General features: G+C 42.0%; 3 protein-coding genes across 5 annotated transcripts; 1 reads left to right on the top strand and 2 right to left on the bottom strand.

Moving 5' to 3' along the window:
- Nucleotides 1–12,558: 12,558 nt before the first annotated feature.
- On the top strand, nt 12,559–90,194 carry MIDEAS (mitotic deacetylase associated SANT domain protein). 3 transcript variants are annotated; one of them, XM_067557878.1, is made up of 13 exons: nt 12,559–12,683; nt 66,475–68,168; nt 70,639–70,956; nt 71,847–72,192; nt 72,695–72,761; nt 76,823–76,965; nt 80,082–80,185; nt 82,058–82,133; nt 83,196–83,284; nt 85,634–85,783; nt 86,137–86,298; nt 86,725–86,936; nt 88,460–90,194. In XM_067557878.1, the coding sequence occupies exons 2-13, from the start codon at nt 66,711–66,713 to the stop codon at nt 88,659–88,661; spliced, it is 3,327 nt and encodes a 1,108-aa protein (XP_067413979.1). In that variant the 5' UTR covers nt 12,559–12,683; nt 66,475–66,710; the 3' UTR covers nt 88,662–90,194. The 3 variants fall into 3 exon arrangements, with proteins under 3 accessions (XP_067413979.1, XP_067413981.1, XP_067413980.1); XM_067557879.1 differs by lacking the exon at nt 12,559–12,683 and adding an exon at nt 39,002–39,305; XM_067557880.1 differs by lacking the exon at nt 86,137–86,298.
- A 12,522-nt stretch (nt 90,195–102,716) lies between these two features.
- Nucleotides 102,717–118,912, bottom strand: DNAL1 (dynein axonemal light chain 1). Its single transcript, XM_067557877.1, has 8 exons — nt 118,745–118,912; nt 115,138–115,176; nt 109,872–109,981; nt 108,758–108,813; nt 106,785–106,840; nt 105,133–105,259; nt 104,547–104,693; nt 102,717–102,851 (listed from the first exon to the last, which is right to left on the bottom strand). Exons 1-8 carry the CDS (start codon nt 118,745–118,747, stop codon nt 102,805–102,807), a joined length of 585 nt encoding a protein of 194 aa, XP_067413978.1. The 5' UTR covers nt 118,748–118,912; the 3' UTR covers nt 102,717–102,804.
- Nucleotides 118,913–123,565: 4,653 nt separating this feature from the next.
- On the bottom strand, nt 123,566–129,293 carry LOC137159497 (acyl-coenzyme A thioesterase 5-like). The gene is made up of 3 exons (XM_067557876.1): nt 128,251–129,293; nt 124,964–125,166; nt 123,566–124,529 (listed from the first exon to the last, which is right to left on the bottom strand). Exons 1-3 carry the CDS (start codon nt 128,804–128,806, stop codon nt 123,954–123,956), a joined length of 1,335 nt encoding a protein of 444 aa, XP_067413977.1. The 5' UTR covers nt 128,807–129,293; the 3' UTR covers nt 123,566–123,953.
- Nucleotides 129,294–133,567: the final 4,274 nt, after the last annotated feature.

The raw sequence follows: 133,567 nt of genomic DNA, 5'->3' as shown, positions 1-133,567 counted from the left end.
CTGCATTCCTTTCTTTGCTCCCACAGGAATGGAAGGAAAAACTGAAAGACATGATGAAGGAAAAATAGCTGGTAGCCACAATAGTGCTACAAGTGGCAATGGACAGTTCGGATAAAGCTACTCAGTCCATGTCCACAGCAGACACAATGCACAAGGCTTCCTGTACAATGCCCAACTAGCCTCAGTTTCTGAGAGAACTCCAGATGACAATTGAGGATTTACTTTTGATGGCATGGACATACTGAGCACCATCAAAGATACAAGGGTGAGAGTCAGATCCCTGAGTATTTACACCCCAGTGCTGTATGTTGGAGGCTCAGTGCGATTTGAGTCGCCTGACTACTGTCCAAAAGGCCTAGCATAGCTTCAGCTGCTTGCTTGGCTAGTCTGACCCCTGTAGCATGACATCTTCCGGTTGGCAGAGATGAATAGGACTACTGAGTAACCTTGCAGATGTCTCAGTTTCTGTATATCACGGAACATAACAAGACAAAATACACAACATATATGCTTGCAGCTGCACGTAGATAACGGATAAGATAAGAACAACAAGTTATCCTTGAACATTTGGGGGTACACTTTCTCACTGCCAAGGGACATATTTTCACACTGCCCCTCCTATCAAGAGATGTTGTTTTAACAACCCCAACTATCATAATAAAAATAAAATATAATAAAAAAACAATGTAAATAATTAGCATATATAATAATTAAAAATTATATATAAAAAAGTATAAAAAGTCCCCACTTAGACAAAAAAACCCAAAACAACACACTGTTATAGTGTCAAAATCAGTCTAAAGTAATTTACCTCAAAGCCAAATTTAGCTATCACTACATAAAAATATTTCACCTAATTAAAAAGACACCTGTTACTAAGCTAAAAGTATACCATCCACAATGGGTTTTAGTAAATCCCTCTGCCAGTGTAGTAAACTACACTCTAATAGGTGTTTATGTACATTGTGCTCATAAGCCCAAAAGTACAATATTAAAAACCTAATATTAAATTATAAAAGCCAAGTGCTGGAGACCTCAAAGGCACACCTTGTAAAAGTACATGTAGGCATGCAAAGTATTAACATATTCCTGCCTACACCCTCATTGTGCACCATTTGTAATACCCCTAGTGCAAAAATGGCTGCAATAAACAAACGCCTGGGCAACACTAACGCACATACACACCCCAAGCAAAACATTAAAAAAAATGAAAAAATATAAAAACATCAACAAAAATGCTAATTACAATTAATTAATAAATTTTAATAAATTAAGCATCCTAGGCAAAAGCCTTAAAGCCCTATTAAATCCCATAGTATGCACACATTCAACCTTAAAATATATAAAAAAACCTACTTAAAAGTATATTAATACCTTAAAATAAACAATAAAAAGCATGCCTAAGCCTATTAAACCTCACAAAAACCATATTAAATGCTACCTCCAAAGCTTTAGGTTGAATACAAGCACAGCTTTGAGCTAAAAAAATAAGCTAAAACATTATCCAACAAAAACTTAATAAAATCCTATCTAATAAAATAAATAAATAAATTTTAAAAGATGCCACCACCCCAAAAAAAAGGCCTTAAGCCATTAATAAAAAATATGAACTTTCACAGTAAATGCCCAGGCTCAAGAGATTACAGTATATATAATAACAATATCTAATGTTTGCATCATAAATATACACAAAATAATCCACCTCGGCCTTAATGTAAAAACTAAAGTGTTATGGCCTAATGAACACCTAACATAAAAATTTTTTAAAATAAAAATTCAATTAATTAAGTTACAAAGTTACACACATATTAAAATAAAAAGTAAAATATATTTATTAAAAAACACTAATACAATTTACATACCCTTATTAAAATTAATTAAATATATAAAATTATCAATATGCTTTATTACCCAATGATAGCATTCATTCTACCATTGTGCACATTAAACAAAATTATGTTTGCGTATGCACACAATGTACCCAAATTATAATTAATAAAATTTATTAAAAAATATTAATCCTGCCCAAAACAAATGCTGTTATATTACTATATTAAAATTATATAATATAATGTATAAAATATTTTAAAATATATTTCAATTATTAATAGTAAATATTAATATTATGAAATGTGTTAAATCCATAATATTAAAAATCAATACTAATTTAATACAATGCATACCAACACACTCAAATATAATAGCCCTACTTACACACATTCAAAATGAATTTAAAAACTGTAATTTTAATAATCAAACATAATAAAACTAAAATAATCAAAATCCTAAATGCTACAAAAGCTGCCACAAAGCAGTTAGTAAAAAACCCTACTGAAATAGTTACCCACTGCCACTGGGATTTTAACTCTAGCACTGCATCCCATTGTGCTTGTGTGTGTGTTACAAATAGTTTCTATAATGGCTGCACTAAAACTCTTAATAAACTAAAAAATCCCTAAAGCAACTCAAAAAACTAAACAACCACCACATACAAGTAAGGTGGCACTCTGCAATATACCCTGCTGGCAAAAAACCCTAATCGCTGGGACCCCGGATGGGGTGCCTTAAGCCATAGTCAAAAGTATGTTTCAAAAAGTAATCATGGTGGCCTATTAAGCTATGGCAGCCACCAAGAAGGGGAATGTTGGAGGCTCAGTGCAATTTGAGTTACCTGACCACTGTCCTAAAGGCCTAGCATAGCTTCAGCTGCTTGCTTGGCTATTCTGACCCTTGTAGCATAACATCTTCCAGTTGGCAGAAATGAATAGGACTACTCAGTCATCTTGCAGATGTCTCAGTTTATGCATACCACAGCACATAACAAAACATAATATACAACATATATACTTGCAGCTAGCTACACATAAATAACAGTAATAAAAACAAGTTATCCTTAAACGTCTGGGAGTACACTTTCTCAGTACCAAAGGGCATATTTTCACACTGTCTTTCCTATCACGAAATACTGTTTTAACAACTCCAATTATCATAATAAAAATAAAATATAATAAAAAATAAAAGCCCAATATAAATAATTAACATATAAAATAAGAAATAAAAAAATTAAATACAAATTATATTTAAAAAAATATAAAAAATCACCACTTAAACAAAAAAGCATGCTCTTTCAACACCTAATTCTGCAAAAAGTGCAACCAATCAATCCAAAAAATCCACTAACTCCTTGGTAGGGCCCCTAAAAAAAGCTGTTCTTATATACAGCCTTCTAAATAATTGCTTAGCTCTTCAAGTTTAATAAATATATTGTAATTAATTTTAAGATTTATATTTAACTAATATATTTATAAAAAATCTTGCACCTTAAACCTTATTAATCTGTAAATCAGGTGTATTGTGTCTCACTAGTATTCACACTAATCACTAAACGTCCAGTATCAACACTGTACTGCAAGCTCTTCTGGTGACAGTCACCTCAAAGACAGAAAACACTGTCTTATTCCCATGGTCACCAAGCAAAGTATCTGTTCAGAAAGGGACCAAGTTATTCTAGGAGACCCTGGTCATCCTCCTCCTCCATTGCACAGCAGCCTCCCTCCCACAGGCATCAGGTTGCCGAGATGGTTGAGAGCCACACCACAACCACCCTAGAGCTGACCTTAAGAAATTTCCTTGCCCCCTTCCACTAGGCATGAGCAGACATTATAGCCTACAAATGGCTGCTGGACACTGTCACCCAGGGCTACCCCATCCAATTCCTTTGCCTGCTCCCTACATGTCTCCCTTTCCCATTGCTCATTAGGGACCTTTCTCAAGAGAACCAATTACAAAAAGAAGTGGCCTAAAAAAGTTCTACAGGAATACATTGCCACCTCAAATTCTGGATAGTAAAGCTTGCCTCCATTATTCCATCATTTCAGGTTCAGGACTGTTTTGTGGCTTTCAACTTACAAGACATGTACTTCCACATTTCCATCCATCTGGCATGTAGGATGTACTTGAGATTTACAGTGGGGCCTAATCACTATGAGTACAAGGTACTAACTTTTGGGTTATCCACAGCACCAAAAGTCTTTACGAAATGCCTTGATGTGGTGGTGGAACACCTGAAGAAAAAGGGCATCATATCTATCTGTATCTAGCTGACTGGCTGATCAGAGGCGGATCATAGCAGGAAACTCTGAAAAGCCTCAACTGTGCCCCCTCTCTGCTCAGCTTTCTGGTGAATTTTGAGAAATCATCCTTCTCATCCCATCACAGATGACAGAGTTATAGGGCTCAGGATAGATTCCATGACAGTGAGAGCATAATTACTCAAGACATATTCCTCTCACTTCAGTCTTTAATGGGCGTGGTGATACTTGGCTACCACATTATGGACTTGCCTCACATTAGGCCATATGTCTGCATGTACATACATGATGCCACTTGCCAAACTTTGCCTGAGAGCTCTACAGCTCTGGCTCAGGTCAGTCTATTCTCTTACAGTGGTTCAGCTGAGCAAGACCATTTTAATTCCACCTCATGTTCTCATCCCACTGCCCCCCCAGCAATGTCCAAGAAAGGGTACCGTTTGTGATTGTTGCCATGCAGGGCATTAGTCAGAGATGTATCAGAGATGTGTTGGGAGACCACCTGAACCACCTACAAATACAAGGGGCGTGGTCCACAGAGAACACAAAACTACATATACAGGTCTTAGAACTCAGAACCATTAAAGGGGCATTCTTCCCAGTCCTATGATACTCTGGTGAAGATAATGACAGACAATACATCAGCGATGTACTACCTGTATATAAACAAGCAAGGGTGGGTCCTCTTTTTTCCTCTCTGCAGGGAAACAATTGAGGCATGGAACTGGTGCTAACTACATGGTATAATTCTAACAGCTCTGCACCTTCTGGGAGCCAGCAAGGACCTAAGACAGTCTAAACAACAGGAGTCCTGTAGCACCTTAAAGACATAAGCTTTCATGGGCTGCAACCCACTTCATCAGCATCTGACAAAGTGGGTTGCAGCCCACGAAAGTTTATGCCCGCAGAAATTTGTTAGTCTTTAAGGTGCTACAGGACTCTCATTGTTTTTGCTGTATATAGACTAAAATGGCTACCCCTCTGGAATAAGACAGTCTGTTACCAACCATGAGTGGTCATTGTTGAAATCCATCACCAAGTTGTTATTCCATCAATGGGGGAATCTGGTAATAGATATATTTGCCACCAAGGACAATGCCAAGTTCTCACACACTTCTCTTCTAGAGGAGGCATGAGCCTGGGATCTTTGCCAGATGTCTTCCTTTTACTGTGGAATCAGGTCCTCCTTTATGTCTTCCCACGGACTGCTAATCTTTAGAGTGATTTCCAAGGCCAGATAAGACCAAGTCAAACTCATCTTCATAGCTTCCTACTGGCTGAGGAAGTTGTGGCCAACGGACCTATTACAGATGTGCTCGCAACCACATATCAGTCTTCCAAACTGCTGAGACCTGTTGTCACAAGATCAGGGTAAAGTATTCCAGCCAGACCCAAAGTTATTGTAATTGACAGCCTGGATGTCGGCTGGCTGAACATCATGGAAAGGGACTGCCCCTTACTTGTTCAAGAGATACTGGCACAGAGCAGGAAGCTATCCATAAGGAAAACGTATTTTTCAATTGGAAAAGGTCCTCAATGTGGGCAGCCCTGTGTGGCCTAGACTCAGGGCAGGCCCTGGCACCAAGGACTCTAGACTACTTGCTGCTAATACAGCATTCACAGTTTTAATTTAACCCAAATAAAGTCCCATATGGCAGCAGTGTCAGTGTATCATCCACTGATAGGTTTGCTTTCAGTCTTCTCTCATCTGATGATATCCACATTTCTTAAGGGTCTAATGCATGCATTGGTCACTGAACCTACTTCATCATGGGACCTTGGTGTCATCCTTCCAAATCTCATGGATGGAGCCCCTCTTTAATCCTGTCTCAGTGTTCCATCCACTATCGTACTCTCAAAATGGTCTTTCTGGTGGCCATCACATCAGCCAAAAGAGTGAGCAAACTTCAGGTGTTCCTGGTAGAACCCCCAGGTACTTTGTTTCATAAAGATAAGGTGGTTCTGAAATCTCATGTGAAATTCATTGCTAAGGTGATTTCTGAATTCCACTTAAACCAATCAGTTGACTTACCTGTGTTCTTACCAAAGCCACATTTCACACAAAGGGAGAAGAAACTCCACACCTTGGCTATATCCAGAGCCCTGTGGTACTACATCAACAGGACCAAATCTTTCAGACTGTCCCCATATCTATTTGAGGCTATAGCTGGCCATTCCAAAAGTCAGGTCATTTCATCACAAAGACTTTCAAAATGGATAGCACTTTGCATCTCTGATTCACTACTATGCTATCAGCTGGCTGATGTACCTCTCCCACTGTTAATAAGGCTTATTCCACCAGAATCCAAGCAGCACACTCAAGCTGCTTCTGAAATATATTGATATCTGAAATCAGCAAATTTTTGTGTCTTTTTAGGAAGTTGCTTCTCAAATTCTTTCTTGGCCTGCCTTCTTCTTATTCTTTTTTTACTTGCCAGAGTTTGTGCTCCTTATTTTCCTCATTGGGATTTGACTTCCAAATTTTAAAGGGTGCCTTTTTGCCTCTAATGGCCTCAATTACACTGCTGTTTAACCACAGTGGCATTCTTTTGGGCCTCTTACTGTCTTTTTTTATCTGGGGTATGCATTTAGTTTGAGCCTCTATTATGGTGTTTTTAAGTAGTCTCCATTTTGCTTACAGGCATTTTATCCTGGTGACTGCTCTTTTTAATTTCCATCTAACTAGCATCCTCATGTGTAGTTCCCCTCTTGAAAATTAAAGGTTACTCTGGTTGTGGGGGTTTTTTGGGGCATTTTTCCCTGGGATACTAAATTTATATGGTCACCATTACTGAAAGGTTCAGCTATAGTTTCTTCTTGGAACGGGTCCTGTGCTCCACTTAGGACTGAATCAAGAATTCTGGATTCCAGGACCAGCTGTTCCAAGAAGCAGTCTCTGCATCACACACTGAGGTGACATTTACCCAGTCAATATATGGATAATTGAAATTGCCCATTATTATTGCGTTTTGTGGTTTTGTAGCCTCTCTGACTTCCCTTAGCATTTCACAATCACTGTCACCATCCTGCTCAGGTGGTCGGTAGTATATTTCTACTGCTTCTATTCTTACTATTCAAGCATGGACTTTCTATCCATACAGATTCTATGGTACAGTTTGATTCATATAAGATATTCATCTTATTTGACTTTATGCTTTTTTTAACATAGTGTGACCTACTCTGTCATTCTATATATTTTGTTCCTTGTTATTACTTTGTCCAGTTATTAGGAAGAATCAGGCAATAGTGGTGAAGGATTTAATTATTAGAAACATAGGTAGTTGGGTCTGTGATGAGTGGTAGACCCACATGGTGAATTGCCTGCCAGGTGTGAAGGTAACAGATCTCATGAGACATCTAAATAACTTTATTTTTAATAATGGGAAGGAGCTGGTGGTTATGGTACATATATGTACTGGTGACATAAGGAAGAGATTAAACTCCAGGACCTCCATGGTAGCATTCTCTGAAATGCTTCCAGTTCTATATGCAGGACCAGTAAGACAGGCGGAACTGCAAGGTCTAAATACATGGATGAGTTGATGGTGTACGGAGGAGGGATTTAGGCTTATTAGGAACCGGGGAACATTTTGGGGAAGGAGTAGCTTATATAGGAGGAAAGGGCTCCATCTTAACCAAAATGGACCCAGACTGCTGCCCCATAAAATTAAAAAGGTAGTAGAGGATTTTTTTAACCAAAGGGCTGGAGGAAAGCCGACAGGGGCGGAGGTGTACATGATTCAGATGGAGACATCACTTAGTGATCTCAGTAGTGCATTAAGTGATGTGACTACCATATATTATATGTGATTTATTCTGTTTCATATCTAACAAGGTCTCATCGTGATTATTAGGGAGCATGTTTGTGGGGTTTCTGATATGCATAAACTGGTTCTTACAATTAAATAATAAGGTTCCTCAAACTAGACAAATAAACTGACCCTTGCTGAAGCCAACAAAACAAATTTAGAGTTTCTGTCTCTACCTGTTCTTGAGATATGAGGAGCAAAATGAATATTAAGAAACTTTGCAAAAAGTTAAAACTCCTTTTTTGATCTGCTCATCTCCAAATACCTTTGCTGATTTACTTCAAAATTCCCAGAAAAATTCTATCTTTGCATAAGATTAGACATGTAAAATTCCAGATGGATTGGTTTAATTCGGGTACAGACGGGGGAAAGGTGTTGATGTAGGGCTTGTAATGGAAATCTAGCTTCCTCCCTAGCAAGAATAACATATTTTATCAAATATTATATTCTTACAAGCATTTTCATTGTAATAGCGCAAATAAAAATCTAAAAATTCTGATTTTAACTGAATTTTTGTGTTTTAGTATTTATACTTATTTGCTCCTAAATCATCAACCTCAGAATTAAACAGTAAAAACAGAAATTAAAAACCAAACGTTTCAGAAATCTAAGTTTATAAAATGTAATAATAATTTGTATTTCTATATTATGTTTACCTGTGGATCTCAAAGTACTTTACAATCATTTAATTAAGCTTCCACCTCTATGAAAGTAAATAAAGGAAATAGAAGGAACACTTCTCCCATACACCTCTGAGATGGAACATGGCAACTATTTAACAATGCATAGTGATGATGCAAAATAACAGTTTAGAGTAGGAACTGAAGAAGAATACCATATCCAACTGAAAATGCAGGGGGAATTTAGGTAGGCAGAATGCAACTAGGTGAGTTGGAACTTGGCCAAGACAATAGGGTTTAATATCACTTCTCTTGAAGAGTGTAATGCTGGTTTTAGGGATCATATGTGGACAGGACCTTGATTTTACCTCTCATTCAAAAGACGGCATCTCTAGTAGCGCAATGTCCTCTTCCCACAATGAAGAGGCATTGTTTCAGCTGACTCAGAGGAAAGGCCCTGGATCATTGGCTCAGCTCTGACTCAGAGGAAAGAGTGCCACCTACTGAATATCAGCTCCACTTTTTGCAGAGCACAGGTATATGCTATAAATCTTTCATCCAAATTCTGACCCAGCATAATCCTATTTACTAAGGCTATAAGAGCTGACATTACAGCACAAGATATGCCTATCCAGGCTTAAGAATTTAGGGGGTTTGTATGTTTTCTAGGAAATGTTCTCATTTGTTAAGTTGTTTTAATTTAGTAATAAAATAAATGATCTAATAGGGAGTACATGTATATTGAACTTTGTTATTGTTAAATTGGTAGAATCATAGTCTGACATACACAAACTTTGCACATCATAGCAACAAAGAGGACAGCACAGTAACAGCAGCTGCTGCAATGAAAAATTATAATGGCTAAGAAAACAATATTGTAAGAAGTGGAGTGCGGGAACTACATAAAGAGTCCATGTTGGCAAAATCTTTATAAAACACTTTATAAAGCTTTATATATAGTTCACCAAGGTAACTAGTGAATAAACATATCTATGTCATGGTGGCTTAGAACTTTGTCCTTGTGGTTATTATGTTGTCTTTGCTCTGGGTCAGAAGGTGATAGGTTCAAACTTAGATAGGATAGTACTAAGGGGATGCAGCACTGTTAAGAGATGGCCATGTTAAAATAATGCCACGAAGATAGTAGAGCACCCAGTCTGGGCATTGCAATGTTAACGTCTTTAGGACAGGATCATGTCCTTTCTGTCACAGTGTCGCTTCTGCATTACTATGTTGTGGTGTTTTGCACTACAGTTCACAACACAAACATTTCACTTATTAAACTCAGTCAGGTGAAGTGCTACACACCCATCCTTGCTAGGAGGCAGGGCTGTGCTCTGGCATGTTCCAACCTAGTTTGAGGGCTTCGTAGGTACTTTTCTTCAAATGAGCTGAATTACACTTAAATCAGTTCTGTTCATCTCTGTTCACATTCTCCATGAAAGATACAGATCCTATGACATTTTTGCAAAAGAGCAGGTAATAATTCCAATATACAACAGTACACCTTCCTAGTTTGTATTAGGGTAAATTCAAGCCTGGAGTCAATGGGGGCATCTCCCATTGCCTTCTACGGGTTCACCACATTTACAACATTTACATTTCTTTATGTAACCAATTGCTAAGCACACAGGCCTAGATCCACGAAGGCCCGTAGGCTCCTAGACCCCAGATTTAGGTGCCTAAGTCTTAAGTTTAGGTGCCTAAGTTCCAGTTTTGGCTCCATTGTGATCTACAAAACTGCCAAACCTGGAAGGCACCTAAACTCAGCTGGTGCTTACATTTTCAGGCCAAATGTTCCTTTGGCGCCTATGTTTCAGCAGCTCGGCATGCACGCTGCTGCCTGTCTCCAGGTGTTTGGTCGCCCGTCTCTCATTATACTGCAGAGTAATTCACAAACTGGGGGAAGATAGGCATTTGTCTGCCTAAACTGCATGCAGGGCCCAAGACAGTGAGTAGTCTCTGAGTACACCCCCTGGTTAGCATCTCTCTTTTGCTATTTTAGGCAGTGCCATGCCTTGCATGCTGGCTCTTATGGATTGCATTCTAAGGCACCTGTTTCTCCCCATGGATTGTATAGCGGGGAGCCTAGGCACCTAACAGCTTTGTGGATTATAGTGTTGTTCCTGTGATTTTTTTTTAGGTTCCTAAAAGGTAGAACCTGTCAGGCTCAGCACTGCAACACCTGAGTCCCTTCATGCTCCCATCCATAATTCTTTCTGCATTGGCTTACCTAGTTACTGAATTACTGTTTCCATCTTTACAGCACTTTGGAATAGCAAATATTAATGGTGCTAGAGAAAACTAACTTCTATTTGATTTTACGGTTGGTACAATGTTGAATTAGTGGCTTTTTTGGAACAGGGGGTAAACTAATAATATTTAAATTAGAAAAATTATTTGCTATTTGGAAAACATATGTAACACTAATCTGGGAAATCGGGTGAAATTCTGGCTTCATTGAAATTAATGGGAGTTTTACCATTGAATTTAGTGTAGCAAGGATTTTAGCCCATTTCTTTTGGTTCTGATAAAAAACTTGTCATCAGCATGCCTGGATACAATTACATCCTTTGCATTACATGGTTTCTCATTATTGTATGTGCACTAAGAGTGAGGCAGTGTAATCTAATAAATAGAGCACTGGGCTGGGACACTTGAAACCTGGGTTTCTGTTCGCAGATCTACAGCTAATTTGCTGTGTGATTTTGAGCAAGACACTTCACTTCCCCGTGCCTCAGTTTCTCACCTCTATAGTGTGAAGATAATTATAGTGATCTACTTTGTAAAGCAGTTTGAGATCTGTTGATAGAAGGTGTTATATTATTATATTTCTGCTGAAGAAATAAAAAACCCCACTGTAGAGTGGTTTGCATTTATCATTTACACATTATAAACCTATGTAAACTAGAGATGAGAAAAATCCCCAGATCTGAGCAATTCTGTATTAACCTTTGTGTATGGATAAGATCCAAGCCTGGGGCAAGAGTAAGTGGGAATGGGGGGTTAAACATCAAGGGGTCAAAAGTGAGAGGAAAAAGGATATACAGGAGGCTTTTCATAAAATATTGCCATCTTCCTTTTGATTTTACTTGTTGGTATGTTTTGCTATATGACCCACAGGATGATTTTTCTGATAATTTTAACACTGTCTAAAGTGTTGTTTCATATATTTGAAGTTTTGTTTGTTATCAATTAATAGAGCACCAATACCCAAAGCAGTGTAGAGGGGGAGTGATGATGGAACACATTTTTTACTTCCTGACCTAAAGCAGAGAAGGGTGAGTGTGTTTGTGAGCATGCAATATTTTTTTCCCTCAATGCAGGGCAACAGAAAGAGTTATATTCCACTGCATGTGAACCATTTAGAAATTCGAGGTACATATTCCACTGCAAGAGAGAACAATTTCCTGTAAGCAAAAAGAAAGTTTCAGATGTTTGGCAAAACATCCATCATTTATTGAAATTGATTTGAAGATTTGTCAGAAATCCAGAACTCTATGGTTTCCCACTTCCTTTTGATCCTATTTGCTTTAGGAGTAGAGTGGGGGGAGGGAAGGAAACTGGGAAGTTGCATCCTCGGGTGCAAGTAGCTCCTTAACACAAATCGCTTTATAATCTTTTTCTTTCAAACAAGTTAATAGACCAATCTCAATGGGGAGACTGGGGACTGGACACGTATAGGTTATATATATAGAGAGAAAGAGATAACCTAGGAGTTTTGCAAGGTATTGACATCCACAGAGCAGCATTTAACAGCGAGGTTTTGCTTCACAAATCAGTGCAGGAGAACTGCACTTTTCTACAAACAAGTAACAACTACTAAGCTAAGCACAGAAGGTCAAATGAAGATCTGTGAGAAGGGCAGAAAGGATCACGCTATCAGAGCTGCTCAATAATCAAGGGTGGAAGTGACGAGGAAGGAGCTGCTCCCTGCTTACAACTCTAAGCTGCAGCTTCGTTCTGGAAGAGAAGCAGAAGGAGGAGTTGAATTAAAGGGACTAATCAGTGGGAGCCTCCTCTACTTACAGCACGAGGAAGTGACGCCTTTAGTGAGCCCCAGAGAGAAAGGAACAAAGTTTGTATTTGTTAATTGTTTCATCTTCGCCCCCCCCCCTTCTCGGAGTAGCAGAGCTGGGAACAGACTGCCTTTAGCTTCCAAGGTGAGCAAACAAATTCCAGTCACCACCCTCTTTTCTGCACCTTTATTTTGGTATTGATTTGTTTCCGTGGCAGTGGTCTTGTTTTGCTACAAAAAAATAAAAAAATCAGTGGGTGGGTCTGGTTATTTGGTGCAAGATGAAACGGAAAGATTTAGAGAGGGAGATTTGTTGTTAAGTTTCCGCTTATATGGCCTTGACCCTCTTCCTCCCCCGTCTCGGCATTGCCAAATGACAGGAGCAGCTGACTTCGGGGGGCCCAGGCGCAAGCATTCTGGAGTATAGCAGAAGCACAGAGACACAAGTTCCTTTCTTTATGAGGAACACAGCTTTTTTTCTTCTGTTTGAAACCAGTAAGGATCAAATTCCTTTAAAATACATTTAGAAAGAAGGCCCTGAAAAGCCATTCTGCTTTTTTTTTTTTTTTTGCCAAAGCCACATCCAGGCGCTAAATATGTTGTATTTTTGTCTACTTCTGTTAAAACTTCTATCTGATTCGTATCTGGATCTCAGTACATGATTTTTGAATGTTCCCTGTTTATAAGCCTTTGCAATGTGCAAAGTTTGGAAAAAGTGCTGGGTCTTTCAGCCTCCTGTGCATGTAGGAAGGAACTAAGTGAATTTTTTTTAAAGTACTTAATTAATGAGAAGGGAGCTTTTGATTGCAAAGATCAGAAAATCCCTTTGGGATTTAAAGAGTTTTGGATGACTTTTTAAAACTTATTACATTGTTTTTGATAATTTTGCATTCTAAGTTGTACAATTCTTTATCTGACTAACTGAAAAGGACTGATATTTTGCAGTTTACTAGTAAAAACTGACAATACACCCACACACATATGTGAATGTCTTGTATAATACATGCTCTTTATTTTATTACACTTAAATAAAGATTTATTTTTGCTTTATAAAGCCTTGCAGGGTTACAAACCTACAGGATTTTTTCCCACACTGTATTTTGTAGACTTACTTGGCATCTGTTTTAAAACAAATAGTTGAAATTTTTATAATAGGATAATAACTTGATTTAATCCAGGTTTACTGGTTTGCAGGCAATGCAAAGGTTCTCTGTATCAAAGCAGTGAGCAAACAGCAAAGGGGAAGACAGAGGAGAAATGTCCTAATGCAGAGACTGAGATTAGTTGTTCAGAGGTTGATACTGCAGTTTATACCAGCCACAGCTTTATGACTATGTGTAATTACAATGTGATTGCATAGGAAGGCATTGCTGGACCTAATGTGCGTACATAGGCTTTTGTGCAGGACTTCTGTATTGAACAAAACATAGATTGGCATTGCAAATAGTAAAATGAGAATTTAGCCCTTACTAAGCTGCTAAATTTCTTTCTGCCTTTTGACCTCAAATCATGATGATCCCTCCCTGAAATATTACCAAACACCTGAGAATTAAAGAGAGGGGAGGAAAATGAAAGTAATTTTGCATTTGCCCCATCCAAAAAGAGAGAGAGGTCTGGGAGTGTCGCACAGGAAACTGGTGCTACTACAGGAGTCCTAGATTTGATGCACTTCACAGAAAATAATGTCTGAACTTGTAAAAAATTTGGAAAGCTCACTGAATCTGCGGACTTACATTCTTACAACTCAGCAGATACTAAGCACTCAGTTTGCTAGTAGGTTGGTGAATTTTGTGTAGACTTCTGCTGTACAGTTCTAAGTATAGGCAGGGCCTTGTTTCTTGTATACTGGCTGAGAAAAAACAATTTCACTACAATAAAAAAGTGTTTGCAATTCAGCTACCCTGTTTGGTGAGGGAAAGGCAAAGGAGGTAGTTTGCATGTTCTGCCACAAGAAGTAAAATGTTCAGAAGAGGAGTGGTCATGGAGACTTGTTGATCCCAACTCTGATGATTTTATTGAGTCTGGCAATATTCAGTGTTGTTCTTAAAAACCCAGGAATCTTTTGATAATGAAGACTCTGTTTCCATTATTTTATCATCTATCTATATATATATAAATAATTCTAGCCCTCCTGAAGGCAGACAAGCTTGAAAACATGACTTGAGTACACCCTAAAAGCACAAAATCCAAGAGGCAAGTAACCCACTCCCAAATGTATTTTTTTTTTTTAAAGTTCATGATTTTAAAGATATTTCATGGCTTTTGGAGGGGCCCAAGTCATAATTTTTTTAATATTTGGATTTGGCAATATTGGCAGAGCAGTGGCTAGTCTGATCCATACAACAAACTTAGCAATTCTTTGGAGAATCAGAACTTAAGAGAACATTGATTTTTCAATAACAAATGTTAAACCTCTTTTTTCCTATAGGTAGTGCTGGCTTGTATGTAGAGCACGGAATTGGGAACTAGGAATCTGGGTTCTATTCCTGAGTGCCACTGACTTGTAGTATGACTTTAGGCAAATCTCTTTGACTAAGATTTTGAAAAGTGGCCTGTAATTTTGGGTGCTTAAGTTCATGAGTGCTCCACTTGAGACACCATAGGGCTTTTCACCGGTGCTGGGCACCCATAGCTGCCAATGATTTCATTTGGATTGTGGATACTTACCATTTATGAAAATCAGGTCCCAGGTGTCTCAAGCACTCAGAAATTGGAGCACCCAAGATCAGAGGCCATTTCTGGAAAAATTTGGCCTTAAACTCTACTTCAGTTTCTTGACTTTTAAAATGGGGATAATACTGTCCTACTTTGTGGATGCTGTGAGGCTTAATTTTTTGCTTATAAAGTGCTTTGAGATCTTCCAGGTAAAAGGAACTGCAGAAGTGAGAAGTGTTATTTCATAATAATGTCTTGGAAGCTTGGAGCTGAACTCTACCCTATCAGAAATGCATTTCTTTGATGTGTATATACACATCAGTCTATTATTGTAGTTTTTCCCCATCATTGAGCAAATAGTGCATATACAATTATACATAGTTCTCTTGAACAAAGAGCACTGAGTTTGTTTTAAACAGAAATTTACTTGAGCTTTTCAAGTGACTTATAAACCACAATATGTAGGTCAAATGGTAGGCCAACTAATATAGACAGTGTTCCTTCAGTGAACCATCAGTACATTAAAATAAAATAAGATATTTTACTCAACGCATGATTGAACTGTTATGTACTTGTGCATTTCTTTTCACTGTGCTCCTCCTATCTGACTCATTCAGTGACACCATAACCACATGTTCTGACATCAAAATTGTTTCCAGAACGAAAGACCAAAAAAAATCCTCACTGATACTTATTTCCTTGAGTGACTTGTGTTTGTAATGCAGAAAGATCACCTCTCAAATTAAATCTTTTGTTTTCTTGCAACTCATATGAAAGAAGTCTTTGCTGATGTTCCTGCAAACTCTTATACAGATAAGTAGCTTTATGCCCACAAATAATCTCATGATATTCAATTAGATGATTCATAGGCATATATTTACATGCAGAAGTGTGTGTAAGATTGGGGAGTTAGGCCCAGATCCTTCAGAGACTTAACTATATGCTTTACTTTACACACCTGAGTTGTCTGTTGGAGCCTGTGGGACTCTTCACATGCATAAAGTTAAGCATGTACATAAATCTTTGCAGAATCAGGGACTTAGATTTGAATAGATGTAAAAACAATAGGGTTTTTGAACCATCCTATTCAAATCAATATCAAGGATATAATTGTCTATTCAGATTCACTATGGATGGTTCAAGAAATCTCGAGAAAGATTATGCTTATTTTATTGGACTTTATCATGAGGATAGTGGGATGGGGAAAATATACAGCCAACACTTCCAAAATTCATTACCTGAAGTTCCTCTCTCTTTCCCCCCTCCCAGCCTCCAGGGGAAAATACTCCAAACACTTGTGTGGTTTTTAATTTTTTTTATACTAGTCAGTGCTTAATTGTGTTTGAATCACATTGATAACTTTTTTTATTTGTTCTAATAGACATTTGTTCCAAGATATCTTTTTTCACCCAGTTGATCAAATAAAAAAATGGTTAGAGTAAAATTATTTCTGGATAGGATAAACTTTTATATAATTTTTATATCTTGTTTCCTTTCATTTTCTTCACAATTTTTATCTCTTTTTTTTCTTGTTGCTACATTTATTCAGTTATAAAAAACATAAGTGTTGATTCTATTAAATTAAAATACACAACAAAATGCAAAGGACTCTTCATCTTGTCTTAATGCAAAACTTCCTGATAAAATTAAAAAAAGAAACCCAAATCACTTCAACCCTGAGTTCACCTCTCCACATAGCTGGGGAGAAAAGATATACTTTGCAACATATGCCTGGAAGGTTAACAGATTCTGGGTCTGGCAGATCAAGGGTGAGGAGTGAGTTCCAAACCAGAGGACTTCTCGTAGACTGCACATCTCCAGCACTTCGCTTCTATTTGCAGCCAGGGATCACTTCTTTAGCACCTCCACTGATCACAATTGAGGCAATGTGGCACAGGGAGATTGTCTACTGCAGAAGTTTTGCCACGTTCTGTGTCGTATTCCCTCTAGCATGACTTTAATACTCCCTGTGTCCAAACCAAGAAGTCCCTCAATTGTGCATAGGTCCCAGTATGTGTGAGACCCCTGGAGAGATGTGGTTCTTTTGCTAACCATTTAAAGCCTACGATTGAACACCAACACCTTGAATTCATGTGGAAGCTCACTGGCAGCCAGTGCATCTCCTGGAGTGCTGATGGAGTGTGTTTTCATCATGAAACTGCTTACTAAGCATTCTGCTTAGCTTCTGTTTTTGAATGGTTCTAAGCTGTAGCCCCTTCTAGAGTGCATTGCACCAATCTAATCTTGAGGTGAAAAAGATCTGGATAACTATGTAAGATCTGAGAGAAAAAGTTCTCACCAGGAGAAATGAAGAAAATGCAGCCACTAACTGGGCATCCGGGATCAGCCCAGGATCTAACAAGGCACCGAACTTGCACATTTCTATTGTAGACAGTAATCACACAGTTAGGAGAGCTGAGATCAGTTCTGCTAACTTTTCTGTCTGCTTTCCCCCAGAGTGCCAACATTCTCTGTCTTGTCTAGATTAAATTGTGACCACCTGCCCCTCTTCCAAGCCCCGAACTCACATAGACAATGATTTATTTTATTTATTCTGTACAATGGAAGCTGTACTGACACTGTGTGGAATTTGCATATCTTTGTCAGATTCCATGGTGATAAAATCAGTCATATCATTAATGATCTGGAGGATGGGGTAGATTGCACCCTCAGCAAGTTTACAAATGACACTAAGCTAGGGGGAGTGGTTGGTAGCCTGGAAGGTAGGGTTAGGATACAGAAGGACCTAAACAAACTGGAGGATTGGGCCAAAAGAAATCTGATGAGGTTCAACAAGGACAAGTGCAGAGTCCTGCACTTAGGACGGAAGAATCCCATGCACAGCTACAGACTGGGGACCGATGAGCTAGGCAGCAGTTCTGCAGAAACGGACCTGGGGGTTACAGTGGATAAGAAGCTGGATATGAGTCAGCAGTGTGCCCTGGTTGCCAAGAAGGCTAATAGCATATTGGGCTGCATTAGTAGGAGCATTGCCAGCAGATCGCGGGAAGTGATTATTCCCCTCTCTTCGGCATTGGTGAGGCTGCATTTGGAGTATTGTGTCCAGTTTTGGGCCCCCCACTACAAAAAGGATGTGGAGAAGTTGGAGAGAGTCCAGCAGAGGGCAACAAAAATGATTAGGGGACTGGAGCACAAGATTTATGAGAAGAGGCTGAGGGAACTAGGCTTGTTTAGTGTGCAGAAGAGAAGAATGAGGGGGGATTTGATAGCAGCCTTTAACTACCTGAAAGGGGATTCCAGGGAGGATGGAGCTAGGCTGTTCTCAGTGGTGACAGATGATAGAACAAGGAGGAACGGTCTCAAGTTGCAGTGGGGGAGGTCTAGGTTGGCCATTAGGAAAAAGTTTTTCACTAGGAGGGTGGTGAAGCACTGGAATGGGTTATCTAGGGAGGTGGTAGAATCTCCATCTTCGGAGGTTTTTAAGCTGCGGCTTGACAAAGCCCTGGCTGGGATGATTTAGCTGAGGTTAGTCCTACTTTGAGTAGGGGGTTGGACTAGATGACCTCCTGAGGTCCCTTCCAACTCTATGATTCTATATGTACTAATAAATGACACTGGTACCTGTTGTTTGCTTCAACAGCTAGTGTTTAACATGAAATTAGACTTGTAATTTTTTTTTTTTTTTTTTTAAGTATAAAGTTAAAATAAAGACTTGGAGAACCAGGATAAGTTTAGAACTTGTAAAATTAAGCTATTTTGAAAGACATTATATAAAAGCATGGACTAGCACTTTCTGCATTCCCCCATCTTCTATTTTTAGTTCTTTGATAATTAATTTGAATTCTTCTATTTGAATTAGTAGCAATATTGCTTAAATGTAAATATTATTAGTCATTAAAGCAGGGGGCTGGGAACTAGGACTCCTGGGTTCTATTCCTAGCTTTGTCACTGACTTGCTGTGCATTCAGTATTTAAATACAAAAAAAAGAGTGCAACATTCAGGCTTTATTCCTTCCTCTGCATATGCTGTCCTCTCTCATAAAATACTTCCTGAAAGTAGAATTCTCTAGGTTCCTTGACATTATCCTATACATAATCATACTACAGCTGCTCCTATGGGGAAGCTATCTGGCACAACATTCTTTTTGTCACATTTATTTCAAAAAGAAAAATTGAACATAAATACCATAACCCGTTTACATATTTCACATACTCCCTTACAGTCTATCTCATAACTTAATATCCACATTTTTGGACTAACTCTTCACTTGGTTGGGAACTAACCTCTGAGTTAGGCAGGGTTGTTCAAATGTTTGTTTTTGGTTTTATGCTTTTATCTTTGGACGTAGTCTTGTGTATACCTTATAGGCAGTTTGATGTTGGAGCAAGTGTGACTTGTTTCTCTGTTGGTGTGGTGTGCTGAGAATCTTTTCCAGTATCTACTAGTCACTTGCGAGTCTGTGTTCCTGATCAAGTCACAGAGGAGTGTATATTTTTCTGTCCTCCAAATCTATGTATTGTGTTCATAGTGAGTGAATGTATTTGCAGTTTCGGTGAAATACATCCCGTTGTCATTATGAATGAGGATTTATCAGTTCAACGCATGTTGCTTCCAATTGCATGATTTGTCCTGAGGAAAGAATTTGATTCTGGCAGGATCTCCTGTTGCTGTTTTGGCAGGCTTTTAGCTGCTCAGTCATAGCAGGTTTTTACCTTTGCATGTCTCTCTTCCTTTTTGTCTGTTACTCCTTCCGTCACTGCCAGGTATAGTAAGGCTAAGGCTATAGGCACCAAGGTACACATGTGTCTTGACATCAGACATTGCACTGGACTGCTATTAAGGCCTGCTGTGGGAGTGTTTTTCAATTCAAGAATAGTTTGTCATATATTTTCTTTGCTTTTTGCAGCTTCTTTAGTACAGTCTTAGCAATTTAAACTGCCAATTCAGGTTTCCCTTTTTACTGGCTATAGTATAGTGATGATGTAATATGGCTGAATTCCTATTCCCAGTTAAATTGCACAAACTTGCTGCAGGTCAACTGGGACCTGTTTTCTGAAACCATACAGAGTGTGATACCATGCCTGCTGAAATGCTTCATTGCTTTGTTTATGATGGACCCTATGCTAGTGTCTGACAGTTCATCTGGTTCCAGAAGTCTGAATAGTAGTCCACAGTCCACAGTAAGTAGTCCACAGTGTTGGTGCTGAAGAGGTCCTACTTTGCACTAAGTCAGTGGGGGATGCTGTGTATTGTTCTTTTATTTTCATGCTTTCCCTTTGCTACTTGGTGAATTATATCTGTGCCGGCTTCACTTACTCTTTGTGTTTTGAGGTGAGCTTGTTCGCTAACTCTTGGTAGAGTTGTTGTGGGATCTCTAAATTCTCATTTGAGCTTCTGCATCTTTCATCCTTACTATTTTCATTTCTAGGATATGAATTAGTTCATCTTAGATTGCCATTTCGCGCAGTCTGGCAATATACTGATCTATTGTTTCTCCATTTTTTTTTATCACTATTGTTGGAAAGATCCCTTTTTTGTATATGACCTTTTGTGGGCTGCAAATGCTTTCAGAGCGCTTCAAGAGTTTTACATGGGACTTCCTGGTCTGCTGCTGACATATCCAGATGCTGGTGGAGCATGTGATAGCCTTTGCTCATTGCAATTAATAGCTATTTTGTTTTCCTTATAATTATTTTTTGCAGTATTCTTATTTTCTAATTTCATGTACCTTCAGAACTCGCTTCTGTCACCGTGCTCAGTGTTTGAGTATAGAGACAGCAAGAGAGACAGACAAGAGAGTGCAACATTCAGGTTTTATTCCTTCCTCTGCATATATTATCCTCATCAAGCACTTCCTGAAAGTAGAATTCACGAAGTTTCTAGACATTACCAGAGCTGGGCAGAAATTAGTATTCTGTTTTGCAGAGGATTTTAATGCAAAATAAAACCAAAACATTTCTAAAATCTCTGCAAAAGGAGATGGAGCTTGAGCTGTGGGGCAGTCTAACTGGTGGGCTGTAGCAGAGCCATAGAACGTGAAAGTCTGGGCTGTCGAGCAGGGAAGCTGGCAGGAAAACATGTAGGTTTTGAACCCTGCCTGGGTTCAGTTGGAGCTTAGTCCAAGGTGTGGTTTCTATTTCAACTAACTAGCAAATTCTGACCAAAAAAAAAATGTCAGAATTGTTTCCAAACCAGCTCTAGATATAACCTCCTATACATAATTAGTCATAGCACTCTGTGCCTCTGTGTTACCTATTTCTGTATTACTGCATCTGAAGAAGAGAGCTGAAGTCTCTCGAAAGCTTATGTCTGCAAATATTAAATTTGTTAGTCTTTAAAGTGCCACAGAACTCTCGTTGTTTTTGCTGTATACAGACTAACACGGCTACCCCTCTGGACTAGTCATAACACTGTGATCTTGTATAAGTCGCACAATCTTTCTGTGCTTCAGGTTCTTCATAGGGGCGTTGTGAAACGTAACTAAGAAATTAAACATATTATTCTTAGGACTAGCACTTTCATTGTTCTTAGACTGTGAATTCCTTGAAGTAGAAACCATCCTTCTTGAGTGTTTGGCAAGTACATTGCACGTAGAGGGCGCTACCACAAATAATAACAGTGTTATGGTCCCTTTGTGTCATTGTGCAAAATGAAGCATTTTAAAATAGGCAGCAGCAGCATCCTTTAGTTTGGTCTCAGAATTAGAATGGCCTTCATTCAAAAACTTTATTTCCATAAGTCTCAAACTATGTGTGAGAATGAGGCACTTAGGAGCTGATTTTTCTTTCCCATTGCACCAGAATATAGATCCTAAAGTCTGAGGGCTGTTGTGACTCTGCTTCTGCCTTTGGTGTTGGTGTGTTCATCCATTTTTTTCAGCAGAGGCAGAATATCCTAGAAACAACGTTCTGCAGAACTACCTTGTTACCGTTTCACTGTATGTTACTTGTGATTATTGAAAAATATTCTGCAGTGACTAGGGCGCTGTTACTGCATACAAGAGTGGAAATGTGAGAATTTGATTTTTTTTGTTTATATTTTAGAAGCAATTTTTGATTTATTGAATTTGAATTTGAAATACAAAGAATTACCACTCAAAGAAATATTAAAATATAAAAACTCAGGAAGTTTTAGACTAGATCTCACTTAACGCCAGATTGTGATATCCTTCCTCATGTTCAACAATTCGTATGCCACAGTAATCCCCTTGAAGTCAGTGGCACTATTTGCAAGGTACTGCTCAGTGTGAGTAAAAGTATCACAGTTTTCATCTTAGTGGGGTAAACACCCCACATCTAATGCATAAAATACCAGAAATGCATGTCTCAAACAGCTGCAAAAATTCTATCCCAGGTTGTCACAGAATCTTATTACAGTAATTAAAAAAAACTTCTAGCCATTTAACACGCCCTATCAACTCAAAACAATGGCAAATAAATATTTTTAAATATCACTCTCTTCAACATCAATTGCTTATTCTTGTTTCTGAACAGGTGAAGATTTGGAATCTAGAAAAAGTTTAGCATCCTTATAGTTTTAAAAAGTTAAATTGAATGTTGTGGGTGATATTGGACAACTTTACAAGGTATACAGCAAGTTGCTCCAATTTACAAAAATCTCACTTGAAAGTCTCAAACATATATCTTACAAATCTGATTAGCTTACGCACATTGGGGAATGATTTGATTAACTAATTGATTTGTGTTTTATTGCATTGTAATATTACAGTTCCTAAAGCTCTTGTTTTTGTTCCACATTTAATTCATCTGGGGTTTGAAACTGCTAGACATGTGCTTTTCATCTAACCTGCAAACACCTTTCCACTTTAAAAAAAAAAAAGTTTGAAAGCAATTTTTAGAAGTATTCTGTGTTTTTATTTGTTCTGTTATACCAAGAGTTGTGGTGGATTCTCCATCAATGACCACTTTTTAATCAAGATTGGATGTTTTTCTGAAAGATCTGCTGTAGGAATTATTTTGAGGAAGTTCCTAGGCCTTCTCACAACTAGAGGCCCGTACCTTCAGTCAAGGGGGAGGAACCACTGAGCACAGTTAGCATGTTATTATGGGGGACAACAAATGAAAAAACAGGAATGGGAGCTAAAGTCATAGGGCCAAAAAAACAAGGGCTCCAGATGGGGACACTGAGCAAAGAACCCCAGACATCACCCACTGTTCCTCAAAGGAATCCAAGTGTCTAGTAACTACTATTCAGAGGAACTCTGCCTGAAGACATGATACAAAGGACTCTCTCCCACAAGGAGGCTCAAGACATCTGCAGAGATCCAGTACTGCCCCATCTGGAAGAACTCCAGGATCTTCTTTTGAAGACTGGCCAGGGTACCCTAGGGTGGTGGTGGTGGTGCTGTGTAGGATCCATTTTATAGGGCCTGATTCTGCAGTTTCTCTGTGCACAGAACTTTCATTGATTGCATTGGTAATTCTGAGTGTGAAGTGCCTGTAGAATCATTAATGATGCAATTTTTTTTTTTTTATTTTCTTTCATTTAAGTTTAGGGTGAACTAATAATACATCTGATCTCAGTAGACTTTACAAAAATAAATAGGCATTGTGATCTCAGTTTTACAGATAGCGTAAACTAAGGCACAGAGGAGTTCAAATCACATTGTTTGTGCAAGAGCCAGGAATAGAACACAGGTCTGACTCCCTATTTGTACAGTTCTTCTGTATCATTGAGGTTCTTTTATGAATAATCACTATTAATAAAGCTACTTGAGCAAGGAAACCAAATCTTCCAAGGTAGTGTGTAGTGTCTTGAAACAGGAGTTGGATGAGTTATTCAGCTTGTGTTCTGTGCATATGTATCCCAGGAGGTATAAGGTATGTGTTCCACTGACTTAGGTTTATGGTGAAATATAGTTGTTAAATTGTGGAGCTTAGAACAAACCTGAACTCAGCTATGCCTCTCTATAAAGACAGACACCGCTATTATAGTAATTTTTGTCTTGGTAATTTGGAGAGAGAAGTTAGATTTATTTAGTTTTTTTAAATTTGACATCTGGATATGCTGCTGCTTTTTCACGAGTTCATAGTTTTCTCCACAAAGCGCCTTTGTCACAAGCATGGATGGGCAGGGGTGAGACCAAAGGCACTGTCCCAAATACTTGTCAACATAAACAACTGCTGACCATATGTGTAAGGGTAGTTTATTTAAAGGGCCAGTGTACTCTAATAGTTTATATGGATAATAGAACAAAACCATAGTCACAAGACACTCCTTGCTTGGAATACATGTGTATTAATGTGCTATATATAATGTGCTTTGGGTTAAATTGGATTAGCTTTTTTGGGGGTTTTTTTGGCTTTTTTTTAAAACCAGAAATTCTCTTTTGATGGCAGGACTAAACCAATAAGCTAATCCTGTCCTGAGTAACGATATTGTTTGCTAGTACAAAATTACTATCGATATGCCTCCTTAGGACTTACACAACAGTGAGAGTCTGTTAATGTCAGATCAGGGAACTGCAAAACTAAAATAGCGAAAGATGTCATCAAGATAGATTAATAGTTAGACTCACTATTTTAATATCCCCTTGATTCAAGGTATTGGTATTCACTCTATCCATGTAGTTGGAATCCAAAATTCAAATTCTACACTGAATAGTGCCCTGACTACTTCCACATACAGCAGACTAGAAGAGTTCCAGGGGTGACAAAACAAAACCAACAAACGATACCCCCCCCCCCCCCCAAAAAAAAAAAAAAAAAAACCAAACCCAGGGAAAGCTGTGCCCCTGGTTGATTTGGTATTATTGTGCTGCAATTCCAGCTCTTCAGCAATCTTGCAGCCTTTGTTTTGGTGTCTGATTCTGAAAATAGTATATGCGGGCCATAAAACAAAGCATCAGGGTTAGTTAATTTTTGGGCCTGTCAGCCTTGAGCGTCCCTTTTCAAAACAAAGCATGACAATTGTAGATGAAAAATGAAATTGGACTAAAACCTTGTTTCAGTAGTCCCTGTCTGGGGATCTTCAGTTGTTTTTTGGTGGTAGAAGTTGTTTTGGTGGTAAGTCTCTTTAGTCTAGCTTTCTTTGGGGAAAGATGCTGCTGTTCTATGTAGCATGAGAACTGAAGAAGAAATGTATCTCTTCGTGCATTATAAAACACTTAAGTCAAAATCTCTTGTGTCTTCATTTCAAAACTTAGACTAAGGCCTTGTGTACACAGTGCAGCAATGGGCACTACAAGAGTGTGATTTCTAAAGTGCATTAACATGTTGCACCCTAATTGGTGTGTAGACCCTGCTGGTGCACACTGAAAGGTTTCTAGTACACTTTACCACAGTACTATGTTAAAGCGCAGTAAGGAACTTTTAGTGTGCATCAGCTGGATCCAGAGGGACCAATTCGTGTACTTCAGAAATCACATTTCCGTTGTGTGCACTGTAGACAAGCTCTTACGGATTCTGAACCAGTCTGGTTTTACTATTACTTCTAATGTCACATTTAAATTTAAAACAACTTATATTAAACTGAGGACTGCTCTTATGGCTTCTGGGATCTATAGGTAACTCTTCTGTTAAAACGAGATCTAGAGAAGTGATCTGCTAGCTAAAGTGACAGTCCGGCAAGTGCACTGGCAGATCAGAGCCCCTATGTGGACCAACTGCCCACATTCTCTCTGTTTTAAAGGGAGAGGCACACTTTTTTGTAATGTATTCATTACAATAGGAAGTCTAAGACATTACCACAGTAAGTAAATGGTTTTTATCTAGCTTTTCTAAGGATGTGTTCTGTAAATCTTAAACATGTACCTTTTGTTTTGGACTAAAATGTTTTCCATGTCCTCCTTTTCAGCTCAGCAGATGACTGGCAAAATGTTCTATAAGCCTTGTCTCTGGAGTACCTCATCTTAGAGGTACTGATTTGTGCAGGAATAGCTGATTGGGGCTTTCTTTTCCTCCAACTGTCCTCACTTGGTGTTGCTGTGGCTTTGTTTTCAAACATTAGTGCTATGTTTCTGAAACCATTCTGTAAGAAAGTTGTATCCTACACTGTTTTCATTGATATTTTGTCTACAGGGAGACAGTGAGCTACTTATATTGAAATTACATTTTCATATGAAAGTAGATAATGTGTATTTAGGACTTAGAGGTGTGTTTTCCTCTCTTGGCCTTCCCAAGGTGGTCAGTATAGGCCTGTAATTTTTAAATATGCCACCTATTGAATTTGATACAGAATTACACTTAAATTTACAAACAAGCTAATTAACATGAGAAAAGAGAAATAGAATTGGTACAGAAGGCAGCTGGGAGGGAGTATGGTCTAGTGGTTATAGAACATAACTGGGAACTGAATTCTGTGTTTTTATTCCCAGCTTTGTCACTTGCTTGTTTATACTATTGGCAAGTGATTTTATCCTCTCTGTGCCTCAGTGACCTAAGCTGTAAAATGGAGATAATTACCTATCTAACAGAGCTGTTATGGGGCTTCATCGCATCTTGTAAAATACTTTGAGGTTCTTGGATGGAAGATGTGAACATTAAGTGAAAATTATTTTTATAAGTTAATTTGCAGTAATAAGGAGGAGAAAAGTAATCGGCTATAGAGCTTTCACTACCAAGTCACTGATTCTAATTCAGACCAGGATGGTAGTGAAGTAGTCACTAGCTAATGGTTGTAATTCTGTGTGAATTGGTGGTCTCAATCCAGTGTTTAGTGACAAGTATCTGTTTCTACATGGCACTAATCTAATTGGTAGCAGCTAGGGCTGAGATTAGCAACCGCATCAGAAAGGTCAAGGACTGAATAAAACAAGGAGATTGATATACTCTGTCCCTCAGATGGTGATCCCTCCAGCTCCATGCTGAGGCACAATGGCTGGGGTATTTGCACAGTAGCTGCCTTTGCCATATCTACCCTGAGGATGAATAGGACATTAGCCTCCAGGATTGTCAGTTTTCATAAACGCTTAAATCACTTCAAGAAATGATTCAAGAAAACAGTTCACAGTGACTTAAATTTGTAAGACGTAAGAGGAAACCCCTCTCCACCATTTAAATAAAATTACTTTTAGTTTAGTGACAGCTACAATGGAGGCATTTAAAAATTACAATTTGCTAGGAAAATATTCCACTATGTATAAGTGTGAAATGTTTAGTTATATGTGAGTAATCATCCCTGCTGTACAATGTTGTTTGCATGGGGAGAATGTGAAAATCTATTGACATCTTTAGTTACTCAACAAGTTTATTTTTGGGAGTTAATAAATTGGCAGGACATAGTGACCCTATGCAAAGGGAAGGATTGTAATGGCATGAATGCAGGTATCTTAGCAATTGCTTTATGCTTAGCAAATGATCTGGAAGATTATACATCTCTATACATAAGGTTTTCTGTCACCTTTTCCTCCTGAGGGCAATAGAAAGACCATGGAGTATTAACTATTTATCATGTGGACAGAAATGTTCTTGTCTTTGTCTGGATACATTTAAAAAAAGAAATTATGCAAAGTCATAGTGTGGATGCTGTGCAGCCAACCAAAGTTACTTCAGAATCTTTTAACTTAATAGTCTTGTGGGTCTTGAGGTCTCTGCGTTAAATTTGGAATTAGTCTGGAAAAAACGAGCTGAGTGGCAACTTTGCATATCCATAACCACTTATGAGGGTTATATGCTTTATTGGGAACAGATATAGGCTGTATTCAGAATCAGCTGAGGGCAAGAGCTGTTGCATAGTTGTGTGGCCTACTCCAGCAAGTATAGATCACATGAATGATATGCCAAGAAATATTAGGGTAAGTGTAACTAGGCAAGGAGAGAGTTTGCTGAAAAGCACTGTCTATGTACAAAAGCACAATTGTCTTCTGCATGGTACTGATGATGATCAGACTAGAGACTGTATGCTTTGCACTCTGTGGCTGGGAAGACCCAGCGAACAGGGTGAAAAACTGACAGTAACAACTGTGGACTCTTGCAGTAAGTCTCCCCTCCCCATTATAAACTTTTCTGCACCTGGCTGACTGTTACACAAAACTATCACCACTCATCCAGTAAAGTTGGTAAGCAAGGGTAGGAGGAGGAAAGCTTATCCTTTCCAGCACGAAATCCTAGTTTGGAGAGCTGACATGAGTTAGCATTGAATAAGTTTGTTTTTTGGTTAATAGTTTACAGAAGTATCTGGGAAGTTACTTTGAAAGAAAGCTGCTTCTATTTGTGTCTCAATATTCCAAAATCTTATATGGGCAGAATTCCCCTCTCCCCGTGACAGGGCAACGTTCTGTCCCTCTGATGTCCCAGAAACTGCTCAGACTCACTTTCTTTTAGTGTTCAGGCTGTATTTTATTCTAAATGCTTCCACCCATCCCAGTACAGTGCAACATCCCAGTTTTAAATTACTGCATCTTTCATCCCTTCTTTACTAGGGCTCTCGAAGAAAAAGAGATCTCTCTTTTTAGAGAGCTGTTTCATTCTAAGCTCCACTAGCCGCCATCGCTGCCGCCTCCACCTCATCCTTGTCTTCCTCATTGTCATTGTGGCCCTTGCTCTCCCAGCCCCCTAGAATACTTCCTTTCTGACTTTTATCAGGTTAGTCATCCGAGGGCTAATTGGTTCTTTTAGTTCCTCATTCTCAACTTTTGATTAGCTAATTGTTCAGTTAACCATCACTGGGAGGAAACTAATTGAAGCTACAGTAATAAGAGTGCTGATCCACCAGTCAGGTGCCAGCACTCTTGTCTCCCCAGCCCCCCAACATCAATGGTCAATTGCACATGAAAGTCATTACTTAGAAAAATTCAGTAACTGTTTTAATTGGCTCAGTTTCCAATAGCTTCTCAAAAGTGTAAATGAAAGATTTCCTTACTTACTCTCCTCCACTATCTACATACACACTTATTGTTTATATAATTTCACAGATGTGCATGCTGTAGCTATTTTTGCCCTGTCTTATCCTAGTTTGTAGGGTTTCTTATGGCTGCAAAGGTATTGTACATAGATCTTGTCATCTCAAGTGGCTTTGGTTAGTTTGTTTGCACGGTGTGTTATTTTGGGGGTGGCTTTTTGCATAATTTTAAGAAAAAATATTTAGCAAAACTGCCCCACTGTTCAGCATTTCTTGAATTACAACTGGTATGCTGAATGATATTTCTGGAGATAAGACACTGTCAGTCAATGATTTCAGGTGTTGCTAACAGACCCTTGCTTAAAACACTCTTTGTTACCAGTGTCCTTCCCTACTTGCACAAAATGCTGTGGTCAAATGCAATGTGAAGTTGTGGGATCATTGCTTTTTCTCACTTACTAGCAGGGCAGAACACAATGAATGAATTTGGCCCCGTGTTGCTCCAGGGCTGCAAAATCCGTGGCATGTGTTCCTGGAGTTTTGTAGTTGGTTAGTAACATGTCACTGGGTTGGTTCATTTTACTACTTACCAAATGGCTACAATGTGTGGATTCTCCTTCATTGCTGGAAATGAGTACTGAAGAACTAGGATGACTAGGAGAATAGTAAATATTAATATAGATTGAGAGGTAGTTTTGGTGCTCTATGCATCAGATTTGAGCTTAACGTAGTTTACCCTGAAGGATCTTTTGGAGGATACCTTATTTAAAGAGATCCTAAAAACACAGGGTTTAATCCCTCTACCCTGAGGTCTTTAATGACCAAACAGTTTTTGGAAGAATAGGGATTTTCCTGCTTGTCACTTGCCATATTTCATATTTCACTTTTATCTAGCACATGGCGAGCTGGCTTTCTGCATAGCCTCCACATATAGTGCTGCATATAGTTGGTGTGGTACATATATAGATCAGGAAGCAGTTTGGGGTGCTTTGAGAGGAAAGATGCTATATAAATAACACAATATAAGTAATAAAATTAATATAAATAATAAATGAGTATAGTAAAATAACTTATTTGGTTACCTGAACTTATTTCATTCTGTTGTCATTTGCTTCCTAGTTCCTGGAAATAAGTAACTTGCAACTCTAAGTGTGAACTCCATGACCCCACTCTTCGATCCATCTTCTGTGAATGGGGCACACCATGGTGGGACCTTTTCGCAATAGCTACCAACCACAAGCTTCCCCCTCTTCTGCTCCATAGGCGGTCAGGCAGGGTTCTCGGGGATACGCTTCTCCTCTCCTGGACACCAGAATTACATTACACCTTCCTGTCCTACTGCTCCTTCCACAAGTGCTCTGCAAAGAGAGGCAGGATTGAGCAGCCCTCATCCTCATAGCCCCCTTTTGGCTGCACCAGTATTGATTCACCAACTTCCTTCACCTTTCAGCTTGCCCTCCAATTCGTCTCCCCCCTCTCCCGAATCTCCTCACTCAAGAACAGATCTGCCATCCCAACCCAGGCCCTCTTCACCTCACGGCCTGGTATTTGGATGGGATTAACAAGTAGACAGTGCATGCTCGACACCAGTGCATGACGTCCTCACACATAGCAGATGTCCATCTACCAAAGCATGCTGCCAAGCTGGAGACGCTTCACGGTGTGGGTGTCTCACCACCATCACCCTCTAGATACCATATTCATACCAACTGTCCTTGACTATCTGCTCCATCTTCAACTTTCAGGCCTTGCCCACTCCTCCATTCGAGTCCACCTGGTGGCTCTTAGTGCCTTCCTTCTGCCGATAGATGGTTTCTTTGCCTTGAGCCACCCAACCACCGCTCGATTCCTCGAAGGTTTATTCAAAACCTTCCTTTAAGTCTGGAAACCTACTCCCCACTTGGGACCTTAACCTCATCCTTTCAGCCCTCACTATGCCACCCTGTGAGCCCCTGGCCACTGTTCCCTCACCCACCTCTCCATGAAGGTGATCTTTTTAGCAGCCATCACCTCTGCTCAACGAGTTAGCGAACTGGCAGCTATGATGGCTGACCCACCGTGTTCCACAAGGACAAGGTCTCCCTACGACTCCCTCCCAAGTTTTTCCCTAAAATGGCCTCTGCGTTCCATCTCGATCAAGCTATTCACCTTCCAGCCTTTTACCCTAAACCACACACCTCTCTCAGGGAGTGTACATTACATTCCTGCGACATCCGTCATGCTGGCCTTTTATCTCCAATGTACACACGTTTTCCGAGCCTCATCCAGACTCTTTCTCACTATGGCGGAACACTGCTGAGGCCACGCTCTTTCCTCCCAACGTCTCTCTAAATGGATCTCCTGCTGCATCACAGAGTGTTAGTCCACTTCCTGAGTCTCTCTGCCACCTGGCATCACTGTCCACTTCACAAGAGCACAATCCACCACTTCCGCCCTCCTCACTGATATCCCATCGCAGGACATTTGTAAAGCAGTCATGTGGTCCTCCATCCACACTTTCCCTGCTCGTTACGCCATAGCCCAGTTGGTGGCAGCAGATGCAGCCGTTGGCCGAGCAGTCCTACAACTTCTCACTTCTGCTGAGCCCTGTTCCCACCTCCACATTGAATACTGCTCGCTACGCTACCCACGTATGGAATCCACATAGAGTCCAGCACACGAAGAAAAAATGGAGGTTACTTACTGTAACTGAAGGTTCTTTGAGATCTGTGGTCCCTATCTGGATCCTAATCTCACCCCCATCTCCTCTGGTAGGGGCTCTGTGCCTGTGGGTAAGAGGGAACTGGAGGGGTGTCAAGCCACGCAGCCTCATAAGAACTTGGACGGCACCACATGGCCAACACACGATGCACACATGGGTTGACAGATACTACTTCAAACCGTTCCGGCTCTGGCACCTGGCGCACGTGTGGATCCACATATAGAATCCAGATAGGGACCACACATCTCAAAGAACCTCCAGCTACTGTAAGTAACTTCCATTTACTGAATAGTAGGAAGAAGTTAACCAGTACTACTTACCAACAGAAATTAAATAGATTCTCCCATTGGTGCTGTCATCGCCACTTCCTACCTGAATCTATTTCTCTTTTGGTCATCCTGAATTATCTGCTGGATCTGAAGAAATAGGGATCATCATTTAGTTCAATTAAGGTCCATTTGGCCACAATATAAGCCTTTCCTCTGACTATGGAGGGATTTTCCATATTTGCTCATCCTCTATTGTCTATGTTTATTAAGGGTTTGGGGAATCTCTACTCCCCAGACTAGACACCCCTTCCTGACCTGGGAGCTAAACCTAATACTCAAATAGCTTATGAAACATCCATTTGAACCTATGCAGCCTGTTCTCTACTCCATTTATCTATACAGCCTTTTTAGTAGCAATCATGTTGGCCCATAGAGTTGGGGAGTTTGATGCCTTGATGGCAGATCCCTCTCCCCTTTACGATATTCTTCAAGGATAAGGTTTCTTTATGCCCACATTCTAAACTTTTACCTAAAGTTCTATTGGAGTTTATCATAACCATTTATCTACCAGTGTTTTTCTTGAAGCCACGTACTCTGCAGGAGTCCTGTTTTCATACCTTGGATATTAAAAGGGCTCTGGCCTTCTACTTGGATAGTACCAAGGAATTTCGAAGGTCACCTAGGCTGTTCATCTCCTTTGTGGAATGATACAAGGGATTCACAATGTCTGCTTAGAGACTTTCAAGATGGCTATCTGGATATATTGTCACTTGTTATGAGACCACAGGCATTCATCCTCCTCACAGGGTGAAAGCACAGTCTAACAAGACACAGGCAACATCCAGAGCATTGCTTAAGAATTTACCTATGTCTGAGATATGTAGGGCTGCTACATGGACTTCAGTACATACATTTTCAAAGCACTATACTTTAATCCATGCTGTCAGATTCGATACGGCTCTGGATACTGCAGTACTGTATTCAGTTCTGGGCTCACTTCTGAAGCTCCTTCCTCTCTCTCTGGGGAAACTGCTTGGAAGTTGCCTGAAGTATATGCACTGCTTCATTGATTTCAGAGAGGCACTGCACATGTGCAGATGTTTACCCGCACAGATCTGATTGAAGGATAGGGGGTATAGTGTATGTTTTAAAATAGAATGAAGGTATAGATTCTGTCTCCCGATATCCACAAGGAAAATTGTAGCTCAAGTTTAAGAATATTTTAGACCATAAAATCCCTTTCTTGGTCCAAAATCACCTTTGCCATAGTTAGATTCTAGCTTTAATTTCTCTATTTGAGAGGTTTTCAAACTTTTCCACAGAGAGATTCTCATGGACACCTCCCCTCCCCTTCATTATCTTGGGGACTGCCTTCTCTCCCATCCACAGTCACATAACATTCCTGTGGCAGCTACAGAAATTACTTATGTCACTGGTTTGCAATCTGTGTTTGTTGGGGCCTTTGACTCTTTGGGATGGATTAGTGGCTGGGTGCTGCAGCCCCCATCCCTCCAGATGCTGCTAGCCTTCATTTCTTCTGTTCTCTCTCTCTCTCTATTTATTTTCTTAACTTTGTTTTTGTCTATATCTCTTTCTATATCTATTTTAATAAGTTTAATATAATATTTAATAAGTTTTTCAGCTCCTCTCCTTTGATTCCATCTCTCTCCCCTCCCTGGTTCCTTCACTTACCAGAAGGCTATATGTCGCTGGGAGTGAGAGGCTTCCTCTGGTGCCACCCAAAACTGAGCTGACTGCTGCAGGAGCAAAGCAGCTTGTACTAGTAGCCTATTCGTGTGAATTGATCCTGCAGCCCACTATAGTTAGAAGCAGGAAGAGAAGGCAAGTGGGTTTCACGGATCTTTCTTGCCAACTTAACCCAAACAGAAGCATGTTTGCAGAACAGTGGATTTGGGATTCTGCAGTTTTCCCAGCTGCAATTCTAGTCACTTCTGTCTTGTGCCCCCCACACCCAGTTTGGGGCAACACTGGTTTTACATGGGAAAAAGTAATATTAAGGAAGTTTTTTTTATTTTATTTTAAACTGCCTCTAGTGAGAAGTATTATTTCCTTTCCATTGTTTACTTCTGCTCTTCACTTAGTCTCCGCCTGTCATCTGTTCAATTGTCCTCTGTGTTTCTCATCAGCTGCATATGCTTCCCAGATACTGGCTTCCCTATTCCCTTAAACATGTTGCCCAGCTTCTTGGTCCTCTTTTCCCATCTGGACATACCATCTGGCTGCCTCTTTCCGCTTTCCTGGATGGTTCCCTTTCACTGGTAGCTAGCAGCTCTGGTCCCTGAGGTTAGTTCTTGTTTCTTCCCTCTTATGAAGCAGGAGCCCTAGTAGAGGCAGCTAGGCAGGCAGGCTAGCTTTATCTCTTTATTTCCAGCTGTTTATAAAGCTCTCCAGTCTGTTGTTGGTAATGAAGAGCATGGAGGCCTTTAGAAGCAGCTGGAATCGAGGAGGAGCCAGCACCGGAACAACAGTCCCTTCTGAGGTCTGCACCAAGTACTCTGCTCTGTCATCAGTGGGTGTTTTATATCCCACTCCTAAGCAGAGAGGCATTTCAGGGAGTTAGAGCCACAGTACAGGAGTTCTTGTCTCAGGATTGGTTATTTCTCTTCCCCAGTCTTTTTTGAAGAGCCAGTTTGTGTTTTAAAAACAAACAATAATGAAATAACCAACCAAAAAAACCTCCTCCAGCCCTGGGTGGAGGCAGTTCAGGGAGAGGGCTAGTGAACTGCTTCTGGAGAATACTCCTCACTCCATTCTAAAGTAGTTACCAGTGGTATTACAGAGAGAGAAGCAAGGAGTAGGGACCATGCTGCTAGTAGTTAGAGCTAGTATTACAGTTCTTAGTGTGAGATAGATGCAAGATTTTTTTTAAATAAAATGTCTATTGCATAGAATGTAAGCAGGAGCTGAATACCAGATTCAGAACAATAGTTTTCTGTTTCATCTGAGCAAGCCAAATGTTAAATGATTGTTTTTTTTGTAATACTGTAGTGCCTGGGAGCCCATTGTGCCAGGCGCTGTACAACCACAGAACAAAAAAATGGCCCCTGACCCAAGAAGCTTACAATCTAATTATCAGAGAAGAGACAACGGATGGATTTAGAGTCTTAGATGGGGGAGTACAAGGAAACAATGAGATAATATTTGGTCAGCAACAATGGTCTCAGCACACCAGCAGCCTAACTATTGTCCAGTGTTGTAGGCATCATAGCAAAGAAGAGTTTGAAGGAGAATCATGAGGTAGCTTTGCAGATGTTTACAGGGGGCACCTCCCATGCTTGAGAGGCAGCATGGGAGAAAGAATGAAGATGCTTGTTTTGAAAATTTAACAAGTGAGCAGTGGAGGCTGGCATCATGGGCCAATGGGAAGCAAGCATTAACTCGATAGTGAATGAGGGATGATAGGGTGGGGATTGAAAGATGAAGATAAGTAGTGAAAGGTCTTGAAAGAGAAGGATGTTGTATTAATCTTAGCTGCTAGATGATGAGAGCCTGTAGAGGAGATAGAGTTTTTTAGATGTGTGAATTGATGAGAAAAGCCATATCTTCATGATGTTATGCAGAAAGAATTGGAAGGATTTAGATGTAGCCTGGATCTGATGCCCAAGAATGACTTCGGAACTGAATATGATGCACAGTTTACAGGCTATGTTACAGGCAGGATGGTGGTGTTATCCGCAGTGATTGAGAAAGGTCGTAGTGGGGAGGTCTTTGGTGGATGGTGGTAGGGAGATTAGGTGCCCTGTTTTAGCCATGTTGAGTTTGAGCTGATGGCTAGACATCCACAAGAAGATGTCAGAGGGACAGACCAAAATTTTAATTTGTACAGAAGGTACAATTGCAAATGAGTGTTAAAGGTTGTCTGCATGAAGAATGTGTGGGAGTTCAGTTTGTGTCCTTTTTTGCTTCATTATAACATATGAAAAGCTTGAAATATTTGTGTGGGGGTGGAGGGAAGGTTCCTTTATTTTCTTAGTATCAGAATTGCAAGTCTTCCTCCTTTCAAAGACTCTGACTAGAGAGCTAGTGACGTTTATGCCATTGCAAGAGTTGAGATACTGAAAGTTGAGCAACTGAGGGGGAAAATTTTTTTAGTTATTGTTTAAAATGTTTTTGTTAATAACTTTTTAACACCAGTGTTTCACAAGCATTTGAGACAAAAGATTCAGCCATCCTTTCCAATATCATTCAGTTTAATTGTGAGAATTCTTAATAAACCTTTGAAACCCCCTAAGAAAGTCCTCTAGCAACAGCAGAGAAGACTAGGCTTGATTATCTTGATGTTTCTAAGTTGAAAAAACTAATCAGAAACATCCCCTCCTATTTTGTAATAACATTATAAATAAAATAAAAGGGGGAGGGGAAAGGGTGAAGCCAAACCCTCAATTTCTTGAAAGCAGAGGGTAAGTTTCAGATAATCATTAAAGTATTAGAGAAAGTTCCCACCTCTTCTCTACTGACTAACACTTTAAACATGGCTTTGTGGATGAGGCTGTCCTGTAATATTCACAGCAAGATGGAAGCCAAAATATTACCATTAAATAAATCATTTATCCAACTTTGCTGAGAGGTTTGAATAGCATTTTTCTGCCAACAACTGCATTCAGCATGTCATTGCCGTTACTTATTGATCTTATATGTTGCAGAAAGAATTGCACTTAGTTATAGTACAGACCGTCTATATCCACAAAGCTACCTCATTCTCCACCTTCAAACCCCTCTTCAAAACTCTTCTTTGCCGTGATGCCTACAAAAAACTTGATAGCAAATAGGCTGTTGGTGTGCAGAGGCCACTGCCTATCGCCAAGGCTGTCTCATTGTTTCTTTGTACTCCCCCTCTGTCTATATCTATTTATTGTCATTTATACTTAGATTGTAAGCTCATTAGGGCAGGGACCATCTTTCTGTTCTGTATGTACAGCACTTCACACCATAATATGTATCTAGGAGGGCACTCCATGAGACGCTTTTTTTCCCCGTATGATCTATAACGTCCCAAAAAGAAAGAAAGGAAGGAAATCTTGATATTAATTAGAAGAGATGCTTAGAGGGGAAATTGTAGGTGGTAGTGTATGCACTCAGAAAATTGTTTCTGGGTAGGCTGTTCCATCCCTTGTGGAACAATTTCTGTTCTCATGATCTCTTTGGGGCACTAGAGGCACTTGCTAATAAATGCTGGACTGTTGTGATATATTGAATGTGCAAAGGGAATGGAGTAAGATGAACTGGGTCTGCAGAAACCAGGATGAACAAGGCAGTTAACCAGGTTCACAAGGCAGTTAATTAATTCTTCCTGCTAATATTCTATCCTAGAACCTTTCACTCTGCTCTCATCTGCAGCCTTTCTGCACATTGCAAAACTAGTGGAAATGAGCTGTTGTCTATGCCTGACCTCAGATTTTAAAAACTCCAAAACAAACGTGGGGTAGTGGAAACCTGTCAGATTCTTCCACCTTAGGCCCTGAACCCTGCAAGCTGCTTTAGGGAAACCCCTGAGCCTGCAAAAAAAACCCATTATGGGGCATCATGCAAGCATAGTTCAGCTGCCTGGAACATTTGGCAGGACTGGGGCCTAGGACTGTGCTTAAAGAAAAGAAAGCAGGTTGGTTTAAGCAAGGCAGTAGTTTAGGAATGGTCCATGCAGCATAGGCTCATCTGAATTTTAAAAGGATACTGTCAATTTAAAAATTACTCGTCAGAATTTCCCCCCTAATGTTCTTGCAAGTAACACATCTAAGGTTAAAGAAAACAAAGGTTGCTTTGTTTTATTTGCTGTCTTTGAAAGCGCTATTTCCTGTAGATAGTCAGTTTTTCCTGTAGTTTGGGATTTTTCATACAGCAACAGGGAAGACAAAATGTATTTTTAAAAACCGCAAAAATTGGCAGGGGGACTCAGGAACAGGTTTTGAACCTGAAACTACTTTTAATAAATTTTTTTTGGTGATTAATTAGATTGTACATTGACTGTCATTTTAAATAACCAATGGTTCTTTTTTTTTTTTTTTAAAGTAATATTACTACTTAGCTTTCCGCATGTATATATCCTAAAGCACTTTAAAGAGGTGGCTATCAATATACCTGTCTTACAGAGCTGTTTACAGATACAACCAGTTTAGCCAATATTCACAATTTTATATTTAATATTTTTCTGAAATCCTCAGCCCCAGGAGACAAATGATTGTGAGAATGTTGGCTTTCATTTTTTAATTTTTTTTAAAAGTGAGTTTTTGGCTGCTGAGAGCCAAAGCATTTGATGTTAGGCAAGTCACTTAAGCAATGAGTCAGCAGAGCTGCTGAGACCTCTGATCTGACACTGCTCCATTTTCTGTGCTAAGGAGTCATGCTCTATCCTACATTTATGTACATCTTTTCACTTGCCTAGCCTACCTGCACCTGGTGGTGAGTTTGCAAACATAACTGTTTTGTGAGCATAACATCCCAGAAGAAGGTCTGCTGGATATTTTGTCCCTGACCTATGCACAGCAATTATCAGTTGTAATACATTAATTTCTCTTTAATGCATATGTAATATTTTGAACACAGCAAAGAGGAAAGATAAACTGCATGTGTACTCTTTGTGGGCAAAACAATGTTCTCCAAAATGTCATCAGACTCTCCTCCTGGTGTGGTTTGAAAAGATGCTAACACACTAGGCCAACTGGATGCCTTTTGCAAATCAAACACTAGATGTGTGAGAGAAAGGGAAAGCTCTTATGTATGGCTAAGATATACTGGAAATCCCCAGCTCTGTGGAGTTGCTGGGTGGTTTAAAAACCCTTTCCCTGCCTTATATGGCAACGGGAAGTGGGAGTGGCCCAGGCCTGCATAAGCGGGCGGGGGAGATCGCTTCTAACTTAGGCAGTTGTGCTGATGAAGTGGAAGAGCTGGTTTCTGTTCAGTATAGAATGTATGTGTGTTTAGGAGGCGGGTGCTCCTTGTTTCCTTTCCTTGCCTTGGTGTTGTGCAATCCTTTAGGTCGGAGAAAGCACCCTCCCTCGCTGCTACCGCCACCGCCTTGTTGTTTTTTTTAAAGCTGTGAGCTCAGCCGATGAGTCAGAGCCGTGCAATCCTGACACTGCATCGTGGGACTGGAGGTGAGACAGAATCAAAAACAGGGGCTGCAGATTTCAGCCCAGTACAGTGCAGGACTTTGCTTTGCTTGTGCACAGAAGGGGAGCTGAGTAGTGACTACTTCGTGGGATATTCCTGGTTGCAAGAAAACTTCCTGCTTCTTTCCTGGGAGCCCTGGTGGTCGGTTCTGGAGAACATTTTTGTGCCGTTTCTCGGGAAGTAAAGCCGAGAGAGAGACGGGAATCGCTTCGTTGCATAAGTCTGACAATGTCGGTCTCACATTAGGATGAGGTAAATTGAAATCTAGAGTTCTTACCAGGTCCAAAGGGCCTGCACACTCCTGCACCTTGCTCCTGATTGAGGCTAGAATCAACACCGGGGGAGGCTATTTGAATCATGGCTGTGGTTTTTGCAAGCCTAAAGGTTTGCAGCAAGGAGCTGTGGAGGAAATGGGGAGATTGAGTTCTCGGTAACTTTGTTTTGCTTTTTATTTTTATTTATTTTTTTACTGTCTGTATAATGCATGCAAGCTGTGTGTGTGCAGCTACGCAGCTCAGCACTGCTAATGGACTGCCTCAACAGGAAGACTGCCTTTTTAGTGTGGAAACTTGGTAGACCGAGAATTCTGGCTAATCTTCATTTTATTCATTTGAAATGTTGTAAATAGCCATTTGGGTGGGGAGCTGCTAATGGTATGAGAGCAGAGAGGTGATTCGAACCGCATTGCTATTATTTGACAGTTTTGTCTTAACATTTTAGAGTAAACTGAGGGCTAATGAACGTGAGGGACTTATGTTTAGTGCAGGTAAGTGCTCGACAAGATTCCCCCACCCTCAGCCTCCCAAATCTCTGCCACGTTTATCTGAGCTATTGACGCTGCTATCCTAATTCTGGACCTTTTGAGCACAGATTCTTAAATGTGACAAAATGGGTGGGCCTTGATATGTATAAACAGGGGCTAGGAAATGCCTGGCTTGTTTTCTGATAGGTATCTATCTATCTAACCTGGAAAAGGTTTCTGTGCTTTCTGTAGGTCACTGCTTCTCACTCAGTTTCTGAAATCTCCATGCATCCAGGTATTTGATTGCAGTAACTGCAAGCCTGTATCGAAATCTTTGCTCTCTTGTGCAGGGAAACTGATTTCAATACTTAATATCACTTTCAAATCTCAACACTGGCATGTGAGGTCCCTGGTTTCAGTACCTCACAAGGACATATAAGCAGCAAACATTGGGATAACCTACAGTTTGTGCTCATCTAAACATTTTTTTTTGCTAGTCAGTTGACTTATGATTAGAAATATGATGCAAGGGAGGGAGGGTTAAAGTGAATAAGTGCTTAAGTTAGACAACTGCAATGATTTTCTACTCCCAGAATACTAAATCAGTTCCTGTGGTGGCTGTTGCTGTTGAAATCAGGGAGAATTTTGCTGTTTGCTTAGTTGATTACATGATTAGGCCCTATATTTGAGTGTGGACTGCTGAGGGTCTCAGTAGGAGGCGCTCTGCGTATCCTTCTTTTGTACTTTCATGTGCAAAAAGGAAACTATTAAAGGGTTCCGTTTTAAAAAAACCAAAACCCTGCAGTTCTAATATATCTCACTTCCTTGGGGGCCTGGAAGCTAGTTTGTGTATTTTGATGGTTCAAAGATTGCAATTGCAGCGTGGGGGGAGAGAGAGAGAGAGAGAAACTATTCTGACTTCTTCTGGAGTGGGTTAGGGAAGTAGGTGGTGAAGTTGGGGATAATGTACAAACTAGATCACTCACTCAAAAGCACTATCTTGCTATAGCTAAAAATAAATGTCTCCCTTTTTAAATAACATCAAAGTGCATTTCTTAAACCTCTAAAAAGGTTTGTGTGTTTCTGTCTGTTAAATTTAATGAATTAAAAAAACTAGTTTTAACTTAAGGTAAGTGCAACTGGTCCCTATCCACTGTAAAATGCATTCATGGCAAGGATTTGGTTAGATTGTCTAACATTGGTATATAGAACATATGGCTGCCCAGACAAAATTAAGGCATAGTTTCTCCTGAGGAGAGGCTGGAATAACGAATACTCTGTGCATGAGCAGTGGCTCAGTAGAGTAGACTTAATTAATTTTCCTGGCTCTTGCGATAGGACTTACTGTATATGTGCCATGTACATTACTCCTGTTGAGCCTGGTATATCAGTTGTGGTCCACAGGTGGCAGTGTTAACAGGAGTGTCAAAAGAAAATTGCTAGGACCCATTCTAAACTTGTCTCAGCTGCAATACAGTATTACCATGACCTTAGTTTAGTATGAGTGGCGTCCCTGCTGAAGACTGGCCCTAGGCTAGAATAGAAAAGGTGTTGCAGGTCAGCATTGTGGTATGTTAGCAGATCTATGGGTGAGGTCTAGGACTGATTAACAGAGAAAGGGAGGTATACCAGTTAGGGTGCTAGCCAAGAGCTTGAGAGACCTAGGTTCAGTACCTTGCTCTACCACAAACTTCCTCTGTAATCTTGGGCAAGTCACTTAGCAATTCTGTGCCTAAATTCCCAACTGTAAAATGGGAATAATAGCACTTCCTTACCCTATATGGATGTTGTGAAAATAAATCCATTAAAGATTCAAGTGCTCAGCTACAGCTTTGATGAGGACTTTATAAGTACCTAGAATAGATAGTGGATGATACAGTTCAGGAATGAGGTGCATTGGCAGTGCAGCAACAGATAAGATTGCAAAAGTCAGCCTACTCTGGGTCTGAGTCCTGGTAAATGTTAGTTCTAAAAACAGTAAATTCACTCAAACATTTTAGGTGCCATTCCCTTTAGACTAAAGAGCAGTTTCAGAGAGCTCTTTGTTATTTGGGTTTTTCTCCCACGGCAGTATAGAAAAACTGACCTGTGAAGTCTTTAAATCATGATTTGGGGACTTCAGTAATGCAGCAAGAGGTTATAGGTCTATTACAGGAGTGGGTGGGTGAGGTTCTGTGGCTTGCAATGTGCCAGCGGTCAGATGAGATGATTATGATGGTTCCTTCTGGCCTTAAAATCTGAGTCTAAAGTATTGGTTAGAGAGCTTTAGTACAATGCTGTCATATTAATGTTAGAGCTTTTCTATAGACAGCAATGGCCACATTTTTGTGTTTGTCTTTAGAAAAATGTTGCAATTATATTGAAGCAATATGATGCTATCATAATAGTCTATTTTTTGCACAAGAGATAAATAGCAGGGACACCCAAGTATTTGTAGTGGGACCAGTACTGTTCAACATACTATATTCATATATGATCTGGAAAAAGAGGCAAACAATGAGATGGCAAAGTTTACAGAAATAACTCAAGATAGTTAAATCCACAGTAGACTACGAAGAGCTACAAAGGGATCTAACAAAACCGGGTGACTGCACAACGAAATGGCAGATGAAATTCAGTGTTGATAAATTCAAAGTAATGCACACTGGAAAATCCCAATTATACATACAATAATGGGGTCTAAATTAGTTGTTACCACTCAAGAAAAGAGAAGTTGTAGTCATTTTGCATAGTTCTCTGAAAACATTTGTTCAGTGTGAAGTGGCAGTCAAAAAAGTTAACAATGTTATGAACCGTAGGAATGGGGTAGATAATAAGACAGAAAATACAGTGCCACTATAAAAATCCATGATATGCCCACACCTTAAATGCTGGTATGCAGTTCTGGTTGCCCCGTCTCAAAAAAGATATAATAAAATTGGAGAAGGGCAACAAAAATGATTATGGGTATGGAACAGTTCCATATGAGGAGAGATTAAAAAGACTGGAATTGTTCAGCTTGGAAAAGATACAACTATGGGGAGATTTGGTAGAGGTCTATAAAATCTTGACCGGTGTGGAGAAAGTGAATAAGGAAGTGTTATTTACCCCTTCACATAACACAAGAGACAGTGATCGCCCAATGAAATTAATACGAAGCAGGTTTAAAACAAACAGAATAAAATACTTCTTCACACAACACACAGTCAACCTGTGGAATGCACTGCCATGGGAATAATGCCAAAAATATAACTGGATTAAAAAAAGGATCAGATCAGTTCATGGAGGATATGTCCATCAGTAGCTATTAGCTAAGATGGTCAGAGAGACAATCCCATGCTCTCAATGCCACTAAACCCCTGACTGCCAGAAGCTGGGGCTGGATGATGGGGTGGATCACTTGACAATTATCCTGTTATGTTCACTCCTTCTGAAGCATTGGGCAGCGGCCACTGTCAGAAGACAGGATACAGGGATAGATGGACCATTGGTCCAACCTGGTATGGCCCTTCTTATGCTCTCAAGGATGGGGTGAGCTTGCTAGATTTTTTGTTTAAAGCAGTACTCTGCCATATTATTTTCTAAATTTAGTCCATATGATTGGTATATATATGTTTTTCCTCTTCCTGATGGCTTCCAAATGTAGTCTGTATTGGTGTGCTCTGAAGGAATGAGCAGGGGATGTTGGGAGCCAGGAACTCCTGAGTTGTAATCTGTTTTACCTCTGACTCGCTATCAGGGAATGGGCAAGTCACTCTGCCTCAGTTTACCCACTGTAAACAGGTAAATGTTATTAATCCTATACCTGCTCAATGGTGTTGTGTGAGTCTTAATCAATTAATGTTCATACAGTGCTTTGAACAATGAAAAGTGCCATACAAAAGCTGTTGGAAAATCTGACCCAGTTGTGTTTGTGGAACATCCCCTTCATCTACTTTTCCCCAAATGACATACGGTATTGTGTTCAACCTAGAAACTAGCATATTGCATGGGATGAAAGATGTTTATCCAGTTTAGTGAAAAATACCTTTAACTCTGCTAAATTTTTGGTCATATTGACTGCAAGGGGGCCTCCTGCTGCTCCTATAGAAGTCTTGACAAAATTCCTTTCGACTTCAATGAAAGCAGGTCCTGATGGAATCTGTGCCCCTTATAGGATGACTTGATCCCTTTTTGGTGTACAGCTTGCAAAATGACATCATTTTCATGTAAGAACTTTTATTATAACAACACTTAGCAGTTTCATTTGGAAGTGGAGTAATGGTTAGAGCTAGAGGCTGGAGTCTCTTGCCTGCTTGTCCAGTAAGATGCTCTGTGATCTTACCCAAGTCATTTAGGTATTCAGAAGTGAGGAGGATCTGCAACTCCCTCTGATTTTAATTGGAATTGTGTGCTTTGCACCAGGGAAAATCAAGCTCATCTCCAATAATGAAGGTAGCAATACAAAGATGTTACAAGAATTAATTCACAAATGGTCTATAAATTGTTTCAAGAGCTATGGAAGTGCACCGATTAACCCTTGAAACATTTCCCCTGGTTACATAGGAAAATTTGCATGTTTTATTGTTTTCTGTAGTATCAGTTTGATGGTGATTAAAATATTATTTTAACTTTGTGTAATGTTCAGAATTGAGTGTAATGCTTGATTTAAAACTTTTTGCGAGGTTTGCAGGTAGGAAAAATTTTGTTCCAAATGCAATTGTGAAGAAAGATCACTCTTTCCTGAAATATTGTCAAGTGCAGGGCATGTGGTTTCTTTTTCCGCTGGCTGTGGTGCACTTGTGTAAATGTATATTACAGGAAATTTCTGACTTTCTGAATAAGTTTGAGGCAGATGTTGCCTGTGCACAGTTCTTGGTGTGTAAATTCAGAATGTGGTTTAGTAAAGACACAAATTAGCTGATTAAGAATTGGTCAAAAGTTTGCTTTGCATTTGGTAGTTTTTGTTCAAACCATCTGCTCTTTTCTTCCTCTAGTGGACTGCCTTCCCCATTAAGGGTATGTGTGGTGGAAGGGGTAAGGATGGCGGTTGTTTTGGGTGGCGAGGAAGTAAGGAATTCTGAATCCATAGCCAGGAAGGTAACTGCAACACTTAAAACTTGTAGCATTCACTTAATAATCTTCCCTCCATAGTGCTGGTTGCCATCTAACACACAGCTTTTAAAATGCAACTGCTGAAACTATCTTCCTTACTTGTTGACCTGACCATGTCCTAGGCACTGCCCCATTCAATATCCTACCTACCTGCCTGCCTACATATCTGACTTAGCCCCTTAATGCATCAGTCACTGACTCCTTTGCTCTGCCGACAGTGATAGCCTTGATAATCCTTTGTCTGTTTCCCATAAACATTCTACTCCACCCTCATAAATCCCTTAAGACTTGTGTTTTTCCCACAGTACGTTTAAAAAGTTACACTATTTATCTAACAGTTTTAGAAAATTCAGCTCAGCTGCTACAACCTTGTCTACTCTTGGAAACAGCACCAATTTTAGCAATTGTTTTGCCAAATGATAGCTGAATTAGTGGTGATCGCTATCTATCTGTAAGTGTAGGCCAGGACAAACTGTATCCGGTATTGGTTCAGCTAAGCCAGTTGCTGAAACCATACTATATTTTAATGCTGACCTGTTGTAAGATGTGCATGTGACTAATGAGTAACTGTATGACCTCTTTAGTGTAACCTTTGTCCTTCCACCTCTCTGTCTACTCCCTATTGTTTGATTACCCCCAACTTGTTGCATCATGTCTAAAATTAGACTGTAAACTCTTTAGGGAATAATTCCTATTTGTACTATAAAGTGCCTAGCATTCTTGTGGGTCCTATTAAAAATAATAGTAGCTTCCAATTGGGGATCTCAAAGCGCTTTATAAACATTAATGTATTTAGCTTCACAACATCCATGTGAGACAGGTATTATCCCTGTTTTACAGATGGAGGAATTGAGTTGAAATGATTACTTGAGATTACACAATCTGTGACAGGGCTGGGAATTGAATTCAGCTCTCTTGACTCCTGTCTTGTGCTTTTAGCTACACAACCATTGCCCCAGCCCTACGCAACAGCTACTGCCTACCTGATGGTTGGAAGTGTGTCTCTGCTGTGGGCTAGCAGCTATGGAATTTTGGATCCATATCACCCACCCATATCAGCCCCTAGGAGACTCTCCTTGTAATGGAAAGTACTATTGTCCCCAGCTTTCCCTCTTCACCCCTCAGAGGAGACTATCACCTCCACATTCAGGTGTGAGGAAGGAATCTGTTCAGCATTCAAACTATGATCCTCTTTGCAGTGTGGACAGCCAGGTCTGTCTTGCTTCTTACTCTTGACCCAGATACCAGGACAGGTCAAGAAAGGATAAAGATTAACGCTTCAGTGTATCTTCTTGCTACAGTCCTGCAGAGTCAGGCATGTATTTTGCTCAGTGCAAAAAGTCACAATGATTTGGTCAGATCTGCTGGGCGTGTCCAATTCCACAGCTGGCTTATTTGCGGTGGGGAGGACACTCCGAGTGAAAGATATGGCTATGTCAGCTATGTGAGTGCAAGCATAAGGAGAGCATTTTGGCCAGCTCTGTGCCATTCTGACTGTAGAACCATATGCAAATCCTGCATGCTGGAGTGAACGTTTCTCTCTGTTGCTAGCAACTGTCTTCCCTGACAGTTCCAAACAGAAGAGCCTAAAATAGCATTAAGCACTTACAGTTAGCAGAAGTGTTAACCCATTTCCACAGGAAAAGAATAGCACACAGCTTTATAACTTCATATCGTCTCAGAACATACAATGCTCTCAAGTCTTTTGCTTCTACTTGTGCATGCCCCAGCCCAGGCTGCCTGATCTTCTTTACATCATGGTATTTCTCATGATGACAGATATTTGGCACCTACAGAACTTCTCAACTTCAATGCAGTTTACAAACGTTAGCTAATTAGAGGAAACCGCAGAAACCTACTTTTAGTGAAGTGTAATCCTGCACTGTGGTGTTCTCCCATCCATCTAAATGGCTGTGCCTTCCCTTTTCCTCCCCCATTTTTCCTGCCCACAGTAACCCAGTTTATGTGGGCTGCTTTCTCTGCTATGCCAAATACTGCATGCTGATAATCTATCTCCTGTTGCTTTGCTTCCTCCAAAAACCAGAATAAAACCCAGAAGCAATTTGAAAAGCAAACCTTGAATAATTTCAGAGTTTACAAACAGATATAAGCAAAGTTATGACAGTAGGGCACGTTGACATGTCCTTTTAAAGTACAGAATGTCTTCTGTTTAGGGCTGTTGTCTGAAAGCCTCTTTTAAGGTGCAGCTGCTACTTTTCTGACCCTCCAGCTCCATCAGGAATTCTGCCCTTTGCTAAAATGTGTCCAAGTATTTGGAAGGAATGAGGAAGATGTCAGTGAAATTAATGGGTAAATAAAAGTATATTCAGACAGTTAAATGATAGGCCAAAATGACAATTGGAGTGCATGTCTAAGTGGAATTTTGGCCTTATAAAAAAGCTGCATGTAAACAAAAGAAGCTAGCCTAATTAAAGCAGGTGTTTTATAATTCCTTTTCAGTGCTTTCTTTTCTTTCCACCACGATCATTTGCTGGTGGAGGGCAAAAGTAAGGGTTGTGGTGTGATATAAGCAAAAGAAATAAGAAGGATATGAATTTCTCCATCTTCCAATTCATGTACATCAAAGTGAAATTTATCTTTGGTTCTTATTTTTCTTTGCCTTGATTTTAATCACTTTTACTTCCTGTTTCAAAACAGTAGTTGCCCATTGAAGTTCACTTTCATTTTTCATTTTCGTCATTTAAAGCAATATTATTAATGATGTTTAAATCTCTGATTTCCTGAAGATCCTGTATCAAATGGGTAGATAGATTGCTGTATGATAGCTTTCTGCTCACCCTGTCCATCGTCACAGAGCTGCTGAACTTCACTCTAGAGACCATGATTGGTACACCTGCTTAATGTGGTTTTATTGATTTATTACCAGGCTGTGAGTGAGATTGGAGAAATGAGAAGGGTGGCAATATTCTCTTCAAAATGTGGGTCATACATGTGGTGGCTTTTCCGGCTCCTTGAGAAGTTGGTGCATCATTACTTTCTTCAATAGGGTTGTGCTAGATACATGAGAAGCTACATTAGGGAAACCTAGCTGGCTTCAAGACTGAGCTTGATAATTTTATGGAGGGGATGGTATGATGGGACAGCCTAATTTGGCAATTAACTGATCTTTGACTACTAGCGGTAAATATGCCCAATGGCCTGTGAAGGGATGTTAGATGGGGTGGGTTCTATATTACTACAGAGAATTCTTTCTGGGTGTCTGGCTGGTGAGCCTTGCCCACATGCTCAGGGTTTAGCTGATTGCCATATTTGGGGTCGGGAAGGAATTTTTCCCCAGGGCAGATTGGCAGAGATCCTGGGGATTTTTTCACCTTTCTCTGCAGCATGGGTCATGGGTCACTTGCTGATGGATTATCTGTACCTTGAAGTCTTTAAACCATTATTGACGACTTCAGTAACTCAGTCATAGGTTAGGGGTCTATTACAAGAGTGGGTGGGTGAAATTCAGTGGCTGTGTTGTGCAGGAGATCAGACTTGTAGCTGATCATAATGATCCCTTCTGACCTTAAAGTCTATGAGTCTATGATACATGTTGAATTTTTTGTTGTTGATCCCATGTAGCCATTATGTACAGCAGTGCTGCAGCAGTTAAACTTCCTGGATGCTAATTCCTCCCCTTCAATATTGTCTGCCTCAAACTGTTTCCCCTTACATCACCACCTTCCAAACATATGCACACACTGGAGAGTTCTTTCTGTGCTGTGCGGTATCTTCCGAGGGGGCTCCTTTTGCTCCCAGTCTTTCAAAATACTTTATTGATTTCCAGGACTCTCACCTAATGCAGTTGCTTAAATGATTCTCTTCAGTCAGAAATAGCGACCATAGGCCTACATTACCCCTGTGTATCTTCGTTTGCATTGGGCCCTTAGGAAGCTAGAAACAGTCCTACCAGTCAGCATCTCTTGTTCACTTTGAGTTTAGGTTGCCTCTTCTCTGTTGCACTGGGCACCTGAAAAATATATCCCTTTAGACCTAAGCCTTTAAATATTTGTTGGAAAGGTTTTACTGCCGGTGAGAAGGGGCGTTTGCGATGACTGTATAATTTAGTGTAGGATTTCTTTTGCTTTCTGAACAAGGGTCTGATTCTCAGGGCCTGATTGCCCTAGCAAGTCTTGTTGCTCCACAACCTTGGTAGCTAAGATAGACCCAGGTCTTTTCCACCTCACTTCACAGTTTACAATTGTAGTTTATTTTTTCCCTCTCCCTGATGTGAAAGAATGCTGTGTTCCTGTCCTTCCTCCTTTAAGAAGTCTGAGGGCGATGAGTAGGAGGAAAGGCTGCGTGTGTGTGCAGTCTGCAGGAATTCTGTTGGTGTTGACTACTTGCACGAAAACACTTGAAAATGTGTGAGAGTTTTTTGGGGTTGAATTTTAGTGATTGTGAGGCCATGATTTCATGGCTAGAGCTAAGCATAGTATATGCAGAGGCTGTGCCATAAGTTCTGCAGAGTTCAATCTATCCCCCCTGCCTTCGTCACTTCCCGTTTTTTATCCGAGTCTGTCACAATATATGGTGGTTTAATGATGACAAACCTCCAGCATGCTGAGACGCGAACATTCTTCCTGCTTATGACCTATCCTAAGTCTCCAGTGATGAAAAGCTATGGAATTAATACCAAATGTGCTATATTTTGCATCTACTCTTGAATGTGTGTTGGTGGATGGAGGAATCGTTTACATTTCAAATTGGGAAGATTTAATTTTTTTCCCTTCCACTCTACTTGTGTGTTCATGGAGTTGACCTTGTTCCCTCCACCTTTGCAGCTGGTAGTTTGACACGTATTGTCTGAGTGCCCCACCCCTCAGTGTTAATTTATTCTCAGGTAGGAGCTCTTATAATTTCATGTGTTCCCTTGATTTGCTACAGTACATCATGACCACAAACTTTGCATCTGAGGACTGGAGGGCTCTCCCTTCAGAAATAACTACATTTCCTTTACTGGCTTGAGGGATCAGCAAATACAAAAATTCCCTCTTCTCTTTCTCTCTTACTGTGTCCCCCAGATGCTTGTGGTTCTGGACCATGAAGGGAAAGATCTAAATCAAATAACTGAACCCCTGTCTTCCACATGGCAGCATGCAGTGCAATCGCTAGGCAATATATCTGGCCCTATATTGTGACTTTTTGTTGTTGGCTTCTGGATCACTCCATTTTCGCTGTATGTCAGAAGAATTAAAATCTACTATTCCCCTCCTTCACCAACATAAAAGTAGTCTATCTGCTTTGTGTAAACAGCCCCACCCCCATCACTTAAGGCTGATCTCTCAGCTATACAGTTTTATACAGCTGTGGTGTATTAACTGGAGTGTCATAGGTATGACATGGGAGGTAATTGTCCCAATTTACTGGGCAGTGGTGAGGCTTCAGCTGGAGTACTATGTCCAATTCTGGACACCACACTTTAGGAAAGATGTGGACAAATTGGAGAGAGTCTAGAGGAGAGCAACAAAAATGATAAAAGGTTTGGAAAACCTGACCTGTGAGAAAAGTTTAAAAAAAAACTGAGCATGTTTCGTTTTGAGAAAAGAAGACTTGGTAGGGTGGGGGAGACTTTGATATCACTCTTCAAGTATGTTAAGAGTTGTTGTAAAGAGGATGGTGATCAGTTCTTCATGTCCACTGAAAGTAGGACAAGAAGTAATGGGCTTAATCTGCAACAGGGGAGATTTATGTTAGATATTGGGGGGAAAGAATTGCAACTAAAAGGGTAGCTAAGCTCTGGAAGAGGCTTCCAAGGGACAGTGTAGGATCCCCATCATTAGAGTTTTTTTAAGAGCAGGTTGGACACACACTGTCAGGGATGGTCGGGATTTACTTGGTCCTGCCTCAGCGGAGGGGGCTGGACTTGATGACTTCTCAAGGTCCCTTCCAGCCCTACATTTCAGTGATTGTAGAACAGTGGCTTAAATAAAAATGACATAGTTTTAATGTCTTTTCAGAGTTATTTCAATACTTATCTATGTTTATAAATGTAGGGAGTGTTTTATAGTATATAGAGCAGGGGATTGATGGTCAGGACTTGGTTCTGTTCATGATTCTGTCACTGATCTCTTGTAGTCCCTCTGTCTTTAGTTTGTCGTCCAGTAAAATGTGGGTCATGATACTTTACCCACACTTCATAAATGCTTTGAGATCTTCTAATTAAAAGCACTTTGAAGTGCTAATTATTAAGGCTGGAGGAAGGTTGTGTCTGAGGCAACCACTCTGTCTTAGAAGGGAAGCAGAGAACTCTGTAGCCTGATATATCTGATTTTGATTGCAGGAACAATTTTTAGATTCATTCACCAGAGACTAAGAGATTGAACTTCTTAAAGAGGAGAGCAGTAAGCTTGGCAGCTGCCAGCCTGGAGCTTTAATGAGAAACCAATCTCATCATGACTAATCTGATAGAGTTTCTTTAAGGGGCTGACAAAGAAAATTGATGCGGATAAGGCAATGGAGGCATTTTAGCTAGATCCCAGCAAGGCTTTTGATAAAGTATTGCACGAAATAGCTTATAAAATAGAGGAGCTTGGACTCTGTTAGTGGTGAAATAGAGGATGATCATCTACTATTTATTGTGATTTTCTGCACCCTACACTTTATTGAGGAGGAGTTATGCACCATCTCTCATGGCTCAGTATTGGGATCTTCTATCTAATACGGTGGTTTTCAAACTGGAGTACACATACCCTTAGGGGTAGGCGAGCTCTTGTCAGAGAATAAACAAGAAAAATCCTGTAATGGTGGACAAAGCCTCATGTTATCCCTTACAGACATTCCTCCTCCCCACCCCCACCCCCATTTTCATGGGTGTATTATGATCCATCTCAGATGGGGGTCTGCAGTAGACTACATTATTTGGAAAGGGGTATGCAGCTGTGACACACCACCCCCCATGATCACCTTATAGTGTAATTGTATTGTTTAATGCTAAGTATGTAACGTACAATGTTTTTTGGAATGCTCATGATGTACTGAACATTGTTGTTATAGTAATATTTGTTGCAGTGTCATGTGTATGGTTATGAGACTTCGCTATGTGATATGCCCAAAGATGTGTCTCATGGCTTACTCTGTGAGCAGAGGGGCAGTTTGCACCTCATTAAGATTTATCTAGAACAAACCCAGCTCAACATTCCAGGAACAAAGGACTGGCCTAGATGTCAACAAGGGAATCAACAAAGGAGCTCAGTGACTCAGAGCATGGAGGGAACCATATTCAGACATTGTTTTTCACCTGATCCTGGGGGGAGAAGGAACATTTTAAAAAGGGAAGACATTTTGCCACTCTCTCTCCTCTTTCACCTCCATCTACAAACACCACCAAGCAACTGAAGTGCTGATGGCGGGGGAGACCCTGGCTGGAAAGGAATCCAGTCCGCCTATGATGAGAATTATCTGAGCTTGTAAGGTTGCTGAAAGTGTTAAGCTTAGTTTAGAATGTGTTTGGCTTTTGTTTATTTTGACTAATCCTGACTTGTTTTCCTCTGATTTATAATCACTTAAAATCCTTCTGTAGTTTAATAAATTTGTTTGTTTATTTTACCTAAGACAGTGAAATTGGTTTAAGGTGTGTTAGAGACTCCATTTGAAGTGACAATGCTGGTGCATATCAATTTCTTTGATAAATTGATGAACATATGAGCTTGCATTGTTCAGTGGGCAGTTCCTAGGGTTGCATCTGGGACTAGGGTTAGTGGCTGGGGTCATTCTGTTGTATAATCTGAAGAGTGGCTGGCTAGAAGCACTCATTCACTGATTTGAGGGCAATTTACTTGCTGGAGGCTGTAGACACCAAGGTGTGGATGTCCTTCTCACAGCAAAGCAGAGTAAGATGGGCTCCAGGAGTGGAGGATTAGGGTGACAGAGCGATTCACCAGTACAGATTGCACTAGGGGAACGTCACAGCAGCCTAAAAAGTTTGAAAACCACTGATCTAATAGTTGTATACAAAACATCTTAAAGCAGATCAATGATGCATAGAATTTAAATTTCCTTATGGCGCTAAATATGGGTGTAACAGCAGATGAAAGTGAAGAGAGCATAGAACTGCAGGAGGCTCTTGATAAAAGAGTTGGAGAATAGAGTTTCATGGTATTGCAAAATGTAAGGTCAGGAATTTGGCATATGAAATAGTAGAGAGATGTAATATTAAATGGAAAACAATATTTAAAAAAATTAAGAGAAACTTGGGTGCAATAGTTAATTGCCAAGCAAAAACTTCCAAAATAGAATTCATGTTGGAAATAAAAATATTATTAGAATGGTGTATTTTTAAAGAGGAAAATGTGAAGAAACTTTTTAATCAAGGATAAAAATATTGACATTAAATAATAAGGTTGTCATTAAAAAAATCTAAATATCAAAGTCTAGAAATATTCTGTAGTTTTATGTCAATCTTAGTTTTCCCCCGTTATGCTTGTTTATTGTCCTGCTGGTAGAAGAACACCATTATTTTACCACGTGACAAAAGCAAAATGATTCTCTCTCAGCTAACTAGTTACGTATTTTGTTGTTTGATCACATAACCTTCCTCTATCCTTTCTGCCCATATGAGGCACAGGGGGATCTTGAGCTCTTCTTGAGAAAGTGCATAGGATATTCTTTGGCCCTGTATATTGAGCAAGGGAGAGAGGGATGCAGTTCACAGTGAGTTGATGGACAGATAAAAGGGTCTTCTGTAGCATCCTGGTAATTTTTTTGGCTCAAGACTTGAGAAAGTTTTATACCTGTTTTAACTAATTGATTTAGTTAAATTAGAGCATTGGTTCTCAAACTTCATTGCAATGCAACCCCCTTCTGACAACAAAAATTACTACGTGACACTGGCTGGTGAGGGTGGAGCCTGAGCCCCACCATCTTGGACTGAAGCCTTTGGGCTTCAGCCCCAGGTGGTGAGGCAAGGGTTTGGTTTCAACCCTGAGCCCCAACAAGTCTAATGCTGTCCCTGGTGACCCCATTAAAATGGGGTTGGGACCCAATTAGAGCAACTTCCTTATGTAGGATGGGCCTCAGCCCTTCTCATTCCAAGGGAGATAAATGAAGTTCCGTGTGGTTTGCTGGATGTTTGTTGTTGTTGTTTCTCCTGGAGGAATCTTGAATGTAATTTGTGAGCTCTTATACCTTAATTGAAGGAGCAGGATCTTTAATCTTTAGCAAATAGATTCTTTCTCCCAAGTGCGTCTTTATTTAAAATTTTGGGTTTTTTTTTTTAATAGCCTAACAATTCCATTCCTTTCTCAATAACTCACTTTTCAGTATCTTGATTTTTGTGATGTTGTAATTTCACTAGTTCTCCAGTCACCATCATCTTCCAAAGAAGACACACCTAAACTTCTTATATGTACATACGTACATACACACACATGCATGTGTATTTATATAAAAATGAGAAATCTTTTGACAAACTTTCAGTCCCTCTTTAAACAACACAGACATAAGTCCTTTTTCCCCTTTACCTGTCACCTATGACCTTCTTGCATAATTGTTGCATTATTAACATTTTGATGTTTGTTGCTTCTCTTTCCCAGCTAAGTACATCTCCAGATCACTTACTTCTACATTGTGCACACGCAAGGGTCTCATCTAATAATGGAAAAACAGAAGCCAAAGCCTGGGCAAGGAGACAATTGGAAAGTAGCCCATGTACATTAACTGAGGCCTTTCTCTTGCTTATCTGAGACACCTATTTTAGAAGGTCTCATTGCCAGGCTTTACTTTGTGTATGCACAGTGGGTCACTGTACTAAATGCTTTTGTATGGTAGGTGCCGATTGCAGCCACGCTTTGTAAGTGCAGGGTCAACTTTCTATTGGGAAGATACAACTTACATGGTCTTTGTTTGTCTGCCAGCTCATGGGTAGTCTTCCTCATGGCCTCCATCAAAGCACAGGGGATCTGTAAACCCAATTTGTTTAAGGTTCAGACTTGCAAATGGAAAGCTGGTTTGGTGGTACTGCTTTGTGCTTCACTGAGAACCCCAGTCTCTATTGCTGGTTAGCAGGGTTTTTAGAGCACTTTAGACAAGGTATACTAAAATCTGTAAAACTTGCTTTGCTTAGTGGTGACCTGAGCAATGGAAGCCTATATAAGGGCTCTGCAAGCCCTTGATTTTTACCATTTTCTCAAAATATAGTTTCTAATATAGACTCCAGAGAAAGGGGGATGGGAGCGGGGATTCTGAATCTGCAGTCAGTAATCTATTCAAAGAGCTACAGTGACAAATAATTCTTTCTATTTTGAGTACTATCAGCATAGATCCCCATCTTTGGGAGCCTCCAGGAAAGTGGTATCTGAGTAGTCTCTTAGTTGAACAATGACTGCAGGACAGCTTGTCGCGAACTGGGCGTCCCAACACAAGGTTAGGTCAAGAGAACATGGTGGAGGGAGAGAGAATCTGTGAGATCATCTGTGGTTGTAACCTATAAAGGGGTTTGAAAAAGGACAAGGATCTTCACCTGGAAGCAAACTTTGACTGGCAGTTAATGCAGAGTGTGGAGCAGTGAAGTGGATGTGTTTGCTCTGGCTGATCCTGCTAAGGAGGTTGGCCACTGAGTGATGATCCAGCTGCTGTCTCCAGGTGGCTTCTTGGGTTTGTGGCAGGAGAGGTTCATTAGTAGATGTTTAGCTAGTTTAAGAAACTATATAGGGCAATTCTGATCATTGCCGCTACCAGGGTCTTTAGGAGAAGGGAGGAGCTGAACAGAACCTAGAGAGTATGACCATATTTAAAACGGATGCCTTCGGTGTTGGGTGAGAACCCATTTTCATTTGGTTTAAAAAAAAAAAAAAAAAAAGACTTTCCCTTGCACATCAATATTCCCTCTAGATTGGATTTTAGCCAGCTATGTTTCCTCCAGTTTTCCCTTCATTTGGTATTGCATGACTAGGGGAATCACTGGGAAGATGATGCAAGGCTTAGCAATGGTGGTTGGTTTTCTCTCTCTTTCTCTCTCCAGCAATCCCTTCCTTTTCCAAGGTTGAGGTCCTCAGGCTTTGAATTCTGTTGCAGTCAGCAACAAAACTTGTAAAACCTTGTGCCTTGAGCATGTTTAAGAGAGAATCTGAGGTCTGAAGGATTTTCTTAATTTATTGCTTAAAAATAACTGATAAACTTGATAGATGGTTTTTGAAACAGGTGGAAAAGAAATAGGAAGGTTTGCTAAATGTTCTAAATAAAGTCAGTGTAAGTCAGAAAGGGAAATTCTCCTGCAAGAGACTCCAAATTAGTGAACAAGGGGGAGGGAGGTGGGTATCTGATCTGAGGGAGAGTTCCAGAGGGGTAGCCGTGTTAGTCTATATACAGCAAAAACAATGAGAGTTCTGTAGCCCTTTAAAGACTAACAAATTTAATTTCAGCATAAGCTGCCTGCTGAAATTAAATTGGTTAGTCTTTAAAGCGCTACAGAACTCTCGTTTTTGATCTGAGGAGAACAGTCTGTTGAACACTAGGAAGAGGAAAGGAAACAGTTAAGGCTTTACTGAATGAATTCACACATAACAATAAACTAGATTTGAATAGTCAGTACCTAGGAATTCAAAAAGGACAAAGCAAGGAAAACATCAAAGGAATTGATATCCTCCCCACCCCCCAGACAAATATCTTGCAACTCCTCTGGAAGGTAAAGTAGTATCATAAGGCAGTTATTAGTATATAACATTACATACTGTGGAAAACAGTTAGTGCTGCTAAATTTGTAGCAATTCTGTAGAAAGCAAAGGGAAAAATAACACTAATGCTCTGAAGCAATGTACATTTCTACTTTTGTCCAAGAGCTCTTCATGTTTGCAGCCTGGGTTCCATTTTAAAGCAGCTCTTATCTTGTGGGATGTGGATTTTCTCCCATGCTGCAGACTTGAGGCGGGGTTTCACTGAACACGTTTTGCTAGTTAGACTTTGTGTTGATAGCATTTTAAAAAGAAAATTTTTCCATCTCCTGTGTCTCTCTTGGAGTTATTTTTATGCTGTCCAAAGGGGATTGGAAAATGAGCTGACAGAGTTTGTGCTTGGTGAAGGAAGGAACGCCCAGACCTCTGTGGTACTAGGTGGCAGAGTTCCATTGCTCATGGCCCGGGTGAAAGGGGAGGAGGGAAGAACAGCAATAAAACAAGCTGAGGAAGTGAGTCAGTCCTCACTGAAACAGCAAGCCATGATTCCACTTGCGGGGAAGCCAAGCTTGATCTAGATTGGAGGTGGAAGTTGCATAAACCCTGTGCCTTCCTTCCCCTTTCCCTCCCCCCCCTCCGGGTTTAAAATCTACCCTGCTGCCGTGTGAGGCTTGAGGAAATTCAGGTTACAGGATCTTGGGCAGAGGGAAAGATCCAGTTTTAACTTCTGTTTTTAATATATAAAGTATTTTATTGTTGGGGTCTTTAATTAATAGTAATGAAAATGTTTTGTCTGCCCTGTTTGGGTTTTAAAATCTCATGGCAGTCTCCATAAGAGAGAGAGCCCTTTTTTCTTTGCTCAAGAATTCCCTTTCACAGCACAACTCTGTGTGCCTGTGCTTGCTCCTGCCACTTCCTTACCACCCCAGGAGAGGCTGCTTTTCTGTGGTGGTTGAAATGATCCCATGTATTGATATGTAAAGTGCTCTTGGCTGAAATACACCATTTAAATGTTAGATATTATTGAGTCTGGAAGCATGTTTGTTTCTTCACTAACTCTTTAATGGTGTTTCTCCCAAGTCCTCCATGCTTTTTCCATTCCCATTATATTATGGGAATCGTGGCCTCCTAGTCTGCAACTGTGCTTACTGCTTTTCCCCACTGTTTCTACAACCAATTCAGCTCCACTGGTGGGAGCTTTGAACTTTGGTAAATCTTACTGTGGCAATGCCAAAACCCAACCAACCGAAAAAAAACAAAACACCAAAACCAACCCACCCCCCAAAATCAAATTGAGAATAGTTCTCAACTTGCTGCAATCATCATTCATAACGAAAGGAAGGTTGTGGTCACTGTGCAAGGCAGATAGTAGAGTCAGTTTGTGGGCTGTCATTCAGACTTTTCACAACGGGAAGGAGGTGGGGAAATGTCAAGAGCAACTGCAAAAAAAATGTTTCTATCCCCAAGAGACTCTATGTATTTGTTCTCAAAACTCTTAAATGCAGATCAACCTCTGCAGCACAGGCCAAGAGTGAGAGGCTGAACTGGAATCCAGGATTTGGGTTCTGTATGCTTAAGTGTACTGTGCAAACCTTAAGTTAGCCATATGTTATTGGGTGTTCATGTGATGTAGACTGTGTAAGCAGGTGGAGTCCCCACCATCCTGCAAATAGACTGAGCATACACACAGGATATGGTCCAAATTTACCCTCTTCCTGGGTTCTCTTCCTTATATTTAACATAAATAATGACAAAATATTTATTTCAGCTATTATATTTTCCAAGAAGCAACAGACCCTGAAAATATAGAGCTTTGGGTAAAAGAAAATACTAGCACTGACTCAGTTGTAAAGACTGAAGATGATACAGATACCTAATGCAGTATGAGACATATTATGCCATATTTATAAATTTAACCTCAAAAGTTAAATGTTTTCCTCTGATTCTATGTATAAAAAAGCACCCTTTAATTCATTATTTAATAATTCATTACTAAATTTGAGAAGGGCTCATTAATGCTGCTTATTTTTAATTTATTTTAATTATTTTAATAAATGATAGTAAATTTAGGCCTTTATAGGTAGTCATGAATTCTAATTTAATTTTGAACAGGTTAAAGATTTTCCTTTTTTAAAAATAAAACTTTAAAAAATTTGATTAAAATAATTGATTCTTATCTACCTTGTATTTTTTATTTATAAAAATATAAAAGAAATACAGTAAAAGTACTACCATACCCCATATATAGTAGTAGTAGTATCCATATGATAATTATTTTCCTGCACCTTTCACTGCTTCTCACTTGCATTTTGCCTACTAATCTCATTATCCCAGGACTACCAGTAAGATTCCAAAACTCTAAATTTCAAACAGCTGCCATTTTACATTTTTAATTTTTTTAATGTTTGCACCCTTACCTGTTCTTTTCCTTTCCAAATCCAGAATTTCCTCATTTCTTCCCTCCTCTCTGCCCATCTCACCGCCCCCCCAAAAAAGAGGAGAGAGACTTAATTACTTTATCTAAAATCTTTTAGGTTAGATGATATTCAAGTTTGGGCCAGTGACAAGTTTAAGATCCAGTGTCTTGGATTCATAAGAGCTAGGAATGGTTGCTGTATCTTACTGGAATGTGAAAATTCCTAGCATTCTTCTTCAAGTGCTTGCTCATGTCCATTCTGATTTAGGTATACACATGCACTGGTGCCAGAAACTTCCCCTATCCATAGGACCGGATCTAGCACCCTCTGTAGCGGCGTGCGTATGCACTCGCGTATACTTAGCGCTGCCAGTCCCCTCTCCCTTTGTTCCTTCTTACCGCCCATGACGGTGCTGGAACAACTCTCTTGCTCTCACAAGTCTCTGTTTTTCCTAGTAGTTCTGGCTATTTCTAGCTTTTGCTCATTTATATAGTTTTTAAAAGTTGGTTGGTTAGTTTGTTAGTTTACTAGTTAGAAAGTTCCCAGGGTTGGGGCATGCCCCGGTTCCTGCGGTTTAAACCCTGCACTTCGTGCAAGAAGCCTATGCCACTGAGCGACCTGCATCAGAGCTGTTTTAAGGCGCGTGGTGGAGGCTCACATCTCTGAGAAGTGTAAGAGCTTTTGCCCAAGAACTAAGAAGGACCAGGATATTAGATTTAAAGCCCTTCTGATGGAGGCCATGCTCAGACTGGCGGCAGAGCCGCGATCAGATTTGGTGTCAACAAGAAGCGCTTCTTCGGCGTCGGACCCAACCTGGCACTGCATGGCATCGCCGGTGCCGAAGAAGTGCCAAAAGAAGGCGCATTCAGGGAAGGAGCATTTGCCGGCACTTTAGTTGGCTAAGAAAAATTTGGGGAAGCTGGAGTCAGCCTGGAAGGGGTCTCTGCCCGTGCTGGCGTCGAGCCTGGCACCTGCGCCGCTGCTGACTCTGGGGAGTGGCAGAAGCCTGTGCCACCATTTGGTCCCCTCCATGCCTGAGGCGTTCCAGGCAATGAAGGACCTATTGGCCATGCCGGTGCCACCTATACCATGAGAGGGTAGGCTGCCGAACCAAGGAGCGGATGCCCCGCTGGGGGTCTATTGAAGAGGATGTTAGTGACTATGCAACTGCCCTGCGCCGCCCCCCACCCCTCCCCGCCCCGGTCAACTGGTCGCCACTCGCCAGGTTCATGGCACTCATTGGGTTCTTGGCACCGGTCTCTGGAACCGCACCAAGATATCAGGTTCATGCCACTGAACTGCGGATGCTAGGTGCTGGTCCCTGAAGCGCCAGCACTGATCTGCTGAGCATTGGCATCGATCTTTGGAGTCCTGCAGTTCGCTGAGCCCGTGTCATTGTGAATTGCCGGCATGCAGCTGGTCACTGGAGCCTCGGCCTTGCTCAGGTCCTTACAGGAAACTGAAGGACAAGATGCGGTCAAGACACAGCCAACGTTTCAGCTCCAGACACTGCTCCCAAACACCAGAACTCAGGCATAGAGACATGGAGAAGTGGATGGCGTCAGTACCCCAATGTTCACCGGGATATACTTCTTCAGACTTGGGAGAGGAAATTATAGTCCCCCTGAAGGTGCAAGCTACAAAGCCCCCCCGGGGGTTTCCCATGCCACTGCAGATGGGGGGGGGTGGCCTCAAGGTCAATGGACTGGAACCTGTGGGGGTTCCCCCATTCTGTGGTGTGTTACCCATTTTCATCTGCAGGAACTTCAGGGCCGTGCCCTTCAAAAGATGCCACCATGGCACCAGCCTTAGACATCGACTCGGAGCATGAGGAGTAGCTATCGGGAAGTCCATCGGTGACTACCCTGACTAGTGAAGAGGCACCAGCAGCCCCTCAGTTACTGGCCTCTTCCTTGTTCTCCCCAGATGAGACAGTAGCGGGCCCTTCGCACGCTGCCCTGCTGGATGATTATAGGTCACATCAGGAGCTGATGAAAAGGATAACAGCTAACCTGGGCTTTAAGATAGAGGACCTTAAAGAATCTGTGGATGAACTCTTTGGCATCCTGGCATCCGCAGATCCTTCCAGAATGGCCCTCCTGGTGCACGAAGGGGTAGTGAAGCTGGCGAAGGCTTTGTGGCAAACCCTGGCATCTCTGCCCTCCATATCCAAGCAGGCAGAGAAAAAGTAGTATGTGCCCACTGAGGGCTTTGAATACCTATACACGCATCCATCTCCAGGCTGTCACTGGTGGTCGTGGTAGCCCAGGTAGGCAGGGGCAAATGAGCTCCACACCAAAGAACACAGAGGCAAAGAAGATGGATTTATTTGGTCAGAAGATTTATTCGACAGCGAGCCTGCAGCTAAGGGTGTCTAACCAGCAGGTGTTGCTGGGGCGATACTATTTTAACATCTGGCAATCGCTGGAAAAGTTTACTGACTCCATACCCCAGTCCTCCAAACAAGAGTTTGAAGCCATCCTGGAGAAGGGTAAGACTGTGGCTAGGGCCTCCTTGCAGGCGGAGTCAAACATGGCGGACTTGGCAGCATGGGCAATGGCCTCCGCAGTATCAATGAGGAGAGCTTTGTGGCTCCAGTCTTCTGGTCTCTTGACAGAAGTCCAGCAGTCCATTCAGGACCTTCCATTTGATAGCACTGCTCTGTTCGCAGACCAGACCGACTCCAGGCTGCAGGGCTCTTCAGGGACCCCCCCTCACAAGCAACTCATCATTCAAGAGGTACAAGTCCTCTTGCAGTTGGGGGCAGTGGATGTGGTCCCTCAGGATCTGAGAGGCAAAGGATTCTACTCACAGTATTTCCTGATCCCAAAGGGAAAGGGAGTCCTGAGACCCATATTGGATTTACAAGCCCTAAACAAGTTCCTCAAAAAACTAAAATTTCATATGGTCTTCCTAGCAGCCATCATTCCCTTTCTGGATCTGTGCGACTGATTTGCTGCCCTAGATCTGAAGGATGCTTATTTTCATATCGCAATTTTCCCGGGCCACAGGAGGTTCCTGCAGTTTACAATGGGAGTGTGACACTACCAATTCGCGGTCCTCCCGTTTGGCCTTTCTACTGCTCCCTGCATATTTATCAAATATATGGCAGTGGTAGCCACCCACCTCAGGTGTGGGGGGCATACAGGTGTTTCCTTACCTGGATGATTGGCTTATCAAAGGCCGCTCAAGGGAACAGGTCCATTGCAACATTGGAATCGTGAGAGACACGTGTTGGTTGCTGGGCCTGCTAATAAACCAACAGAAATTGTTACTTATGCAGGTACAGAGAATAGAGTTCTTGGGGGCAGTCCTAGACTCTATTTAAGCCAAAGCACTGCTGCCCAACACCAGGTTCCAGGCTATGATGGGACTTATAGCCAGTCTAAGGGCCCACCCACTTACCATGGTGAGGGTATGCCTCAGCCTCCTGGGGCATATGGCGGCTTGTACTTACGTGGTCCACTACAACAGGCTGTGGTTACGGCTGCTCCAAATGTGACTGGCGATGGTATACTCCCCATCCAGGCACTCCTTGGACAGGGTTCTCATGATCCCCGTCTTCCCTGCCAACATACCTCCCTGTCATGGTGGATGGACCCTCAACAAGTGCTAACAGGAGTGCCCTTCGAGGCCCCAAGACCAACACTGTCCTTTGTCTCAGATACCTCGGATGTGGGTTGGGGAGCCCATCTTGGTGCCCTTTGGATTCTGGGCCTTTGGACCAGGGAGGAGCTAGTAGTTCATATAAATGTCAGAGAGCTCAGGGCCATCCGGCTGGCCTGCGAAGTGTTCCTGCTGCACCTGTCCAGCACGGTGATGCGGGTCCTCACAGACAATGCAGCGGCAATGTACTATATCAACAAGCAAGAGGGAGCCAGATCCTCAGCCCTGTGTTAGGAAGCCATACGTCTTTGGGACTTCTGTGTGGATCACAACATTCACCTCGAAGTGGTCCATTTGCCAGGGCTGAAGAATACCCTACTAGATCGTTTGAGCAGATCCTTTCGCTCTCACCACGAGTGGTCACTCCACCAGGAGGTGGCTGACCGTGTCTTCCAAAGGTGGGGAACTCCCAGAGTGGACCTGTTTATGACCAGGGAAAACAGAAAATGGGTTTACTTCTGTTCTCTCCTGGGATCAAAAGGAGGCTCACTGACAGATGCTTTCCTCCTATCATGGTCAAGGGATTTCATATACGCATTTCCCCTGATACCTCTCGTGCACAGGGTACTGGTGAAAGTCAAGAGGGACAGAGTGCGACTTGTCCTGATAGCCCCAGCATGGCCTTGCCAACACTGGTTTGGGATGTTGTTGAATATATCAGTGGCCCGTCCTTGGTCTCTGCCGTTGCACTCAGACCTCATCTCCCAGGATGAGTCGGTTACTTCACCCAGACCTAGCCTCCCTGCATCTGACGGCGTGGATGCTTCATGGCTGAACAGGGAAGAGCATCACCATTTGGCCCAGGTCCAGAGAATACTGTTGGAAAGTAGGAAGCCTTCCACCAGGGTGTCCTACCTAGCAAAATGGAGGCGCTTCGCCTGCTGGGAGGCCTGTCAGAATGTATTGCTGATGAAGTCTCCTGTACAGGTGATCCTGGACTATTTGCTTCATTTGAAACAGGAAGGCTTGACCTTTTCATCTTTAAAAGTTCATCTGGGAGCGATATCGGCTTTTCACCCAGAAATACAGAGCAGATCGTTTTTTCCCCCACACAATGGCAGCTAGATTTCTTAAAGGGCTGGAAAGGCTTTTCCCTCTGATTGGAGAGCCAATTCCCCAGTGGGACCTAAACCTTGTCCTGTCCCAGCTCACTGCTCCACCTTTCGAACCTTTAGCCTCCTGCTTTCTCATGCACTTGTCCTGGAAGGTGGCCTTTCTAGTAGCAATCACCTCTGCACACAGAGAGTCAGAAATTAAGGCCCCGACCTCAAAGCCTCCTTACACAATGTTTTTCCAAGGACAAGGTCCAGCTTTGCCCTCATCCTGCATTCCTACCGAAGGTCGTTTCCCATCTTCATATGAATCAGGATATCTTTCTGCCAGTATTCTGCTCAAAGCCTCACAGCTCTAATGAAGAGAGGTGCCTTCACTCTCTTAATTTAAGAAGGGCTCTAGCCTTCTACACTGATAGGACCAGACTGTTTCGCCACTCCACGCAACTCTTTGTAGCAATTGCTGAGAGGATGAAGGGCAAGCCAGTCTCCTTGGAACTAATATTGTTCTGGATTACAGCATGTATTCGAGCCTGTTATGAACAAGCCAGAGTCGCATCTCCAGCATCCCTGTCAGCCCATTCCACAAAGGCCCAGGCATCTTCAGCGGCTTTCTTGGCGCATATGCCTATTCACGATATTTATAGAGCCACTACATTGTCATCCATACATACCTTCACGTCCCTCTATGCCATCATGCAGCAAGCTCTGGAAAATGTGGGATTCAGCAGAGCAGTCTTCACAACCATGAACTCCTGCCCACCTACAGAGGCACTACTGGTAAGTCACCTAAATCAGAATCGACATGAGCAAGCACTTGAAGAAGAAAGAATGGTTACTTACCTTGTCACTGTTATTCTTTGAGATGTGTTGCTCATGTCCATTCCACAACCCACCCTCTGTCAGAGTTACGGCAAGAAGGAACTGAGGGTGGAGGGGGGCCGCAGCGCAATATATATGAGCACCTACGCGTGCCACTGCAGAGGGTGCTAGCACCGGCCCTACGGATACAACTAGGGGAAAAGTTTTCGGCACCAGTGCAAGTGGTGTGCACACACACCTAAATCAGAATGGACATGAGCAACATATCTCGAAGAACAATGGTTATGAGGTAAATAACCGTTCTTTCCAGTGGGATCTATGGTGGTACTTATCCTGATAGGCCCCAGGTGTTTTTTACCTTGGAATTGTTAACTTTATTAACTTGTTCTAGATAATTTTAGAGATTATAACATTTATTAGCATTTTCTCTCCCTCTGTGGTCTGAACAGTTATTGTTTGCTAAGAGAGACTGGCTTTGTAGCTGGAGAGAGATAAATAATAGTACTTTTTTAAAGAAAAAAAATTCAGAAATCTTCTGTAAAATGTAACTATACTGGATGAGTCTTTGCGAATACTGATGATGGGACATGGTATCTAGGTTTGGGATGGCCTCATTACTTGGGAGCTTGTATTTTTATGTATTTAAGTTTAAATAATAAAAAGATGCCTATCCAAGACTTTAGGTGCCCTACCATCATTAATAACACAAATTTTAAGACAGTGTGCTGGTCCATGAGCCTTCTGGAGTATGTGTCATAGAAGATAGCCTCCTTTATTTTGCTTTTCATCCTTGATTGTATGTATTCATGTGCTTGAGGGACCTTCTTTTCCTGTTCTATACCAACAGATACTTGTTAGTCTGAAGATTGTAAAAGCTGCATCCAGACTCTTCATAAACCACTATTCAGTGTGGAATCCCTTAGCAGAAATAGCAACTTCCAAATGCTGTAAAAGACATTGCAAGCACAGCAGGTTGGACAGGTCCTGCCTCTAGTCCTCAAGCACTTGGTGAGCTGTTAAGGGATCTCTTGGCTGATAGGCTGCTCCAGAAGCAAGGTGATTTCCACAGTATATAACTACTAGCTACTTCCACAGTATATAACTACTACCTTTCCACCCACTCCCCCCGCACATTGTTGAATGGAGCACTTTCCCTTCATGTTCAGCTGAAGATTTTGGTGGTTTTTGTTTTTTTTTACCATCTCAAAGATTAAATTTAGGGGTCCTGAAATAATTTAAATTGTTTGCCTCTTTTAGTTTTAGCAGGTCATGGTTATTGTTTCAGGGTTTGAATTAAAAGCAGATCATTTAGCTTACAAGAAAGAATTAAATAAAAATCAGTGGCTTGATGGGAGAGAAATGAGGAAGATGGGAGAGTTGAACAGGAAAGGTTTCAAAACGGGCTAAAGCTGTGGTGCCTAACCTTATTACACAGGGAGGGCCACATAAAACCTCAGCACAACCTTATGTGGGCTAAATTCTACATATTTCAGTAAGATTTAAAGTCACCTGTACTGATTTATGTTTTAAGTTCAGCTTGTTTCAAATGTATTTAAATAGGTTGTTTCTATATACAGTATTGTTACAAGTGTATAAACATGACAACAAAATGCTAATGCTTTGGCTTTTAATATATTCTGTTGAAGCAGGCCACAGATCTTATAAAATGCTCTAGTGGGCTGTGTATGGCCTGCAGACCATATGTTAGGCACCCCTGAGCTAAAGCGTTCATTATTGAAATCAGTAGTGCTGTGTGCTACTGCTGTTCTTATTGTGCAAAAGTACTCTGATATTTTTATTTATTTTAGAGAGGGATAAATCCATTAGACTCTATAGATAGTCAGATCTACTGTATTGCTGTCCTTCTCTTCCTCCACTTCAGTCCACACTGGACAAGATTTTCCTAGTCATGATTTCTTTGGAAGGAGGAACAGGCACACACCTTGTTTGCTAAGTCTGAGGGTTTATATGCCATCTGACGTCCTGTTGATGTTTTATGTTCCTTACTGATGACTCATTGATGTTCATTCTTTGTTTCAGGCACTGTGACCAAGTGGACTCCCGCATCCTCTGAATTGCAGAGGAAAAGAGCAAGAAGAAGAAAAGGAAAGACGCATAGAGGAAAAGGAAGTGGAGATACTTCCACCTGGACTTGTACGAAATTGTTATTACTGGAACCGGACGGGAAAGTGAACCCTTTGGTGTCTTTCTTCCCCTAGCCTCTGAGATGGGTGGGTTGTAAATTAGTGTGTATACCTGGGAGAATAGACTGAACCATGAATCTTCAGGCTCAGCAAAAGTCTTCAAACAAGAGGGCTGGGAAACGGATTGCATTTTTTAATGAGCAGGATGTAGCTGTGCCATCGAAAGAACTGCAACAACAGCTGAAGGAAGGACAGTACTATGGACGTGGAGGGGAAATACCTACTTCACAAACTATGGAACTTTCTAAAGCAGGGGGACTAACTAGTGCTCCCAACAATGTTGCCTTGATGAACTCTGTTGTTTATGCTCAAGATCGGGGGGAGTCCATGATGATCTCCCAGCAGCTGGCTGCTGTCAAATGGCAGAACTCATTGATGGGGAGCAGGTTGCCTGAGAGGGTTGATTCCAGTTGGCAGCATTCACCTGCGGCGTGGAATCACAGTGTGGTCTATGGGGGCAGTCAGAAAGGGGTCCACTCCAATGCCAGTGCCCCAAGTTTCTATGGCCATCATGAAGCTCTGAAAAGAAGCCAGGAAAAAGACATGGAGGTTTCGCAGCTAGACCTGTATGGAGATGCTGTCCAGCAGATGATAGCTCAGAAGGTTCAGCTGGAACAACAAGCACTAATCAGGCAGCAAGCTCAAATGAATTCCTATCACCAGATGCAGAAGCAGCAACAGCAGAATCAGACGCTACCTTTACAGCCTTTCCAGCTTGCATTTGGTCACCAAGGCCAGAAGCAAGGCCTTCCTGAATTGTTACATGTCTTTCAACAAGCCCCAGCTTCTTCCAACCCAGTCTTTACTACCCAGCAGAAACAACAAGCTCTTCCACAGTTGCAGCTGTTTGAAAACTTCTATCCACAACAGCAGCAACAGGCCGTCACGCAAGCCTTCAATCTCCAGCAAGCTGCTTCTGTAGCACAGCCCCATGTGGCAGCAACAGCACCCCAACATCATATGGTGGCCCACCAGTTCCAGCAACCTGAGAGGAACCAGGAACTACTGAAAGCCCTAACGGAGCAAAACCAACAGACTGTGCTACCTCAGACCCAGATACCCTTTCCAAGGAGATCAAGGAGACTCTCCAAGGAAGGTGTTTTGCCATCCTCCTCTTCAGAAGAAATACTGGCTTCTAAACCAGTAGAGGAACAAGCTAGCAATCTGTTCCTGCATCATTGGCAACCACAGCAGCAAGGACTCCAGTTTCAGCATCAGCCTGAAGCTCTGGGCCACAACAAGGGTAGCTATCCACAGCCCAAGAGAGCACACCTGGGACAGAAGGAGACCTTGAGTAGTAATGAGTTCAACCAGCCTGAAGCAGAGAGGCCGGCCACATCCTATAATGGCAGAGATGGGGAGAAGCAGGTACCAGTGACAGAAGAAAGCACTCAGAGAACTAATGACTTTATGGGGGTGAGAGGTGGTGTGATCCAGAGCACCCGGAGAAAACGGTGTGTTTCTCAAGAGGCCAACCTGCTAATCCTGGCACAAAAGGCTGTTGAACAGGCGTCTCTTCAGAATGTCCAGGTAAGAGATGCAACCTGACCAATATAGCATTTCTAAAATAGCCCTCGTGTTACATAGCATCCTAAAAATAGATCTCTCTGAGAAAAAACATGTGGGAAGTCAACCTGGTTGAAGTCGCACAGAGTGTATTACTGCAAAATCAGATCTGGAATGGTTGAGGGGGCATGGTTACCAAACCTCTTTGCATGTGTGAGGGTGATCTCAGAGTGCATTGAGACTACCTGAGCAGTGTAATTTACTCCACTGGTATTGAATGAAATTCCTAACCCAGGTTCTTAAAATAAAATACAGCTAACTATTCAACCTGATCAAGAATTTAGAATAACAGGTGTAAATCTACTCAGCTTGGTTTCTTATGGCCTGTTTCACCTGACCTCTGTTTAAAATCTGCCTCTTTTGACTAACCCTCCACATTCAAAACATGAAGAATGAAATCTTTAACAAATAATTTTAAAATACTTTTTAAAAAATGAAAAATTTTAAAATTCCAAATTGCCACAGATGTCACAAACCTGAAGAAATCTGGCTAACCCATAGGACAAAGGCCATTGTAGGACTTGCTGGGGAAGGCACACTATCTCTTGGTGAATAAGAAGTACATCACTCCATTGCTTCCTCTGGTGTCCCATAGCTGTAAGCTGAATAGTATCATGTCACATGGTGAAATGAGGAAATAGGCCCAGAAATAAGGGGCATAACTGAAAGCTAAGTTCCCTTCCAACCTTGCTTTGACTGATCTTACAGTGAATCCCTCACATGGGTTCCTTTTCTCTGAAGGTTTCATTGCTGAGTGGGATGGAGGTGGGGGAAAAGGGGGAAACAAAGCATGTATGTCAGGATATATAACTTATCTTTACAGCAGTGTATTGGTGAACAGTGACAGAAAATTAAAAAAACATTTCCTTTTTGCTGTTTTTTCCTCCTAATCTCCTACTTGCTCAGTGCTTGCTTTGCCCGTCCGCTCTGTACAGGGATGTGCAGTTTATTCAGTTTTTGTGAGTAGCCAGAGGAAGCGCACTCTTGATACTTCATCTGTTCTGCAGAAAACCAACATAAACCTTCATCCATTAGTGAAGCGACTGTGTTAGCATGATCACCTTTTCCTGGCTGTGCCATTCCTATTGAGCAAGTTACTTGTTAGCACACTTGGTAGAACACTGGGGAGTAGTTAGCAATGTGAAATATGTACTCTTACTTATCTGTTGGCCTCCCACCCACAACATGCTTATACTCATCCAAGTAGAGCTATACCACACACACTGTGATCACCAGCACAGTGAGTGCAATTAGAGAGAGCTGGTTGTGTGCTTAAGAAAAAGCTTGGGGGAGATCAAATGGAATTCGACAACTGAAACGAGATCTCACCCCTAGTCATGCCCACATATAGCCATGGTTAGCAACATGAGGACAAAAGGGAGCAATATTTATGACAGATTCTATCTGTTCTTCCTAATGAGCAATGACAAGGGTTTGATTCCACAGTGCCCTAATGGAAGGGATTTTGTACACCCCAATCTTTTAGACAGCTTTGAAGATCTCATCTTGAATGATTGTTGTAGCTTATGCAAGGAACGTATAAGAAGTTAGAGGACCAAAGAGCTGATGAAAGAGGTTATATTTATTCATTTTAATAAGGTACATTTCCATTGGCTAAAGCACAGTACAGAAGCCAGTTTAGCTCTTTGGGCAAGAGATTCAATTATATGAGCTCTCAAAGAAGAGCGAGAACTAAGGAAAGCAGGTATGTTACGATTCAGCAATTTGGATAAAAAGTCAGATACTTGCAATATACAGATGTTCCCAAAATAATGAAAGTCCCTGTCTACGTGTTTATGGGGAAGTATTGTATAGGGCAGTGTTTCTCAATTGGTGTTCCGTGGAACCCTGGGGTTCCACGAGATGAATTTCAGGGTTCCGCGAAAAATTGAAATCATGCTGCCAAAAAGAGCTGACAACGCGTGCCGCCGAACAGCTGACAGCGCCGCTGAACAGCTGACAGTGAGCACCGCCAAAAACAGCTCATACCCTCTGCTGAAAAATCCAGGACATCTTCCCCTTTTCGGCGGTATGGTATCGCATGGCCCCGCAGAAGTTAAAAAGGGTTCCGCGGCCAAATTTAATTGAGAAACACTGATATAGGGCATAAGTCAATCTGGAAAACAAAATGTAAAACTATGGATGGGGGAATAAAGGATCAAGGGAGTAGTTGATGCTGTTTCTAATGTCAGTTGAAATAAATGTGATAACTCTAAAATCATTTTGCCAACTTTTGAAAATAGTTCAGCTAAAGTATTCTTTTCCTCAGGTTATTGTAGTTCTGATACTTTCCAACTCAAAGAATGGTGTGTTGAGAATACCTTGGAAACCTGAAATAAGAGGTTTAGATTGAAAGTGACATATTGTCTGATTAAAAGGTGGGTGTTCTATAACTTCTAACGTACATGTGGGATTTTTTTCTTCTTGTCTTCAGGAATTGGATACTTCAGAAGAGAAGAAGAAGAATGTGGTGGCTGCTGCACCTACAGCAGCCAAAAGTGTTTTGGAATTTGCCAGTTCTCCACCAGCCTCCAAGAGACCCCGCGAAGATAGCAGCCTTGTGCCTCTGATCATTCCTGTGTCTGTGCCAGTGAGGAAATTTGACTTGCAGGTTATTGAGAGAGAAAAGGGAGAAGAAGGGAAACTCCAGAGGGGGCTGGCAAATGATCGAGGTCCTTCTGAACGCAAGCCCTCTGTGATAGTCACCCGAAGAAGGTCCGGTCGCAGCTCCAACATGGAAACTTCAATCCAGGTATGATCACATTAATAGATCTAGGAGACTGAAGTCTGCTCAATCGATTTGTCCAGCTGAATCTTTTCTCTTGAGTCTCCTAAACTTGAAAGGGGCATCTGATCTTGGGCTGAATTTGATCCTGAGATCATACCTATGTCCTGTATGAAGAGGATTTTTTTTTTTTAAGTGCACCGTTGCCATCTGATGGCTAACCTGTGGAATACCATTGGCTTTTTGAGGACTGTTGCTGGTACTAAAATAGCCAAATAATTCCCATTAACAGTCTGGAGGACAGAGGAAATGAGGGAGACAGTGTGTCTCTGCATACATCGTATGTGTGCTACTGGGAGCTTGCTGTATTCAAGTGATCATTTAGCAGAGCCATGCCCTAAATTAGGGGCATTTTTACCATTTGTGCACAGGTAACTTTGAGTGGTAAAATTATGTGCCCGTTGTTGAGTTCTAAGCAAGTCCCAAACTGGATCTTTGTTCACACTACCGTGATGTTATAAGAATCCCTTATTGGTGTTCCCTCAATATTTACTTCTTATTTATTTATTTTAATCTTGCATCTAGCCACAAGAGAGAGATTGAGATAAAGGAGTATCATGCATAATTTTGCTGGATGGAGAAGTGACGAATTGTATATAGTTCCTAAACAGCAGCAGGCTTTTGAGAAAAGACCCTCGGACTTTCCTCTGTTCTGTCATTGAGTGACTAATTTCTTCTCTCACCCTGTGGGGTCCTCTGTGTGTCTTAGTGCCTCGTAAGCAGCCCCAGGCAGCTCCTGTCCTGCAGTGCACTGAGCATGTCCTCTCGCGGAAATTTGTAAACAATCTGAAGGCATCATTAAAATACAATGAAGTGTTTAGATGATTGTATTAAAAGGATTTGTTTTCTTTTTGTAGCATGAAAATGCTGCTTCAAAGGATGAATCAGAGGGTTTTGCCCGGAAACCAAAACAGCGGCCAAGACCTGAGCCACTCTTTATACCACCGAAAGCAGGCACCTTCATTGCTCCTCCAGTCTATTCTAACATCACTCCATATCAGAGCCACTTACGCTCACCTGTGCGCCTGGCAGATCACCCGTCAGATAGAAACTTTGAGCTCCCACCTTACACACCTCCACCGATTCTCAGCCCAGTGAGAGAAGGGTCTGGGCTATATTTCAATGCTATCCTTTCTGCAAGTGGTCACTCAATTCCACCTCCAATGACCCCTAAAAGTACTCACAGAACTCTGCTCAGATCCAGTAAGTTCCCTTTTTTGTCCTGTTGGGAGCGGGAGGCTTAGTGGCAACACAAACAAAATTATGACTCTTTGACAGTTATGGATTAGCTGGATGTTCAGCTTCCTGTTGGGAGACTCTGGGGAACTGGGATATAGCAGAAGTGATGCTGCTCCTATTTGGGGACGTTACTTAGGATGAGCCCACTGTTGATCTTCAGCACCCCCTGCTGACTTCCTGAAAAAAAGATGGTCTTGGAAGAGTTAATTGTTCTTTCAAGCATGGGATTAGTTTAGCTAAAGTATGGGAAAGGGTTTGCTGGAAGGGATGGGATACTATGATGAAAGTGGTGGACCAGAATGAAATGGTGGGTGAAAATTCAAAAATTCCTCCTCAGCCTACTGTTCTTTGGGAGATGAGTGCCTGTTTTGGGTGATGGAAAGTCTATGCTCTAATGTGTTCTTCACACATCTGCCCCAAACATAAAATTGATGGGTTTTGAGTAAGTCTGTTGTTTGTCTTACAGATAGTTCAGAAGTCACCCCTCCCATCCTTTCAGTAATGGGAGAGGCCACCCCAGTCAGCATTGAACCGTAAGTATCCAAGACAGTCATACAAAAGCCACCTCCTCGCTTGGTGGCAAACATATATTCCTTTTCTATCCTCCTAAATCTGTAAGCAGGGTGAGTGCCCTAGCCTCCCCTTTTGTTGGTTTATCTTTTAGAAATGTATAAACCATACTCGTATGAGTGTCTTTATTAAAAGTGTAAATTTTTCTTTAAAAGAAAATTAAGGCAGAGTAAATTTATTGATGATCCATGCACTAAATATTTCTTATGGTCCACTGAGCAGTTGCCATGGTGATAACTATTTTCCATCACCACTGTTCTATTGCTGGCCTGAATTTGAACTAGTTAGCTATAGGTGAAAAGGTCACTGTCTCATTCCGCCATGCATAAATATTATTATGCATGTTGTATGCTTTAAGAGTTAGCAAATACTGCTTCTTAAAGGGAAGACAAAGCACAGAATATACCTAGTTAATTTTCATAATGTAACCAGCTTGAGGAACAAAAGTAAGTGGAGCGTTTGCTCCAAATTCACAGGACTCTCTTCTTTCTTTTCTTGTAAGTAACCGAGTTAGTAAAACAAAGGGGAGTCTTTAACTTAAAAATATAAATTGTATTAATCATTTTCTCCCTACTTTATCTTGCTACTATCAGAGGATTCTACAGCTTGTACCACCTGGTGCTGAAAATAGTTTTAACTATTATTGTAGAGGAGATGGAATCATTTTCCACACTTTTGTGAATTCCATCTAGTGTGAGGCTTGGTCTACACTTAAAATTTCTATCAGCATAACTACGTCAGTCAGGACTATGGGGAAAAAAAACACACCCCTGACCGACATAGCTATGCTGACAAAACCACCACCAGTGTAGACATAGCTGTGTTGACAGAAGTGTGCTTCTGTTGACATAGCTATTCAGACGGGTGATGTTCCTATGCCTGCAAAAAAACTGCTTCTGTTGATGTATGCTGCATCTACTAGGGGATATGCTGGCTTAGCATCCCAACATAACTATGCTGGCATAGGCTCTGTAGTGTAGACATAACTGCTGTCGTGCTTTCTTCAACCATTTTGAAAATGGCTTTAATGTGTCTAGGCTTGTTGTTAAATCATTTCACACCAGTGCAATGGAACCTGGTGTTGACCACTATTATCAAGAGATCAGTTTCTTCATCTAGATCATGGCCTTTGAGTCACAAAATATGTAATTGACTTGAGCCAAATTCTCTGTTTGGTGTAACTTATTGAAGTCAGTAGAATTGTGCCAGCAAAGAATGTGATCCTTCATTGGAATCTGAGAAACTTTATGTTCGCAGGTTTCAGACTGCAGTAAGATTTACCATTTTGCTTCAGCTCTTATTGCCAAAAAATTGTGTTTTGTTTTAAGCAGAACAAGAACTTGAGTCAAGTTCAAGGCTAAAAGTAATGGTTCTTTTCTGTGCCTACTTGTAAAAAGTTTGGCATCCATTTTCTTTAAATAGACATTGTGGTGCAAGACCTCTGGTGCAGTTAGGTCCGTATCTGCAAATCATGCCTCTGAAAGATAGATTTGAGTTTCATTGTGGCTGTGTAGTGACTTGTTTCTTCCAGCAATATTACCCATAGAGGGTGTTCTTGATGATATTTCTTTCTCCTGGGCCTCCCAAGCTTTTTCTTTTTTCTAATCTGTTTTTGGCCTGATGTAGTTCATCTTCCAGACTGACCCGATTATCTAAATATATCAAAATTGCAGTTGGACATTTTCATGGTTTCTTATAAGGTAGCTTGTCAGACTTAACATTTATCTTCTTTGTCAATATCTTCATGAGTTCCCTTTCCAGTGCAATTCCACTCACCCACCTTCCCCATCCTCATGACCTGCATGGCTTGATAGAGCAGGAAATGGGGACAAATCCATTCCAAGGAGCTGGGATCATCTTAGAGGAGGGAATGCAAGGAACTATTCTGCAAAAACACACATGCTTAATGTAACAAGGTTGGCCGTCCCTCCCAGTCAGTCTTGGAGGGGAGGCCACACCTCCTCACTACCCTGCCTCGGCAGGGGCAGTCTCAGCTTGGGGTGGGGAACAGTCTCCGACCTGTAGTTTGTTCAAAAGGCCCCCGGGCGGGGCAGCAATCAGTTCAAAGGCCCCTGTGGTGGTCAGGGAAGGGGGAGGGGGACATAGGCCCACCTGACTCCACTGCATCCCAGTCCAGGTCCCTAGCTGTGGCCGAGGGGTCAGTGGGGTCCCAACTGCAACACGCTGAGTCCCCGTCCGGCTCCCTGGTCCTCAGAGCGTGTGGCCCCTCCCTTGGGCTACTTCCTTCTCCCTGTCCCTCGGGTACCTGGTATCCTGCCACCCAGTCTTCCTCGTCAGGGTAGGTGCCGAGGGGCAAGTTGTAGAACCCCTTGATCTCATCAGGAGGTGGCAGGTTGGGCAGCTGTTCAGGGCTGTCTGCAGGGGGCAGTTCTTCCAGGTCTGGCCCGGTCAGGGCCCGTGCCTCGCCATTGTCCTCTTCCAATTCCAGGGGCAGCTCCTCTAGGTCTGGCCCTGGTAGGGCCATGTCCTTCGCATCTGCATCAGGCAGGTCTTCACCCCTTGGGACTACCGGGCCTGATGGGGTGGGTGGATCCGGGATTACTGCTGAGCCCCAGGTCTCACGCTGCTCCTTTGCCGGCACCCAGATGTCGGCCCTGGTCCACCTCCCCGGGTACCTGGTCTCAGTCGGTTTGCCAGGGTACCAGGCCGCAGGCAGAGCTGGAGGGCCAGGAGTTACGTCCTTCCCCTCCGGAAGCTGGCCACCAACTGAGTGCCTGGGCCTCTCCTTTGTACTTCCTGTCCCGCCCTCACATCCGGGTTGGCAGACAGGCAGTCTCTGGCTCCACCCCCACAGGCCCAGCTTGTTGGTCTCCATCAGTCTTGGAGGGAGGCCACACCTCCTCACTACACTTAACTTTTCTACTTGGTGTGGTCCCATTTACAACCATAAGTAGTCCCACTGAAGTTAAGTTCAGCCAATCCAGGAGTATGCGCATAAGTGTTTACAAGCTCAGGGCATTGAGCATAATCAGTAATTGCTGCAAGTAGAAACGCAATCAGTTTTCAGGCTAATAGAACATTATTTATCCCAGCTCTCATTATTTCTTTTGCAGTGCAGTAGCTTTTCTTGAAAACAGACTTCTTGAGCACTGTAACTGCCTATGCTGTGACATTCAGCCTCACCTTACCTCCCTGTAGATGGCAGATCGGTGTATGCCTGCTAATGTGATGCTACTTCTAAATCCTTTCTTGGAAGAAATTTAAATAAAAAAAAAAATAGAGGAAAACATGACGAGATGTAGTTTTAAGTCTGCAGAAAAGATATTTTAGTGTGGTCTATTCATTTTTATTCTTAGTTCTGCCAGCACTTAACCATAGTTGATACGTACCCTGTACTTCATTTTGAGTTACCTCTCTGTGGTTGAGTTGCTCACTCTGTCTATTAATGCTGCCCAGTAAGTCAGCTGATGGCAGAGATATGGAGTGGGAAAGAGGGTAATCAAAGGTCACGCTCCTATTTGAGGCTCATGAAATGTACAGTGTGCAGTTGTGCTCAGCAGGACCGGTTGTGGTTTTTCTTCTCCATTTTTAGTGATCTGCTCCTTTCCTCCTATAATCAAATCTCTCTGTTGATTTCCAATATGGATAGCACTGCTTCTGTCCTGCACATTGGTCAGCTAGGAGAACCAAGGGAAAATCACTAGAACCTAATACGTTGCTTGAATGTTCTTGAGTTGGGTTAGAACTGAGCGCTTTGTAAGTAACCAGACCTCAAATTAAAGACTGAGTTCAAGTTCAGCAGTTCTAAAGGACCCTCTCATTAAATAGAACAACATAATTGATTAAAACAACAATGGAAATTGGTAACAGGGCACTGTGCCTTTCACCTCTAGGTTACTGTCTTAAATCTGACCCCAGTAGTAGCATCTGAAAGTTGCTCTTGTCCTGTGGCTGTCTTGTGGCCAATGTTTTGATCTTTTGGGGATCGATGTGTTTTTAGCAGGTAGGTATGTTCTAAATATTATGAGGTGTTCATTGTCATTATTTGTTCTCCTTTTCCCAGGCGAATCAATGTGGGATCCCGGTTTCAAGCAGAAATCCCTGTGCTCCAAGACAGATCTTTGGCATCAGCTGACAAGCATAAGGCAGACCTGGTGTGGCAGCCATGGGGGGACCTTGAAATCAACAAAACCACCCAAGAGAATGGTAAGGATATGGAGAGGTTGGTAAATGGGACCAAAACAAGAAGCAGCAGCTTTGATAGGCTCCAAAGTCTCTACATTAGGCTCCATTTTAAAAAGCTTCACGCTACTGATCAAGTGTCAAGTTTCACTGAGTGGTCTTGAAAACTTCTCATGGAAAATTATGGAGAACAAAGATACATAGACTTGAAAGGCCAGAAGGGACAAATTAGATCATTGGCTGAGTGAAGCAAGGCATTACCTTCAACTCTGTTTTTGCAGTATTATTGTAGCTGTTCAGTCCCAGGATATGAGAGAGAAAAGGTAGGTGAAGTAATATCTTTTATTGAACCAACTTCTGTTGGTGGAAGGTATGAGCTTTTGAGCTACAGAGAGCTCTTCCGGTCTGGGGAAAGAAGTAGAATGTCTAAGGGCTGGTCTACATTTAAAATGCTACAGCGACGTAGCTGTACCGCTGTGGTGCTTCGTTTAAGACATTGCCCATGCTGACAAGAGGGGTTCTTCCGTCAGCATAGGTACTCCACCTCCCCGAAAGGCTCGACGGGAGAGTTCTGTTTATAATGGAAGTTAGGTCTGTCTAACGGTGTTGCCCAGGGGAGTGGGTTTTTTGTACCCGTGAGTGACATATTTATACCAACCTAATTTGCTAGTGTAGACCAGGCCTGAGCTAATTACAAATCGGGACAGATTGTTAAGCAGAAGAGGTAACCTGGGAGTCAGTCATTTGAAATGAAGTAGGCAATTGGGAATTAGATTGTCATGCATAAAGGGTTTGAAGTGGGCAATTAAGGGTCACCAGGCAGCGTGGTGTGTTACAAATTGTTGTAATGAACCATAAAACCAGTGTCCCTGTTAAGTCCATTTAAATTCAGAGTTATGAATTTAAATTCCCAAGCTTACATTTTGAAGGTGTTCTCCTCAAGGGAAACCTACACAAGTATTGAAAGGTCAAATATGAAGTGATCACTTTGGGAAAAGAGTTTGTCCAGAGGTGATAGAGGTATTTGTCTTTTATTATTTTTCTCTGCAAGTTCATTCAAGAGCATAGTGATTGTCACCCGCATAGTAGTTGTTGGGGCATTTGATGCACTAGATGAAGTACACTAGATGTGTGATAAGCATGTGTAGGACCCATGGATCTTGAAAGGTGTGTTGTAGGAGTATTGATCATCATAGCAGTGGAGATATGTTTGCAGGTTTTGTATCTGTTGTTCTGACGTTGTATCCTCAACCCTGGTCCAAAAAAAGATATTCCTTTACTTACCTTGTAAGTATGGACAGAACCCTATAGGTTTTGGTGAAAATTGGAAAAACTGAAAGGGGGACAGGAAGGATACATGGAATCCTAGCATCTGGTTAACACCCAGAAGCTTCAACCATCTCTTTTTAATTCTTTGTAGATGAAAGAATGAGTTGATGGCAGCCATTGACACCTTCCAGCATAACAGTAACCCCCATCTCAGCTCCGCCCATCCACCCAGTATGGTTTTTAAAATGTTGACACTTGAATGACTTGTTTCCCAGACAGAGTGAAAAGGAATAAGATGGGGGAATGGGGCTTACACAGAGCACCTGGCATGGAGGGGAGAATTGGGGACTTTGGTGTCAGGGGAGGGAGACATGGGGGAGGTCTCCAATCTCCCAGGTGAATGCTCTAACTACCAGACTGTAGAGTCATTCTCATTATTTTTCTGGCCAAGTGACTATCTGTTGTCATACTTAGTGGCAATTCATAGTCAGTCATGATGACAATGGATAGTCATTTGGCCAGAGAAATAATGAGAATGACTCTACAGTCTGGTGGTTAGGGTACTCACCTGGGAGGTGGGAGACCCAAATTGAATCCCTGCCCCAATGACTATTTATAAAAAGGAACAGCTTCCAGAGGAGAAATGAGACCATCCCACACCAGAATATCCTGTAGCTTAGTGGGTAGGGCACTCTTTCTGGCAACGTGGAAGGCCTAACTTCAAATCCTATTTCTGCATCAGGCAGAGGGAGGAATTGCACCTAGGGCTACGTCTACAGCTAAAACAGGCTGGCTTAACTAGGTCTCTCCAGGGTGTGTGGACACCCCTGAGCAATGTAGCTAGATCAGTCTCAGTCCCAGTACAGACATTGCTAGCTCGATGGAAGAATTATTCTGTCGACCCAGCTACTGTCCCTTGACGAATTCTTCCGTCACTGTATTGCAAGTCAACACCGTAGCTGTAGCACTCGTTGTGTAGTCTGTGTCCCACATCCCAGGTGAGTGCCTCAACAAGTGGGCTAAATATATAAGGGAGGCGGTTGCACCACCATTTTCTGCCCCATCCATTTTGTGAATGTAGTCCTCCTTTCTTTTGCTTTTGTCAAAACGCCTGAAAGAGGAAATGAAAACTTTCAGAACAAAATGTGTAACTTTGACTTTTTTTGATTTGCTGAAAAGTTTTGAAAAATGCTTTTTTTTTTGGCATAGCTGGGCCTACATTAGAGGTTTTATTGGCATATCTGTGCCAGCTAGGGGGTGTGATGGTTTTTTCCAAAAAACTTTGTAGGGTAGAGTTGGCCTGAACCCTGCATTTATTCAGTTACTGAAGCAGTAGTTCTGGACCAGCCTTTTCTGGAAAAAATGGGAAATTCTGTTTGCGTGTTCATTCAGATTTATATTTTCTCATCTTGCTCCCATAGTGTTCGTAAATGCTGAACTAGAGGAAATACGTCACGCTCTCCTCCTCCTCCTGTCCCCACAGTAAGAGGGAAATTCAATGTTGAAGTTCATTCAGTCTTGGCTCTCTTCCCCTTAGTTTTCCGTCACTATATCTTATCCAACCATCACCTGGATTCACCATCCTTTACAGTGAGGGAGAGTTCAAATTCTGGGATCATTCAACTGTACATTCTTTCCTGGTTTCTCTAGTTTTGACTGGAAAGGGCCAATTAGGATAAAATAATGTGTATCTTGGGCAGCAGTAAGACTTGCGTAGGCACTAGTTCATCGAAAACTTTCCTGAGAGCCCCACCAACCAAACGCATTGATTATGGGAAAAAATAGAAACTACTTCTCCATTTCTTAATCTGATTTTTTGCTTCTTCCACCCCATCCCATTTTTTGATTTGATGGCACTTTCCTGGTAATAGTGGAAAATCTGCTAACTGCCGCCTGTTCGAGTATTTTTCCTGGGGCTGGTACCAATCAGGAGCTGACGCTGCACTTCTTGCATGAAGCAAAGGGAAACATTTTGGTGAGTCCTCTTCAATCTTTTGTCTATCTTCTGGGATTGTGGGAAGAGATCTTAATGCTCACTAAAATAAAGGACTGAGGGCAGCAGCAAGAAGCTCATTTGTGAGAAGGAAGCTTGCAAAGTACTACACCATGGTCCCAAGCTTTTTACCCTGCGCTCCCCCCTTACTCTTGTCCGGGTCCCTCTGCTCTGTCCCTCTCCCCCCAGCTGGGGAGGGGGGCTGTGGCTGGGAGCAGGGCCATGTTCAGGGGGCTGCAATTGGGGTCAGGGGCCAAGGTTGGGAGATGGGCTGCAGCAGGAAGGCCCTGGAGTTGGGGGCCATGATCTGAGGTCAGGTGCTGGAGGAGGGGTGCTGAAGCCACGGGCTGCAGCGGGGGCTGGGTGCCATGACCAGGGACTGAGACAGGTGCTTGAGGCTGTGGCTGAAGCCAGTGGCCAAGGCAGCAGGGATCAGGCACTGTGGCCATGCATCATGACAGGGCAAGGCCAGGCCAGGTCTGGGCACCAAGGCTGCAGCTGGGCCGGAGCAGAACTCAAGGCAGAGCGGAGCTTGGTGATGCACTCTCCCACCCCCCATGGGGGTGGGCCCAGGCCCCGCCATCACCCACAAAAATTCCTCCTTGCTCCCTTAGAGAGGTGCTCCCTACCGCTTGGGGACCTCTGCACTACAAGTTCCACCAAATGCCAATACATCTAAATCCTAATGCTCATCACCTCTTGCTGTCACTATTCTGATGTGGCCTCCACACAGCTCTGATGATGCACCTTTATCTTGACATGCACCTCCTGGCTATTTCAGTCTTCGGTCTCTCCTAAACAGAGATTGCTAAAAATGTCAAACTGCATCAGACTGTATGTGGTTTGTGGTTTTGTTTTGAACTTCAGCTTGCAGGGGTCAAGTGGCTGAGATTGCTAAACTAATTTTACTTGCCATCTAAACTGGAAGCCAAGTTTCATGGGAGGGAGCACTGTCTACTGGTTTTAGAGCATGGGACTGGGAGTTGGGACTTCTATGTTCAATTCTTGCCTCTGTCACTGACTCGCTTTGTGACCGTAGGCAAGTCACTTAACCTCTCTGTGCCCATCTGTGAAATGGGTATACTTACCTACCTTGCAGCAGAGTTGTAATACTTCATTAATGTTTGTAAAATGCTCTGATTTCCTTGGTAGATGCTGTAAAATTGCAAAGTGTAGCTGTTTATGAAAGGCTAGTGCTCTAATCTTCTCTGCCACCTACATTTAACTTCAGCACAAATGATAGCTGTAGTTTTAAGGGCAAATAAAGAGTGGCTGCAGTTAGTGGCTCTGAGATAAATTTCTTCTGCTGAAGTGATCCTTCCATTTTATTTTGGACTATTGTTTACTTGAGTGATTTGAGATTTCTAAACCCATTTCACTGGTGTCCTGGATCTGCAAAGGAGTCATCATTTAGGGCAGGGTCCTTGGGTGCGGGCCAGTGGGAACTGGTTTCATAAAAAAGCACATGCCATATGGGATCGTCACTAAACAAGATAATACTTCTGTAGGGCCTGTTCATCTGTGGGAGTAATAATTATGTCTCACAACACCTTTTATGAGCTAGTGTAGGTGAGTAGGATCATACCCAATTTACAGCTAGAAGAGCAAAGGCATGGAGAAGTGAGGTCACTTGCCTAAGGTACCAGAGAGTCAAGAACAGAATGCTGGTGTCTTGACTCCCATTCCTTCATTTCAAATGCTTGCGCACAAGGTGGAAAAGAGAGCTTTTAATACAACTAACCTGCTGGTAGAGGATGGCACCATGGGGATTGCCTGATGTTCTTTGTTGCAACACCTATATAAGTTAGTGTCCTACACGAACATAATTCTGTTATTGTACTGTCTGTCTCTCAGGATACTTTGACCAGTTTGCTGCTGAAGAGGCCAGTGCGATCACCACATCACCCACTGGCAGACTATCACTACACAGGTATGCTGAGGGGAAGGCAGCAGAGAAACTCAGCTCTGCTGCCTCTGCCTCCTTTGTATCTGACAGCACTAGTTGAAGACAGGGATTCTTCCCCATTCTCCTTCATCCTTTTGCACAGCATGTGCTGGTGGTTGTTGCTGCTCTTTTGATATTGATATAGTGTCATAAGTTTTTTCTGGAAGCTTTACAGGAATCAAAAGTCATCATCCCTGGCCCTGATGAGTGCAGTGTGAACTGCAGGGAATCTTGCCTGCAGCTGTCATGATGCTTAGGATTTGCTAGTGTGCTGTACCACAAGTCCATAAGTCACTGAGCCACTTTTTTGTGTACACAGGCTTGTCTAGGGACTAGATGTCTTCAGAGAGAGCAATCACAGAAGGGAGGCTTATGGGTGACAGAAGGACTGTCCAAATCTCAGAAATGTAACCTCTGTGGCATGGATTCATAGCAGTGAATTGAGAGATTTTTAGTGGGAGAATTTCTAGTTCCTAGTAGTCTACGCTGCTTACAGTAGGATGTTAGAGAGTATAGAGACTAGCAGGTTATTGCATCTCATTGTTTCCTCTATGGAAACAAAACTGCAATGTCCAGTGCAGCTGTGTTTGCCTCTACCCTCACTCAGTATATAACCAATTGCAGAATAGTATCTCTCATGACCAAAGATGACCCTAGGCAACCCTGGGAGACCTTGATTTGTGAGGGTAGAGAGAAGCTCAATAGCTCCTTTTCTAATGCATAAAAAAATTACACATCTGTTCACATTACAACAGCTCTTTGACACTACCATTAGGCATGCAGAGTACATTCCACTGTGGATGTATGGAGAAAGGAAGAAAGTGGGAGGGCTAAGGGAGATTCTGGATTGTGTGTTTTACTGCTGGAGGTGCAAGAATGATATTGTACTAAAACTACTTCAGATGTGTAATGAATCTGATATCGTTTGGGCTGGTTTTATTTAAAGGACATCTAAAGAAAAGATAACTAGAAGAATAAAAAAAAATACATAGAAGAATAAAAGCTTGAAATGAAATAGGTTTTCAGTTTAAACTTCTTTACCTACAGGATCAGACCGGTGGAAAGTTGAGGAGAAGAAACTTTTCAACAAAGGCATTGCAATCTACAAGAAAGACTTTTTCCTGGTCCAAAAACTTGTAAGTGACTCTGCCAATTTCTTAACATGCTGTGGAAGGGTTGACCTGAGCTGCTGCAGTTGGTGCTGATAGTGACACTATCAATATAAAATACTGCATTCCCTCTTGGCTCTTGTGTTTTTTAATTCTCCCCTCCCACGCACCCCCAAAAAAATTTCCTTGGAGTGATTAAACTTAAAAAAACAAACAAACAAACAAAAAAAAACCAAACCCAAAAAACCATTACCATTTCTTCCTATTGTTAAACTTATTAGTTGCTGTGTCCTTTTTATAATTAGATTGTAAGCTCTTTGGGGCAGGGACCATATCTACCTATATGTTTGTACAGCACTTACCACCGTCTCTGAAACCTTAGTGGAGAAACTTACCTTCAGTGGGTTCCAGAGAAATTTTGTATGAGCTTTCATCAAGCAAAACAACAAAATCTCAGAGAGATGTTTGGCTACTACTATTAAAATAAATAAAATAATTGAAAACATAGTGCTACTTACTGATTTTTCTCCCCCCATTCCCCATTAACAGTCCAATCTCCCTCACTTAGCTCAGGTCACTTACTCAGAATATATTTATAAAGTGATGGTAGTGCTATAGTAACACTCAAGTAGCCCAGTTACAAAACTGAACGGGAAAAATTCCCATTCTGGTGAAATGGCTTGTAAATGGATTTGTGGATGGTGAAACATTTAGTAGTTTTACCTCCAGTTTTCTATAAAAATTAAAGTTAGTGAAAATATCCTTTTATTAAATGCCTCCTATTCATTTTAATCAGTAATGAAGATACTTTCATTGGAGGAAAAGCTATAGAAAAAAATGAAGTGGGGAGTAATTTTCAAACTTCTCACAAATAAATAACAAATACGCAAAACTTCGTATTAACTTGTGAAAGCCTAAGTATTAACAAAAGCTGGTATGCTGCCTCCAAACCCTCAAGTAGGTCACAGATAGAAAACATGTAATCGTTCCTGGATCTTCTGATAATCATCTGTTCCCAGATGAGTACAGAACTGAAAAGCTCTGCAAGCCTTCCTCCCTATCTGTTAGATTTGTTTTCTGGTTGTTCTTTAGCTGAAATGTTGTAGGAAACTAAGGCTATGTCTATACTGACAGTGGCACAGTTGGCACCGCTGGACCAATTTACCGGGATCGATTGAGCGGAAGCGGAGACCCACTCTATCGACCCGGAAATCAACGCTGTTAATCCACCTCCACTAGGAAGAGTAACACTGCATCAATGGGAGGGCATTTCCCATCGGCATAGAGAAATGAAATTGCCACAATAAGTAGAAGTGAGGAAGTCGATGAGAGATATGCAAGCTACTCAGAGTAGCTTGCATATCTTCTGTCGACTGCTGCCCAATTTCACAGCGAGTGTAGACATAGTTTAAGTCTGGTCCGAGGGCTGACAATTCAATTGCAATGTTGCAAATACCCTTAGGGAGTGCCTATATCTCTTTGTATGTCTACACTGCAGCTGGTTGCGAGCCTCCCAGCTGGGGTAGACAGACTCCCACTACCAGGGCTTGAGCTAGTGAGCTCAAAATAGCAGTATGGATGTTGTGGCTTGGTCTGGAGGTTGGGCTTTCAAGTCTAGGGGAACACATGAGCAAGAGAGCCCATGCTCCATCGTGAGCCACAACATCCACACTGCTGTTTTTAGTACAACATGCTAGAGCATGCCTGTCTACCCATACTGAGAGAGAGACCCTTAGCTGCAGTGTAGACATACCCTCAGGGCTTGTCTACACACAAACAGCTACAGCGGCAATGCTGTAGCTGCACTGCTGTAGTGCTTCAATGAAGACACTACTTATGTTGACAGGCAAGGTTCTCCCATCTGCGTAGGTACTACACCTGCCCGAGAGGCGGTAGCTAGGTCAACAGGAGAATTCTCCCATCGACTTAGTGCTGTCTACACCAGGTTGGTTTGACTGCATCACTCGAGTGTAGATTTTTCACCCCTGAGTGACATACCAACCTAATTTCCTAATGTAGACCGGGCCTCAGTGACAGTGCTGCCACCCTTGTGTTGACTAGTACCTCATTGTGCATGTAGCCCCATTGGAATGTAGTGGGATTATTCAGTCTAAGGTGTTGCTCTGTTCAAGTAAAGGTGCCAGAATCTGGCACTAAGTAATTCCAGTGGAGGCTAAAGAAAAGGTTTGTGGGGAATCTAAAGCAGTGTCAAGAACTTAAAACAACTTTCCTATAATAGAAAGATATTACTGACAAAGAAAATTACAATGTAAAGTGACTTGTAATTACACTTTTAATGAGTATTAATACACCTTTTAAAAGGAATTTGTTTTTTCCTTTTCTTTTTTCTTTTTTTTTTTTTTTTTTAAACACCAGATAAAAACCAAGGCAGTGGCCCAGTGTGTAGAGTTTTACTACACATATAAAAAACAAGTGAAAATTGGTCGGAATGGGACCTTAATCTTTGGGGACATTGATGCCACTAATGAGAAGTCTATGAAAGATGAAGCAGAGGTTGACATCAAGGTAACCACCCAGTCCCCTTTCCTGCTTTTGGCTTTGGTGCCAAATGCAAACTTCATAGACTGACTCACAGTCACTCTTTATAATTTTACTGATGCTGCATATGTACAGAAAATAATAAATGTGGTCCTAACTGTGGTGTAGATTCCTCAAGTAATTGTCTAATTAGAAACTCTTTTGTTTCTAAGTCTCTTTCACCTGCTGCTTTTACCAGCAGAGACATGTCAGGCTGAAGTTCACTAGGCCCAACCTCATAGCCTCACGTATATTTCACATAATTACCTTTACTTGCAGAAGAGCTGAAGCTCAAAGAAGAAAATACTAACTCTATCCTTTCACCATTTCTTCTTGTGAAGAGTTCCCAGAGATTTGCACGTGATCTTCCTCCCAGAAAGGAGAATTATAGTGAGGAACACGCGCACGTGGAGGAGGAGGTTGAGAAGGAGGAAGAGTTAGATGACAGGAAGATGAGTACATTGCCTCCCAAAGCTACACAGACACTACAAGCCAATGAAGTGGTCAGTGTTGCACTGAGCTGCATGTGCTTCCCCCTCCAATCCTTCCCACCCTCCTAGCACCCAGTTAACAGTCTGGAAAATGTTGAATAAAATGGACAATTCCAGACAAAGTATCTTCACCTTTAACTTTTCCTGGTGGAAGGAGCTGGAACTGGAATAACTGTGATTATTACCAGCGTCCAGATGGCATTCTGTATGACTTGATGGGCTGGGAGAGGGGGTGACTGGGAATGTGGTTCAGTCTTACACAATTCCCTGTGACTGGTGCTTGGAGAGGAGGATGAGTGGCATTAGAAATATCAGAGAGAGTTGCTTATTAGGAATGGCTTGGACTGGAATACTTTGGGGTGAGAGATCAGCAGCAGCCTTTACTCCAAAGATGCCTCATTTTCAGTTTGCTTTAACAATTGTCTCTTTGCTATGTAGGTCACTGAGGTCCTTATTTCAAGAAGCCAAGAGTCTAATGCCCCAGGGGAAGCCAGCAGTAGGATTGTAAGGAAGCCTAAGGAGACAGCAGTGAAGTCTCAAAAGACTCCTCCCCCGGTACAGAGGAGGAGACGGAAACCGAAGCCAAAATCAGACACGACCAGTAAAGCTCAGAACCAGGAGAACACATTTCCATGTAAAAAATGTGGCAGGTACGAGCAAGTAAATGAATTTACAGTGACTATCACAGGAATGGTGTACAAAAGAAAAATTAGCCTGAGAAGCCATTTCTGTGAAGCTGTTGTACACTAAATTTTTGGAAATGGGGACAATAATATGAACATCTTAACACCAGTGGTGCTGTCTTTCAGATTAGATCTTAAAAACTCTTGGTCCTTAATGACTTGAGGTTGTCAAAGGTCCCATAGTAGTTTTCATAATGATAGAGATATTAACCACTGTGCCCTGGACAGATTACAACTTGCATTCCCCCTGCCATGTCAATTGTTTGTAGTATTTTTCAGTGTTGCAGTGTGCTGTTAAACAGCTGTACATTCCACCTCAGCAATGTTTACATTTCACTGGTGAGTTAAGTGATTCCTGTATAGCCAAAAAAACATTTAAAGAACTTTCAGATGAATAATGCTGTAGGAATGTAGGGCATTCTCATAACTAGAATAGCAGGTGCCAGGTGAACAAATGGTTTGATTAGATTTACACACCTTTCTTGTGCGTATTATAGGTGTATTACTTTCCCTCTATGGCTCCAGCCAACGAAGTTCAGTTTGCTGCCTAAATTGCTTAATCCCAAAGAATAACAAGCCTCATAACACCAGGAGTTCCTCACCATTTTAAATATAGGAGTGTGATGGTGAGGAAATGGGGAGAAACAGAAGGAATGACATCTTTGTCCTATTAAATCCTCAGTGGTGTTGACAGGTTTCCACAGTGTGGGGGGTCATTTAGCTAGCACTGGCAGGACACTCCTCTACTAGGCCATAGAGCAGCAGTTGGCCCTGAAATGTCACTGCTTTGAGAAGTCACACTGCTGTGTTTCTAGCCTGGACACTGACTGGGGAAAAGCAGAATTGTAATGGCCTTCAAGTTTATTTGCAGGCTTTTGGTGCCAATAAAATTGAGAAATTAATGCAGGGGGTCAAATGAGGGGAGAAGTGGTAGAAAGAGACTGGAAACCACAAAGGGAAAAAGGCTAAGACCATTGAACCTGGGGGGAGAGGTATAAAAAGAAGGCACTAGTCACTGTTTGTCTGCTTGCTTGCCTATTTATTTATTTGTATTACAGTAGCGCCTAAAGCCCAACTGAAATTGGGGTCCTTATGTGCTCAGCAGTGTACAGGTGCATAGTGAGAGACAGACCTGCCTCCAAGTGCTTAGAATCTAAAGGGACATGACAGATAAAGGGTGGGAGGGGAGCTTAAGACAGAGAGAGAGGTGAAATGACTGAACCAGGGTTGTACACCACATCGTCTGCCAAGAACAGAACCTAGGTCTCCTGAGTCCTAAAGTAGTGCCCTGTCCACTGCACCATACTGCTGCATAAGGAATGGGAGTGAGAGCAGTTGTAGTTGCAGTAGCTCCATCTTAGTGGTGAGATAGGGTCCTTTTTGTAGTCTGTAGACTTCAGACTAGAGATGCAGAAGCCCCTTTGGCTAAGGAGGGAAGAGGAGGTAGAGAGAGACGGAGCAAACACTTACATGTGTGTGTTCTTCCTCAGAGTCTTCTACAAAGTGAAAAGCCGCAGTGCTCACATGAAGAGCCATGCGGAACAGGAGAAGAAGGCAGCAGCACTGAAACTGCAAGAGAAAGAGGCGGCAGCAGCGGCGGCGGCGGCGCAGCGGGAGGAGAGCAGTGACATGGGGAGCAGCAGCAGTGGCAGCAGCAGCAGCAGCAGCAGCAGTTCAGATGAGGATATTTAGTCATGGCCCAGGGGAAGTCGAGGGAGTAGCAAGGCTGGACCCCACCTCTCTCTTGGTGTGCTTGCCTCCTTTTCTGCACTTCCCTTATCCGGACTGAGTTATACTAGGCCTCAGCTTCACTGCTGCCAGTTCCTCATCCCACATTCTGCACCTCACCCTACCAGTATAGACTGAGCCAAATCAGTGGATACAGAGATTCGTGTGAACTTGGATATTCTTTTTTACAAATAAGATTTCTATTTTATTTATAAGGACACCTGAGGTACGTAATAGAACAATGTCATCAGGAGCAGAATCAGTTCTGCAGATCAGTCAGGGCTTTCTCCTTGTGCTGGCCAAGAGTCATGGTAACAAGACTTTTGAATACAAAAGGCTTCCAGACCTGAGCAAGAAAAAGATGCTCTGACCTGAGACTGTCTGCATCTAGTTACTGTGACATTGGTGTTTTGTAGTGATTTCCTTCTACGGCACTGTCTGTTGCTGCCCTTCTTGCCCTCCACTAGGAGTGTTATCCAGGCTCTTAGCAAGTTCTGCGGAAATATGAGAGACCCCCTTGGTCACTGAATGACAGAAGTGGGGGGCGATAAAGAACAACTCACCCACCTCTCCTCTAAGAGGAGATTTCTATTTTCCTGTAGCAAGAAGATGCCTGTTATTTCCTGTGCCATTAAGAGTTCAGTAGTGGACATACAGCATCTGGTGGGGTAAAGAGTAACCACAAACCTTAAAGATCTGGCCACCTCATGTACAGGAAGCAAAGTAATTATTGATTCACTTTTAGAAGAATTTGCCCCCTCACAAGTGGAATTTGAAAAGCCTCTAATGAACACGTCTGGCTTTAATTCATTACAAAAGGGAGAAAGGTTATTAATGAGACTTGAACCAAGACGTGGTGTTTGCACTGTGTGTGTCTCAGAGGTGGGAAGGGTGGACTTGGGTCTCTTCATCAGGCTTCCTTACTCCCTTCCCCAAATGGCTGTTATGCAAGGGAATGCCCATTTCCCTGTTGGCCCTTACCAATCTCTTTAAATGGCCTGCAAAAAATGGCCACCTACAAGAGTTATGTGGAAGGAGCTGTGGGTTTCTAAATAATGTATTTGTATAAAAATCCTCGGGGGAATGCTGATTTGAAAGCCCATCAGATAATAGGGCTGTGCATGGTGGAGCAGTATCCTTTTATTCATTCCTTTGCAGATGGGATTGCACAGCACAGACTGCTGGGCTATCCCATCATGGCTCACTTACCATTGAAATGCAGATTCTTCATGCAGGGCTGGCATTGAAATGGCCCCACTAGCCAAAAGTCTAGGCAGCTAGGTCTGGTATTAAAGCAAAGTGTTAAAGCAAGAATGGGTCAGCTGAATGCTAACATTGCACAGGATCTGTCTGTACATATATACATAGTGTACACATACCTTTATTTCATAAAACTATAATGAATCTGGTGTAGATGTAGCTGTGTTCGTCCCAGGATTTTAGAGGAACAAGGTGGCTGGGGTAATATTTTTTATTGGGCCAACTTCTGTTGATGAGAGAGACAAGCTTTCGAGCCACACAGAGTTCTGAAGAAGGGGAGCTCTGTATGGCTCAAAAGCTTGTCTCTCTCGCCAACCCAAGTTGGTCCAATAAAAGATAATACCTCAGCCACCTTGTCTCTATAACGAAAGCCAGTTGTTTCCTTGTGCTGCATTCCTTGCAGAAGAGTGTAACTGGCATTTTGGTAGTGCTCCAGCTGCCTCTCATGGCATCATCTACAACCTCTGCCCTTCATTATAAGTACAGGAGGAGGAAATGGGGAGATAAGGTGGGAGCCAGTGAGAATAATGGAAGAGGCAAATTGGATTTAGTGACAACACCTTGAAGTGAAGCATCTGTAGTATTGTAAAGCATTTATACATCTAGGCAGCCAATTCTCACTCCAACCTTTGGAGGAACATGATGTGCTCATACTTACGTGGTGCTTAACTGCATGAGCCAAGAGCAGTAGTTAGTAATAAAATGTTTAAATGTGGCAATGAATTGCCTGTTTTCTGGAGCCAGAGCAATGCACATCAGATCAACAATGTGCAGCTCAATAGTGGCATCTGGTGGTCAGATAAGTTAATTGCCTGTGTGTTCCTGAGCAAATCTGCTTGGCTAGTTCCAGTAGATGACAGCAGGCTGTCGCCGTCCCGATCTGACTGACTTGCAGTAGGCTCCTCCAAGCTTATGGATAAGTTTCAGGTAAGAATGTGCTTGTTCATGCCTTGTACTTGTTCAACTACAATTTAACATAAGTCAGATTCCAGCCTGTCACCTACTTGGCCTGCTTCTCTTGCCCCATGGCACTAGATCTCAACAGGCTCAAACTTGGATCTAACTCCTTTTTTGGCAGCTACAGTTGTTTGGCTGTCTAATTAAGTCCTCAGGCCATATATTACAAACCCTACTCTTTAAGCTGTACATCCTTGCACAGCTCCTTTTCCTCAGGAAGGATTCTTTCTTTATAATAAAAATAAATATTGTTAATTGGCTACTATTTTTTCAAAAATGTTAATCATTTTAACTGACAAGAAAAATGCCCCTCTCCTTCCACCCCCATGTTTAGCTTCTGTAACAAGCCTGGGCTTGTATCAGTTTGGCCATCAAAAACTGGTTTCCATTCCAGAATCCAGATCCCCTTGTGCAATCTCCTAAAACTTGTCCATTTTGGCATTGTTTGGCTGACTGTTCCTTTGTCGCTGTGTGAACTGCTCTTGATGAATGTGGAGGCTGACGGCCTGTCACGTGCTATTAATTATTTATTAGCAAACTGCTGAGAACCAAAAGCAAATAATTTTCAAAAGAAAAGCTCAAGCAGCAAATCTTTAAGAATTTAAATATTAATAAAGAATATTTTCATTTTAAAATTGGGACTCTGTATGCTCTGTGCTATCCGAGCAGTACTGTAAATAACTGATTTGGAGTGCTGTGCCAAGGAGAGCAAAAAGTGAAGTAGTCGTGTATTCTGTTCTACTCTAAATAATGTCACTTCTGAATTCTTCACATCTGCTAATGATCCATTTTCAAGGTTGGATGTAAATTCCTGTAGTAGGTTACAATGCAGGTAAGCCTTAAAAGGGCAGTTCTTTCTGGAAGATTGGAAAGTCATTAAGAAGTGCCAGATTCTGGGACTTATAGAGTAATGCAGCATTTTAAAAAGCAGATAGGGTGCTTGGGTGCATTTTAAAAGGGATTGAAAATAATGCAGAACATATTATACCATCATATTGAACACCTTTGTCTGGAGTACTCTGTCCTGTTACAAAGTGGAGATCAAACAGGCCCATAAATAAATAAAGAACAAAGATAAGTGGAGATACAGCTAGGACTTGCATGTGCTGAGAGAGAGAGAGCAAACACTATGACCATTGTGTTGGAGAGGAGGCATGATTAAGGTATTGAAAATTATGAAGGTTATAGGGGGAAAACTCATCAGTCTCTCTCCTTTATTCCATACTAATGGAACAAGGGGACAGTCCCTTAAATTCAAGGGCTGTACATTTAGAACAAATACAAAGAAATACTACAGCATGTAGCCACTCTGGAAATCATGGAGTCAAATAGCCTGGCAGGATTTCAGAAAGGGCTATAAATTATCACAACCTCTAGAATTCTTAGCCAGGAAAACTTAAGGCTAATTAAACTGTGTGCTGTAGAGGGTAAGAAAATAAAGGTTCTTTTACTTTCCCAGTGAGAACAGTGCAGAGTTAGCTAGGTGAATGGTTCTTTACCTTCCCCTGAAGGTAGGTGGAGATGCCAAACTAGATGAACCATTGAGCTGCTCTGCTGTGGGAAATCCAGCATATAGGATAGAGATTTCTGAACATTCCGTCTAACATGCCCCCTAAAAGGCCTGTTCTCCCTTTCTGAACAGAAGTTAAACACAGTTCTTTGCTTTTTACTTTCCTTCCCTAATTATGCACTGAGTAAAATGATTTAGTATTTTTAAAGTGCTTTCAAAGTGTGCTTGGTGCTTTAAAGAACAAATAAAGTCTAGTCACTGCTACGGAGAATTTATAGTCTATTTTTCAGGGCCCAAGCATAATTTTTTTGGGCCCAGTACAAACTTGTAACACTGGCCCCCTCCCACACACGTACCACAATCCCTCATCCCATACATACAATCACATGAGCCATGAAAACGCTTTTCTTCATGGTAATGGGGATTGCAGCCTGGGCCGGGCCCCCGGGCCTCGGCAAAGTGTACCTTTTTCCCAAGTCCATGTGGGGGTCCTGCTAGTTTTATCTGACTTGGCAAAGATGGTAGCAGTCAGTAAGGCTTGGAGGGGATGAGGAAGTACAGGGTGTAAGAACAAGATCATGCAATTGCTCTATGCATTGACTTAGTCTTCCTTATGGGATTAATAGCAAGTTCTTGCCCTGATATTATCTACTTCTAGGAGCCATAGACTAGCTCCTCACTTAGATCTTTTTTACCTCTTTCTCTTATCCCAGGGGACATCTATCTAGACATGGGCGCTGGTTGATTTTGCTCTGTGGAAAAAGGGTTATTTAAAAAAATAAATAAATGCACAAAATTAGTGAATTTATTAGATATTAATTAATTCAAGTGTTTGGTTGTTTTTCCACGCATGCAGATATCTTCTCTTCTGTCCTTTTGCAGCTTGACAGTCTGTTCTAATTCAGTGTGTGTGGAGGCGGACTAGGTATAATTGGTACATTTGGTGGGGGTTGCTTAACAGAGAGAGCCTTTTCTGTGGGAACAAGGGCAAGGTTTAAACAAAATTGCCTTGTAGATTGTAATTCTGCATGTGTAAACATAGTGTACTAGCCTTTTCACTTTTGGTCAGGCTTCAAATGAGAATGTGTAAACCCATTGCCATTTAGCCATATTTTAAAACATTACCCATTTGAATCTACCACACACTGGACATTGAGACATACTGACGGGAGGTATGTGGGAAATCTTGTGTTTTGCCCTCCTGTGCTATTCCTGGCTTTATAAGCACTCAGCATTAAACCTGCTGCCTGGTGTGATCTGCGTAGGGACAGCATTTCAGTTTTGTAGCAGTGTATGTTTGTTGCTAGATCTGTAGTTATATATAAGGAGAGATACAAATCTACTGTAGCTCTGGTATGGTGCAATTTAGCTGCAATTCCACAGCAATTCCACTTTTTTATTTATTCAGCACAGTTATATTTCAGATTGTGACTGGCTGGACTGAACAGGTAAAACTGATCTGAGAGAACTTGGCTCTGAGGAAAATGTATTTCAAGTCTACCAAGATGGTACAAAATAACAACAAACAAATGAAAAAGCCTACAATGGCATATAGTGTTTGAATGACTATGCAGGGGTAAATATGTTTACTAGTGTGGCATTTTGAGAGCTAGAGACTAGTAGAAATACAGCCATTTGACAGCAAAAAAGGGTAACTTTGAAATCTGAACCTAAAGTCTCTGCTGAAAGTATCTGTTCATCCCTATGATGATGCTGAAATGTGAAATTAAAATTAGCTAACCAGATTTCTGGGTGGCTGATCTTTATTTATTAAATTAAAGCTTCATCCAATTAAATTTTTATAGTTACAATACACTAAGATTAAGACTAAAATGGCTGACACACAAAAACAAGTGTTTCCTAAGCCGCACAGAATGCACCTTTTTACAAATGTCTCTACCCGCTACCTGGTTTATCCATTCCACCAGTCATTGGTCTAGAAAATCATGATATACAGGTCTCCTGTTTTTAAAATCAATGTTGTGGGGATTTTGTCCATAAATATCATGTCTCCTTTTAGTATTTGTCTACAACAGGAGAACTTGATGTTATGACAGTGTTCTAGCCTAGTGATAGTTTCTTCTAAGCAAAGCTCTATAATTTGACTGATTACTGCTGTCAAATAAATGCTAGAACATTTTCCCTGTTCACCCTTTCCCCTAAGATGCTCACATAAACTGTATTATCCTGTGTTATCTTCCAGTGTACACTTTTGAAGTTTATTAAATTTCACAGAGATTAGGAAGCAGTGTCTATAGTGCCAGCCTTGTTTTGCGTGAGTAGTGTGTTTTGGTAAATTTTCCATTTGGGTTCAGTTGCTTCATTCACCTGCATTTTTTCCTGTGTCAGTTGTTGGAAGGAATACAAAATTCTAATCCCCAGCTGTCAAGAGATTTCTTTCTGGAACGGGTTTCCATCAACAGCTGAGTCTGGAAAATCCCAGCTCTTTGGGTTTAGGAGAAGGCATATATTTTTATAAAATGTAATTGTGTATTTTAAAAAAAACCTCTCTCCATGTTCTCCAGCTTCTCAAAGTGTATTATTTTTCCCCTGGTAGCTTAGATTTGATAAATAGGTTTTTTTGTGCTTTACCCTTTTTTGTTCTGTTTTAAATTTGTAATCTTTGGTGATGTACTGTACAGGAATAGTCTAAGTCTTTGTAATTACTGTATAAATGCTTTATTATAAAAAGTATATTTTATTTTAACATATGAGCAGACACTGCCTTTTGTGTGTTTGCTGCTTAGGGCACCTTTTAAAAAGACTGTTACATATTAAAATAGTGTACATATCTATATAAAATATTATTTACCTTTTTTTGCTGTACAGTTGTGATAGACCAGACTGAATTTATTTTTTGTGCTCTTTTTATAAAATATTAATACACTAAAGGAAATCTAGCTGATGTGATTGTAATGTACCCATGTAACTTATTTACTTAATGTCCCTCTGTATCTTTTTAAACCTTTCATTAAATAAGGTTTAAAAATAAGTTTTATAGCTAAAGTTTGTTGTCTTGGCTGAGTTTTTTAAGATTAAAGATGGATGGGGTTGTATCTCAGCTGTTATGGAGTCTTAATTTTTGCATCCTTGCATGTGGTCTATGTAACACTAAGGCAACAATTCTGGTTCATGTTACCGGTCTCCTTTGCCTTGTACAATCAGTGATCGAGAATACACATTAGCTCCTGCCAGTCACAGTTGCCACAAGGAACCCTCAAGAGCTTTTCTCCATTTTTCTCCATACAGCTTTCTCCCAAGACAACATATTGACCTGCACCAACTTCATTACAGCCAGAAAAGCAATTACTAGTGAGAATTTTGTCTACAGTACTGCTCCTGAAGTAGCCAGAAGGGTTGCAGTAAAGCAATTCAATATGCTGTTTCTCAAGTCAGAGACTGAACATACTCCCAGCATGGGAGAGAAGGACCCAAGCCAGTCTCTGATTCAGATTCTCTGTCTGGCTAACACCGCACTGATCTTAGGAATTTGCTAGTCTTTCCCACCCTTTTCAGAGATGCCAATTCTGAAAGCTTAAAATCTAGGACACGAGTTTATATATGCAAACTAGAAAGCCTAGTGCAAAGAGAGTTACAGAAGCCCATGAAAAGTGGTTCCAGGTCAACTCCCCAGATGTAAATAAGTGATAAGATTCTACTTCTGACCTAAAACCACAGCTACGTGCTAGGGGAGAGGAAATGGTAGTGGTTTGATTCAGTTTCAGTGACAGGTGCCTGAAGTGTGAAATCCAGGAAGGATCAGTAAATTGGTAGCACTGGAAAAAGATGCTAGAATAACTTCCTCCAGCAGTCCTAGAACTAGTAGTAATATATCTCCCATGTTGGGTGCTTGAGTGCACAGGATGCAGAAATACCTACTTATTCCAGCTGCACACTACATACGTTCCAAAATTTGCTTAGGTTTACATTAGTGTCAGGATTTTTTTTTTTAAATCTTCCATTTTGGCATATAACCACTTAGAAATAATTATGTTTTTATGTTTCTTTGAAGAGCATTGATCTTGTTTACCTGATGAACCAGCACAGCTTTGTCTGTAGCTGGTATCTTAGGTGTGATTTCTAATCAATATAATTATTTCTGTATTTTAAAAAAGAAGAGCCTTTAGTTATTGTAGTTAGTTAGTTTTATACAGTGCTCGCTGTCATTGCGTCTAAGTGCCTGAATTCTATTTAAAATCAGTCACCAAAATAGGCGAATCATTAAATTTAATACAGGCATTGTGTTGCTGGTATGGTAATAGAGTAAGCAAGCAAGCCTTACACAGTAAACTTAATTATTTTCCCCTATGGTTTGTATAGTAAATAGGTAACTATTTAAACCTTCATTCCATGGTGGATGGCCAAGCTGTGTTAGAAAAACGTTTATCTACAACAGAGATTAAACACTGCTTTTCAGCTCCAGTATAGATGGGGATCTAAATGAGGGAAGCTGCTAAGTGAGGGCAGTGTTTAGAGAAGCACATGTAGTATTTTGTTTTAACTGTTCTAGAGGGAGCAGCACTTCTACTGAGCCCAAAACAGAGTGCTCACTTAAGATTTTGTACACTTGAACAATCAGTATGGATTTTTGCATAATATATTCAAAGTCTGAGGGACATTTGTCAAAATTGGATCTTTATTAGAATGGTTCCAGTATCATCTTTGAAAAGTAAAGTGTGTAGTCCTGAAATGGTTAAAGCATGCAGATTTTTTTATTTAGCTAAATTACAAAGGGTCAGAGATCAAATTTGAAGTCTCAAAATAGGAACCACTTCCTTTAAGAAAAGAAAGCACCTGGTTAAATCAAGCATTCCCACTCTTTCCCCCACCTAATGTGTGTATTTTTTCAAACTTAGGCTGGTCTCTTTCAGGTCTCTGCTTAAAAATTTTGTTAAAAATAGTAATGTTGCAATTGTTAATGATACAATTTTTTAAATGATATTTTTATACCATCAAAACCCATAGTCCAGAAGCTGTTTTTGTCAGTATAACTATTTGTTGCTATAGCTATCTTGTCTACACTAGAAAAGGTTTGCCAAGACCTTAAAAAGAAATTTGAGGTAATGGTCAAATGTGAAGTTTGGTTTTGCAAGAGTCACTAAGACAGTATAAATGTAAAGAAACACACTAAAGCTCTGTAAACTTTACAGACAATTTTCCAATCTTTTCAGAATATTAAACAGAGGCTTTTTATGTGAAAAGGGAACCAGTAATGGGTTAGTGGGATTTGGCCCAAGTCACATTCTATTACTCTTAATTCTCCTTCCTTTACTGTTTGTAACACCATTTCACCTTAGCCTTCTACTGTAAAGCTAGGACAGGGAAGTGAGCAAAAATGGATGTAAGTCATAAGGTTCTATGCTTTGTCCTTAAGCCTAAGTATTGCTCCTCATCACACACAACAGCTAGGCACTTTGTCTTTATAAAATAACATTTATTACTATTTATAAACACAATTCACAAAGTAACATTTAGAACTTAGGCCTAAATAACTTAATACACAGCAAGTTTAACAATTTGGTCATGCTACAAAATTACTGTATAAAAGATAACCAACAACCTAGGTGTTAAAACTGCTCTCCCATTTGGATTTTGTTCTAGAAGTGGAGACTTCTCAGATATGTCTGCAGCGCAGCTGGGTGCTGCTCAAGCTAGTGTGCTAAAAATAGCACTGTGGCTGTGCTGGTAAGTGCAGCAGCTTGTGCTAGTCACAAGTATCTCTAGTGTAACCTGAGTGAACCACAGACAGACTGAGCATTGCTGGCTTTTAAGGTCCCCTCTCACATTCTAGCAACAGTTTTCAGTGTCATCACTGAATGCACTGGCTGCTTGTAGACAAACAAACATGTTGGCAAACATATAAACATCCATCCATTTGCCGTCACTCAGTTTTAATGTTGTAAATTTCTATGTAAGAAAAAAGGTGGGGAGGTGTGGGGAGAGACTCCCACTATGTTTGCAGTGGGGGAGAGCAGGATTCCACATGGCTTGAGAATTTTACATGGGTGCTTCTTTCACCCATTATCAAATAAGTCACTATGTGCTAGGTATCATAATGGATGTGGTGAGACATGGAAGATCAAGGAAATCCTTTCAACAACTTACTCTGCTAGGCCCAGATTCTGAAAGGTATTTAGGCTCCTAACTGGTATGCCCTTTTCCTTATAGCTACATATCTGCCATACTGCGAGTACTTTCCACCAACATCCAGTGCATAATTTTTAAAGTGCAAATCTTCCTTTAAAAAATTCTTAATGCGCCCTCCCTCCTCCCCGCTCTTTATTTTGCAAAGGTAAAGTTTGGTGAGGCAGCTGCTTTTTATTTGTTCATAAGAGTAACCGTAATCCATTAAGCTGGGCAAGATTTTAGCTCAGCTTTCCCTCCATTGGGGGGGGGGGCGGGGAATCAGATTTTGGTAAATACTTTTTCAGCTGCCAGTAAAGGAAACCCCTTCTGCTCATTCCTTAGCAAACTTTCTTTAAGTCTGACATTTCAGTGCTTGCCTTGTCCGAAAGGATGTTAATTCCCCCCCCTCCCCAGCTAAATGACCATTTCATATTTATTACAGGCTAAATTTTCTGTTGTAAAATATACTTTAGTGTGGCTATAGTCAATGCGATTGGATACTCAACCCCATCACAATGAAGTCACATTATACTCATAAAGTAACCCCACAAAAAGGCCTTTGGAAAGTTTGTCCTGAAAAGACACCCTATCACACAGAGAGCCAAAAGAACGCACAATTCTATCAATGCCATAATGATTGTAAGCGCTGCTCTTGGCCTCTGCTGTAGCTACTGTTAATGTTTAAGATGACAGAGGTGGCAGGAATTGCACTTTATGAATCATTCTGGCTTATTCCTCAACTCTTTTCGGTGTATCATTGTTTTGTGCTAATTCCCACTGCCCCCCCATTCCATTCTTTTCTCCAATGCTGTACTGCAGCTGCCTTGGGAAAGTCTGCCTGTGTACTTACTCTCTCCAAAGACTCTACATGGAGAAAAATCAACCAGGAGGAACGTGGGTAACATTGGAAAGTGTTTTTTATACCCTCCCTTGGTCCATCAAAAAGGAAGGTAAGAGGCTACAGCTAGTCTCATGCAAGTGGTGAATGCTTAAATAAAATTACATAGCCAAATGGATACTTCTGTGCCCACTGTTCTGACCAGGGCCATACTCACAGCCAATAATATAGCATTTTTCTCAAATGTGTATTAGAGCTATTTTCAACTATTTGGAGTTGCTGTTTCCCCTCCTGGGCTAATGCACTATTGTTTGAAGGAGACAGAAAGCAGAAGGCAATAGCATTACATGACTACGCCAGAGGCAGCATCAAAGCTCAGTGTATGAATGAGGGGCCTGAAGGAATGCTTTCTCTGAATGAATTTAGTGCTGAATGGGACCTAAATGACAAGCCTGTCGACAACAGTTAGCTGTCCACAAATTTTCCAACTTCACCCATCTCACACCAGTATTGTCTATGGTCAGTACGCTTTTGTCTTGATCACCAGTAGAGACTGCAATCTTAGAAAATTATTTTTGAAGGGCACGTTGGCTATAAGATAACAGGACCCCTGGGATGATAGAGATTAAACTGAGAATAGAGACAGAATGCATTCAAGGCAGCACAACAGGCTGTCTGGAAAGGCTTTATCTTAGGTGAAGAATGTCAAAGGCAGAGGACTTTCTGCATCTGCTCATTAAAAAGAAAGAATAGTCAAATCTAATTTCAGGAGCTTTTATCTGCAATGAATGGGTAATTCATATATGGTGTACATATTCCTGGAGGAATGTACACAGTAACTATAAAGAAGTTAATAGCATTGAATTGCTTTGCCTATAGTCTTCTGCTTCACACTGTTCACTTAGAAATTGATTGTCAGAGCTGGCATTCTACCAGCACTAGACTGGGGAAAAGTAATGGTACTGCCTGTCATAACAGGAGCTGAATACTGCTGTTGCCTGGGGCCAACGGCATCACTACTTTCCCATCTTTGACCCTGGATCCAAAAACCCAACCACAGCCTTAGGAACACATGACAAATTACAAGTGAGGTTCTGCTTCTCTCCCACTCCTTCTGCTCCTCATCCAGCCCTACGCTCATTGCTGCCATTTTAATTTGAGATGGTATCAAGAATTGGAAAGTAAACCCAGAACCTTAGCAATCTGAGCTGGAAAAAGGTCTCTAAGTCATTTTGTCAAGGGTCAGTGGTGATTTTTCCCCTACAATGTATTCAAGTGCTTTCTCTAACCATCGTTTCATGCATGAGATTCACTTAAGAGATTTACTTATCACATGTGGGGACTTCTCTAAGATGTCACCCTGGGGCAAAGCAATTTAACTCTTTATCAGTAGTTATTTTCTAGTTCATACTTCTAATTTTGTATGTCCTTTCCCCAGCAGCTACCTAGACCTTTTAATCAACTGCCTACATCTGTGCTTTAGAAACAAATAAGCACTGTGCAATCAAAGCTTATAAAAATACCCTCAAGTCCAGCTCTTTTGTACATTTGTTCATTTCTGAACAGTTATCAACCTCCTTAGCTTGGTAGAATATTCCAGCGCTGTGAAGGACACTATTCATCAGCCAGCTAAAAAAGTCATGCTCAGGTTAGTACCACAAGCCAGCTATTGGCTAATAAAAGTCTATGTATTCAAATCTAAAGTGCTTAATTTCTTATAACAATGTAAAGAAAAAGCCAATCAGTATTTAAACTCCACCAGAAAGTATGCCAAGAGTTTCCACTGCTTCATTTTAAAAAACAAATAAATATATAAAAAGGTAGTCGTGGCCTTCTCAGTACTGAAGTGTTGTGTTCCAGTGCAATTCAAGATGATCAGTTATAAATTTGCTGCTAATGACAGGAGATAATTAGACTATTGCCTTTTCTAACACGAGTCCATGACAACTACCAGGCCTACTGATAACTGCCACGGCTCTGAAGGGCAGAAAAGGCAGCCTCACATATACTTGAAGTGTTCTTCTTCAAGTAGATGCAGACTTGTATTCCACTTCAGTGTGTGTGTGCCTACCACCTTAGAGCTGGAGACTTTTGCCTAGCAGTACCTATAGAGGGCAGTGCGTGTGCCTCGTGGCTGTGACCCCTCCCCTGGCTTTATGAGGCAGCACTGCCCCAAACCCCTTCAGTTCCTTCTCATTGTCTGTGTTTTTTCCTAAGCCGCACTCTTCACTGGAAAAACAGTGCCTCCATACTCTGGCTGTCAGGTGATACTCTTTTATTGTGACAGGACTAAACCATTTCATGCTTCACCTCACCTGTTCATGTCACCTGCAGCTCGCATGAAGGGCAAGCAGTCTCAACACAGACCATCTCTAGATGGATAACATCCTGTATCAAGACTGCATGTGAGATAGCGTGGGCTACACCTCCTCAGCAGATATGGGCTCACTCTATGGGACCACAAGCAATGTCAATAACATTCTTCAGTGACATTTCCATACTGGACATTTGCAGAGTGGTCCTGTGGTTGTCATACATACGTTTACAGACCATTATGCTATCACTGCATCTTCCAAAGCGGAAATAGGGTGTTTGCTTGGGAGTCAGTGTAATACATGTCTGCATCTACTTGAAGAAGAAGAAGAAGAAGAAACGGTTAGTTACTGTAACTGTAGTTCTTCGAGATGTGATGCAGATGTGTATTCTCTGACCCACCCTCCATTCCCTTTGCATCGGAGTCTCCTCTCATAGGCTTTTGGTGTGAAGGAATTGAGAGAGGTCAGGGTGGCTCTGCCTCAGATCGTCAGGAGAGGGCCCATAGCCATAACACATGAGTGCTGCCCCTCGACGGGTACTGCTAGGCATAAGGCTCTGGCTCTGGTGTGCACATACCTAAGTGAAATACACATCTGCATCACATCTCCAAGAACCACGTTACAGTTAGTAACTGTTTGTGACAGTATTAAAAAATAACAAAAAGCATGGCCTACAAAGAGTCTGTAAAACATAACACTGCTGTTTTAGTCTCCCTGTTTCAAATGATAAAAGAAACCCAAAGTTCAACTGCACAGACGGTTAACAAGAAAAACTGTTCTATCATAACCAGAAAGCCAGATCTGCAAGCATCACTAATCAGGGATAAAAATCAGTATGTAGTTTTAGTTAAGGTCTCTTATTAAATTAATCAAACAAGACAACTTCAGTTTCAATAGTTCCCCCAGAAGAGAACATGAAATGTACAAAGTTAGTGTCCCATGTTTTGGTAAGTAAGTCTTTGGGTAAGGAAAGGAGAGTATGGAGATGTTAGTTAAAAAAAATTGCCCAAAGATTTTCTTCGAAACAAACATTTATACAAAAGCTTTGTGTGCTGAATTGCTCTGGAGAAACTTAAATAATATAATACCAAACAAGAGTTGTTAGTTTTCTCCTTCTTCACCTTCTTCTTGTTTAATAACTGGGACACCTAAAACAGAGAGAAAAAAGGTCTGCTAAGACTCACTGATGCAGTGTCCACTAATGCTAGCCAGCTAGGACTGTAGACAAGAACCAAGAAAGAGTTTAAACTACCACCAGCAAAACCGTGTTTTGCCACTGCTTTTTAACTGAAGACAACAAATCAAGCTTCCCATGTATCTAAGTATCCCCCTCCCTTCCTGATTCTAACTGTGGGTTCTCCCTTCACTACACCAGACCTCAACTTAAGAGCTCTCTTCTATGATATTGCTCCCTTTTCTTGAGTAGCAAGGACTATAGTATATTAGAGCATAGCCTACCAATAATGAGTGGATAGTGTTCTGCCTCACTGGAGGAAGCACAGTGTTTGTGTTGCGACACCACAATGCAACCATCCCAAGAGGAGAGTTTCTTCTTGGAGGTATATTATCTCATGATGTCAGGGTATGAGAAACACTGATTAACTCTTAAACCTTGGTGTATGCCCCTTTAATGCACTAATGTCATCATGTAAACCAGGATTACCCCTTTGATCATATAAACACATGCTTCTGTTCAGCTGTCTACTCTTTCCACACAAAGCTTGCTCTTCTGCAGCACTTGTAGCCATGTCTTAGTGTTATCTTTCCTCCCATCTCTTCAATCATTCAGGCTCTGACTTCTCAGCCTCTGCTCCCTCCACCGATACCGTGCTCTTCACCCATTTGCCTGCCTTTCCTACTGCTGCTTCCTCCCCACCACTCACCTCCCAGCTCTGCTTTGGCTCTTCATTAATTCTACTGGTCCTACCCACTTCTCCCTCATGTTGTCCACTATTACCCAACCAACCCTTCTTCCTTTAGAGTCATTCAAACTGAGAAGTCTTTAGATTTGCCTTAAAGGAGAAATGAAATACATTTTTAATAAATACCAGAAAGGTTTATGATTGTCAGCCATTAATATAAAATATTAAATAAGTTTAAAAACAAAATATTTGAAAATCATTTCCCCTTTTATTACCTGCCAGGACATGAGCTTGGAATGCTGTGTTTCCCCTGAAAGAGTTGATGACATCCCTAACCCTGGAAGCAAGGTAAAGGACATACTGCATTGCTATGATCTAGGTATTTTCTCTCTCACCATCTCTTGTAAGGAAACCCAGAACCCTGAACATGGGTGTTAGGAGACAAATCCACTTAAATTATTGGGGTCTCATCATTAAGACATGTGAATTCCACAAGAGATTTAAAATCGTAATCAGTATTTTCTATCAAAAAACCAAAACACATTTCAATTCACCTCTAAGTTATGCTGTTAGGCCTACTTTGAATAGATAGTACTTCAACACATCAGAGCAAGATCCTCTCCGATGCAACATGATAAAGGCTGTTTCAAATTAGACCTGTCGTAAATGAAGTCATTTTGAAGACTGAAGCTGAATTCAGAGGAGTTCTGCAGCTCTCACTCCCTTTCAAACACTTGAAAACCTACCCTCAGGAGAAGTTGAGGATATGGCTGGATATTTTAGCTTGTGCAGAGGTAAACATTAATTAGAGTAAGTGTTGAAAGGAAAAATAAAGAATTCTGCTCATTGAGTTGGTTCCCACCCCTCCCCCAGATCTCATGGTTGTACTTTAGAGGTGCTGAGCCAATACCTAGTGTTCTCATTCCACTAAGCAAAAGATCTTGTATACGAAATGCCACCCAGCTGGTGCCTAAAGCTCACCATCTAGTTTTCTCAGCCTGGGCACTCGTTTGGTTGCTTCCTCGACCCAGCTGCTCTGCTGATCGGCAGAGTATTTCTCTTCCAGTGGATTGCCCACAAACACCAGATCCTCCAGTAATGGCAAGTCTGCCAGTCTCACAAACTCTGCTGCAACCACAAAAGAAGAATGTCAGAAATAGACTGCGAAATACAAAAAGCACATCTGCACCAAGGCTGCCTTTCAATACAGACACAGCCAGGATGTTTTTAAAATGAGGAAGGATATGGCTTTATTGGGTATGAATTGGGTACCAGGATGAAGAGTGCAGGTGGTATGTGATACAAGCAATGGGTGAGATACATAGTTTAAAGAACAAACCCCACATGACACAGAAGTCAAATAACCAGATTTTCTCCATTTTTTAAAATTCTCTAGTATGAGCAGGTATCAGAAGAGCTTGTTCATCTCTGCAGGCTCAATGCTAAACTTGCCCTCTCAGAACCTTAGAAGCCAGTTTCCCCACTTTGACCCAAGTTGTCTCAGCTGGTGCATACCCACCACAGTCAGTAAGAAATTGAAGAGGAGAAACTAGGAGCCCTGGCTTACCCCAATCTTTCACCAAATTATTGGACATATAGAGAATCTTCAGCTTCTTCATGACATGGATGCCCTTCAGCTTCTCGATTAAGTTGTATGAGATCCACAGCTCCTCTAATGTATCCCCAACTGCCTCCTGGAAAATGATGATACGTCTCAGACAAGTGAGAGTAAGTCTTCCTATATTTCCCAGATTATCTCTGCTCCCCTCCAGACACTATGTCACACAACAAACAGAAACTATATCCTTTAATATTCTTTGTTTTCTTTTAAGCAGGTTCCTAATTTTGGATGACCAAAGTTTCAAGGAAAGAAAAACCCAAAGTTTTCAAATAAATTTCTCAGCTTGTTTAGAAAAAAATATAAAGACACTAGCAAGATAAACTGAACCTCTGAGCACAGCAGAGTTCTCTACTCAAGGCATATGGAGAGTCAAGAAAGGAGTTAATTTAGCTACATGTGGACAGTTCTATAGTGCTAACTGACTGCAGTTCACCAATCGTTTTAGAGGGTTTAGTATGTAATATAAGAGATTACACAGTTTCAGACAAGTGCACGCTTATATCTGCAGGTTTCTAATTGAACTTTCTGTCCTCAGCAATCCTCCAGCAAGAGTAGAAAGAGAGCTTACTTACCAGTAACTGTTGTTCTTTGAGAGTCGCCTCTGTGCATTCACACCTGTGGGATGCAGCAGCCCTGGTACGGAGCTGAGGAACTGTCTTGAAAAGCCATATCCTGCAAGCAGGAATGCACAGAGGCTCTTGAAGAAGAACAAACTCTTTCCTTTATTTTTTTGGTTTTAATTGTATAGACGTCTTACCACAGATGTAATAAAATTGACTCTGATCTGCTTCGTCTCCTCTAGATTTTTGTCTTGTTTTCTGTATTTCTAACCCTGCCTCTCTGCAACATGCCTTTTATACCATTGTTCAGAGTGCCAATCACCCCTGGGATGAGTAGAGTCACACTGTGATTTACAAGCAGGCCAACGTGTGCAGTGATTGACCACAATACTAAAAGCACCTTGTGGAGGGAGATGATATTCATGTAAGCAAAGGCAGCAGAAATTATAATTCACATAATGCCACTGGAGTTTATGGTGCTTTACATACATATAAAATGCAGGTTTTCTACTAGTGGATTTTACAATCTAAGGGCCCAATTCTGTGTGCAGAATCCTCAAGTTGTAAGGCCCTCCACACACAACTCCTACAAGATCACATCCCAAGTTAGAAAAACAACAAAAGACAACAGCAAAGGGGTCTGGAAAAGTTGGCTAGTTGAGACAAAAAGGGTAACAGCAATGCATATTTAAAAAGAAAAATGTTGCATCTTTATTAAGCTTATTGGAGGATTTAAATATTTTATTTGATGGATTAGCATTTAAAGTCTGCAAAGAAGGAGGGCATTATAAGGAGAGATTTCGATGAAGAAGGTGGTTGACTAGCACAAGGGAAATGGGAGACTGCTTTAAGCATCATGTAAAAAGGTGCAAAGATGACAAAAGAAGAAAACAAAAGAAATAGTTAGGCAGTAAGGTTGAATAGTGTGAAGAAAGATGCAAGGGTAGGGAAATCACTCGTCCCCTATGCCTGGATGAAAGAACTACATAGCACCTCATTGCTAAATTTAATAAATTTAAACTACAAAAAGGGACATACCAGCCCATTGAGATTCTTTATGTTGTTTCTCCCCAATGAAAGAATCCGCAAGTTTTCTGCAACAGAGAGAAAAGAGCTTCTTATTAATAAATGACTTGTGCTTAAACTGTTAAAAGCTGTTGGAAATCTGACAACATCCTGTATACCACATACAAGAGAGCTTTATATTTTGAACAGACTATGTTAAGGAAGAAAGACATACCAGAAGCAAACTACATACTGTTCTATATACAGATTGTAATGAATGGGTGGAATGGATGGCTCAAGAATGGGTAATGTAAAGTTTTTAATCTGTATGCTGACTGTTCAGATCCAGTTCAGGTAGGTATTGACCAAAACAGGCTGCAATACTAGTGTTCTACTGCTCATATGCATGAAGCAAGATTAAATTGTTGACCCTGATCTTACTCCCCAGGCCAGGAGGAATTGGGACCACTACTAAGGAGGCAGACTCAATTCCTGAATAAGAGGCAGTACCTGATGTTGCTCTATAGCAACCAGTGTCTGATTAGAAAGAGGTCAACTATTTTGGCCTATGAGATTCTAGTAGCAATACAGCCACTCTGATGAGATTTAGTTTCAAATTGCCTATTCTTGTTCAGCCATGAATTGTTCTAGTCATGTGCCAGAACACCTGAAGCTATCACAAACAAAGGGTCTTTTTGTGAAACTTCATTTCTAGCTGTCTTTTTAGATATAAGTTTCCATGGTTATTTCAAGCCCTTTCTCATGGTCTGCATTTGAACTAGGCATTAATTGCCTAATGATCTTGTTTTGCTCCTGTTTGCACAATGATGAGAAATACAGTATGTACTATTTAATGATGAGGCAAATGAATGTTCCACTCAAGTACCAATGAGTGCTACATAGAAAGCACATCAGTTGTTTGGAGGTTGGGATGGGCTTTGGGTTGGTCAACAGTGACCTGTCCTGGCCAGTCACACCTCTAAGTAAAGAAAGGTTGTGATGATACAAGACCTATATAAAGGGGGTGGAAGAGAAGAGGAAAAGATGGGCTTTCATGAAGGAATTCAGGTGCAACTGGAATTCTTAATGAAATCCCAGTGTCTGTGCAAGTCCTGGCCAAGTTACTTTCTCGTGAGAAGAATACAATAGAGTGTAATGTCAAAAGGTGGTTAGGTGGAGATCTTTGGAAAGGAAAAAGTAAATGCCATTCATAATAAAATAAACCTGAAGCCTATTGGAACCGTGTTACCTTGAAATTCCCAAACTCCCCATCCCATGGAAAAAAACCTTTGATCTAGCCAAATCATCCTCATGTTCTCTGAAACTATGATTAGAAACTATGGGTATATTTTCCAAAAGCACTTGGCATTGGCCTTTTGAGCATCTGTTCAGTTATTGAAACCTTAAAATATAAAACTGGTGAATTGATGTGACCTGAAATTACCACAATTGGGGAAAATGTTACTCCTTTAATATTCTTGTACTCAAAAATCCCAAAATTTGCACAAAGTAAGGTTTTCCCCAATGTCATACTGACATTAAGTAAAACATAATTCAATGATTCAACGTGGCCTAAGTCTCATCCCTCAATAGGAGCTAGGCACCTAAGTCCAGACTGGAGGGAACCACCTCCCCTCCACTCAGGATTTATAGCCCTGAACCCTCTCATAGAGTTATGTGCCTCAACCACGTCTGCTCTTTCTTAAGAAAAATGGAGGCAACGCTGCCTGCTTATATCCAATGACCGACAGTTAAAGCACTCAGCCAGAATGTGGGAAGATGTGGGTTCAAATCTCCACTTTGCCTGATGTGAAGCAGTGACTTGAACCAAGGTCTCCCACCCTCCTGGTGAGTCCCCTTTGTTTATTTACTTATTTGGAAGGGAGGGAATGGAAGGTGATATCAGAACAAGATGTCAGCAGCTGGCCATGTGTCACAAGTTATGGAACATATCTAATCCAAGCAGCTAAAATATAAGCACAATCATTCATTGACATATCACTTACTTAGGCCGTTCAAGTTGGCGATTTTTTCAATGCAGTTTGTAGAGAGAGACAACTTCCTTTAAAAGCAAGAATAATTAACAGCTTATATTAACAGTGCAACAGGAATCATTGGATCAGAAGATGGTTCTCTTACAAATAATACTTTGTTAAAATGAAATCACAATTTAATCTTCTTTCAAACCCACTGGATACATGCACAGTCTTGTTCTTCTCAAATCACCCGTCTCTCTAAGATTTAAATTTTGGGGTTTTTTTGGATTCCACCACCAGTTTTATGCCATATATGTGGCATCCTCCTTTTTGTGCCTGGCTCAAACCAAAGACAGGTTACAATATTTCCCAACGTTTTCTTTCTGATTCTAACAGTTCGCTCTATTTTGTCCTCCTCCTTCCTCATTCATATGGAGCAAACATTACAGTGTTTCTCTTGGAGATATTTTGGTCAAGAATGATGCTAGGAGCAGCAGCACTATGAGCTGTTATGGATGCCCTAGGCCCTAATACTAGGGTTCCTACTCCTGTCCAGGGCCTCAGGACAAGTCAGTCATCATGCTTTTAAGAAGGTAATATTGCAACAAATAAATTTCAGTATGATTAGCATATGAAATTGAGATTGAACCTCAAGACTTTTTACTTCTGAACAGCAGTTCCTAGAGAAAGCCTGAACATCTGGATGTGGTGTTGTATATTTTGGCTCACAATTTTACACAAAGAGGTTATGCAGCCACAAGAATGCAGGAGTTTTCAAAGGGACCACCTGCTCCTCCACAGCCTGGTGGACTCCAGACATGGGACAGAAATGATTCACTTTAGTGTCATCTACCAGCTATTCAGTGGATTGGTATTAACATAGAATCTGCGCTAATGTCTGAGAGGACTAGGTGTTCTGTCTTCCCAGGCAAATGAGAGTGATATTACTAAACAGAAGAACAGCTGTGTGTTTCTGTGGGAGGAAGAACAGAGCTTAGGAGAAAGGAGCAGTGTTGGACTGAAGAGACACATTGCCTACAGTTAGTATATGTGAGGGGAGAGAAAGCCTAGACACCAGAAAAGACAGAAGTGATGATTAAAAATAGACTATATCCAGGATTGCTTGTTTGTTAACAGGACTTACTCGCAGTTAACAAGTGTGGACAGAGATGCATCCATCTTCTCTACAGGAGGAATCTGGGCATATAGTTTCACCTCCTTGGCCTCTGATGCCTTCTGGCCATTTTTCTCTTCCTAAGAAAAATGAAGAAGGAAGAAACAGGGCAAAAAGTAGACATTGACTGAAATCTGCAGTTGTTAAAAAAATTATCCCTAATCTTCTTCAAGAAAACAGAAGAAAAAGGCTTTTTAATCTTGTTTATTTTGTTTCTGGTGTTGTTCATCTGAATCACACCTCACTTCCAGCAATCTAGACCCTAACTCAACTGTGTAATTCACAGGGATGACACCCCAAAAAAAACCCTTTTAATTTGAAAAAAAAGAAGAAAGAGAAGAGTGGCTTATTTCCAGGATATTAAAATGCTTATCGATGCATCAATTCATTTTTTTTTTAATTTACAGTGAGGATCCCTGTATCAGATTCAGGATTTCAAGTCTCCAGCAAACTCAGTTGTTTCCCTTAGCAACTCTTCTTCTGCTCTGCCCTTTTCACCTACTCATTTCAGTCTGAATTAGGGGCCAGTTACAGCAAAAGTACATACTTAACAGCAATGCTAGGTTGTAGAAAACCTCCTTCCCACTCCATCCCAAACGTCAATTTCAGGTGAAATCAGACTTAAGCTATATTGATCTGGGCTCCTCATAGTTCTGGCACTCTAAACCCAACTCTGAATGCATGTTTCCAGACCACTGACAAATCAGCTGCCAAAAGGTCTAAGTGTAAGGCACAAAAGCCTCAAAACATAATCTGATATCAGTAAGTCTCAAAGCATAATGAAATTGGTAAAACGGTGAACTGAGAGGAACAATCACTTTCGGTACCAAAAGAATTAAATAAATAAACAACAACAACAAAAACCTACATTAAGGGACATTGCAAAGTCAAGCACTCAAGTTAGGAAATGCCAGATTTATGGATGCCTGTGCAGCCTTAATTCTGCTTCCTTTTGCATCCATCCTGCATATCTCACAACATTTGAAATAGCTAAAGCAGGACAGGTGCTGCCCCCAAGGGGGTGGGAGCCCTAAGGTGTGTGCTACACTGTAAGCCTGCCCTGCACTCATCCTGCAGCAGCAGCTCTTGCAGCTCCTGTCCCAGGGGGCTGTCTGGGCTTAGCTCCCCGCTCTTGGTGTTGCAAGCTGGCCCCTGGTGCATGATGTTGCAGCACCACTCAGGTTTCACCTGTCTGCCCCACTGTAGATGGAGATAGAGGATCAGATGGCCCAAACCAGAGAGGGATGCCGAGCCCAGCCAGCCCCATGGGACTAAAGCCACTTCAACGAGGACCAGGGTTTTGGGGGTCAAAGCAGGACAGTCCTGTGAAACCCAGGATTATTGGGAGGTCTGATCCTGTGCACTGAATAAGGCAGGAGTCCTGGGGGAAAACAGTATGTGATCATGTCACTAAAGACTATTATAAAGCATACAAACAAGGGGTCTGGATTTAGGCTGTGCGAGCAACCATAAAACTGGCATTTCTTAACTTTCAAATGCTTGACTTTGCAACCTAAATAATGTTCCTCTAATGTAATTTTTTGTATGTAATTTCCTAGGGTTTGATTTTTTTAAGGAAAAAGGTAAAAACAAGTTTAATGATATGCAACAAGATGTTATAAATGCCATCAGCATCAGAACCACAGACCTTCATCACTGCAGCACAGATGCCTACCACTTGAGTTACAGGACTAACTATGTACCAGAAGCAGAAGAAGGCAGTTATTCCAGAGGAAGAAGAACCACTGGGTCCAAGTACTAGATCTTTGGAGTAGGTCATGGGGGCAGGAGAATAGACTAGCCCAGCTCTCTCCCCCGACTCTCTTCCAGGAGTTGTGGGGAGCACCAGGCCCATGTGGTGCCTTGAGAGGTTGGAATGGGATTCTGGGTCATGTGCTAGGACTGTTGGGTAGGCGGAAGGGGGAAGCCTGGCCCATTGGTGCCTCCAGGAGGGTGCATTGGCCATGGGGTCCACATGCCAGATCCTGGGGTGGGAGAAAACCCAGGCTGTCTCTTTCTTTCTTTCCCCGCTTCTACTGCTGTAGCCCGCAGTTCGCTGTAAAAGGTCTCTGCTGTTGCTGCCATGGTGATGTGAGTCCAGTCTCAGAATGTTAGAATCATAGAAGATGTGACAGGGCCATTCCTTATGGTTATAGGAGGGTGCTACTATTTGAGTGCAGGGTCTGTGGGCGGGCGCAGCCCCTCCCCCAACCTGAGGGGAGGAACCACCAGATCCAGGACTCAACTGATTTTTGCGGGGGACAACAAATGAGAAAACAGGAAGGGGCATGAGGGTCAAAGGGTCAAACAGAGGGAACCAGAATGGGACACCGAGCAGAGAGACTCAGACAGCACCCACTGCTCCCGGAAGGTGTCAAAGGAGCCGGCGGACGCAGCCCAGAGAAACTCTGCCCGGATGCGTGAGTGCACAAGGGAACAGAAGTAGGCCCCACAATCTCAGCTGCAGGCTCAACAAATCCTTGTTCCCTGGGTAATCCAGCCAGGGTTACTCCAGGTCAGTTAGGTCATCTGAGACCAATTAAGGAGCTGGCCACAGCAGTTAAAAGCCTCCATTGCAGGCAGACAGGGGGGTTGAAAGGGAGTTGAGAGAAGGAGTGGAGCGGAGCAGGGCCGGGCCAGGCCAGGCCAGAACAGAACTTGGAGCTATTGCGGTTGCTGCCACACCACCAAGGTACGGGAGTTAGGGAGAAGCCATCCGGGCCGTGCCAATGGTCGTAGGCCCAGAGGCCTGAAGGAGGACCCAGCCACACAGACCGCTGAGTGAAGGAGTGGGGGGGTGACCTCACCCAAACGGGAGGATCACAGAGACAGAGAGACTCAAGACAAGGAAGGCAGAAAAGCCCTCCTCTCCGGATTCCAGGAAGTGGACCACGAGCAGCGGGGGTGCCGAGGACAAGAGACCCAGGGAAGGTAGTAGCTCTCATGGACTAAGCAGTTTGAGGCTACTCTTCACAGAGGCCCGGGGTAGAGGGTGGGACCGGGCCCGCCCCCCAATTCCTTGCTCCCACCCAGTCATGCCACCAGCGTAGCTGAAGAGAGTGCAGGACCTGCAAGGGCAAAAATAGGTCTCCCTCACCACAAAATTACAGTTGGAAGGGACCTCAGGAGGTCATCTAGTCCAACCCCCTGCTCAAAGCAACACTAACCTCAGCTAAATCATCCCAGCCAAGGCTTTGTCAAGCCACACCTTAAAAACCTCTAAAGATGGAGATTCCACCACCTCCCTAGGGTAACCCATTCCAGTGCTTCACCACCCTTTTTCCTAATATCCAACCTAGACCTCCCCCACTGCAACTTGAGACCATTGCTCCTAGTTCTGTCATCTACTTCCACTGAGAACAGCCTACCTCCATCCTCCCTTGAACCCCCTTTCAGGTAGTTAAAGGCTGCTATCAAATCCCCCCTCATCCTTCTCTTTTGCAGACTAAACAAACCTAGTCCCCTCAGTCTCTCCTCATAAATCTGGTGCTCCAGTCCCCTAATTATTTTTGTTGCCCTCCGCTGGACTCTCTCCAACTAGTCCACATCCTTTTTGTAGTGGGGGGCCCAAAACTGGACACAATATTCCAAATGCGGCCTTACTGATGCCGAATAGAGGGGAATAATCACTTCCCGCGATCTGCTGGCAATGCTCCTACTAATGCAGCCCAATATGCTATTAGCCTTCTTGGCAACCAGGGCACACTGCTGACTCACATCCAGCTTCTTATCCACTGTAACCCCCAGGTCCTTTTCTGCAGAACTGCTGTCTAGCCTGTCGGTCCCCAGTCTGTAGCTGTGCATGGGATTCTTCCGTCCTAAGTGCAGGACTCTGCACTTGTCCTTGTTGAACCTCATCAGATTTCTTTTGGCCCAATCCTCCAATTTGTCTAGGTCACTCTGTATCCTATCCCTACCTTCCAGGATACCTACCACTCCCCCTAGTTTAGTGTCATCATGTTCCTGTGCTTAGCTATTATTTTGACAGTGTCCCTGTTCTGAAGAGTTTATATTGTATACAAAAATTATATTGTATACAAAATAAACTCCTATGTAAAAGGAGAAACAGACTGGAACCAGGAGGGACTCAGAATGAAATTCTACCACATCTCCCAAGGACACAGGTTGGGAGTAGGGAGGAGAATATTTAAGAAAAAGGAGTATCATGAACTGAAAATTCAAACATGCTGAAAAAGCTCGATTATCCTATTCTTGGGTTGTGCCTGCATGCTCCACAACAAGCTCTGAATCTTCTAGAAAGAAAAACAGTGTAAATAACTGCTCTGTAATCTGGAAAGAATTGAGATTGTGTGTCACACCTATACCCTGATCCAAAGCACATTGAAGCCAGTGAAAAAATTCCCATGGATTTTGAATCAGGTCCCTGGACTATTCCATACCATTGCTTGATATCACAACTAAGTGATCTCCAAAAACAGAGCTTTCCAGAGGGTTCCTGGCTTAGTCTGCAGGCACTTAGTCCATAGACACATCCCAAAAATGGAGATCTAAGTCTACTTGAAAAAGAATAATATATAATAAACTTGTTGCTCATTTAAACTTTGCACAGTAGATAATGCAATGGATTTGCACATGTGAGGAAAAACACTTATGGACTATACTGGTGCAAATCATTTTTAACTTTTACACTGTTACAATATTTTAAACAGAGACTTAGTTTTGAATTCAGACTTTTTTTTTAAGTTACTTCTGGGACTTTTTGCTTCATGCACTCTTTAGATGAAATCTTGTCTTAACTATGTCAATGACAAAACTCTCATTGACTTCAATAGAGCCAGGATTTCATCCTTGATTATTTTATGCTAGAGATAAACTCTGATTAGATGATAAAAATTGAACAGAGAAATTAGACAGAGAAAATCAGACAACATCCTGCAGAGAAAACCTCCTTGTAGCATCAGATCTTCTGTCAATGCATAATCTGGCAGTGTTATGCCAGACACTAAAATAGACAGAGCTTTTGTTGTCAGGACAATTTAATAGGAATAGCCCATAGGAGTTCAAATGAAATTTATTTTATTAATATTAATATTAATTATTATTAATAAAATGTTGTTTCATTAAGCTTCTTTTAATGGCAGATGTTTCAAGGAAATTACTTTTTCTACATTATTGTAATGAATTTATCAAACTGGATGAAGCCATCCTATTTACAACTGAGATATAGACTACAGAGTACCACTGAGACAACCACATATGCTTCTCTTGTACTCACCCATCTGGCTAGAGCTTCTTTAATAGTTGTTGCTTTTGCCTAAACAAAAATCAAAAGAAAAATCATTATACATTTTTTGGCTGAATTGTTCATTGCAAAGCTAGTTTTCCCCCCTTCAACTCTTTCCATAGTCTTTCTTTCTACAGCTGATCCTAAGAAGCAGAAATGAAGAACTCCCTTTCAAAAGCTGTTTTTCATTTCATTCAGTGAGTCAGTTAATAGTAATTTTAGAAGTGGTGCAGTAAGTTTGAACATACCTACATGCACAATTTCCCCTGGAGACCAAGCACATCATCTTCTTGATCTTGCCTGCTCTCTGTAGGCATGGGTAATACTGGGCTTGGAATACTGGACCAAGGTCTCTGCATCTCTGGTGAATCTCTATTGAAGCCAAAGGAGTTATACTAGTGATGAATTTGGCCCAATGCCCTTAGTAGAGCACACTTATCATTGAGCTTTCCCATCTGGAAATTTAGCAGGCCTTTTTGAAACACTCTGAGGAAAACTTTGTCCTTCCTAAATAGATTTTCTTATTTTATTTTGATTTCTCCATCAGCTATCCTATGCTTCTAGGCACCTCAAATTATTGAAAGTCACACTGTGTTCATTTAAAAATAGTGTGAAAGCTACTATACAATTCACTTAATGGACTGAGCCACAGTAACAGCAGAAACTTGGTATACCTTACTGCAACACCCCAATCACCAAATTAGAAGTGAATAGCAAAAACCCACTAAATCCTCTGCCTATTTCCACTCTAATGCTGGTGAACAAAGAAATTTTGTAGCATGCCCCAAAAGTTTTTCTCAAAAATCAAGGCTGTACAGGACGAAGGAGGGAGGAATCAAGGCTCTCTCACAAGAAACAGCCTGTCAGCTGCTTCCTCAATTTAAAATCAAGAGGACTCCAGATTGCTGATCATAACTGTACTGTATAGCACACAGAGAGGTGGTCTCTTAGGTAACCCAGTCCCAAACCAGTTAGGACTCTATAGATTAAAACCAACATTTTGACTTCCACCTGAAAATTTCCTGGTAGCTAAACAGACCAGAGAACACTAGTTTTATGTATTCTATGTTCAATGCTCCACTCAGCAAGAGTCATCCCATTCACACTAGCTTTAGTTTTTGAATGGTCCCATCATTTAACCCCCATGCAGAGCACATTACCCTACTGCAATCTCAAAGTAGCAAAGCATCTATAATAGTAGAAAGCTTAGATTGTAAGACCCTTGGAACAGGGACCATCTTTTTGTTCTGTGTTTGTACAGAGCCTAGCACAACAGGGTCCTGGTCATGACTAGGACTCCTAGGCACTATGGCAATACAAATAATAATAATAACAACAGCAGCTCTAGATCCAAAAGGAAAGTACACATGCTTTTTGCCAGATTAAAGAACATACACATGACTAAAAACTAAGGAGTGTCCAAATGATCCAGGATCTAACAAAATTCCAAGTTTCTGAACGTGTCTCTCAACTGGCAGGCACGTTCCTTCATTTTGGGAGGCAGATACAAACCTCACCAACTCTTCCAGTTGCTTCCCCAACCTATCAACATCAACACAATCTTACCTAGGTTAAGCTACAGCCATCTAGCCTTTATCCATGTCCAGTCACTTGGAGACACTGGGTAATCTGTTCCACTACACTAGCTGGATCAAACACTAAAAACATTATAGGGCTCAGAATCATTCTTATATTAAGAACACTGTAGCCCTTGTTCCCTCACAACTCTATCAACCCTTGTGAAGGACCAGAGATGAGCCAATAAAAGTACATGGCTTTTAGATTTTCAGCTCTTTGGGACGTGATCTATCATTTATTATATGCTCGTACAATGCCTAACACAATGGAGCCCAACTCAATTGCGGCATGCAAGTACTAATGCAACATAAATATTAAATAATAATAATAACTGGTTCAAAGGGAGGTAACAGATATAATAAAATCACCATGAACCCTTGATCTTTTTTGTCACCCACCATTAAACTAAAAGATGACTAGTGCAGTTTCTGGTCCATACCTGGGCCTAAAACCTGAGTGATTTTTTTAATAATCCATGTGATATAATTTAAGGATAAGGACTAGTATCTTCCCTGAGTTCTTCAGATTTGCACCCCTAACTGTCCTGCCTCTCCCACTACTGATACCTGGCTTGATGGTGAGGATGAAAACCAGAAGCAGGGAAATAGATCTTCTAGTTAGCACAGATCAGAGATCAGGGTTTCTTGAAGTGGATTCAAATTCACTCCAACAAGAATGCCAACATGGCCTGCCTGCCTTGGTACTAGAAAGCTTCACTTATCCCAGGCATGTAGACCAACTGGCCTTGCTGTAAATCTCACATGAACCAACCCATTACCAGGCACCTTCACCTGGGAATTGGCTGTTTTCCTATAGTGACCCAGGCTAAAGGAGTTTAGATTGCTGAAAGGAATGTCAAGTAATCAAAATGCTGTACTGCTGATTATGCCAAATGATCATGCCTTGAAAATGTCACCCTTGACAGCTCACACTGATGTTACAGGAACAAGAACAACAAACACACAGGGGGCTGGAAAAACGTAAAATAATCCATGCTCTGCCCCCTCAATGAAAAGAATGATTACAAGGGATAATTTATAGAACATTTACAAAAATTCAACCATGTAGGGCAATGTTCCCAGGGGAAAAAAATTAGATAACTGGCAGTTCATCCTCATTTTTATACATTTAATTCTTCTTTGTTATTTCAGTCAAATAAAATCACATGGAATTTCATAGGAAAGGCAGCTATAATCAGGCTAGTCAATGAGGATTCTGTATTTACTATAGTCTTCATAATATCTATTAATTCAGCAGTCTAATGATGGTGACTTCTGATACTCAAGCAACTCCAGGATGTGGAATAAGATCATTCGCTCCCACTATTCTGATCTAGCCCTGAAATAACTCTCTGTCCAAGACACAATCTTCTTTTTGTTTGTTTGTCAATTTATTTGTTTATAACAACCATTCAAAATTGTAGGAAATAACGCTAGGGTCCTAGGTAGTGGGGCAGCTTATGTGTTGCCCTATGGCCCATTTACACCACTTCAGGGATTGGCTCAGCTACCAAGCGATTGACTCAACACCAGAAACCCCTCACGGCCCCCACTGTAGGAAGCTGACGGGGATAAAGGGGGAATGGCGATAGCAAGTTGCGCTCTGGCTATTCTGGACTGCAAAACATCCTGTAGGAAGCTGTTGCAGCTGACAAAAAGTTAGAACAGCCCTGAGACTGCTCTAACTTATGCGGGGGCCGGATGGGCTCCTGGCAGGATGGAGAACACAGGAGGGGCAATGGCTCCTCCTCTCTGTGTCGGGACATGGGGAAAGTCAGGCCCAGCATTGCCACGTTCAGTGACATACGCGCCAATGGCCGAGCCAGGCTCCCCAGGGCTGACCCCTTCCCTCCGCTTCCCATAGCCAAGGCCCACTGGCTCCCTCGGCTCCTCTTGTCCCCTCTACCCCAACCTCAATCCCGCCTCGCCTCCTCTCTCCCCCCGTTACTCCAGCCAGCCACTTCGCGCCTCTCCCCACTACCCCCCGCCAGCTCCCCCGCTTCGCCTTTCCACACACTCACCATTACGGTTGCTACAGTCGCTGATCCGGTTGCTATGGCACGCTAGGCTCCTGCGCATGCTCAGCTGTAGTAGCGGAGAGGACGGAGCCGAGGATCATAGAGACACCTGGGCAGCTAGACAGTCCCTAGCCCGGCGGAAACCACATGACCGGACATGAGCCGCGCCCCGTGTGGTTGTGGGACCCCCCAGGAGGACGAGGTTGTTGTTGTCTTGTCTCGCGACCAGTCCCCTCTGTGGCGAATGTGCGATGGGCCGGGCCGAGGAGGGCTGCTGTCTGCCCCGCCCTGCTGGCGGCCGGGCCGGGCCCCGCCCCTTCACGTCACGTCACCACTCGCGGCTGCTCAGACCGAGGGACGGGACGGGACGGGCCAGGCCAATCGCCCCCCCCGCCCGGGTCGGCTGACGTCACTACCTAGCGCGCCGCTTGAGGAGCGCTGAGCCCTGGGCGTGGGGGCCCCGCTGGGCTGGTGGGTAAAAACTCCGCGGCAGCCTGCGGCTGGCTGTCAGGTGCCGCCGTTGGGCTGCCGCAGTTTCAGGTGCTGCGTCTTCCAGCGGGTGGAAGGGGGCGCGCAGGAATGTCCGGTAACACACACACACACACACGTGTGTGCTGCCCGTGACAGGCGGGGGGGGGGGGGGTCATTCAGACACACATTCAGACCGGGGTTCTCAAACCGGAGGGGGGTGTCACCAGCTGTCAGCCCCCCATGAATTCTGGTAAGGATGAGATGAGATGACATGGGGGGGGGGGTCGTCACAGCCTGAAATATTTTCAAAGGGGGTCCTAGCAAAAATGTTTGAGAACCCCTGCCCTAAACTAATAGTGCCCAGCCCACAAGGGATCCTTTTCACAGCTGGTACCTCAGAAAGTGACTTTTGGTTTCTTTAGAGAGGAGAAGACCTGCAAGTCTCCTACTTCCGCTCTTTTTCTGCAGCTGCATTGGATGGTTTGGTGACATTTCTGCATGGCATCACTTCAGAGGCATATATGGGTTAGCAGCAGGTGTACAAGTTAAAAGTATAGGTGTGCTTTCGCCCCTGATGTCAGGCAAGTTAGACTTCTTTGCCATGGTTAATAGGGTAATAGTTACAGCATGTTTCATGTTCAAAGCACTTTTACAGACATTTTCTAACAATAAAAGGATCTCTTAAGCTGACAAGTAAAGCTCATCTCCCTACAAACCAGCCATTGGAACATAGATGGAGAAGTACAGAATCTAGGGAATTTTGCTTGGATCCTATATCACAGGATCCTTTGAGGCAGAAAGCAAGATGGATGTGTGTAAGTTTGGAAGGAGCTGGAGAGTAGGAAATCTGCAAAAGGGAATAGAATTGTAACTGGTGCAGTGTTACCTTGGTCTAAAGACAGATGAGAGATGTAAATACTCCAAGAAGTATGAACTACCTCATTCATCTCTGAAGCCTCATGTTGACAAAGTTAATATCACTATTTAACTATTTCACTGCTGCCCATTTTAGCAGAAACATTTGGTACAGGATTGTGGGCGGAGTGCCTTCATTTCATCCTCCCCACTAACCTTTGTTTAAAAAAAAACACTTTAACACTATTTACATTTTAGAAATGTATTTTAAGCTATTTATGAAAATAGGCAAAAAGATAAAATATTGCAAATAAAAAGTCAGTCTACACAAATTAGTTCTATATTGTCCCAATTGCAAACAAACATTTTGTTATTAATTTGATCCAAATAAGGTTTGTTAAACAATGTGGTTTATTTGTCATAGGCTGCATAACTATCAACTGAACTGATCTGACATCTTGGGATTGATCTTGTTCCCTTTTGAAATCAATAGGAACTTACCCACTAACTTCAGCAGAGCAAAAGCAGGATACTTACGGTGATGGCAAAACCTAGTGCAAGGTTTGAACCATAGCCATTCTTGCATGGAATGAAATTCTAAACCAGTTCTGCAACTTCAATATTAATTTCCACTCTTAATATCCTTCATTCCTTACTCAGACACTACTACCATTGAAATTCTCTAAGAGTTTTTCCTGGGTAAAGAATGTAGAATAGGGCCTAAAAATAAGACATTAAATATGGCCACAACCAGACACTTGTTTTAAGGTATATTGCATATGCAGTATAAATAACATTGCATTTTAGAACGAGTTTTTGTAAATAAAATTCAATTGTATAAACAATCAATTTGCTACGGATCATTGTGTGTGTTCTTTGGTTATTAGTAGCTTATTCTGAGGGTATATCTATATTGATGGTGGCAAAGTTGCTGCCGCCAGATCAATCTTTCTGGATTGACTGAGCAGTCAGTGTAGACCTGCTCAATCGATCAGGAAGTCGACTGAGTAAAACCACCCCCTCAAGTAGTGTAGCGCTGTGTTGACGGGAACGGTGTTCCTGTGGGCGCAGCGCAGTGAAGACAGCGCGCAGAAGGGAAGCACAGCAGTCAACGTGAGTTACACAAGTTACTTTGCATAGTTTGCGTAACTCCCGTTGACTGCCGCCGAATCTCCGGGTAAGTGTAGACCAGGGCTGAGTGTGAGATGTATTTACACAATCAAATTGCAGTGATAAGGGCTTTTAGTTTTCCTTCTCCCCTTTGAAAAATCTGAATTATTTAAAAAAAACAAAAAAAACAAAGCTGCAGCCAAATTTCTATACAGTATGAAATGTTTAATAAAGGAAACTGTTTTCCCACCCATTTACTGTATGTTTTTCATAATGAGGCAGGTAGCGATGGTGGTGTGTGTGGAGTACATGTTACTTAGGCTTAGGTGACATGAAGATTCATAAGGCAAAATCCTTTAACATTTAATTTTCAAGTGGGCTTCTGAAGACACCTGCCCCCCCCTTTTTTTTAAACCAACTGTTGACATTGGCTTTTTGATAAAGAAAAAAATATGTGCAACGTTACTCATTTAAAATGACAGAAATATAACAACACCTAGACTCAGAATCTATTTGTACATGAACCCAGCAGTGTGATAGGACTTGTACCTGCTAACTGGCCCGATTTGACTGGGATTATACTGGATTTTAGAAACTGTCAGATGAACTTGCAGTGCTGGGCAGTAGCAGTTCTGCAGAGATAAGAAGACCCAATGGAGATTCAGTAGGCAACAATGAGAGGGCAACAAACAGGCTGTCAGGAAGTGCTGCTCAACCTAAGGCAAACAGACAGCTGGCTCAAATTGGTGGAAGTACATGCACGGGGAAAGGTTAGAAAGTGCCAAGTGGGGAAACCATTGGACAACCTCTTTTTCTTTGTTTTCAACCTGGAGTAGATTTGTAGAAGAGGAAGTAACACAGGTGCAGGAAGCACCAACATGCTCATCGGAGCTGGCTGCAGGCCTGTGCTGCTGTTACCTTCTATTTTCAGGGCAGGCTTAGGCATCAGGGCCCCTTGCAAGACCCATTCAACCATAACCAACTTGGGAGAGAATGACAGAGGCAGGTTGTGTAAGTGGTATGGGTAGAGTGAGCAGAAGTGAGGTTGTCTGTTGTGGGGTGTGATTAGGTAATGTCTGTGGAGTTAGCATGAATGAGGCAGGTAGTGATGGTGATGTTTGTGGAGTACATATTATTTAGGCTTAGATGACATGAAGTTAACAAGCATCAAGCAGCATGCTGACGACAGACCGGAAAAGAGAGAGGAGTCTTCATAACACTAAATAAAAGTCAAGGTCACTAGCCAAAAGCTCCATTTCCTGGGCAGCATTTTTAAGCTGCTCTGACAACAACAGGGACCCTGGAAACAGATCAGTGCTGGCAGTGGCACTTGTGAACCTGGTCTATAGCATTACCACTATTTCAGAGGACTAGCTGGAGGCTTAAATATTAAGTAATTAAAAGAAGAAATTGTGATTTTTTTCCATCAAGATGATGCGAAGGAGGGCCTCCTAAGTGGGCAAGAGAGGAGGTACTAGCCTAAAATTAATCCGAATGCAAACACAATCCCCTGGCAACCATGGGCACAGTAGCTCCCTCATTCCCAGACAGTTGTGGGAGAATTATCCCAGGATTTTTTATTGTCTGATACTTAAGCTAGTCACTGCTTACGACAGCCATTTAACATATTAATCTACTGGTTGTTTTTGACCTGGCTCCCTCCTTCCTTTCAATTCACCCATCTGCTCCTCAGTTCCCTCTCAACAGTGGCTGTCAGTATCAGCTATTCAGTATCCAATGGCTACTGACTGCCACTATCCATTACTAGGCAATTCCAAAAGAACTGGATTCTTCATGTCTCTAATTTAACTACAGTCATTACTAGTTTAAAACAGGAAAGTAGAAGACTGAACTGCAGGAAGGAAAAAGGAAATAGAAATATCAATGCATAAACAAAATTGCATGTAACCAAGCTTTCCACTGGAACTGTAATATTCACTAACCAAGTATTACCTGCCAGCCCAAGAGACTGACACCACAGATACAAATCCTGAATACCCCACCAGTAAATCAGTGCCAGCACTGTCCCCCTCCTTAGCTGGTATTGAAAACACTTCATCTTTCTTCTCTGTAACCAATTAATTTTGTAAAGAACCATTGGCTGTGCTTGCTGTAAGCTGATAGCCAAAATCAAGATGTCAGACATATATATCCCAGGTATGCACCCCAGATAAAATTAAAATAGAAAAGGTTTCCAAAGCAGGCAGAGTGAACAGTCACAGCTCTAAAATAGATTGCTCCAGGGGGACACACTGTAGTGGAAGACAGTTGGGCTGAACTAGCTGGATTCAAGTCCTAAACAAGCAAACAGAGCCAGCTAGCAAGGCACTACTGTTTCCCATTTTATGTGCAAATCTTATCATTTTGGGCTGCTGTCATTCCACTAGGTGCAGGCCAGTCTGCTCCACTGCTGTTCTCTGCAGGCCTGGCCAGGCTTCTGGACTCCTTTACATGCTACAAGTGAGGGGACTTCTACCACCTTCCTTGGCTGTTTATTCCCCAGTTTAGTGATCTTGGCATCAGGAAACTTTTACTAACATGAACCCTGCAGTTTTCCATTGTTACATTTCTCTTCCATTCTCCTAGCTATCGCTCCTTACACCGCTTTAAATAAATCCTCTCCCTCCTTGGTGTTTATACCTGCCATTGAGTTGTCATTTGACCAAAAACTGCATATTTAGCTTTCCCATCTTTCTTTTCCAGTCCCTCTAGTCCCTTTGGTGGCTCATCTCTCAGCTCCCTGCCATTTAATGGCAGCTTTCAGATACTGAGGTGTTCATCCCAAATGCAAGCGCAGAAAATCCTGAATCTTTCTCCAGGAGTGTTCCTGTGCATGAGCATGTGCTTTTCTCTCCCCACCACCCAGAACAGGCAACCCTAGGACACGGTCCAGGGCTACTGAGCAAAATGGCAAAAATGGTGGATCAATTCGGTGGCCTGCTCCTGGATAACTCAAGAGTTTAAAGTTTTCCTTCCCATGTTGGCGCAGACGCCCAATTGCCATCTCGGCATATAAAGAGCTCTTCCAATTGCGATCATCCTTTCCTACCACCAAGAGGAAATGACCTTCTGCTTCTTCTATGGGGATGAGGGAGTGAGAATTAGCTGGATCCAGTGGATCATCCATAGCTTCAAAAATATCAAACACACCAGTCTCAGAAATGCTGATCTTGCTCATGTCAAAGCGCAGCCCAGGCAGAGTCAGTTCACCATAATGAAGAGCAGTGATCGTATTGGAGCTGCAGCCAGAGATACAGACAGCAGCCACCACCTGAGGCAGGAAAGTAATCATGGAGAATGCCAATTCTGCCCCTTTCCCTGTCCCGATCACTCCAATACCTGGCCCTTTTACCTTCAGATAAACAGAGAGGGAGAAAGAGAGTAGAGGGAAAGAGAAGCACATCCATTAGTGAGATTGTGACATCAAGCATGTTTGGTTGATTCTTTCAAGAATATTTTACTAAATTAATAGCTCATGGTGGACTGGAACTATTAATGCAGACCATGATTACAGTCCTGTTTCCCCCAGTTTGTGTACGATTTTTCAGAGAACACAAAAGTTGCCAGCTCATGTAAAATATTGTGGGCTCTTGTATTCCAGACAGTTCAGGGTACAACTATTCAGACCTGACCAGTGGTAACTGCCCTTTTCTGGAGAACCAAGGAAATTAATGTGTTGTTCTTCCCCTACACATATAGCCACCACCATAGCACTGTTGATGAGTCTTCTCTCCAATCCCACATCCACAGGAATGTGTGTACATGAATTTTTCTCATTACACTCACCTTTGGGTGGCGCTGTAGAAATCTAACTGCCTCCTCAAAGTATTCGAGGTGCAAATCCTTCATGACCTTGGGCAGATCCTCAAAGTCAAAATAGGGCAGGGAAAGAGCAGCAAAGCCCCGGGTGGCTAGGAGACTGGATCGGAACTCAATCAAACCACCTTCATCTCCAAACATATCAATCACTCCTGGAAAGGGACCATCCCCTACAAAAACAAGACAAAGAACAATGCTCTTACCAAGCCAAGACATTAGAGGGAATATAGCGAAGAATGAACTGCAAAATACAGTAATTACAGTTAAAACGCTTTCTATTATTATTACCTTTTCACTGCCAAGATATTATCTGTACTAGTAATACTTCTCACGACTACAGCCCTGCAAATCTGCAGATATCCGCTTTATAGCCACAGACCATTTTTGCGGGTCATGGATCAAATGTAGATACAAATTTTATATCCATGCAGGGCTCTACCCTTGATAGCTATACAGAACAACTGCTCAAACAAGTAACAGATGTTCCCTACTGGTAAAAAAGTAAAGGTACTTTTTAATTACGCTCAATGTGTTTTCCAAAGGTACTGCCATCTCATCCTAAAGAAGTGGATCATATGCTAAACCAACGCGTTGTTCCAGCCAGTGTCACGGGTCCAGATCCTCAAAGGATTTAGGTAATCAGTGGAAGTTAGGAACCTGAATACTTTATGGATCTGTGTCACAATTACTTGCCAGTGGCATGTATTTATTTTCTAGTGATGTTGCTAGTATGGTAGAGAGTGGATACCTGAAGAGTTTAGACTTTGGCATAGAGGGTTTGGGATACTATTCCCAGGTCTGTGAGAAGCACAATCAATCTAGGTATTTTTCTCACCATCAGGTTGATCCACTCAAATCCAGGTTGCTGCAATGATCTACAGCTCGGAGAGGGAACAGGTCTATTCTCAGGTAAATGCACCTTAACAGTAATGAGAATTACACATAATCCACTGATGGAAGAACAGACCTCTTGGCTCTTAAAGGATTTTGGAAATGGAAGCTTTGAGTAAGACACAGACTGTGGAACAGTGAAGCTCCATTGCTTGAAACATTTAAAATTAGACAAAGCACTGAAAATATACTGTAAGGAAAAATTCAGCAGAAGAATGCAGGTGGGATCTGCTTTGGCCCTGATATGTGACGTTAGACTGGGTTGTGTACCAAAGTGAATGGAACAAATTGCCGGAGAGGCAGATCTTTTTATAAAATTTATATCAGACTTCCTTGTACCATCTGGGTGCAGAAAATGAGGAATCAAAGTAGAATAGTAAACACATACACTTGGATGTAGTTTTCAGGAGGGCTGGCAATCATTTTGCCTCTCTGCTTCTGTGAACAAGAGTTAATGCAAGAATTTTCCTATTCCACAATAGTACGAATGACAAATTTAATAAAAATAGAAGTTAAAGTTTAAGTGTCTTGTGAAATACAACAGAACTTTCCCATTGTAAGTGGGAGGAGTAATGGAGAAGATGGATCTAATAAAACAAACATTTTAGATGCATTCAAAATTAAATTAGAAGTTCTTTATAAATTTTTGTAACTCTTGAATATTGGAATCATGGACTATTTTATTTAAACCTATCTCCGTTGCTTGTACTGAGGGCACTATGTAATTCAAGTAAAGGTACTATCTAACCTACATATAAAAGTATAGAAGTTTGAATCCAGGCTTGATTGCTAAAATATCAACACACAGTATAAGGCTTTTATTTTTTAAATGACATTAACATGCACTGTTGGGTTACAATTTATGATGTTATGTTGTCATCTCACAAGTGATCTAGGTAAAAGAACCCCAGAAGTCCAATGGCTCTGGTACCTATGCAGGAAATGAGACACCCCTATTATATTACAGGTTGTAATTTAAATCACACTTCTATCGTTCCATTTTAATTTTGAATAGTTAGCAATTTGGATTCTTATTTTAACAATACACGCTTTTCATTTTTCACTGAAGCAGAGAAATCCATGGTGGAAATGCTGTAACAAGAACATTCCACTGAGAAGGAAATTACCATAGTATAAGCAGCCAGCCTGGATTTTCCAGCATTGTGGTAGCATCATAAAACCGAAATGTTTAAACAAATTTACTACTAAGTTGCAGACTTGTGGCTCCCACTAAGTTCAGTGGAAACCCTGTGCATGCCTGCAAAGTGGAATTTGGCTCCTAGGAAAATACCCAGTCTTCAGTATTGGTGAATCAAGAGTCCTACAAAGTCCATTAAGGTCAATCTGAGTCTTTCTGCTGATGTCAGAAGACCTTGGATCACTAATTAACCAAAGATAATGATTTAAGCCTCAATCCAGCAAAAGACTTCCTTTATAGTATAAAACTCATGAGTAGTTTTGGTTCTGACAAAAGAGAGAAAGTTGGTACGTATGTATTTGCTATAAACTCTGCAATTGCCTGCTTATTTATATGCATTTAATGAAGAGAAAGTGTGCAATAGAGCACAATCCTACTCCCACTGGAATCCATGGGAGATTTGCCACTGAGTAAAATGGTAAAAGAACTGGGCCCATAGCTAACTCCTGCTAAGAAGAAAATATGACTTCGCACTAAATCAATCACGCTTCTACACATTTTGAGGACTCCACTAAATTTGTACTGTACTTCAGAGTTATGGGGAATCCCAGATGCAGAGAGTGGAGAGCTGATCTATAACAACCACCATTCTCTTGCTCTATTATGCTTTATTAAATGGTCATCTTTTGCTTTTATCTGTTTGTATTATAATAAACATCTAAGATACACAGCAGGTTAGTCCTTTTCATTTTCAGTTTATTCCTGTGAACTTACTACCGCTGCAGTGTGTGCAAGGACATGGACTATTATACACACAGTTTTGTTTTGTGCAAGCAGAAATCCTGTGTGGCTGTATGCAGGTCATAAATTATATTTTGCACTTCTATGATGTCTTACAATGATTTAAATCAGCTTTTTGGAATAAGCATAAAGGCTTCAGAGCAATTTCTAGCCTTTATTTTTAATTTTTACACACTGGGTAAAGCCTTCATTGAAGGTTTTGAGTCAGGAGAAATGTTTTCACTCTCCCACATATACACTAATTAGATGAGACGGTACTTTGCATAACAACACTTTGCACTTTACAAGCACCTTCAGTGGATCTCAAAGCCCTTTACAAAGGCGAGTGACTATCATCATCACGCTTTACAGGTAGGAAAAGTGAAGCCTCCAGAGGTTCAGTGCTTCAGCCCACACCACAAAAGGCAGAGCTACCCTCACTCACCTGAGGGGAGGAAAAGGCTGCCTCTCACGCTGCCCTCTTTCAGTCTAATCCTTCGCACCCCGGGGGCAGTGAACCACCTCTCCACACTGGCCTTGGCTAGGACCTGCCCAGGGATCGTGCCAGGCTGGCTGTGCCCTTGGTGGACTGACACCTCCACCTTCATGGGGGTCTTGATCTGCTTCGGCACGAGCCTCTGGTAGGGCCTCTCCATGCCGGCAGGGGAGAGGCTCCAGAAGAGCCCCATGGGCTCCACCCCGGTGTAGTCCCCTCCCTGGGACGTGTCCCTGGACAGGTCCACCTCCCCGAGGCTGTCCGCCTGGTAGTGGGCGCAGGAGTCGAAGAGGCAGCCCTGCTCGTTCACCACCAGCGCCCGCAGCGTCACCGGCTGACGCGGGGCGAGCCCCAGCACCTTCGTCGCCACCGGCTCGTCCGCCAGCCCCGCCGCGGGCTCCACGGCCACACTCGCAGCCCCCCGGCTGCCGGAGCGCAGCCCCGCGGGATGGCGCCGCCTGCCAGGCCGCAAGCAGCCGGCCCAGGCTCTGGCCACTCGCCACATGGCGAGGTAAAGGCAGCCCCGGCTCGCTCGCCGCCCCGGCCGCGCCGCTCCGCTCCGCGAAACCAGCCACAGGCCAGCCGGGCCGGGAGACCGCGAAGGCAGCCTCAATCGAGCGCAGAGACACAGCGCTGCCTCCCGCCGGCCGGCTGGGAAAGGCCCTGGCTCCCTTCCGGCAGGTGGGGGGCGGGATCCGGGGAGCGCCCACGCCCAGCCCCTGAGTGAGAAGGGGACAGTCCCCGTCCCCCCACCCCGCCACTTCCCGCAGCCCAGCCAGGGCCAGGTAAGGTGCCCACTGCCGAATGGGGCCGGAAGATCTATCCTCCCCTAGCAGGCAAGGGGGGAAGGAGAGGAGGGGAAGGCCCCTGCGCTGCCTGCCAGCCAGCCAGCCCGCCCTAAGGGAGAGGAAAGGGGGAAATGCCCCCAGCCAGGTGTCCAGAGGAGCCCACCTCTTCTCCCCCAACAGCCGAAAGCCTCTCAGGTTATGGTTACACTACAAGATGATGTCAACCTTACTTCCATTGGCATACAGTCACCCCAGCTATTGTATCACTTGTGCGTGTGCACAGGTGTCTGTGGTGTGTGTCTTCACCAGGAGCGCTTGTATCAATTATATTGTCATGGTAGGGCGTCATGGGACAGCTCCTGAAAGCCACTAACAGTTGAAGTGAGCAACGGCAGTGTCTACACTGATGCTGTGTCAAGCTAATTACATCAACCATGACAACACCAGTGAGAGTGTTACTAAGTCAGTGTAGAAGGGTATTTATGTCTGCAGGAGCCAAATTTAAGTGAAGACACCTCCATGACTAGGTCAACGCAAGGCAGATTACATTGCCCTAACCATGTAGTGTAGACCAAGCATCAGTCATTCATAACTGTGCCAGGCCACAAACGGGGAGAGAGTCTGGTTTCCCCAACCTTGAAAAGCAGAATAGATCCGTCCAAACCCTGAGCCTTTCAGTCAAAATTATTGTTTTGTTTGGGAGGGTTCTGCCTTCTAATCTTTGAGCACTCGAGAGTGGCAACATGAATAAAACAAAAGTACTGATGATAAATATTTCCCACCTCAAACTAAACCACTTTTACAAATATTCTAATGATTTCAGTCTCACCCTCTCCCACCAACATCAGGTATGTATCTTGTTCCTATAGATAGTGGACCACACAGAGGTTGAAAGGGAAGCAGTTGAGCTGCTTAGGTTTGTGAGAAAAAAATATTCCACTGAGAAGGAACTGACACAGATGGCAGATCTACACTGCGGGCAAAATTCAGTTTCATAACTTCCCTTGAGCATGCCATCTCCACTGTGCTGCGCCAACGGGAAATGCGTTCCTGTTGACCCAGTACTTCTTTTTTGGGAGGTGGTTTTAGTAGATGGACTTCTGGATCCATTGAGCATGTCTTCACGGACGCTCAATTGATCCGGAAAAATCAATCTGACAGCAGTGAATTCGCCACTGAGTGTGTACGTAGCCCTCAAAATATCCAGCACTGAAATCCAGATACTAAGTGATCTGTGTAGCAGATGATTTGGGATGGGGAAAGGTCTCATCTTACTAATATTTTAGGATCTGAACAAAATCCAACTTTGATATTGTAGGGAGGAAATGGAAATAGTACAAAAGGAGGAAATCTAAGGTAGGGAGAGGCTTCAAGACAGCTGTTCTCTCACTTTCTACCTATAAGCTTTGACTCTGGTGTCTCACTAAGGGGGAAAACAGATGTATGATCTTTTAATAATAGGTGGAGGCTATTATGAAAGATGGAGCCTACATGCAGGGTCCAGGGACAGCTGCCTAATGAGAATCGCAACCTTGATATTCCTGTTATTTCTAAGATTTAAAGGAGGAAAAAATCCTGATTCTTTTATTTAAATTTGTAATTGTTTTAAAACCTTTAACTTCTCCATGAACTTTGACTCCAGAGCCCTTAGGACATATGCATTCTCTCGCCACTGAGCTATTGATGAACCCATTGTTTTACCAACCAAATGTCTAATACCCTCTTGCCCACAGGAAAGAAGACTTTAGATTCTAGTCAAGTAGTCATTTACTTCTGTCATAAGAACAGCCATACTGGGTCAGACCAATGGTTCAGCTAGCCCAGTATCCTGTCTTCTGACAGTGGTCAATGCCAGATGCTTCAGAGGGAATGAATAGAAGAGGTAATCATCAAGTGATCCATCCCATTGACCATTCATAGCTTCTCACGAACAGCAATCCCTGCCCATCCTGGCTAATAGCAATTGATGGACCTATCCTCCATGAACTTACCTAGTTCTTTTTTGAACCCCATTATAGTCTTGGCCTTCACAACATCCTCTGGCAAGGAGTTCCACAGGCTGACCGTGCATTGTGTAAAGAAATACTTCTTTTTGTTTGTTTTAAACCTGCTGCCTATTAATTTCATTTGGTAACCCCTAGTTCTTGTGTTATGAGAAGGAGTAAATAATATTTCCTTACTCCACACCAGTCATGATTTTACAGACCTCTATCATATCCCCCAGTTGTCTCTTTTCCAAGCTGAAAAGTCCTAATCCTGTTAATCTTTCCTCATATGGAAGCTTTTCCATACCCCTAATAATTTTTGTTGACCTTTTCCGTACCTGTTCCAATTCCAGTATATCTTTTTTGAGATGGGGCAACCAGATCTGCAAGCAGTATTCAAGATGTGGACATACCATGTATTTATAAAGAGGCAATATGATATTTTCTGTCTTATCTATCCCTTTCCTAATGATTCCCAACATTCTGTTAGCTTTTTTGACTGACCATGCACATTGAGTGGATGTGTTCAGAGAATTTTCCCCAGTGACTCCAATGTCTCTTTCTTGAGTGGTAACAGCTAACTTAGACCCCATCATTTTATATGTATAGTTGGGATTATGTTTTCCAATGTGCATTACTTTGCATTTATCAACATTGAATTTTATCTGCCATTTTGTTGCCCAGTCACCCAGTTTTGTGAGATCCCTTTGTAACTCTTTGTAGTCTACTTTGGACTTAACTATCTTGAGTAGTTTTGTGTCATACACATCCATTCAGGAAATTTCAGCAGCTATGCACCTCCCTGGAATGTGGTAATGTGGCAGGCCAGCATTGCAGATTGGGTAAAAAACTGCACCTGACGACCTTTTGAACATTACTGATAGGCCACGGTCACAATTCACCTAATCTCACTCTACCTTTAGTACATCAACAACATGGGATTTGAAGCCTGAGGCATCAAACTGGTCATCGAGTCATATCAAAGCATAGACACTCTAGGTCAGTGGTCCCCAAACTTTTTTGCTCCATGTCCCCACTTACACAATCCACACCTCCTCAGGAGCTGGAGCTGCAGCTGGGGCCAGGAGCATTGCTGGGCCAGGGCAGGAGTGGGATGAAGAGAGGCAGCCGGGGACTGGGGCCAGGAGTGGAGTGAGGAGAGGTGGCCATGGGCTGGTCGCAGTGCAGCAGGGGCAGGAGCAGGAGCAGGTTGAGGAGCACAGCCAGGGGCCAGAGTGCAGCCAGAGCGGGAGTGGGGTGGGAGCTGAGCTGGGGGTAGAGGGGCTGGGTGATGCTCACACCCCACCACATGTGGAGGCTGGCCTGGGCCCTGTTGTGTCCCCCCCCACCATGTTCTTCTGCACCTCCCTACGGGGGCATGCCCCACAGTTTGGGATCACTGCTCTAGGTCCATGCCTAGGATATCAGCTTCTGGAGTCATATGATGAGAACAGAATCTCAGTTCTCATTTAAAAGACAGTATTTCTAGTATTCACATGTGCAAGAGAAACTTAAAAATGTGAACAAAGTATAACCGGCCTGCCTGCCTGAGCATGCAGACAGCCTGAAACAATAACTCCAGAGGAGAGGAATGTAAAGCCTCATTCATCTTAACTCTGAAACTTGCTGCCACTCCAAAGAAGGATTCACAATACAGGGGCAGGATCATGGTATGGGGGCAATATATGAAGTGTGGCTAGGGCCACTGATTACTTTAATTCAGCCCTTCCTCTTTATTCTGTAAAGTGTCTGCCTCAACCTTCCTTCTTATACTCATCCAGCGCCATCACTTGGACCTGACAGCTGCCACAAATTTGGAAGAGCAGTCTCCACCACTACCGGTTAAGCCCTTCTTCAAGATTTTTGCAACATAAAATGGAAGCTGAGGGATGTGACACACTGGAAGATCACTCAGAGGTATTCCAGTTCCACTTGCCATTAGGGCGTTTCATTTAGACTAGGTTGTTTATTCCTTTCTTTACTTGTTTCACTTTGTCCTGCTTAAAAAAATCTCTCAGAGGGGAACAAGGCAGACTGAGGTTTAAATATTGTAGCTCATTGACAAAGCTTTGTCTGGTGATTAACAGTCAATGTTAATATTCAAGGATGGTGATGGATAGGCTAGAAGAGATGACTACTAACCAGACTACCATGTTCAAACTTCACATGGTCCATTCTCAACATATACTTCAAGCCCTCACAGGAGGAAAGAACAAAGCCCGTATCCATTTAGGTCACCTTTGTTTTTCCTGATTTTCATCCCATCTCCAAGTTCTGCAGGTGAACAGGCACATATGAAGATAGTGGTGGTATTTGCAGCTACAGTAATGGGAGTGGAATGTGAGACAGGCACCTCGCAAGAAACACTCAGGGTACACGTAGCAAAAAACTCCCGTGGCAGCAAGTCTCAGAGCTAGGGTCAACTAACTTGGGCTTATGCTATGGGGCTAAAAATATCAATGTAGACATTCCTGCTTGGGCTGGAGCCCAAGC

The sequence above is a fragment of the Emydura macquarii genome, unplaced genomic scaffold, assembly GCF_026122565.2.
Source record: "Emydura macquarii macquarii isolate MOO-44397 ecotype Brisbane River unplaced genomic scaffold, CSIRO-AGI_Emac_v2 contig_1876, whole genome shotgun sequence".
In the NCBI taxonomy this organism is placed as follows: Eukaryota; Metazoa; Chordata; order Testudines; family Chelidae; genus Emydura; species Emydura macquarii.
This window is presented reverse-complemented; position numbering and strand designations above follow the sequence as displayed.

Coding starts and splice junctions, on each gene's coding strand:
- MIDEAS (XM_067557878.1), top strand. CDS start 66,711: ATGAATCTTCAGGCTCAGCAAAAGTCTTCAAACAAGAGGGCTGGGAAA. Junction 70,957..71,846: donor ACATGGAAACTTCAATCCAG/GTATGATCACAT, acceptor TTCTTTTTGTAG/CATGAAAATGCTGCTTCAAA. Junction 83,285..85,633: donor TTTTCCTGGTCCAAAAACTT/GTAAGTGACTCT, acceptor TTTAAACACCAG/ATAAAAACCAAGGCAGTGGC.
- DNAL1 (XM_067557877.1), bottom strand. Junction 105,260..106,784: donor TAAAGAATCTCAATGGGCTG/GTATGTCCCTTT, acceptor ATCATTTTCCAG/GAGGCAGTTGGGGATACATT. Junction 102,852..104,546: donor CAGGCTGAGAAAACTAGATG/GTGAGCTTTAGG, acceptor TCTCTGTTTTAG/GTGTCCCAGTTATTAAACAA.
- LOC137159497 (XM_067557876.1), bottom strand. CDS start 128,806: ATGTGGCGAGTGGCCAGAGCCTGGGCCGGCTGCTTGCGGCCTGGCAGG. Junction 125,167..128,250: donor CAGCCTTTTCCTCCCCTCAG/GTGAGTGAGGGT, acceptor TTGTTTTTGTAG/GGGATGGTCCCTTTCCAGGA. Junction 124,530..124,963: donor TTCTACAGCGCCACCCAAAG/GTGAGTGTAATG, acceptor GTTTATCTGAAG/GTAAAAGGGCCAGGTATTGG.